Here is a 144,179-nt window from a genome sequence, read left to right on the forward strand (position 1 = left end):
GGAACATAATAACAGGAGTGTAAGAGGAGTGCCAATAATTACATTGTAAGTAGGGGTGGGCGATATGGGAAAAATATAATATCACGATTTTATCACGATTATTTGTCATGTTAGTTTTACTATTTTGGTTTTACAAGATTATATTTTTTACAAGATTATTTTTTCTTTCCTACTATCAAAGTCAATGTGGACCAGCAACTGTTTGGTTACCCTCATTCTTCAAAATGTATTTTTTTGGGTTCAGCGCAAGAAATTAATAGAGCTTTGGGACAACATGTGAGTGAGTAAATAATCACAGAAATTAAATTTTAGGGTGAACTAAATATAAGTTAGTTGAGTAATCAGGCGCTGTTAGGGGCCGCTCACATATCGCGTCTTTTGCGCGCTCAAGTTCGTTATTTCAAATGAACGCGCGGTATATTTTTTCCAGGCGCGTCCGCGCTGCATCGAGATAAAAACATCTCAACTTTTCAGAATGCCGCAAGCGCACCGCAGGTCATGTGACAAGAACCAACCAATCAGCTTCCTCACCTTTTCCGTTACTTTGAAACCTCAGCAGCGTTTTTGAAGTATGGGGTTTACCCAAACACTGCGGCGTTTTTTACTTTTCTTAGTAAATAAATCTTGTAACAGAGTTACAGCAAGTGTTTTTCTGTGTTGGAAATCCATTGCTGAAATTTCCTTGTTGTAACTGAGAGCGCAGCTGATGGTTGCTTAGCAACGACAGACGCCTCCGGAGCGCAACCGCCCGAGCGCTTTGGAAAAAAAGAGAAAGCGCGCACCTAGCGTTTTCCACACGTTTTTAGGCGCGATATGTGAATGGCCCCTTAGACAGGCTTTTTAGTGTGCGCGCTTCAGGTGTATGTGCTCAGAAAAAGCGCACGTCAGACCAGCGCGCGAATGAAACCTTTAACCAGCAAGGCTTGTATGCAAATGTACTGGCTGTTATGTACGTTTGCGATCGCGAATAAGTGCAGTGTCCTGTCAAAGTAACTCTACTGCTGTATGTCGTGTTGTACAGTATATAGAGATGGAGGCGCCAGAACTGTATTTGACATAATGTGCGCTGTAGCACGATTCTACGATATTTCTTAAAAAGCAGATCGTGGAGACATTTTTATCGTCCACGATCAAAAATCGTCATATCGCACACCCCTAATTGTAAGGGAAATCTAGCGCAAGCAACACCGACAACAATGTGTGGTGTAACGTGGCTCCAGGGAAGGGAGGTGAAATTATACATGAGCCATGGGGTGGTACCTTTTCAAAAGACATTCCTTTGTACCTCAGTAGTAAATATGATCCACCATGTGTCAAGAATGATTTCTGTATAAAACTGGGGATGGACACAACTTCTCGAATTACAGGCCTGTTTCTTTACTTCCACAGTTTTCCAAAATTCTAGAAAAAATATTTAATAATAGATTAGAGAATTTTTTAGATGGACAAATTAATTTCTGACAGTCAATACGGATTCAGACCAAACAGATCCACATCAATGGCATTAATTGATTTGGTTGAAGAAATTACAAAAGCTAGAGATCATAAGCAGTTTGTAGTTGGAGTTTTCATTGACCTTAAAAAAGCTTTTGATACGATTGATGATAATTTATTAATTAATACACTGAAATGGTATGGGATAATGGGGGTAGGATTGGACTGGGTAAAAACTTATTTAAGAGACAGAAAACAGTTTGTGAAGTTGGGGGAATATCCATCTTTGTGCTTGAGCATTGCTTGTGGCATCCCCCAGGGGTCAGTACTGGGTCCAAAGTTATTTTTGCTTTATATAAATAATATTTGTAAAGTATCAAAATTAGTAAAGTTAGTTTTGTTCGCAGATGATACAAACATTGTATGTTCTGTGGGGGATTTAAAATAATTATTACAGACTATTACTTTAGAAATTAGTAAATTTAAAAGGTGGTTTGATTTAAATAAATTATCATTAAATGTCAATAAAACTAAATGTATGTTATTTGGAAACAATAAAAATGATACACAAGTTCAGATACAGATAGATGGTGTGGATATAGAAAAGGTAAATTAAAATTAATTTCTTGGGGTGATAATAGATGATAAATTAAGTTGGAGATCTCACATAAACCATTTACATAATAAATTGTCTAGAAGTATCTCAGTACTGAATAAGGCAAAGCATGTTCTGGACCATAAATCCCTCTACATTCTTTAAAGTGCATTAATATTACCATACTTCAATTGTTGGTCAGAGGTTTGGGGTAATACATATAAATGCAGATTATTATCATTATCTATGTTCTATGGATAATTCATAAAATGTAAGGAAGAACGGATCTGATTAGGTGTTCATACAGATTATTTAGTCATAGTGTTTATTTGGGTTTTGTTTGTATAAAAAATTGTCTTGTTTTCAGAAAAAAAAAACAAGTTAAAATCAAGTGAGTTTTTGCTAGATCAAGCAAAACAATATGCCAATGGGGTAAGAAAAATAATATTATTTCAAACAAGATTGTATTGCTTACCCCACTGGCAGATTATTTAGCTTGTTTCAAAACTTAAAAACTTAATTTTGAGGTTTTTTGTTTTTTTTCTGAAAACAAGACAATCATTTTTACTTATCTAGAAAATCCTTCTTGATTTAAGAATTTCAAGATATTTTGGCTGGAAACAAGAACAAAGATCTAAGTAAGAAAAGCATTTTTTGCTGTGTAGAAACTCTATATTTGTGCAGTGTGCGCTAGGGTTTGAACGACTTCTGATTTATGTGATGAAAGTCGAGTTGAAGTCAATTAGTCCCCGATGATATCATTAATGAATAAATAAGTCTGGAGCTGTGACAAACACCTTGTGTAAAGCTATGGCATATGACACAGCACTGCCCACATGGCTATTGCTCCAATAACAGCATATTTTTATCAGTTATTTCGTCTTGGGGTCGTTATATTTCTCACAGATTTTTGCTCGTTCTAAATTAGATACAAATAAGTAACACAGTAAAGATTCATATGAATGAATGCATTAGTGAGAGCAATTGCGTGTGTGAATCAATTCTACCTGGCAGCGTCTCTCTACTAGTAGTGAAGCTGTGGGATTTAGTTATTAAGAAATATGTTTGAGCTTTTCAGTTTCTAAGCCATTTTATCGAGAAATCACAGAACAGTGTTGACAACCAGAACCAGTCCATCACTCATATTCCCGCATTGATTTCTTTCTCACCAGTAATTCTATCATATCAAACATTTCCGAATCAAAGATTCATCCAATTGTCATTAGCAACCATGCTCCAGTAACATTAAAATGGAATAGAAGTGAACCTCATAAACGTGCTACCAGATGGTGTTTTAACATATCTCTTTTGAAAGACCCAGATTTTGACAACTATTTTAAAAGAGAGTGGGTATTCTTTCTAGAAATGAATGATAACCCTGGATTGTCTCCCTCTCTTCTGTGGGAAACAGGAAAAGCAGTATTATGCGGGGAAATAATCTCATACTCGGTTTACAAAAAAAAAAAGAAGAAGAAAAAAGAACAAGAAACAGAATTGGAACAGAAAATTAAACAACTTCAAGACATCAATATAAATAACCCAACAGAACAAACACAAAATAAATTAAGAGAATATAAACTTAAATTAAATGCAATAATCAATAAACATACTCAATTCCTGATTCATAGGCTCAGACAAGAAGAATTTCATCATAGTAATAAATCTGGTAAATACTTGGCAAATCAAATCAAACGAAACAAGAAAAAGCAACAATTCCAGTTATTACAGACCCAGCAGGAAAATCCACCAACTCACTGGTAGAAATTAACCAAATATTTCAATATTTTATAGCAAATTATACTCATCAGAAAAAGACCCAAATCAAAATGACATCAACTCATTTCTTAACAGTATCAATCTGCCACAACTGAATGAACACCAAAGAAACAACCTAGAATCACCCATCACAACCCAAACTTCTTACAGCACTACAACACATGCCTAATAATAAAGCACCAGGTCCTGATGGATTCCCCGCTGAGTTTTACAACAATTTTGGTCCACTTTATCACCACTCTTCATCATAATGTTAAATGAGTCACAACAAAAATTAAAACTCCCAGCTAATATGAATGCTGCCACAATTTCACTTCTTCTCAAACCCAATAAAGATCCAAAATTACCATCAAGCTACCGTCCCATTTCTCTGATCAATATTGACATTAATATCATCACCAAAGTTTTATCCCATAGAATAGAAAAGGTCACAGCATCTATAGTACTGCCAGATCAAACCGGTTTCATTAAAGGCAGACTAGCATCCACCAATACACGCAGACTAGTCAACTTAATGTACTACTCTTCAATTCAAAAAGCAAAAGCCATCATAGTCACTCTGGATGCAGAAAAACCTTTTGACAGGGTCAACTGGAAATTCCTGTTTTCCACATTAGAGAGGTTTGTTTTTAGGGAGTCATTAAGTGTCCACGGCGTGGTGGTGATATAAATAAATTACTTTTACAACGTGAGGCCTTTTGGATTTTCACATTAGATACGCTGTCCCCTAGAGGATTAAATGAAGACTTTGATATCCATCCATTTCTTTAATTGATAAAATATATGTTTATTTATATAGCTCTAATGAAGGTTTTGATGGTACTGGTTGAATTTATGTATGTAGGTATTATTTAATGTTAAATTATATAATGATAATTGTATTTTACATAGCTCTATATGTTTTGTTTTGGTTTATTTGTTGGGGTGTTAATAGGTGCGTTCGACTTCATGCAGCACTTAGCAGACCGATCGGCGGCTGACTTGAAGCAGTGCATGCCGGTTAGAAATTTAGTCCGACTTGAACCGGCGCCGACCACACGTCACTGTCACGTGTGGCATCAAAGTACCGCGATAGCGTTTCGAGAGCAGCCGGCTGACTCAGCCGGCGCAATTTCTCCAGAGCGACTGCGGGAGCGCTGATGACGACACAGCTGTTTCACGATTGGCCAAATTCACCACATGACAACAACGACGTGTATTTCGGGTTTATTCTGACAACTTCAGTCCCACTAATGCTCATATACGGACTTAATTAAATTAACTTTTCATGTCATCTTCATCTCGTAAATCATGTTTATTAAAAGATTACAATTATTTTTACTGCAATCATTTTTTTGTTAATTCGTTTATATAGGTTTTGTGCATAGGTTTATTTTGGACCTTTTTCATACAGACCCTTTACAGTATTAAGCTGCATAACCTATTTAGATAATTTTTTTATGGAATAAATCAAGTGTCAATCTTACAGACTTTTAATATAATGTGGTCATCATGAATTCTGATTGATACTAATTGTCTAGTTGCTGGGTTCATCCATCTTCACTTGCATGTGATTACTGCCAACAACTCTGGCTGGATGTCAACTTAATACAACATTCAGATCACTTTCATAAGATGGTATAAATCATAATAGAAAGGCAAATAAATTGGGCTTATCCGTAGGCCTGTTCATGGTGTTCACGTATGAATGTTCATGGTGTTTTGTCTTACTAAAATGTGCTTACCTAACTGGAGAAATAGTAAAATAAGTAAACAAATATGTAACATCCTAATTCTTTTATCTGTAATGAAAACCACATTTAGTACATACAATTATTATCTTCATAGATTATTTTTATTAAGTTGCAGTATAGCAAAAACACACATAATGAATCATACTGCACAAGTCAAATTTTCAATATGTTCTGTTTATTTACTTAAAACTTGTTTCTGTCGTGATGACACCCTTTCAAAATATTACATACATCTTAAAGGTTTATTAAAACATAAACCAACATAGTAATAAAAAAAGAATAACTTCTAATGAAAATTGTTAAGTATAATTGCATTGATTGGTTAGTATTAGAAATAACGAGTCACACTGGTGTTGGGTATGGTCCCATGTCCCTTTGGATATATAAAAACAATACTTATTACATTGAACCTTTACTCACTTTCGTTGCTCATTGTGCTCAATTTCATACAACAATAACGGCATTTCTATAGCTTCCAGTTAGTCTGCAATAAAGCAAGCAAACGCCACGTGATCTGCCATGACTGAGGTAGATGCAGCAAACTACGAGAGCCCTGAAGTGTCCGACTTGACGACTCCGTTTTCAACTCCGCCCCTGACTGCAAGCGGCTACTCTCGCTGACCACCGTCTGTAGCCGTGCTTCAAGTCGAACGCACCTATTATTATGATAGTATTGTGTCAGGTCATGTGACCTTTGATCACCTGCATGGAGGTATAAAAAGAGGCATATCAGTGTTGAAACGTCACACACTATGTGATAGTTTTTTAATAATAAACATCTTTTCATATTTTTTGGAGCTTTGGTGTTGCCGATTTGCGTTCCTAATATGTTGTTTCGCAACAAACATTTGTACATTGCTGAATTAAAAGCTTTCTGCTTTTAAGTCACTTGAATGAAAATCATGAAGGTGTGTCTGGCTTATTGACAGACATTCAGCTATTACAGAACTGACAAAATTCCTATTGAGATGGCGCATTGTGTTTGGCTGGCCTGTGTTCTTTTGTTATTGTTAATTTTGTCACATTTCACACAGAATGTGTCACCGCTGTTAGTATATGATCGCCTGACTCTTCTGAATATAAGACATTCTGTGGTGAAACTTACAATTTGTGGCTCCAGGAATGCCACCGTCATTCCTGTCATCCGTGCCTTCGCACCTGTGGCGTGTGCCCTGCCCGTTGCCTACCATTAATCGCTACAGAAGGCGCGGCAGACTTGTCAGATTAAAAAGAGCCTACCTGATCCGGTCCTCAGCACATGATCCTCGTTGCTTTACGGAGCTCACTCAAGGGTACGATGGCTGCGTCGTGGGGCGTTCCTCGGAATACTGTTACCGATGAGCATGAACTTGAACTTGAACTTGAACAAATGCCTGTCGGTCCGTAAAGGAGAATCTTCGTTGCACGCATCTCCCAGCAGTCCGGCCAAAACGCATTACGCGTTGCGTTGATCAACACCAAGATCGCTTACAAACAAAACTTTTATTTTATTTCTCACTCTTTTGATTTTCTCTTGTTGACGGAAACCTGGGTTAAACCAGGTGTCAACAGTGCCTTTACAGAGCTCCTCCCACCTCGGTGTTGATTTTTTAGCTCCCCACGAGCGTCTTGCAAGAGGTTTTTTTTATTATTATTGTTTCCATCAACATAAAATGATAACAATAATACCAAAGTAGAAACAGATAAAGAACAGGAAAAAAATGAAGAAAGAGGGGTGTTTAATACATCACAAACTGAAAAAATAAAATGGAAATTTACATGTTGAAAGGAAAATATTTACAGGCAGATAAAGTTTTTAAGGCTTTTTTGTTCTTAGAGAACTGGATTAATGAAAGGTACTGCTCAACTTCTTTTATAAAAACAAAAAAGAGAGGTCTAGAGTTTGAATATTTGCACCTGCGAATGTGAAACTTTGCAAGAAGCAAAATAAGAATAAAACTGTTTTCTTTTAGATGGTTCATACTCAACAAAACCCAACACTACATCTTTCCAGAACAGAATACATTCATTATAAATGTTACTCTGAAACTTAAAACATCTTGACAGAATTTATTTGTAATTGGACAGCTCCAAAAGAGATGAACAACAGTTTCATCAGAGTCATCACAAAAAGAGCAACTGGAGGAAATATCACTTTTGAATTTTTCCATGTAATGCTTTGCAGGATAGAACTTATGAATTATGTTGTAGGAAATCTCCTTTACTTTGTTAGTTAGTAGAAAGGTAGCATCTGTACTTTTTTCCAGCAGATGTTACCCACAGCATTATTCCAATAAGCACTTTAAGCAGACACAGCTGGCAGAGTTACAATATTCTGCTGAAATAATGAACAAACTATCCTATTATTATTTTTGCATGGAGAGGCAAAACATAATCTACCAGTAAAAGTATCAACCAAATTATGAGAAACCGGTGACAAAGGATGGGTACCTCTCAGTAAAGTAATAATACCTGATGGGATAGACCCCATAACTATGGAGAATTATTTTGGAGAGACAGGAAATTTAAAGTGATCTAAAAATTATTAATATGAGAATAACAACCATTGAGAGTTCATTAACTGACTGATCACTAATATGTTTTTATCAAACCAATTCTGAAAAAATATGGATTTACTCTTATATAAAACATTACAGTTATTCCAAATAAAAGATCTGTGGGGTGAAAAGTTGTGCTTGAATATTAGCAACCAAGCCAAGAGAGTCTGCCTATGAAAAGCAGATAATGTAGCTGGTAGTTTATCAATTTTATTGTTACACATGAGAAGAAAATCAAGTCCACCAAATTGAGAGAAAACATACTTTGGAATAAAGTTCCACAAAGGGTTCTTTCTAAATTGATCTTGAAAGTGTAACTTAAAGTACTAAATAATATTTGATTCATGAACTAATTATTGACAGAACTACAAGACTATTATGGAAAAAAAGACAATAAAACCCATTTTTTCATAAAGAACAAACAAAATTGTAATTAGTAGATTTGTATTGCCAAAACGAATCAAAGGTTGATTCTGAGGTTGAAAATCTGAGGTTGTTCCTAAATATGACCAACTTCTGATTTGTGGGGATTTTAACATCCATGTTTGCTGTCCGTTTGAGCAGTTGGCCACTGATTTTAAACGACTACTGACATCTTTTCATTTATTTCAGTTAGTGGATCGACCCACACATCTTTGGACCTTATTATATCTCATGGGCTCTCTGAGACTCCCATCTCAGATCACTTCCCCATTATTATTGAATTTCCTGTCCCACCATCAACAGCCAGCAGGTCTCTTGCTTCACCGTGTTATCATCGCGTTCTCACCTCCTCAACAGCTCAAGAGTTTACCGCTGCTTTTATGGACTCTACACTTTATACCCTTCATGGACCTGCCTCTCCTGCATGCTCTGATGATCTTCTTTCATCTTTTCAGTCTACATGTTCCGGAATCTTGGACTCTATTTCCCCTTATAAGCGCAGATCTTCTAAGCTAAGAGCAGATCCCTGGATAAATGATGCCACCCGTGCCCTTAGGCAACCTTGTAGACAGGCAGAGCGGAGATGGAAGAAGAACAAATCACATGTGTCTCTGGAAATATTAAGGGGTTGTTTTTCTGATTACCAGAGGGCTGTGAAGGAGGCAAAGTCAACATTTTTGTCTGATATTATCACCAAAAGATGTTTAACACTATTAATTCAGTTGTGAAAACATGCACCTGTCCTCTGATTGATGCCTCAGTCTCCACTTGTGAGAATTTTATTCTTTTTTATTAATAAAGTGGAGTCTGTCAGACAATTCGATAGTAAGAGCCCTGAAACTGACTTAGCTGTCGCTGCAGCACATTCTGTGGTGTTTGAACAGTTTGAACCGGTCTCATTATCATTTCTTAATAAATTAGTGCAACATATGAAAATTACAAACTGTCCCTTAGACCTTCTTCCAACCAAATTGCTAAAGGAAGTTTTTACTAGGGCCTTTTTTGTTGGCATGTATTAATTTATGTAGTTCAGGATCTTTCCCTGCTGCTTTCAAGCATGCTGTGGTTAGGCCTCTTCTTAAAAAAACTAATCTGGATCCCTCGGTTTTGTCTAATTTTAGGCCAGTTTCCCACCTGCCCTTTATCTCAAAAGTTCCTCTCAAAAGTTTTTATACAATTGCATTCTTTTTTAGAAAGTAACTCTATTTTTGAGAAATTTCAGTCTGGATTCAGATCGCGGCACAGCACTGATTCTGCACTGTTAAAGGTGCACAACGATATTGCTCGGTTTGTTGATGCTAAGTGCCCTCTTATTCAATTGCTACTTGATCTCACAGCGGCTTTTGATACAGTGGACCATGAAGTCCTTCTGTCTCGTCTTAATCATCCAGACGTTATCTGCTGCTGAGTTTGTAAGAACAAGAACATCAGTTAATGATGTGATGTGATGTTAAAATAATACCAATGTATTGTTATAAAGAACACTCATCTTTTATTTTGTTCATAAATACACAATATATTGAGAAAATAACATAAATCCCTTCAGCAGGTGCAATGGTTGTGTTTACTGAGCTAATAAACTGAAACAGTCAATAACTAACATGTATTCACTGGCTCATAACTGCATGCAATGATAGACATTAATGTGAATACAGATAACTTTTGAAGGAACATCATCAGGACCGCCTGTGTTATTCAGACCCTCAGTAGATGATAATGACTGAAAGACATGTGGACTTCTGCGACGCTAAACTGTATTGTAAACTCTGTTAGTAGAATCAGAGGGGTTTGTGGGTAATCCTGGATTAGCATATATTGTGTTAGTAGAATCAGAGGGGTTTGTGGGTAATCCTGGATTAGCATATATTGTGTTAGTAGAATCAGAGGGGTTTGTGGGTAATCCTGGATTAGCATATATTGTGTTAATAGAATCAGAGGGGTTTGTGGGTAATCCTGGATTAGCATATATTGTGTTAGTAGAATCAGAGGGCTTTATGGGTAATCCTGGATTATCATATATTGTGTTAATAGAATCAGAGGGGTTTGTGGGTAATCCAGGAGTATCATAGATTGTGTTAGTAGAATCAGAGGGGTTTGTGGGTAATCCTGGATTAGCATATATTGTGTTAATAGAATCAGAGGGGTTTGTGGGTAATCCTGGATTAGCATATATTGTGTTAGTAGAATCAGAAGGCTTTATGGGTAATCCTGGATTATCATATATTGTGTTAAAAGAATCAGAGGGGTTTGTGGGTAATCCTGGATTAGCATATATTGTGTTAGTAGAATCAAAGGGGTTTGTGGGTAATCCTGGATTAGCATATATTGTGTTAATAGAATCAGAGGGGTTTGTGGGTAATCCTGGATTAGCATATATTGTGTTAATAGAATCAGAGGGGTTTGTGGGTAATCCTGGATGAGCATATATTGTGTTAGTAGAATCAGAGGGGTTTGTGGGTAATCCAGGAGTATCATAGTGTCACTGTTTGCTGGTGTCGTGTGAGATCTTTTGGATGAGGATTGAGCTTCTGTCAAAAATAAACAGATGAACACATTTTTTTACGCATGTGGATCATATCACATCTCAATACATGTATTATTTTCCTTCATACATGAGTCAACATTATCACATCTCTATGAATGTTAAAGGGGTCATCAGATGCAAAATACACTTTACATGTTTGAACATAAATGTGTGTTGGACGCGTGACAGTGTGTTTTTTTTTTTTTTTAAATCCTATTTTAAAATCCCATTTCTCAAAGCAGGCTGTTCTGAGGTTCCTGTCAGAATGACATACAGACCCCTCCCACGATAGTTGATTGACAAGGCCATCTTACCTTAGACCCGCCCTGAGTGAGCTGAGAGCTGTCTGCCATTGTGTCGACTCGGTGCAGGGGAAGACAAGATGTCGCCGATTAAGCGATTGAGGTGTTTTGTTGTTGGATGTAATAATAAATATAGCAGTCATCATTAACTCCCAACATCTGAGCTGCTGAAGATGCAGAGGATTAACGTTATTGTCGTTTTGAAGAGAATGCGCCAATCCCTGATCTTCATAAATCTGCCGATCTGCCTTTGGGGCAGTCGTGGCCTAATAGAGAGTCGGATTTGTAACCCAAAGGTCACAGGTTTGAATCTCAGGTCCGGCAGGGATTGTAGGTGAGGTGAGTGAATGTCCAGCGCTCTCTCCACCCTCAATATCACGACTGAGGTGCCCTTGAGCAAGGCACCGAATCCCCAACTGGGAACTGCAGTATAAATGGCTGCCCACTGCTCCGGGTGTGTGTGTTTACCCCTCACTGCTGTGTGTGTGCACATGGATGGGTTAAACGCAGAGCACAAATTCTGAGTATGTGCTCGGAATTTGAGTATGGGTCACAATAGCTACACATCCTTTCCTTTCCTGAATGCATCTATGTTCACACAAATCATTTGTGATCCAGCTTTATCTACAGAAGTGAGAAAAGGTTTTTTTTATGAATCCTTACAAATTGCCTTTCCTAATAATGTAGTTAGCCAGTTTCGCAGCTGAAGTTTACAATCTGATCGTCACTCCATGGAAGAGAGGGGCGGGGTCAGCAGAGCTCATTAGCATTAAAAGCAAAATGGACTAGAATGGCTCCCTGAAAACAGATCTGATTTTGACATGATAAAAAATATATTTTTTACACTACCATTGAGAAATTTTAACCAAAGTATGCTATAGACTTTTCATTAAGACCATAAACATTCATATCAACTTGTGGAAAATGGGCATCCGATGACCTCTTTAATGTACCAGCTTGAGCAGTGTAGGAAATATGCAAAATAACCTGTTAAAGAGAGTAAAAATGTAGGAGTGTTTAAAGGAGCAGGAGTTTTACTGTGAGACTGATGCCTCCTCCAGAGAGTCACGATCACTAACAGAATCACAGTGAAGATCAGAAGCAGAAGCACAGACACACTGATGATCAGAGAAGAGCCTGAAACACACCAGAGATTCACTCAATCACTCTGAAGATCAAAACTGACCGACTGACAGAAATCTGTGAGTTTGTACCTGCTACAGGAGACGCAGATGAGATCAGTGGAGATTCAGCTGATGATAAAGATGGTGATGATGATGTAGATATTCTGTGACTATTTGCCTCTAAAACACAGTAAAGCCAGAGTCAGTAAGATGGAGTGATACATGCGGGTATTTTCTGACTCACAGATACTTCACTTCCGTTTAAAGATGCTGATGCTTTTCACACATTAATGAACCATCAGACGTGTTTCCTGACACACAAACCACAAACTGCCAACTTGAAATAAAAGCATAAGAGATGCTGGTTTGTGTTTCATCAGCACTGACCTGTGACGCTGATGAGGACTCGTGTGATGAAGCTCTTGTGTCCTTGATCAGACTGAACTCCACACCAGTATTCAGCTGAATGTTGTCGAGTCACATGACTGATGGTTCCCGTCAGGAGCTGCTGCTCTCTGTCATCATACAGCTGGATCTGTCCCCATCTTCTGCTCTCCTCCACAGACGTCTCTTCAGCACAGAGATCAGATCCAGATCTCCAGCAGACAAACTTCACATCAGCACTGTGGGATTGTGGGTATCTGCAGCTGATGTTCACAGATGCTCCTGCAGCAGCTGATAGACTGATGCTCTTCTCACAACAATCAGCTGTTTGAGAGTCAAATCAAGTTCACATTAAACCACAGATTCATCAGTTCACCACAGAAACAAATGCATGAGTGAATGAAAGCAGCTCACTGTCTCTGATGTTCAGGTGAAACTCAGAGAAGAAACTGTATTCTTCAGAAACTCTGACTATAATCTTATATTCTCCAGAATCGATCACATTCAGTTCTCTGATAAACACACATAAGAGACGAGCAGATCTGTCATCATGAACAGAGAATCGACCGACATGTGTCCATTCTGCTGCTCTGTCTGTGTTTATTAGAGTTAAACACTGATCTGCTCCAGTTTTACAGACGTATTTCTCATGGTTCTTGTATTGTATCTTATATTTGTAGTTTATAATGACGTTTCCTCCTGAATATCCTCTCATAGCACTGATCTTTTGACCTGCTGAACACAAACTCAGATATCAGTGTGATGATGATGTTCTTGATGAAGAATGACACTACTCATTTTATAAGTGTAAATTTGTACTGCAAGATAAAAGAATATATATAATTGTCCTGTTATTGATTTTCTGATGTTTTTTAGAGGATTACATGTACCCTACAAACCACAGTAATTACAGTCAGTGTTGAGTGAGCTGATGTTGTGGAGATCATCACAGGTTTGAGGGTCTCAGTTACTCACCTGTTATAACGTTCAGCTCCACTTCAGTGTATAAATCTCCACTCCAAGGGATATCAACTGCACACCAGTACGTCCCAGAATCCTGTTCACTCAGATCCCTGAAGGTCACAGTGAAAACTGCTGCTGTTGTGTCGTCATACAGAGAGAATCTTCCAGAATCAACCCATTTATCACCAGTTTTTTTATCAGTTTTGATGAGGTCAGAACATCCTGGATTTTGTCCTCTACAAAAATACTTCTCATTGTTTGTATATTCTTCCTCATATCTGCATGTGATGATGACTCCTCCTCCTGAATATCCTTTCACACTGATGGAGCTCAACACACCTACAACAAACCAGCATTAACTGACTACACAGAAATGAGCTTTCTTCAACGTTTTAACATCAAAATGAATTAAAGTTAAAGACTCTGTAGTGTTTTAGTGATTTACTGTTAGTTCAGATTCTCACCAGGAATCATCAGCAGAGTGAAAGTCCAGATGATCTTCATTCTTCTCTCTTATTCAGTGATCTTCTCTGCTGTTAGTAGATTCAGTTCTTCTGAAGCTCTCGATGTGTGTTCAGATGAGTTTGAGTGTTTCTTTCCTGGTCACACGTTTAACATGAACTGATGAATGTGACAGAGACACCCACTTCCTCTGAGAGAGAGAGAGAGAGAGAGAGAGAGAGAGAGGGTCCAAAACCTCTTTCTTGCTTTTAAATCAAGATCACAATAAAAAACAATACAACCAATTCAAACAATTCAAAAAAATACTCCAAAAATAAAAAATTAACTCAACATCGACCCAAAAAACAACAACTTCTCTTCAACAAAGCATAACACATTTTTAAAACACCATATGTTTCTAAATTCTTCTATATTATTTATCGACTTATAAAAGTCAAAATCGATTTTCAGTCTGGCTTTCAACAATCTGACAAAAACTGTATTTGAAAGTGAAAATTCGTGACGTATTGTCAAGTATGGTGACCCATACTCGAAATTGGTGCTCTGCGTTTAACCCATCCAAGTGCACACACACAGCAGTGAGTAGTGAACAAATGCACACACACACACACACACACACACCGTGAACACACACCCGGAGCAGTGGGCAGCCATGCTGCGGCGCCCAGGGAGCAATTGGGGGTTCGGTGCCTTGCTCAAGGGCACCTCAGTCGTGGTATTGAGGGTGGAGAGAGCGCTGGACATTCACTCCCCCCACCTACAATCCCTGCCGGCCGGGGACTCGAACCCGCAACCTTTCGATTACGAGTCCAACTCTCTAACCATTAGGCCACGACTTCCCCATTTACATCACAATATGAAGACTCTTCTATCTTATTTCTTCTGCTCATGTATATAGCCATTTTTGCCTGGGCCAATACAAAATTTAACAACTGGCATTTCACTTTCCACTTTTGACAATATTTAAAACCAAAAATAAACATTTGTTTAGAAAAACTTTCTCCAAATATTTTGAGCATTCTTCGTAACAAATAAAAGAAAGCACTCAATCTGCCACAATCTGAAAAACAGTGAAAAATAGTTTCCCTCTGTAAACAAAAAGGACACTCAGCACTTACATTGGGATTGACAATTGAAATAAAAGCATTGACTGCCACAATACCATGCAGTATTCTCCACTGAAAATCCCCTACTCTCTTTGTCAACGATGGTTTGTATAACACTCTCCACACAGGTTTAATATCATTACCAACCCCTAAATGAGCTCTCCAAGGAGTATCAACTCTACCATTTAATTTACTTTTGTTTATTCAATTATTATTCAACTGAAAGGAATAATTTTTATCGGTGACACTAATTTTCCGTATCTCCCTAGCTCTTTTTCCAAAATTTCATTTTTCAAAAACGGGGGTGCATTCGAAATAATGACCTTTTTTGCAGGACCTGTCAAAGACATAACCGGTGTATGTGCGTCATTAATAGTAATCCCGCTCTCAAGCAAATGGTTTACTTTATCCACCTCATCCAAAAAAATTACAACTGCACCATTCATCCTGGATGCTTTCATAGCCAACAATCTCACCTACCGCTAAACTACAATCTTCTACAGAAACTCCTTCAGGAGGAGACAATTTTATAGCATGCCGGCGCGTTAGCTTCTGAAAACTAAACTGCTCTCCCGCAGCCATACTGACCAGCTACGCCGGCAGCCGCCGCCTCCACAAAGAAAAAAGACAAAAAGAAAAACTAAACAACCACTAACAACAAAAAGAAAAGAAAAAAGAAAGAAAAGAATAAAGAGAAAATTGAAAAACTCACACGCTGCACCACGCTCACTCCTCGCTCACGCATGTGCAGAGAGAGAGAGAGAGAGACAGAGAGAGAGAGTTCTACAGTAAGGTCAGACATGAGCTGAGCTCCTGAAAAATTGAGAAGATTTAAAAATATTTTCAAAAAGTAGTAGATTCAACACAAAACAACATCTAGACAAATCTTTTGTGGAATTTTTTGGACATTTCTTTTTTTTTTTTAAACCGCACTTAAATCTGAGGGAAGTTCAGGAGACGCTAATCACAGGATAACTGTCTTCAAAATAAGATATTCTTGTTGGAAACATCAAACAACAAAAAACAACAACTAAGAGAAAAACTTTATAGAAGAAGAAAGGTAAAGACATTAAATAAGACTGCTATTGTAGGCATATAGATTCAGATAGCCATATATATATTAGTATTATTAATGATCATTTATTAAATATACTGGTGCTTACTTAAAATTAGTGTACACTGTATAATGATGCCTATTATAACATCACTTAGACCTGTTTACACTGGTGGGTGACGCTAGGAGGCGATGGTGAGCCGCAGGGAGTTTCACTCATGAATGAAGAAGTCATTTCCACAAGCAATGAAACTGTCTAATTTCTTGTTGTGTTTATTAATTTTGCAGAGTGTGACGAAATAAAAACTCATATGTGCCACCAGACAACATCGCCTCTTCTGTGTGTGCAACACTATTTCATAGCTACTTCATAGTTCTCTGTGAGCTTTTTCTGAGGAACAACACAAAGAGACATTGTGGACACAACTGGACTTTTTTTTTTTTTTTGAATCAGTATAAGTTATTATTTCCTACGTTTTGACTTATTTTTCATTTTTAATAACTTTGTATCCTGACCAAGACAAAAATAAACAAAACACTGGCAGTTAATTCAGTTGATTGTTTACATTCTAAATCAAGCATGGCCAGAGCAGAATCTGGGCCAAGATCCAAGCATCTCCTCAGACAGAAGCAGACGAAGGAAACACCGGAAACACTGTTTGCTGACCAAGACCACAGTGTCCTGACTAACCTGCTCTTCTACTCTGAACACAGCCTTTTATGGTACGCTGCTTCCTGTCAGCATTTCCCCTTCACCAAGAAAAAAGGCATCTGTAAAGGCAGACAAATCCTAGTATTTGAAGATACTGAAAACAACAACAACGAAACAAGATTTGACCTTAAACTTGTATCAAAATTGCACTGTCATGATACAAGGATAAATGTCTGCTCTCAAAGTATTCATTGAAGAATTTGAAGAAATAAAAACACTTGCACTGTCTGATGATGAAGATGATAATCCCACACAAGTTAAGAACAAGGATCCATACACTGATACCTTCCCTGGAAAATCAGATCACAATGATTCCCAACAACTATAACTTCAATGTCGAGAATGAAAGACAGTTTTTCACTCCTGGTAGGTAGTAGAGGTAGTAGAGCTAAAAGAATTCATTCTCTCCCACTTAAGCAACAACAACATGGAACAATTTACAAATGACATATTGGATTTGAGACAAGAGATTACATATCTGCAAAGAGACAGAGAAGGAATGTCAAATTAGCTTCAACAAACTAATGATGAACTTTAGGAAAACAGCTAGCAGAAGTCACAGCAGAAATGCAAGAGGAGCTCTCTGCCTGGAAGTCAATACTCCACACCAAGGATGAACTCATTAATAATTTGAAAGAAAAACTCTATTCTGTTCCAGCACTTAAAGAGTCTTCTCCTGAAGCATCAGTGTGCCCAGAGATCCTCATGAAAACTCCTCAAACCGAACAACTAGCAATGAAGAGAGTCTCACAACTCAACTGATTAAGCAAATCTGATTGATATCTCCGCTGCAGAGGACCCGAGAGAAACACAGGCTCTTATCCTGATCGACTCGAATGGGAAATATGTCAATGAGAAACTTCTATTCCCAAACATGATGGCCAAGGAAGTCTGGTGCCCAAACACAAAAAGTGCTTTTCAGGTCCTGTCTGATATAAACCTGAATGAAAACTATAAACACATCATAATTCACACAGGGACAAATGATTTAAGGGCCATGTGGCTCCTGTGATCAGAGAGCTGGCGTTTCCCAACGTTTCCCAGAGGCAAAAATAACTAAAATAATGTGGAACTCTCCAGAAGCTGTGCGCTTATTCCTAATGTTCATCGTCATTAAAGCTAGTATTAAATGTAAATTAAACTGTAATTGCGAGATATATAGGTGTGTTTCACAGGCTTACACAAATTATAGTATACTGTGATTTTAAACCAGTAGTGCAGGCTATTCAAACTTTTTTTTTTTTAAGCAAGGATGTCATAGTTTTGAACGAACAAGTTAATTTTTTGTTAGTTTGATTAGTTTTGGAAATACAAATCTACTAATTACAATTTTGTTTGTTCTTTATGAAAAAAATGGGTTCTATTGTTTTGTTTTTTCCATAATAGTCTTATATTTCTGTCAATAATTCGTTCATGAATCAAATATTATTTTTCGTAAATTGCTTAATCTATAAGCAACTAATAAAATATTTATTTTACCTGACTGAGGCGTTATTAGCGAGGTAAAGTCTTATTAAAAATTTAATGTTTTTTTTAAATATATATTATTAGCATTGGAAATGTTTGTAATAGCTTTATAAACAAAATGGATCGGCAAAAAATGTAAATAAACATGACGGATACAATCAAAAAGACATTTAAGCTAACTCTGTCAGCGTGATGTATATCTTTATAGTTAGTTAGCTATTTACAGCGCAACATCTGCATATGAAGAGTTCATTTATAAAAACAGATAACTATGTTTTTAACAATACTCAGAAATCATGTTTCTTCAGGCATTCCAATTAATCTCAATCAAACTGCAGTTGACTTAATAAAAAACATGATTTTTGAAAATGTAAAAAAACGGAGGTATCTGTTTTTGCAAATAAACTCTTCATATTATGTTAAAATGCTTATTGTATCCTTATAATAATGGATACAGCACTGATGTGGGCATCCTGGCGATAACATATGAAATGAAAAAAACAAACAAACTTTGAAGTTGCCAGTAAAGACAAAAGCATTGTGGATGAATTTAGACATTAAAGTGTATACATTGTAATGCAATATAGATCAAAATTGCTACATGTACGGTTAGACTTCACTTAGACTTCACTTAGACTTAGACTTTGGATAAAAGCGTCTGCAAAATGATTAAATGTAAATAAAAATATTTATTTATTCAAGATCTATACTGCGCATGCGCGTAAAACATACACTACGTATTGATCTGATCCAGTACGTCATCTTGTTACAGGCTGCAGCGAGGCCCTCTTGAACACATCAAATCGAAACGAAAGTGAAACAAACAAAGGCAAAATGAAAGTGTTGAGGATTGAGAGTCCAGCGGCTCCCTCTAGTGTTCAGATGATGTTCAGCACCACGGACGGCAGCTAACACTTTCCAGTTTCACCACAAACACAGTACCACTCTGTCCAGGTGATAACATAACATTTCATTAAAGTCTTATAATGCTGAATAACTGACCTTCAAGAGCTGTGTAACTGAAACAAATGAACAAATCATGAAGCAGTTTAAGTGGACAGACATTATCTGCTGCTGAGTTTGTAAGAACAAGAACATTAGTTACTGGTATGATTTCATGTTAAAATAATAACACTGTATTGTTATAAAGAACAATCATTTTTTTAATTTGATTTATAGTTATATGCAAAGAAACACACATACCTGTAAAGCACATTATTAAAAATACAATTTTAAGCAAAATGAGAAAACATTACATAAATCCCTTCAGTAGGTGCAATGGTTGTGTTTACTGAGCAAATAAACTGAAACAGTCAATAACTAACATGTATTCACTGGCTCATAACTGCATGCAATGATAGACATTAATGTGAATACAGATAACTTTTGAAGGAACATCATCAGGACCGTCTGTGTCATTCAGACCCTCAGTAAATGATTAGCAACTAATCAGAGGGGTTTGTGGGTAATTGTGGAGTAGCAAAGACTGTTTAAGTAGAATCAGAAGGGTTTGTGGGTAATTGTGGAGTAGCATAAACTGTTTTAGTAGAATCAGAGGGGATTGTGGGTAATTGGGCCGTAGCATAGACTGTTTTAGTTCCTGTATCTGGATGAGTGTGAGGTCTGGCGTCTCCAATTTCTTCATAAATGAAGCCCGTTTGAGGAACCTGTAAAGAGAATGAGAAATTATTCACTGCTCTCAAAGTTTCCAAACGTCGCAGCAGGATTATGGTCATATTCATGCAAACACGTTATTATCGAGCACACTGATTTTACAAACCGCTTCGCTGTTTTTTGATCTGGGTTCAGGGATTTTCGAGGCTGAATCAGAGCCTGTAAAACAAATATACTACATTAAATACTATAATTTTTCATAGTCATGCTCAACAGTTTATATTTATCCAATGTATTTTGCAGTCATAACTATTTTTGAATTTTATTAGTTTTACTTTGTTTGGGGTAAAACAACATCTTTCCTTCCACTATATATATAATTTTATACTCTAAGAAGATTTCACATAACAAATGACATGCAAAGAAAGAGTTTGACCATGATTCATACGCCTCATCCAGTAAATCACTGTGAATGATACGAGTCCAATGATGATCAAAACCACAGCCACAGACAGACCGATGATCAGAGACGAACCTGAGAAAACATTAGATCAAAACATCAGTGCAACTCAGTGACACTGTGCAGATTACAAAAATCAGTCAGTCGTTCATCCTCAAAATTCTGGTCATAATAGATACTAAAGGTGAAGTGACATCAGAATGTTGGTAATTTAGAGAAATAGGAGAACAGATTGATTAATAGTATAGTGTAGTTTCTAATATCAGCAACTGAAGCTCATGGTAAGAACTGAGCTACAAGAAATACAAGAGCTGCATAAATACAATTAAATAAAAAACAAACAAAATTAATACATCGATTACAAGATTAATACAAGATTATGCAAGAAGTTTTACATTTACATCTGATAAAAAGTCTATAACATATTCTGGTAAAATCATACAAAACAAGTCCTTAACTGAGCTTATTGAATAAAAATGTTGTCCAAATAAAATATGTTGACAATGGTTGTGAAACGTTTTTGCACTATTAAGAATGGTTGCAACGTAGACAAACTACAAAGTGTATTATTTTGCAACATTAATAATGCTATTTACTTGGTCATCACCGTGAAGCTGCTTTGATTCCAAAAATTGAGTACTTGTAATGGTTACATTACATTTTAAAATGCTCTTATTTAGAGTACAGTTACTTTTTATGGATTACATACAACCATAATTGCATATTATTGATAAATTGGCAGTAAACTGTTCCAAATTTATTGATTCTCCTAAATTATTTTTTTCTTTTAAAGTTTCCTTTCTAAAAAACCTAGTGTCTCATACCATTGACTATATTCACAATCTAGAATGGTTATGTAAATGTTGTGTATATATATTTGCAAGGAAATTTAGACTATGTATGAAACAAATAATAATGCAAGTTACTAAACACTGGTGATGTATAGCTGTGAAACACGATGTTGTCATCATATCCAGTGTCTCTGATTTAAATAATTATTAGCTTTTTATCAATTCGCAAACCCACTGCAGTTCTTACATTAAGCCCAATTTGGCAAATCCATCATCAAATTAGATGATGATGATGATGATGAACTAATCGTATACAAAACATGACTATACATTCACAAATGATTAAGTAATATGCTAACAATTTACAAATCTGTCATAAGTTATCTTTAAAAAATAGCATCATGAAATAATCAGACAGATCCTTAAAGAAACACTCCACGTTTTTTGGAAATAGGCTCATTTTACAACTCCCCAAGAGTTAAATAGTTGAGTTTTACCGTTTTTGAATCCATTCAGCCAATCTCCGGGTCTGGCGGTAGCCCTTTTAGCTTAGCTTAGCATAGATCATTGAATCGGATTAGATCATTAGCATCTCGCTCAAAAATGACCAAAGAGTTTCGATAACTTTTAATTTTCCGTCGGTCTTAGTACACGATGTAACTACAGAAGTGTCAAATTTTAAATAGGAAAATTATCGAAACTCTTTAGTCATTTTTGATGACCAAATGCTAATGGTCTAATCCGATTCAATGATCTATGCTAAGCTAAACTAAAAGTGCTACCGCCAGACCTGGAGATCGACTGAATGGATTCAAAAACGGTAAAACTCAGTTGTTTAACTCTTGGGGAGTTGTAAAATGAGCCTATTTCCAAAAAAAGTGGAGTGTTCCTTTAATGGTTAATAGTTACTATAGATTATTAATCATTTATAAATCATTGAAATGTCAACATTGTACTATTATCTCAATAAACATAATAAATCATTTACAACACTTTCTGCATCCCCTAATCTAAAGTGTAAACTACTCATCACTTGTAAATGTTTTAAAAACTTTATATGGTTTCCAGTTGTGTGTGCGTAAATATATATATATACACACACAAACAACCTGTAACCGGAAGGTTTGTAAAACCTTTACAACTGATGAGTAGTTTACACTTTAGAATAGGGGATGCAGAAAGTGTTGTAAATGATTTATTATGATTATTGAGATAATAATACAATGTTGACATTTCGATGATATATAAGTGATTAATAATATATTAACTAGTAACTATTAACCATTAAGGATCTGTTTGATTATTTCATGATGCTATTTTTCAAAGATAACTTATGGGAGATTTGTCAATCGTTAGCATATTACTTAATCATTTGTGAATGTATAGTCATGTTTTGTAAATGTTTAGTTCATCATTAACTAATCACTTATAAAATACTTATAACTGAACGTTATTATAAAGTGTTATCCAAGTTAGGTAAAACCTAAATCTAAAGTAATCTAATAAGAAGTAAGTATATATTGCCTATAAATGAGTAACTTAGATTGCGTTAGAAAACTACCAGGTGTGTAGCACAGAATCCTGGGCCCTGTGTGAAGGCCCCTTTCTCATGATCCCATGATCCATGCTATTTATCATTATTTTTCAAATAATAACAACTACACAGCAAAATCCCCGGTGTAAAATTAACTCATGATGATTAATCATTATTGAACAAACCTGATGTTAACAAGCAGAATCAACAAAGAATAAAATCCTATTTTTAAAGTCACCATTATAGTGATTAGTGTTTACTTTGGTTGGGCTCTTGACCCTGGACTTTTTAATATTACATATTGTTTAGCTTCTATAACTGAATTATAACAGCCAGATTTTTACAAAGAGCAATTATGATTTGACCTGGTTAGGTTTTCTTTGTTGGTTACGTTAACACTGTGAACAACATTTGATAAAAATGTTTTTAAAACTTATTTTGATCAAAAACTTAAAGCTATTTCATTTAGACACAGCGACATCAATAATAAACGTGAGAATCACAATAACGGTGACCATCAAAAACAAATGTTGTAGCCAATCAAAACTCCCATCATGCATTGCGGCGTGAATAAATTATGAGCAGAATTGTCTTTGTAATTTATTTTCTTCTTACTATTTTCTTTTTAGTAACTTGTTTTGTGATGTCCAGAGTTGATCTGTTTATCTGAATATGCTGTTTATCACCATTATTCAGATTCATACGCTGATCCTTGATGTCTGTGTGCGCCTTACAGAAACTTTGTTTTTTATTGATTTATTATTATTTCAGAACAGCTTGTAATAAATCCTTCCAAAATTGACAGAATCTTTCGGTGTGGAATCACAAGGCTGTTGTAATCAATAAAGGAAGCTTAACTCAGAGATTTAAATCAAATAATGATAATGTTAGAACATAAACATCACCACCCGATGACTTTTGCTCTTTGCAATTCAAATGTAATATTGAAACGTCAAGAGTCAAGAGCCCAACTAAACACGGATTACTATAATGTTGACTTAAATTGTGATTTTCTTCTTTGGTGATTCTGCTTGTTAGCATCAGATGTCTTCAATAATGGTTAATCATCACTCAATGAATCTCTTAATTACCTCATTAACTTTAACACTGCTTCAGTCTTACTTTTAAAGGTGACCTAAGACACACAGTTTCACCCAATCTCATGTTAATCTTGAGTACCTATAGAGTAGTACTGCATCCTTCATATCTCCAAAAAGTCTTTAGTTTTATCATATTAATAAAAGAAAGATACAGCTTTACGATTCTCTCGTAAAAGCCGAGCTCCTGGAGGCGTGCCGTGTGGGCGGACATTCTTCCCGAGCGAGTCCCGTGCAGTGCTGCTGAATGAAACGCGTTGATGAGCGCGCTCTCGCTCTCGCTCTGGTAGATGCGTGCACGGGTGCGTTCTTCTGGGAGAAATGCCCATATAAGGAGTACTACGTCATCAAGAACGACGATAAAAAAAAAAACTAATCCGGAAGTGAGATTTTTGGAACAGAAATACTCTGTTATACGTCCAAATAGTTTTTTGAAACTTTGTCCATGCTTAGCATGTGAATCCAACCCTTTAACAGTGTAAACAACTCTGAATGCATGAAACAGCATTGTACCCCCCCTTTAACACTCTGTAGTGTGGACCCATATAGACACCCAGCAGTGTTAATTTAACACTGGGGATTTTGCTGTGTTCATTCATAAGTATCTCTGGATAGATCAATCAATTAATCAATCAATCGATCAAATTAAATATTATGAATTAATTAGACCTACCTTCCCCTGAGACTTGTAATGGGCCGGTTGCTGTGACTGCTGTGGTTGCTGGAACAGAATGGTTCATGTTAAATCACATTATTATTATTATTCAGTTTATTATCATCCCATCTTGATCAAGCTCAATTATCTTCATTTTGATGCAAGATTGCATCTGTCTACATCTACAATATACAAACATTATTTACATATTTTTTTACATTTTATCTAAAAAAAAAAAAAATTCTCAGGTTCAGATACTTTACATGTCAATTCTGTGTTTAGATTGGGGTAAGAATGTTTTCCACTGGCTTGCACGTAACATTTAGGCCCAATCCCATTTCTACCCCTTAGCCCTTCCCCTTTCCCCTACCTCTCTGTTTTGCGCGTTCACGTGAAGGAGTAGGGGTGTCTCGATTCTCTTTTGGTTGGAGGGGTAACGGTAAGGGGAAGGGCCAGATAGCCCTTCAACTGAACATTTTTCAGGACCACACTACAAACGAAGGGGTATGAATCATCTCAGCAGCAACATGGCTGCCCGAGCACCATTCTTGAGATTGCTCCTGGTGACGTACTCCTGGGTCCGTTCTGCTTTAGCCGGCTGTGGGGTGGGATTTTGGGGGTAATTATCATGGGAAACACCTGCAAAGAGGTTTTAGAAGAGTTTTTTGGACCTCTGTCCAGCGGCTCTCTGTGACCCTCTTTGGTTTTTCGTTACGTTGGGTTGTTCAGTTGTAATTTAACACTGGGGATTTTGCTGTGTTCATTCATAAGTATCTCTGGATAGATCAATCAATCAATCAATCAATCAATCGATCAAATAAAAATTAATGAATTAATTAGGCCTACCTTCCTCCGAGTCTTGTGATGGGCCGGTTGTTGTGACTGCTGTGGTTGCTGGAACAGAGTGTTTCATGTTAAATCACATTATTATTATTCAGTTTATTATCATCCCATCTTGACCAAGCTCAATTTACTTAATTTTAAGTAAATTTTAAGCAGCAGCAACATGGCTGCCCGAGCGAACAAAACGACACATAAATGTAATCATTATTGGCAGTAATAAAGAATTTAATGAAAAGTAATAATTTGTTTTATGTGACATTCAATCATGAATTCATATTTATGGTCATGCTTTTCATAGAAATGTTCGCTAAAAATCGCTAAAATGTCCTAACGTCATATCATTACTGACTGCACGATAGTGCCACAACATATTTTCAACCACTATAGACATTGAGGGGTTAGTTCCCCCAATAATTAGAAATCGCTAAACCTTTTTCTCAAATATAATATATAATTTATATATAAGAGAGAGAGAGAGAGAGAGAGAGAGAGAGAGAGAGAGAGAGAGAGAGAGAGAAGTGCGTCTGTGTGTCTCTCTTTACAATGAGTAGTTTAACGTTACTTCAAAAACAGCTATTTTATCCTCTCCTTGCTGGAAAATACAATGTAGCGATTCAGTATTTAAACTGCTATTAATAAAAAGTCGTGGGGCAGCCCTGACAAGTTTCTTTGCTCCTGGATGTGAGCTGAGGGATCTCCGGTGTGTGTGTGTGTGTGTGTGTGTGTGTGTGTGTGTGTGTGTGTGTGTGTGTGTCAGTAAGCAGCGCATTACTATAGAACGGTAATTAAAGTCTGGCTAAAATAGAATTGGGATTGGGCCTTAGTCGTAAGTGCATGTAACATCCAGGTTAGGCATATTAACTTTGTCAACTAAATTTCATCCCTCACTACAGGTATATCTTCAGTTGCTCTGAACTTACTGTGGACTAATAAAGTCTATCTTAGAGCCAGTATTTATTTATTTTATATTTATTTGTTCAAAATCACACCCTATACCAGGGGTATGCAACTTCAGAGTTTAGCTCCAAACCTAATCAAACACACCTGCCTGTAACTTTCTAGTAGTGATGGTGAGTTGAAGCTTCATGAAGCTTTAAGCTTTTCAGCCAAGTGGTTCACAAAAGGGTTAATTTCTGGAGGCTTAAAGAGTGTAAAACAAGCAGATATATTACAGACAGGGGTGGATAGTCCAGAGGTCAGAAAGTAAAAGTCCTGCCATATGTTTATTCCACCCATGAACTCAGCAGCTGATTTCACCAGAGGAGGAACCAAGTCATACCTTTCAAGTCACAAATGAGTCTCAAGTCAAATCCCAAGTCCTTAAAGAGTTAAAGTTAATGATATAATTAAGTGACTAATTAAATTATGATGATGCATTAGTGATGAACACCTGCTGTAATTGAGAATCACAGAGGATCAGATGTTGATGTTGTATTGATTAAAATGATGCCACCATCATGGAGATCAGTATTTGCTTTAGTTGGCTGACAGCGACACAGCAATACACATATGACTGGGAAAATGTATAAATTAAGTTTTATCACCTCAGATCAATGATTGTGGCGATACTATACAGGTGCTCAGATTCAATATCATGGATTTTTTTCTGGACCGTTTCCAACAACGTGGCTTTTGAAGTTTTTACTCCATGGTCAGTGTCTGCCGAGTTAAAGCTCTGATCGATGGTATGACATTTGCAGCCGATGCAGTTCAAATGGGGCGAGTAGCAAAATCATATTTTCCACTAATTTCCACTGGCTGCCGGTGAACATGGTGGTTAAATCATAGTCGGCTCCATAAGCACATAGAGCGCGTTTCTGTTCCAGCAGACTCTGCAACATGTATAGAGTACTGTTCCACCTGGTAGGTATATCTTGCTGTAGTCTCTCGATAGGCTGGCCCAGCTGTTTCTGAATACATTGCAGTCAGGAGTAAGCAAGCGGGAGTGTTTGAAGTGACCGACGATGCATCTTCCTGAGGCAGTTATATCAGCGATGCTGCGTTGTGACATAACTCCCTCGGCCACAGCAAGCTGGAGTGAATGCGCCTTACTCGACAAGCTGGGTAGATTGGAGTCCCTCATGGCCTTTTCCATGTTTTTTGCATTATCCCTTAGAATAACGTGCACCTTTTCCTTCGGGATTCCCCATGCAAGAAAAATGCCACTGAACGCAGCAGCAAGAACCTCCCCAGTGTGTGATCCTGAAAACTCTTGAGAATGAAGAACAATTTTTTGTAGTTCAAAGTTTTGATTAATAAACTGCGCAGTGAGGCTCAATGTGGACATGGGACATGCACTCCAAATGTCACTCGTGAAACTAACTAATGTTATATTGTCCTTCATAAGGCTGTCAACATGTGTAAACACTGTTTGGTATAACTGCGGCAGGCATAAATCCGTGAAATATTTTTTCGCCCTGGCATAGAGTAACGTGAATCCAAGTAGGACATGAGTCGCCGGAAACCCTTGTCTTCCACAATAGACAGCGGCTGATGATCAAGGCATATGAATTCCATTATTTTGTCTGATATTTCTTTATGCTTCTTACTGTCTTTTGCAGTAGGGTTGCTGTCTTTGAAACGTCTCTGTTACCGTCAGCTGAGTGAGTGGCGCTGGAGTCTCTCTGCTCATATTCCTTTACATGACTAACCTTCAAATGTCTGATGAGATTCGTGGTGTTAAAATGCTTTGGGTGCTTCCTGCCTCGTAGAATTTGCTTGTTACACAGGTTGCAGGTTGCTAGAATTGCCAGACAGGTGACGGTGAAGCCATTTTAGCAGCGCATAAAAAAATTTGTCCCGTGAGTTTTGCGTCATCTAATCGGCTTTTCTAGATCGGCCTTTATAGAGACCGATGATTTAAACCCATTTTAATTCTCAATAAGAACTTCTGTAGATCTCTAACAGATGGTTAGTAATAATTCATCGTTTAAACCCTTTTTGAGCACTCCCGAACACCGTACGGTAACTGTTGTACTTCGGTGAAATTTGCATACATATTTATTTCTGAAATGCTGGAAAGTATTTAAAAGAACAATAATTCATAACTGCTCCACCACAGCGACTGGGAGCAGAAAGAGAAGAAAAGCATGTAAACATTCGAAATGGGTCTTTATTATGGCAGCAGCAGGTATGCAATACAATTTTAAAATGTGTATTATAAACATATATCGCGTATAATTATATACAACTATAGCGCGTATTTTCCTATTTTTAAACAGGATATTTAAATAATCAAATAATAAATAGGATTATACATTATAAAATATGCATTGTGAATAAATCACCATCCGAATCCATGAGTTTTATCACTGAGGTGATATGTAAATTAATTTTTGCAGACGTCCATTTGAGAAACAATTACCATCCGAATCGGGCTTTTGGTTGTAATTATTATTTTTTTCTTTTCTTCTTTAGGAGCGGGGTGAGCCAGAGTGGGCGGGCTATCTGGTGCGGGGAGTAGAAGCTCTCCCTTTTTGTCCAAAGTGTGGGGTGTAGGTTTTTGCTTGCAGTGTAATTCCACGAGAGTGTGTGGGTGCTTGTGAGATTTCATTCACAGAGGGCTGGTTCATCGTGGGGCTGTTGTGATGCCCAATGCTTAGCCTGCCCACTCTTTGGGATACCCCAGCTCAGTTAATAGACCCTTTTGATTTAATTTAACTTATTGATTGTTATTGATTGCTTTTCTTTATTGTTGTGGTTCTGGGTCACTTGTCATTTTATTGTTTCCTTCGTCATGGTCTCTATTTTATTATTTGTGATTTAATACAATTTCATTGGACTTTATCCATGTCTCTTTGTATTTGGTGATTTGTGGAAGTGAACAAGCTTGCTTGCTTTTCTTTGATTAGTTTTTCCCAAGGTGTTTTGCCAGGGGTGGCGTACTCGCTACTAGTGATAATTCAGTAATCTGAGTTCATACACCTTTATGCCACATTAACTTATTGTTTATTGAACTGTTGCATAAAATCAATATCACATATGTAATCATGCTGATTTCTGGAGAACAAAATGGCACTCTTCGTGTGATATTAACTATATGAAATTATATAAATATAGGCTATACATTTTCTGCCCCCATATCTTAAATTGTGATCATTCTAAATGTATTGTAATAGCCTGAATCGTGCAGTGAAACTCGTACGCACACTAGTTTAACCTGTGTTAACTGACTCACTCTCTGCCAGCAGGTGTCGCGTTTGGCAGAAATATAAATGTTTTTCCGGTATAGACAGTAAATTACACAAAACAGCGCAGCATCGGACTCTGAACTTGCAGTGATCACATTTATTTAATTTAATCATAGACTTTTTAAGTTTAATCGTCACATTCAGCCATATTCTTGTCTTTCCGTCTCCAAATTTAAGACCTCTTGAAATCATAATTAAGACTTTCTTGCACAATTTAAGACTTTTTAAGACCCCTTGGAAACCCTGAAAATACTGTAAACTAGACTACGGTAAATAACTGCACAATTAACAGCAAAGTACCGGCTATAGTGTTTTAGCATTAATTTGCAAGGTAAGTGTTTAGTGTAGCTCTTTGCCCTACAGAAGCTGGCAACAGTGTTGCCAATATATTACTGTAAAAATGCCTGGTAAGGTCTAACAGTGCACAAATAACAGCATTGATGATGGTCATGTTTAAAAATGGTTTAAATGCAAGTGGGTTGCTCACCTGATATAATTGTCAGATTCACTTCAGTGTAGAAATATATTCCTGGTCTACCACCTCCACATGTCCCAGAATCCTGTTCACTCAGACCACTGAAGGTCAAATTGAAAACTGCTGCTGTTGTGTCGTCATACAGAGAGAATCTTCCAGAATCAAACTGTCTATCAGGTCTGACTTGGTCTGTGCACCCTGACCACTGTACTTTACAAAAATACATTTCTTGTGCTTTATTTTTGCTATCATATGTGCATGTGATGTTGACTTTTCGCTCTGAATTTCTATCCATACTGATTGAGGTCACGGTACCTACAAAACAAAACAAAATAAAATGCCTTAACGAATTTCTCATGAAGTTTAAATCAGATCAACTTTCAAGATTCTTACCAGGAATCATCAGCAGAGTGAAAGTCCAGATGATCTTCATGCTTCTCTCTTATTCAGTGATCTTCTCTGTTGTTAGTAGATTCAGTTCTTCTGAAGCTCTCGATGTGTTTTCAGGTGATCCTGTCATGAATGTGATGAGATGCAGACTTCCTCCTCCTCTGTTTTCTGCTGCTGTGTCACTGGTACAACTGGAAAAAATACCAGATCAGAATACAGAACTGTTGACATATAAAATGTTTTTGCCACTTTTTTTTATTTTAAAGAGTTCCTCTTTGATTCCTTTGGGGCCTTTGAATGAACAAAAAAATGCATTAGTGACATGAAGAAGTCAGTCAACACACTTCTCACACTTTCGCTTTACTTCCCTTGTCCTGTATTCAAAGAAAAGCCTCGATTTTCACACTCAGTTCTGCAGAAACGATTGAAAACAGAAAACACACTCACTTTAAAATACTGATAGCAATAAAATATTGGTAAATCACTTGATTAAATACATGATTATGTTACAATTAAAATATTATGTTACATTTATGATTAAGCAAACATATTTACTTGATGAGCAAATACAAATGAGGAAACACACCAGCAATTTATCAGGAGCCAATAACCACTAAAGAAGTAAAATATTACAACAGAAGTTTCGTTTAACATAAAAATGTGTTTAATGTTGCACATGAATTCATTTGTTCATAAACTGTAGTTTTGCATGTATTATGACTTACATTACATTTACATTTAGTTATTTAGCAGACGCTTTTATCCAAAGCGACTTACAAAATGACTTGAATCTGGATCCTAGATGAGACACAAAGATGTGAAGCTCTTATGTTTTTATGTTGTTGTTTTTTTTCAAATAGTCCACAGTCCATCCAGCTCATCAATATGAAATTACAATTCAGAAACATCTTTATAATGCTGAAGAAGAGTTGTGCATGAAACTGAAACCCAAACCAACAAATCATGAAGCAGTTCATGTGGACAGACGTGAGCCGCTGAGCTCAAATACAGAGACTCGTGTGAAAATGAACAGGCAAACATCCTGCCTCTAATTATATACACACACAGCCATATCACCCTGCAGCCCAAGACCGGTTGCCCACTGAAGCTAAGCAGGGTTGAGCCTGGTCAGTACCTGGATGGGAGACCTCCTGGGAAAACTAGGTTGCTGTTGGAAGAGGTGTTAGTGAGGCCAGCAGGGGGTGCTCACCCTGTGGTCTGTGTGGGTCCTAACACCCCGGTATAGTGACGGGGACACTATACTGTAAAAAGCACCGTATTTCGGATGAGACGTTAAACCGAGGTCCTGACTCTCTGTGGTCACTAAAAATCCCATGGCACTTCTCGTAAAGAGTAGGGGTGTAACCCCGGTGTCCTGGCCAAATTCCCTCCACTGGCCCTTATCAATCATGGCCTCCTAGTAATCCCCATCCACTTGATTGGCTCTATCACACTCTCCTCTCCACCTGTAGCTGGTGTGTGGTGAGTGCACTGGCGCCGTTGTACTGTGGCTGCGTCGCATCATCCAAGTGGATGCTGCACACTGGTGGTGGTTGAGGAGAGACCCCCTCCACATGATTGTAAAGCGCTTTGGGTGTACGGCAATACACAATAAATGCGCTATATAAATGCATCATTCATTCATTCATTCAATTATGATCATACTACACCTACAACCATACATACAGTACAATCTAGGATTATATAAACATTTACATACAACTGTTAAAACAGTCACAAAGCAAACACACTTATCCACCTCCTTAAATCATGCTTTAGCTCCTAGCTGTCATCTTTAGGCAAACATTTAGCCTTGCATGTGTGCTGTATAAACATATCATCCAGATCAGATATCAAATTCACCAGCTGAATTACATTTGAGCTCTTTTTGTAAATCCAGTTGTTCTGAACTTCCTGTTGACTAATCACCATCTTTGTTATATATTTCCCGTTCTATGACTTGTTTAGGACTTCTGTGTTGTAGTTCTAGTTTTTTAGTTTACTATTTCATGTCCTAGTCTTGTAGTCTGATTGTAGTCTCTTTGTTGATTAGTTCATTGATTATTTTCAGGTGTTTCTTGATTTCTTATTATCCGTTTTATAAACAGCCCTTGTATTTCTCTGTGCTTTGTTATGTCTTGGTTGTCTGTCCTGGTGATTTGTTGGTGTTTTCTGTTCTGGTTCATCTATTGTTTTGCATTTCCATATTTTTTTATTTAAATGTTATTCTGCATTTGGATCCAGTCATTCCTTGTCTTTGAGTTCAACTTAATCATAGAGGACATGCCTAAGCATATCTTCATCAGGCTGAAAACAATCAATTAACTAATTCGCAAATAAACTTCAAACAGACTAGGACAATAAAAGGGAAATGATTGAACTAGAACTACAACAGAAAAGTCCAAACCAAGACACAGAATAGAACATGTGTGACAGTCTTAGAGCCAACATTTGCCCTTTAATGTGATTTCTGTACAGAATAGCTGAAAAAGTGTTTGAACTCAAAAAGTGATCAAAATAGATTTATTTGAGATGCAAAATAACAGAAATGGATCAAAATGTAGCGAGTTCATGCTTAAAATGGGACAGGGTCAGAAAAACAAATGTAATAGGAAAACTGTTTTCTTTTTTTTAACAATGTACTATCATTTGTGCACAAAACTGTAAAAAAAGAAGAAAAAAAGAACAGCATTTGAGATAATCATGTTCAAAATGTATTACTGGGTTACTCACCTGTTATAACGTTCAAATTCACTTCTGTGTAGGAATCTATTCTTGATTTACCAACTCCACACCAGTACACCAGTATCCATGCATGTTTCATTTGTTTATTTATTTTTATTTAGCAGCTTTATGTGTGTTATAAACAGAAAAACAGAGACACGGGTCACAAAAAACTAAATAAGAACAAACTATACAGAAGATAGCAACTTGTAACTGAGTAGAAGCATAGCACAGAACTGCTGACATATAAAGAGTTTGTGCAGCATGTTTTTTTCACAAAGTGAGGTTCCAGTGAGATTGTAATCTGTAATGTGTCATGACTTCCTCTTTGTTACACTTGCTGAATGTAAAAAAAAAAAAAAAAAAAAATCATGTTATAAGGAAGTGTGAAATCAACACACTTCTCACCATAATCACTTTACTTCCCTTCTTGTGTGTTTAGAGAAAACCCTTGATTTCCACATTCCCTTTCATGGACTGATTCAGTTCTGACGAAACTGCAGAAAACACGCTCACACTTTAAAACACACTTCATTTTGCTCATGTTTAAGGAAATAATCAGAGTTTCATTAAATATATTGCATTATACATTTATTCATTAAACACCCACATTTATCAGACATACATTCAAGTGAGGAAACACACAAGCAAGTAATAAGGAGCCCATTATAGCTAAAGCAGAAGAGAAGTATGTTTGTATAAATATATATAAGTGGCATGCGGTGGTGTTTTGAAATGAGGAGGCAGTTTTATATATATATATATATATATATATATATATATATATATATATATATATATATATATATATATATATATATATATATATAACAGGGACACACACATATATATATATATATATATATATATGTGTGTGTCCCTGTTACACTTAATGTTGTCTCATTTTCCTGGGTAAATAAATATTACATAAAAATGAGAACAAATATAATTATATTTTGTAGTTTATTCATATTATTTTTATTTTATTTTATCATTTTAATACTAATGATACATTCCATAGTGTTTTTATGTATTTGTATATTTATTCCAAAATAATAACTAAAGACAGTAACAATTTGAACAATATTCTGGAAACAATAAGGTTTCATTAGTTAACATTAGTTAACTACTTTAGTTAACAAGAAGAAACAATAGCCTACTTCTACAGCATTTATTAATATAGTTAATATGAATTTCAGCATTTACTAATGCATTATTAAAATCAGAAGTTGTGTTTGTTAACATTAGTTAATACAAATACAGTTCATTAGTTCATGTTCGTTCACAGTGCATAAATTAATGTATACAAAGATTAATAGGCTAAATACTGTAATAAATGTGCATTGTTTGTTCATGTTATATTAAATGACACCTTATTGTAAAATGTTAGCAATATTTTTTTTATTTGTGAACTGATGTTCAGCTGTTTTTCAGGTCATCATAGTCATAAAAGCAACGTAAAGATACATCTTTCATTTTATCACACTGAATGCTCACTCAAGTTTTATTTTGATGTGACACAAAGCAGTGATATCTAAGCAGGAGAGTTGTTTACTTACTTTATAAATAATCAATAACGCCATAATTTTCTTCATTTAGACCGAGAGCTCGCACTTCCAAAATATCACATCCAAACATAACCGATCATATCCAATTATAGCGTGATGGAGGCATTGCCTCCTCTCATGTGACTTTCCCCCCATTCATTTTAATGAGCCTCCAGAAAAGTCATGGTACACATCAGGGTCTCTGTTTTAAGTCTATGGACCGAAGGGAGGCAAGCCTCCGCTGTAACTTTACCTGCGTGTGTCGCTGTTTGACAGCGTTACTCTATAAAAACGAGTGACTTTTATACTTTTAATGCCATATTTAATAATACTTGCGATTTATGTTTGTAATATTGTTTATTTTCTCATCCAATTTTTTGAGGTGTGTGTGTATGAAGTTATTTCTCCATAAACCCATATGATAAGAGCCATTGCCTGGTTTTCAGATAAATAAACACACAATAGACAAATACCATCAGTAATGAGCCCAATATAACATGCATCTTGAGTCACTGCTTACTGTAGAACAATCAATACAATAGTCAATCAATGAGTTCACTACTAGTTTTACAAAAAAAAAATCTAAATCTGAAGAATGTCTTTAAGTAAGTCCAATGATTGACTGTTTACATCTGTTCCACAAAGACACGCAGATGAGGACATGGTTGGTCATTTAAATCCTCAAATTTATCCAAAATGTCTTCTTAAATTCTTGGATTTTTTAACAGTAGCTCCATCACTGATGCATTGTAGGATCAGCTGCCAGTCCATTAATCTGCTCCGCGACACAGTCAGTGCTGTTGAGTAGATCTTTGAATCATCTGGACTCTTTGCTTTCGAGTAGATTATTGAATCACCTAGTTTATCTGCTGTTGAGTAGATCATTGGATCATCTGGTCAATCTACTGTTGAGTAGATAATTGAATCATTTGGTTTATCTGCTAATGAGTAGATCATTAAGTCATCTGGACTTTCTGCTGTTGAGTATATCATTGGAACCTCTGGTCTATTCGCTCTAGAATGGATCGATTGATCATCTGGTCTATCTGCTGTTGAGTAGATTGATGGATCATCTGGTCTATCTGCTGTTGAGTAGATCGATTGATCATCTGGTCTATCTGCTGTTGAGTAGATTGATGGATCATCTGGTCTATCTGCTGTTGAGTAGATTGATGGATCATCTGGTCTATCTGCAGTTGAGTAGATCGATGGATCATCTGGTCTATCTGCTGTTGAGTAGATCGATTGATCATCTGGTCTATCTGCTGTTGAGTAGATCGATTGATCATCTGGTCTATCTGCTGTTGAGTAGATCGATTGATCATCTGGTCTATCTGCTGTTGAGTAGATCGATTGATCATCTGGTCTATCTGCTGTTGAGTAGATCGATTGATCATCTGGTCTGTCTGCTGTAAGGTAGACAGTGGAGATGCCTTTGTTTTTGCCCTGCAGCTTGTTGATTTCCTCATATTTGTGGTTGTTACAGTCAATGTCCTGCAAAAGAACTCATGTTATCTTGCAAATCTTGTTTTTTAGCAGCTCATATCGATCATCATTATCACTCACCTCTGCAGTGTGTTCATTCAATGGAAGAAGCACAACAGAGACTGTCAAAACATGGGGAGAATTAACGCTATATTCAAACAGTAAATGTTAGAAAGTGACATTTTGTTTCTAGAGAGATATTTGTGAGTGTGTGCTTAAGCACATTTTGTGGATTTTGGTCCCAGAAGTGAGATAAACTTGACAAAACTTCCAATTTTGGGCCAACTGTAATGTCCTCATTTGTAAAATTGATAGTTCATAAATATTCATGTTTTGATTAATATTCTCTGCTGATGGTTACATTTAGGTTTACTTTGTTTGTTTGTTTCTTTTGTTTTCTAAAAGAACAAAATCATGTTTTCATGCTATTTGAATTCACATAAAATTTGCACCTGGTGGAATAGGCCTAGTTTTCTTATGAGACCAGCTTGAAAAATAAAGTAAAATATTTTTAAACTGTAAAAACGCACACCATATTGTGTTAGGATTAAGTATATTATCTACAACTAGCTGTGTATAAAAGCAATAGAAGTCTATGGAAAATCCACGTTTAGAGAGCTACTGCATGTGAATGTATGTGTGCATGTTTCATTTCTAAATCTGACCTTGCTGTGAAAGTCCTGATTGTGTAACTCTTGGTGATTTTTCTCTCTTCCTACACAACACTGTCAGTGCCATGAGCAAGATGATCATCGTGATGACTAACCCCACGGAGACATAGATGATAGACCCTGTGTGCAAGAAGTCACCTGTTACACACATTTAATGTCCTTTAAACTTATTTACAGATGCATTGCATTAAAATATTCAAAAAAATAAGAGTCATGCAGAGCGACAGACAGATGAACTGACCTGTTGAGGAGCTAATTGTTTCTTTTCTCTCCTCTGTTGTGCTGAAATATGGCGGTGTGGTTGTAAAAGAGCTGATGGTTGAATCCTCAGTGGTCTTTTTATCTATAAGGTGACAGGAAAGATCAACATAACAGTTATTCTGATTGACAGACCATAATTTTAATTTAAAAACGCACGTTTTCAGTTCTGTTTTCTGTTGCATGAAAAAAAAACCCGTGGTAAAATCACTATAACTCACATACATAATAGAGGCTTTCTGCCGTATTTTATACTCAACACATTTAAATCTAAACAAACACCTTTAAGTTTTAATGACTAATTGGTCACTTCCGGCTTGTTTCCGTGCAGGTAATTTTTACAACAATAAATGATTTACCATGTTTAACCAGCAACACAATCTCTGAATAGATATCAGTTAAAGGTAAAGTCCTCTCCACAGCACACCAGTATTGTCCTTGATCAGTTGTTCTCAGGTCAGTGATGCTGACGGTAAAAACTCTGGTCCTCTTGTCGTCAGTCAGAGAGAATCTCTCGTCTTTATCTGGAGATCCTGATTCAACCATGATGTTTTTATTTCCAAAGTTACACTCGCCTTTACAAAAATACTTTGAATATGATTCATATCCCGCTTCATATCTGCATCTGATGTCAAGTCTCTCTCCTCTGTGTCCTGTGACTGTTTCTGCAGCACCAACAACAACTGAAAACAGAAACAGAGTTATATAGAGCTGTTATGTGTGAGCAAGAGATATCAGAACTGAATAATAATGTATATACTGTATATAATCATTGAATCAGCATGCAGTAAAAACATGAAAACATGTCAAACTCTGTACTAAAGACCTCTGTCTTAACTCACCTGTACAGATGCTGGAAAACACGAGCAGAACGACACACATGCTGAACATTTGACTTTAATATGAGACCAAATTCTGTGACAAACGTTACAGTCTTTCTCTTCCGTACTGAGTGAAGAAATGCTTCCCCTTCCCCTTTCTGTCTCTCTAACCACATCCAGCTTTAAACATCTTCACAATGACATCAATCTAAACAGTGCCTTCTGTCCATATATTATACAGACCTAAACAGCACAGTACGTGCATTCACGAGTGTATATTTGATCAAATTCAAGATTTTAGCTTTCGTGACTGCTCTGTTTCATTAAGATAACCTTCAATTGTTCTAGTCTATTTTCACCAGTTCACCCCCTGCTGGAAAAAAAAAACACAAAAGAAACCATCACAGATTTGTTTAATGGTTTTACTGGTTATAATGGGACTTGTATTGGTTTTAATGGAAACTGTAACGGTGGTCTCTGTGGGTCTCTACAGGTAATTTGTCAACTTTTATTAGTGGCTTGTTAAAATCATTAAATCCTGATGGAGTATCTTCCAAAACACACACAACAGCAAACCATTTTGTAAAGGTTTTAATGGTTAATGGTTGGTAATGTTTCTGGTATTTGTAGAGGAAACATTATAATTTATGTGATTGTTTGTATTGTTTATTTCAGCAGGGCTGTTAGTTTGGAGCCGATTTCAGTCAAACAAACTCATCAAGGCCTTGTTTACACCTGCTATTAAGATAATTAGATTCAAGCTTATCCATAAAATATTCACAGTTTCATTTTATTTAACTGTAAATGAGGTTTACTAAGAATAATTTACAAAGAATACAAATAATGTTCTTGTTAGTAACACATTATACCGTTTTTAATATACTGATAAAAACACAGAAAAGTGTGTCAGCATATTAATTAATTAAAAATATATTGTTTGTACCACCATGTTTTTCTCACTTGGAGCATCAGTGCAGATGTCTGTTGCAGAAGTTTTGACAGTATTTTTATTCGTGTTTGATCTCTGAATATATCGGGCCGTCGTTTGTCTTGATGTTTTGTGGATGTATCACTGTTGAGTAGATCAGTTCTGTTCTGCTGTCTGTTGCTGGTTCAGGAGACTTCATATTGGCATAATAATCACAGTCTGTATCTGTCACCTGATTGGCTGAGTGGGTGTGACTGGGGTTTGAATCAGGCTTATGTTTGGTTACTGTGGCATAAACAGCAGAGTCTTGTGGGCGGGTGTTGAGGTGTGATGCTGGCGTCTGATTGGACGAAGATGTTGCAGTGATGTCATCAGATGGTCCAGGGTCACTGTTTGTGATCTCATACATGTGGACACTCTGAAAAACAACAACATATACATCAATAATTTACTAGTTTATATAGATAAAACTGATAATCATTTCTGATCTTCTACAGGTAAAGATTTAATCACCCACCTCTGTATTGAGCTGCACATTTTGATGAAATAAAGCTGAAAGGTGCACGAAAAGAGAGAAAAGACAAAGTCAAATCAACTCAAACACTCACAGACTTTATAATCACAAATAAACTGCTACCTGTCCCAGATTTCCTCTTCCTCTTTTTCAGGATGAGGAACGTTCCAGAACACAGAACCAGAACCAGCAGAACCGAACCCAGACCGCCAGCGACAGAAGCCAGATCTGAACACAACATTAAAACAACAACTGTCAAATGAACAATAGTTGATAATCATTTCAGCTACTGTGATATTAAGAGTACAATATTGTAAATATATTGATGTTATATTGTGTAACCGAAGGGAAACCGCGATGGTGAACCTCAGTCCTCTGAGGAAAACGCTTCTGTCTACGGCTGATGAGAAACCAGTTTAACCACATCTGATGTGTGCATCACTTAAATCAGGTTCATCATGAGCTACAAGAGTTAAAATGTGTCTCCTCAAATGTTTAAACCAATAACTTTTCACCAAAATATCTCATTCATTGTAATCATTGAGGGCACTGTTGCATCATGGGTAGTGTAGTTTGTGTGCTTACTAATGTTTAGCTGATCGAGATGAACTGCAGTACTTCCTGTTCTTGCTGTTTCTCTCTCTTTTTGATTAAAGAAAGAGAGAAAAACAAATAAACGTAAGAACATTGTGACGACATTGACAACATGAACACATAGAAATGAAGCATTACACACAAACCATTCATATTATTTTGTAAATATGAACAGAAATAGTATTTTCTATTGAAGACATTTTCTTATCCAAAGCAGTATATATGAATGAATGAATGAATGAATGAATGAATGAATGAATGATGCATTTATATAGCGCATTTATTGTGTATTGCCGTACACCCAAAGCGCTTTACAATCATGTGGGGGTCTCTCCTCAACCACCACCAGTGTGCAGCATCCACTTGGATGATGCGACGCAGCCACAGTACAACGGCGCCAGTGCGCTCACCACACACCAGCTACAGGTGGAGAGGAGAGTGTGATAGAGCCAATCAAGTGGATGGGGATTACTAGGAGGCCATGATTGATAAGGGCCAGTGGAGGGAATTTGGCCAGGACACCGGGGTTACACCCCTACTCTTTACGAGAAGTGCCATGGGATTTTTAGTGACCACAGAGAGTCAGGACCTCGGTTTAACGGTCAGTGCTGGTGTGTGTATACGAGTGAATGGTGCAGGTCGAGATCTGGACAGGTCTTGTTTGATCACATTCAGCTGGATGATTGTATATTCTCCCCATCCAGCTCTACAGCCGTATTCTCCAGCATCTGCCATCCTCAGGTTTCTGATGGTCAGCGTAAATGATCTCGTCTGATGATCGTCCCGCAGAGAGAATCTGCCATCAGACACTGACTGTCCTCCATCAGATTTTAGTAGAAGATTCTTTTCGCTGTAACGTCCTTTATAGAAGTATTTGTAGGAGTTTTCATATCCTTTAGCATAAGGACACTTAAGAGTCACTTGTTCTCCTTCTGTTCCTCTCACTGTAATCTCCTCAAACACTGAACTGCTCACTGCACACACACACACACACACACACACGTTTGTTTTTGTGAAAAGTGGGGACATCCCATAGGTGTAATTCTATTTGTACTGTACAAACTGTATGTGCTATTGCCCTACACCCAAATTTAGCCCTCACAGGAGACTGTGCATTTCTACTACTTCCCCAAAAAAACTCACTCTGTATGATTTATAAGCATTTTGAAAAGTGGGGACATGGGGTAATGTCCTCATAAGTCACCTTCACCTTGTAATACCGGTCATACCTGTGTCATTACACAAATATATGTCCTCATTTGTCGCAAAAATGCACGCACACACACACACACGTACACTGCTTTATACTGCATGCACTGATAAAATAGCCATACTTTAGACTATAAACTCTTTTTATGTAGCAGTAAAAACAGAAAGTAAGGAATTAGAGATCGTCCTGAATTCACCAATCAGCAGAAACACAGAGACTGCTGGTGAGAAGCTCACTCTTACGGTCACATCAGTCTCACAGATACACGAGTGACAGAGAGCAGCTCCACAAATGACCTTCTATAAATAAACAAACAAACGTTGAGTTTCTGTTTGCTGCTCATCTCCTGTAGTGAGACTCAAACAGTCCACAAAGCGTCTGAATGATGTTGAGGGGCGTTATGTGTGAAATCAGGAAATTAGCTGTAAGTAAGACTCTTTAATAATAAAGACACAGTAAGTTTTCGTCAATGTGACTGAAGGGTTTCAGCATCTGATCCACACTGAACTCTGATGGACAACATTTGAAAATATAATAGTGACCAAACTAAAGCAACACATTACACTTCCACACATCTTTCTTGCATCACTGAGCATGAAGACACAACAAGATGCTGGCAAAGTGACACAGAGTCTGAAGCTTCTTCTTATCAAGTGGGTGAAGTTTAGCTGGTTAGTGAGCTCTAATTTAGCTCCTGCTGGTAGATGTTGTAACTACATCTGGCTGCAAAGAGCATCTTTCATACAGCCTTTCAAACCATGTTGACTGACATTTTTCTGCATTTGCAACATTTAAATTGTAAATATTTATTTATACTGAATTACAGTAGATGTTACATACACATAAATACAGTAAGAGTAGAAGATGAGCTGACCTGTTGAGGAGCTGTGCTGATCTGTGATTGTTTCTGTTCTTTCTGTGATTGTGATGCTGCTGGATCCTGGATGTGTCTCTGTTGTGCTGAAATATGACAGTGTGTTTGAAAAAGAGCTGATAGTTGAAACCTCGTTGGTGTTCTCTGAAAACGAAAGATCAATTTGAATTAATTTGTTTATATAATCCTGAATTATGCAGTAAATTGGCTTTTATATTAAAACATTAATACAGCTGCTGACCTGTTTCTGTGCAAATTTCTAATAAAGGTCAATGTGCAGAAGTTAGTCAAATTAGTCACTTACTAAGTTTAACCATCAACAGTATCTCTGAATAGACATCAGTCCTCTCCACAGCACACCAGTATTGTCCCTCATCCTCTGTTCTCAGGTCAGTGATGCTGACGGTGAAAACTCTGGTCCTCTTGTCATCAGTCAGATTCAACCATGATGTTTCTGTTTCCAAAGAGACGCTCGCCTTTACAAAAATACTTTGAATTTGATTCATATCCAGCTTCATATCTGCATCTGATGTCTATTCTCTCTCCTCTGTGTCCTGTGACTGTTTCTGCAGCACCAACAACAACTGAAAACAGAAACAAACAGTACAAAAAAGATGAGAGGAATTAAATTTAACAAGGATGAAATCAAAATGAAACATGACTTCAACACATACCATGATTTTGGAGCTGCTTTTTAAAGTCAGGGGCACGACAGAAGATGTGCTGGCACTCAGGGCAATGCCAGTGACACCTCTTACGTTGTTGGGAATTGAAAAAAAAAGTAAGGAACACAGTATTTTTCTAGAAAGGAAAACATTTTGAAACATCGATTGTGAAAAAAAAAACGAAGTAGGTTGACAATGATGTCGCAGATTAGAATTTGCAAAAATAACTTTATTGCACATATAATTAGAAAGTTATTGAACACGGAAATGTGTGAGTGTTGTGAATTTTACCCAAGTGAAAATAACAATCCTCAAATAGCAACACACATTCATTCACATATAGAACGTAGAACATGATACATGACAAATCAAATAACATTTTCCATGGATAGGTTTTTGGATATTCTGTTCAAAATAACTTAAGTTAGTAAGATTGTGGAAATGCAATGCCTTCTTAACTGATAGCCAGGTACACAAAAGGACTTGGGTAAAGTTGGTTTTATATTCTGCACATTCACAACATTCACACATTTCCGCGTTCAGTAACTTTCTTATTATATGTGCAATAAAGTTATTTGTTGAAAATTCTAATCAGAGACTTTATTGTTTATTTAGAGAATTATTGTTAACCTACTTTGTTTTTTTTTTTCACAGTCGATCAAAATGGCCAAGTATTGTTTTGATGGCATATTTACTTGAATGTCCGCTGAATGTCCGATGTAGTGTGGTTAACAAAGTAATTGAATGCAGAAGTCTGAATGTGCCTATATAAAACCAACTTTACCCAAGTCACAAAAGGTGAAGACCAGAGAGCCAGAGAAAGAATAGTAGTTCTTAAAATAACTGTTTAGTTAAATAGTAAGAAAAAAAAGAAATGAATGGATATCAGACAATGATATAATCAAAAAAAGATGTGGTTAGAGCTGGACATTTTGCTGAAATGCAGCTGAAGGAACCACAAATGATAAATATAAATATATATATATATATATTTAACCCTCTGGTTGTGTTCGGACTCCTGTCACACTTGTGGTGTTCCGAACTCCAAACAACTGCTTATAAATATGTCATTTTGCTATATTATCCCTAAATATTGGATTAATTATTTCTGGCAACTTGTTTTCTTACATTAGGACTGGTTTTGTGTTTCAGAGACTGATCACCTGCACAGGTGTTCTCCATTATCCACACTACTTAAACAACGGCTGTATCCGAACTCGCCCTCTATACCCTCAAATAGTGCACTATTTGAGGGGACAATATATTAAATAGTGCACTATTTGAGGTATTTCAGCCATTTTAAGTGGTGTTCGAAACCATAGTGGATGGTATTTGCCACACGGTGAACAATGTCATGTATAGTTGACTGGAGTATGTCAAAGGCTCTGGATACGACCCGATAGGATGTTGCACTGGCCAACCAGAACACAAAAACAAGCTCTTCTAGCTCAAGCCCCCAGCCATGATCATAATGGTCACGCAGGAATGTGAAGAGATTAGTCAGTGTCTGCCTTGTAAGCCTGTAGTCTGGTCACAGATAGAACTGGGATGTGATGGTTGATGTGGCAATACTTCATGGGTGGTGGTCCGAAATTGTGAAATGATCTCAATAATAAGTGACATGCTTCTTCATTTTGAACTGAAAACATGGAAGACTTTTTTATTTTTAAATGTGTATAGCTCAAAAAATGTAAATAACTTATTATAATAATAACTATGTATATAACTTATAGCTTTAAATGTAACTCAAACTGATACAAAATGATGGAGGTCACGTTTACCCCTTAGAGTTTATACATGTACAACTATTTAATGTTTTTAAACGAAACAAAAGTCTTTATTTTTACATTAAATGCTTGAGTTAGCCTATGTTATTATTCTGACATTTACCGGTAAGTGCAGTCCTACACAGTTAGAGAGCGCTATTGAACTGTTGACTCACAAGTTTTCGGCTGTGTAAGAAAATAGTTTTTCTCAGTTCTTTTCTGGAAGCTTCTTCATTTCGTTGTTTTCTCTGTTGTATAATTTGAAGAACAAAAGATACTATTTCGTGAAAGCATGACATAATGAAGCAACAACTGTTCTATTTTGAGGAAACATTGATTTTGTGACTCTTCTGTGTATGACTTTGGATTGTTTGACTACTGTTGATTCTCTGCCGCCTGCCCTTGTGATCTTGCCCTTGTGTGTCTCTGCTCTGCCTCTGATATTCCTGCCACTGTTGTTTTGAACACTGCCTGTTTGACCCTGATCTTGATTATTAAAGATAATCTGCAAATGGATCCACACGCTTCTGACCCCTCATTACACTATTTGCATCTAATTAATCGTAGGCCTCATTTATATGAGAGTAGGTACCTCGTTTTATAATGGTTAATTGATCGTTTTCACGTAACATCACACCCTTATAGGAATGCCCACCTTTTAAATGCTTTAATTTTGTACAAAATTGCAAAAAGTCACACTTGTCAAAAATGGCAGTACATATCTCAGGGTAAACAAAATACTACTTTACATTTTTATTGGACTTATTGAACTGTGGATGAGGTGTACTGTTTACAAAGAATTACATTTTCACATTTCATTTTTTATTTTTTGTTATGTTTTATTTTTAGTAACATTTCTTGTTTGTAACATTATAACATATTAATAAAAACTCAGAAAACTGTCAAAATATTAATTCATTAAAAATATGTTGCTTGTACCACTTTTTTCTCACTTGGAGCATCAGTGCAGATGTCTGTTGCAGAAGTTTTGACAGTATTTTTATTTATGTTTGATCTCTGAATATATCGGGCCGTCGTTTGTCTTGATGTTTTGTGGATGTATCACTGTTGAGTAGATCAGTTCTATTCTGCTGTCTGTTGCTGGTTCAGGAGACTTCATATTGGCATAATAATCACAGTCTGTATCTGTCACCTGATAGGTTGAGTGGGTGTGACTGGGGTTTGAATCAGGCTTATGTTTGGTTACTGTGGCATAAACAGCAGAGTCTTGTGGGCGGATGTTGAGATGTGATGCTGGCGTCTGATTGGACGGAGATATTGCAGTGATGACATCACTATTTGGAATCTCCTCAAACATACGCTCAGACTGAAAAACAGCATGTACAAAAATATTTACTAGTTTTTATAGATAACATTCACTGCTCATGAATAAGCAATAATGTAACATGTATTTCTGATCTTCTACAGGTAAAGATTTAATCACCCACCTCTGTATTGAGCTGCACATTTTGCTGAAATAAAGCTGAAGGGACCATGAAAAGAGAGAAAATATAAAGTCAAATCTATTCAGACCCTCAAAAAGGACTTTATAATCACAAATAAACTGTTACCTGTCCCAGATTTCCTCTTCCTCTTTTTCAGGATGAGGAACGTTCCAGAACACAGAACCAGAACCAGCAGAACCGAACCCAGACCGCCAGCGACAGAAGCCAGATCTGAACACAACATTAAAACAACAACTGTCAAATGAGCAATAGTTGATAATCATTTCAGCTACTGTGTTATTAAGAGTACAATATTGGAAATATATTGTTGTTATATTGTGTAACCGAAGGGAAACCGCGATGGTGAACCTCAGTCCTCTGAGGAAAACGCTTCTGTCTACGGCTGATGTGAAACCAGTTTAACCACATCTGATGTGTGCATCACTTTGATCAGGTTCATCATGAGCTAAAATGCGTCTCTACAAATATTGAAACCAATCACTTTTCTCCAAAATATTTCATTCTATGTAATCATTGAGGGCACTGTTGCATCATGGGTAGTGTAGTTTGTGTACTTACTAATGTTTAGCTGTTTGGATTGACCTGCAGTACTTCCTGTTGTTGTTGTTTCACTCTCTTTTTGACGAGTTAAAGACAGAGAGAAAAACAATTAAAAGTGAATGTGCTGCTCATGAGATAAGAACATTATGACGACATTGACAACATGAACACATAGAAATGAAGCATTACACACAAACCATTCATATTATTTTATAAATATGAACAGAAATTGTATTTTCTATTGAAGACACTTTCTTATCCAAAGCAGTATAAGAGAGAAGGTAGTATACGTTGTGTCAAAATAATTGATTTCTTGCCCCTCATTAAAATTCCACCCCCCTCCCATAACTGGACACTGTTTTGTACACCCCCACCGCCGTCTAAGTGACCATCTGGTTGTCCACCCCAGTGAACTTAAGGAATTTATGACAATCTGTTATTTGTGTGTGGGGGCCGATGTTATGTGCTTTAAACTTTAAATGATGAATTTGTGTTAAATGGTGTAAAGGGATATTTTTTATTAAAGTGTTTTCACATACATATCAAGAAAAAAGATCAAACATGTACATAAAACATACAAAGACTGTTTTTCCCTACAAGTCGAGACGTGCTAGTGTTGTAGAAACTAAAACAAAAAAAGCATTAGATACGCTAGTTTTTCTATCATTAGAATTTAAAACTAGTTAGTTTGACAAAGTTCAAAAGAATTAGAAGAGGTGAGCGCGTTCGTTCATCTATAACCAAAAAAAAAGCATCGGACGCGTTAGTTAAAACAATAAGATACATGTCCAAATCTGTTGCGCTTTTAAAAAAGTTTTGAGTTTATAACAGATACAAAGTTAAATAATATAGAATTGTTTTATCTTACCGTGGTGTGAAATAAAAATATCAGACCGTTAAACAATAGTACAAGATACTTGTAAAAATCTTGTGACATTACAATTTAAAAGCTAGCTTTTGTCCCAAACGCCGGAGGAGAGACCGACACAGACATTTAAAAGTTAAAAGAATTAAACAAATTAATAAATCTTTAGCGTTTCTTAATGAATGAAACCATTCAGTATTCATCTTAAAGCTTTTCACTTTAAAGGTTACACACGTTTAATTTCTTCTAAACAAACGCCCCGCAGGACAAATGTTGTTTGTTTTGTCTTATTTTATTTAAGTCCTTTATTTATCCTTTGATTTTTGTCAAGCTTAAGACTTATGTCGTACTATATAACACAGACGTTTTTCGTTTTAAAAATTAGGTTACGCAAGTATTCTTTTAAACATTCAACTCCACCCCCGCAGGAAAATGTTGTTAGTTTTGTCTTATTTTATTTACTCATTGATTTACAATGGCATTTAAGCATCATGAGGAACAGCAAATCACTTCTGTAATAGAGATCTGATGCTAAACTAGATATATAGTTTACTGATATATTTACAGTCTAAGATAAATTTATCCATTTTTTATATTTTGAAACATTACATTTAATAAGAAAGGATCTTGTATCTTATACCTGATACAATAATCGTAAATGTCTCAAATGAAGACGCAATATTTTATTGAATCAAAAAATAGCTTAAGGGGTAAATAAGATCATGATGGTGAAACTGCGCTAAACAAATTCAAGCAGAAAGAGCGCACAAAGTCATGGAAACTGGTTTCAAAGCTTAACGCTATGAAAAACTTTGCGGTTGATATCTTCTCTCTAGTATATGTCCCTTAATCGGTCCCTGGGGTCCAGCTGACCCCATTTGAATTTTCCTTTATTTTTAAAATGTTCCCTTTATCTCAGGCGCATGAAATTCTGTGACTTTCCCTAAATAATCTATCTAAACACATACAAAATTTGGACTTGATTTGGTTGTTCCAAAGGTGTGTACAAAAAAAAACCATCACCGTTAAAGGTCCTTGGGGTCAGATTGACCCCACATTGAAAATGAATGGGAACATGTAAAAATGTATGTATTTATTTATTTCATTTCATTTGTCAAAAATTAAATAAATCCAGTATAAATCTGAAAATTTCTACATTTAAATGCAATATCCACCATAAACACAAAGTGGATCGAACTTTCTATTTCATACACACCCACACACACACACACACATGATATATAGTTTGTCATATAAAAAAATTATATTTCCTTATGCAATCGCTCTGTTTGGGGTCTGACCCCAAGGGACTTTAACGTCGGTCTAATCAAGGGACGATTAAAGGATATATAATATATACATATATATGCATATATATATATATATATATATATATATATATACGTACACACAATCAAACAGGGGACAGTTGCATTGTGGGTAGTGTTGTTTATGTGCTCACCAGTGTTACTGTGATCGAGATGAACTGCAGTAATTCCTGTCATTGTTCTTGTCATTTCACTTTCTGCTGGAGGTGTCACTGAGAGAGAGAGAGAGAGAGAGAGAGAGAGAGAGAGAGAGAGAGAGAGAGAGAGAGAGAGAGAGAGAGATGTGAACATGCTGCTGACAATTAATAATGAACTGATACTTTGGATAAACATGTCTGAAAGATGCAGATGTTAAGACATCATGGAAAACCCATGTAATGTAATGCTGTGCTCATGTCCAAATGATTTAATGATGGAATTATTTTATTTTGAGCCGTTCATAAACTCTTGAACTGTAGAACCTCTGGTTGTAATAAAATGACATATCAAACATTCAGTTATTTTACATTTGAATCAATATTTCAGGTGTTGAGATCACTGGTCATAATGGTTTATTTTTTACAGATGTTGAGGTGTTGATGAAATAGAGACATGTCCAGTCTAGTCAGAACTAGTTCAAAATGTGTTCAGAAGCTTTGATGCCTCTGTATTCAAGATAATCAGACTAACTATTAATGATTTTACTGAAATGATGACTTGAATTATTGATGTAAACACAGTGACTACACATTAGCAATGGTTTTAACTAGGGCTGTGTAAGCACACAAACTACCCATTAGGGCTGTGCGATTTGGGGAAAATATCTCATTGGGATTTCTTTGACAAATATTGCGATTGCGATTGCGATTTGCGATTTTAAATTTGCAAAGTCATGCTTCAGCTCAATATTATCAATAATATGAGTATGAGTATGAGTATCGTTACCCTGATGAAAAAAACAAAACAAACAAAAAAAAAACAATAGAAACCATCACAGAAATTCTTATAATTTCCATAAAAACCAATACAAAATTCCTTTTTTTGTTTTGGGCATTATTCCAATAGGAATTACTGTTGTTCTATTGGGTGCCATCTGCTAGATTACATCCCACCAATAGAATGCATCAAATACCATTATAGTTTACATTAAAACCAATACAATTTACATCATAACCCTTAAATCCATTACATTCTCTATTGTGTTTTGGGAGGGGTTCTACTGTTTTTTTTGTTTGTTTTGTTTATTCTGCAGGGAAGATTATAATGGTATTACTACTTTTACAGAATTATTGAATTTCACAGGAACGATTTGTTTATTTTTTATAAATAAAGAACTGTATTTCTTTAGTCAATTATTAAAGTATTACATGTTACGCGGGCTGATTCATTAATTTTTAAGTATTTGGGATTTTAAGAACAAGTGGGAAATGTGCTGAATATTTCATTTCATCCAAGTGAAATTGGCAAGCAGTTATTTACATTCGTTTTAAACACGGAGCCAGGCGCGAGTGGACACAGGTTGCGCGCGTGCATCAGGCCTCGTCCATATTGCCAGATGCGCTCGTGAGAGACTTGCGGAGCAGAACCGGGCTATGAGGGGCAGGCCGTGTATGGGGGGTGCACCGTGCCATGGATTACCAACCAAAGTCGGCAGTCGTGTAGTTTTTACGTGTGAGAAGGAGTACGTCGCAACACAGACGCGTGACACCAACGCCGGAGAAGGAGTACGTCGCAACACAGACGCGTGACACCAACGCCGGAGAAGGAGTACGTCGCAACACAGACGCGTGACACCAACGCCGGAGAAGGAGTACGTCGCAACACAGACGCGTGACACCAACGCCGGAGAAGGAGTACTTTGCCACCACAATAAATTAGTATCTTACCCTCATGTGTTTTTTTCCCCAAGTTTTCTTACTTTCTTTATCAATCATTAACTTTTTTATTTTACTTTCCTGTGTTCTGATGACATTGACTATATCCTTGATACTAATTGTGTATTGCATACAAACTTGTATGTCATTGATGTCATCTCTGTACTTTTTACAAACATAATAATTAAAAAAATACTTCATTTGCATTCTCTTGGAGATTAATGACAAATTATACACCATCAAAGTCGCAATTTTATGTTATGTTCACAGCTATTTACAACAACTTCAAATATAAACACAATTAATAATTATAATCTATACACAAAATATTCTGGGATATGTCATTCTGAGTTTTTACTTTTGATGGTGGTAAGAATTTTAATTAACACAACTGACTATACAATGTGTGAATAGCCTACATTAGCTGACGACTATATGCAATATTATTTTCAGGAGATTAAGTCATTTTAATAGCCTATTATTTTCAAGAAATCAACAATGGCAAAATATATGACAAAAATACTATTCTAATCACAAATTTCAAAACAATGCAGGTTCATTTTCAATTGTTTTAACTAGGGCTATCAGTAATGATTATTTTGTTAATCATCTGCTGAAGATTTTATTTATATATTTTTGGTAATTAAGATAAGTGAACAATATCTTTTAGTACCAATTAAATACATGTAATAAAGCGGCAATAATAATTGGTTGAAATAAAGTATCAAAATGTATAAACAATAAACTTACGTATTTTATGTATGATAAGAAATGCCAGCAGACGGCCTGACGATTGTTGTTAAACTTTACATCACGAGCAAACCACTGTTTATCTAATGTTTAATTGCATTTACTCTGTAATGTTTGGCCACATATTTATGATAGAAATACTACAGCCAACAGTTTAAAGTTTTATTTTGAAACCTTAAACATTTATTTATAAATATATTGATGCATTCTCATGTGTTGCTGGCTATGTTTTTAAGTTGCTACAAATAATTTCAACAGCACAAGTTTTGTCCGCATTCCCAAAAGCAAGTTATTGTAGAAAAAAGTATCAAGCATAGAATAAAATAATACAAGGATCGTAAATGGTTTTGCCTCAAACTCAACTCTGTTGAACAGAACAGTACCAGAGGGTTAAAGGGATAGGATTGTTTATATTGTCCCAAACAAGTATTTATTTTTCTTGCTTCTTTGGAAAATAAAAATTAAAAGGAGACTTATGGAAGACTTTTCCATGTCCCTCAAAAATATGATTATTGAGATTTCTTAAAATAAACAATGGTTCATTGCAGAGAAATTGTGAAAACTCTTGAAACCATTAATATTTACTGTACAGCTCAGCTGTACATATTTATGTTTTCTTGTGTTTTTTCCTATGTTTTTTCTTTTTAAATTGTAAATTGATATTCTCCTTTTGATATTGATATTCAATGTAGGCTATTAGCCTATGGAAGTTTCATCATAACCTGCAGTTTTTTCTTGAACACAGTGTACGCATTTTCCTGTCTCATGTTTTCTCATTTTTCCAAAGGTACTAAATGTATAATCAAATCTAAGTAAATATTTGAATCTTCCTTTCTATTTCTGCTTGTTACTCTATTTACCAGCATTTCTTTGGATGTTATAAAACCATTTTTTCTTTCTGCCATCTACTTTTCACATTGTTTTATTAACTTCATCTCAGTCTTACCAATTTACTTTCATGCCTATATATATATAAAACTTTCCTTTGGCTACCTTTTCACATTTACCTGCCAATGAATACGTCCTTACTAACTCAAGAGAATGCATTACAGTAAAACAAAACAATTTGCTTTTAATAAAACAGTCATTAATACAATTTCTAGACAATTCTGAGCCAAACAGAACATGAAATAGATAATTAACTATTAATACTTGCATTAGGTGTTGAGGCAGTTATCAAGGTGTTGAGGGTTGCATGATAATTACAGACAGGTGTGTTGGAGCAGTGTTGGAGCTGAAGGCTGTAGTAGCTCTTCAGGAGCAGGGCTGGAGACCCCTTGTCTATACAAATTATGATATTTTTGGTTATTTCTTTCACCCACTGTTGTAGTGCAGGAGGGGTTCCATTTCATGTTTTGGAGTCTGCACATTTTGTATCTCTCCCTTATCTGACATACACCTTTCAGCACTCTCTATTTTTCCACCATCAAATATTAGTGATTCACATTTCACAAACTTACATGTAAATGGACTATATAAAACTACACTGTCAATACACAAGTTACATAAATCAATGCATTTATGTCCATTCAAAGTTAATACAAATTAATAATATTAGACTAAAACGATTCCTTATATTATAGCTCCATCTAGTGGACAAGGTTAATATCCAAGCCTTCAGGTTGCTGTTGAAATTGCTGATGATTTAGAGCAGTGGCTTTCAATCCTGGAAATAAGGGAGACTTGCAAAATGTGCAGAGCGGTGGGTCCCCAGGACCAGGATTGAAAACCACTGATTTAGAGCAGTGGTTATAATGCCAAAAATACAATTATAATAGTTCAGGAGGAGAACAGCAAATTCTAAACCAGGAGTTCTCAACTGATTAGGGTTGGAGCTAAACTCTGCAGGAAAGTGGACCTTGAAGACCATAGCTGACAACCCCTGGTTCAGAATTTGCTGTTCTCCTCCTGAGCATCAGAAATTCATACATCTATTATAACTGCTCCTCTTTTTGGTCAGAAGTTACCATGTTAGTATTCATTTGTTGTAACAAATTTAATAATAATATAATCATAAAAATCCTTTCTACCATCAACTTTTTACTGTTTCACTTTTTGTAAACTCTTATTTTCCAAAATAGATAAGCTATATACATGAAACCAAGAATGTTTTCACATAATAACTTGTTCTGCACCACATTTAATGTTGAAGATAATGTTAAAAGACTTAAAGAAAATTCAGGCAAGATCACGAAGGAACAAAAAAGAAAGAAAAATTGAGCATAGGCTCTTAGGGCCATAGCATCCAACTTAAAATAATGCCTTTAATGTTCAAAACATGTTTAATTTATTCACTTCAACACTAACATAACAGCCAATACACACACACACACATACATAATACATTAAATAAATGTAGAATTCTTATGGATTATTGCCACTTGTTAGTTAACTAATTACTGTAAAATCTGTATGTATCAGGCGTCATGGAATGCGACGTACATAGAGACGACGTATGTATCAGGCGTCATGGAATGCGACGTACATAGTTCAGACGTACCAATCACACGTAATTTTTTATGTAAATTTCTCACGTACGCCGCCGTCACGTCGCCGCCTAAGATTGGTTCTACAGTGACGTCGCCGTGACGTCGCCGCGGGACTATCGTCTGCCCTCCCTATCAATCCCATTCAAAATTTGACACGGTCTGACGGCGACGGAAGGGTAGACTGCTCCTTCTCCTTCTCCTGCTGAGCCTTAGAACGGCACGGCCTGCCCCTCATACATGGCACGGTGCACCCCCCATACGCGAGACCGTGAATATAAAAGAGCATTACGAGACAGGCTGCGTGTAAACGGCTCGCGTGAGACGCAGGAGACGCGCAGCGTGGGGCAGAGCGGAGCGGAGCGAGTATTCAGAGACAGGGGCTGTGTGAGCGGTCTTCTGAAACATGCATTATAAACTTGTTTCAAATTAATCTGTTGGGGAGATCAAATTTTTAAAGATAACGTTCATGTAGCCTACTAATAAAACATCTAAAAATGTATCTTTTATTTATGTATCTAGTATTTTATTAGCCTGTGATTAACACTACCAGTCAAACGCTTTAGAACAGCAAGATTTGTGTTTTTTAATTCTCTTCTGCTCACCAAGCCTGCATTTATTTGATCCAAAATACAGCAAAAGCAGTAATATTGTGAAATATTTTTACTATTTAAATAACTGCTTTCTATTTGAATATATTTTAAAATGTAATTTATTCCTGTGATTTCAAAGCTGATTTTTTAGTTCAAAAAAACATTTATTATTATTATTATTATTGAAAACAGTCGAGTAGAATTTTTCAGGTTTCTTTGATGAATAGAAAGTTCAGAAGAACAGCATTTATCTGAAATAGAAATCTTTTGTACACTGTAAACCCGGATAAGTTCTACTAACTCAAAAAAAATTGAGGCAACTGATTGCCGCTATTTTTGTAAGTTTGCAAACTTAAATATCATGAGTAAGCATATAGCTACTTTGAGTACCTGTAAATTATAAATAAACATTAATTTAAATCAAAATATATATTTATTGTATTGCTCATCTTTACTTTAATGCAACTCAAAGTTTTGAGTACTAACAACTTTAATTATTTCACTTAATTAAAATATCCCTCAAATATATATCAACACTTTTAATTTATCTAAACTTACTTTAAAGAACTTTGTGTTATTAAATTAAATTATATAATTTACGTAACTTAAATTGTAGTAGTAATGTTACTTAAATATTTTGTGGCAACTGATTGCCTTGTTTTTTTTAAGTTTCCTGTACTCAAATATATACATTTTACAACACTGTAAAACCCAACAAGTTAGGGTGACTCAAACTGTTTGAGTAAACAAATTCCCTTTGGTTTAAACCATGTAAGTGTTAAAACTTGCAGTTAAGTAATTGAGTGATTAATTAAGTGCTGATTGAGCATTAGTGATGAACACCTGCTGTTAACAAACAGAATCACTGAAGAAAAGAGAAACACCATGGCCTTAGAAGAACTAAATAAACTGAATAGACTGAAAGAAAATACATTAAATCTCTCAAAATCTGATTAAACAACCCCAAAAACCACATCACCAGCTCCACTTATTAATAACCAGACTGAAACATCTACAGACGATCTGATTGAGAATTAACTAAGGTTTAGATGTTGATTTATTGTTTCATTTGAAGTAACCATGTTAGAGATCAGTGTCTGCTTTAGTTGGGCTCTTGACCCTTGACTTTATTTCTTCCTTCTTTTTCTCTGGCTGTTGTAAGCATGTGTTCCTCGAACATATTTGTTGCAACTTAAAAGTCCAGAGAAAATGATCAGTTATTGGTTGTTATATATTTATAATGACAATCATCTAATAGTGAACTGATCTCATTGAGAGTGAACATAGACTCATTGTATCTAATCTCTGATTAAATGGATGTTGTATTGTTATAGAGAAAGTGATTCTGTGACAGTCAGTTAATATAGAGAACTTTCCAAACAGTTTGTCCACAAAAAGTTTTAATCTATGGCATAAAATGGACTCACACAGACATCAAGAGTCAGCTTATGAACCTCAACAATGGTGACCATTAAAAAAAGCCACTGATGAGTTGTGTCCTATGCTAGTACCCAGCATGCATTGCAACATGATTATTATTTTATTTCTATATTTAAATGGTCACCATGGTTGAGGTTCATAAGCTAATTCTTAATGTCTGTGTGAGTCGAGCTGATGCCGTAGATTAAAACTTTTTATGTGGACAAACTGTCTGGAAAATCCTTTTTATTAACAGACTGCCACGGACCCGTTGGCTCTTAGAACCACTTTCACTACAATCAATACAACATTCATTTAAGCAGATATTAGACTGTGTCTACTCTCTGCTGTGTCTAATCTCTGCTTAAATGGATGTTGAGTCTATGCTCACTCTCAATGAGATCAGTTCACTAATAGATGATTGTCACTATAAATATGTAACAATCAACTACTGATCATTTTTTTCTGGGCTTTTGAGTTGCAACAAATATGCTCGAGGAACACTTGCTTACAACAGCCAGAGAAAAAGAAGAAAGAAATTAACTCAAGGGTCAAGAGCCCAACTAAAGCAGACACTGATCTCAAACATGGTTACTTCAAATGAAAATAAATCAACATCTAAACCTTAGTTAATTCTCAATCAGATCTTCTGTAGATGTCTCAGTCTGGTTATTAATAAGTGGAGCTGGTGATGCTGTTTGTGGGGTTGTTTAGATCTTGAGATTTAATGTATTTTATTTCAGTTGATTTCAGTTAGTTGTTCTTGTGTTTCTGTTTTCTGTCAGTGATTCTGGTTGTTAACAGCAGGTGTTCATCACTAATGCTCAATCAGCACTTAATCAGTCACTTAATTACTTAGTGAACTCAGCTGAAATAAGTTCAGAGTACTCATAATTGTTAGTTTTAAGAAACTTAAACGGTTTAAGGTAATTAGTTAGCTTAACCTGTCGGGTTTTTAAGGCAATCAGTTTACTTAAACAGTTTGAGTCACCCTAACTTGTTGGGTTTTACAGTGTAACATTATAAATGTCTTTATCATCATTGCTAAATAAAAGTATTAATTTCCATAACACCCCCCCCCCCCCCCCAAAAAATAAATTAAATAAAATAAAATAAATAAAAATAAATAAATAAATAATTATACTGACTCCAAGCTAAAAAAAAAATATTTCAGATAAATGCTAATCTTTTGATCATTGTATTCATTAAAATAATCCTGAAAAAAATTACTCAACTGTTTTAAATATTTATAATAATAATGATAAAAAAAATGTTTCTTGAGCAGCAAATCAGTATATTATTATGATTTCTGAAGGATCATGAGACACTGAAGACTGGAGTAATAATGATGCTGAAAATACAGCTTTGATCACAGGAATAAATTATATTTTAAAATATATTCAAATAAAGCAGTTATTTAAAATAGTAAACATATTTCACAATATTACTGCTTTTGCTGCATTTGGATCAAATAAATGTAGGCTTGGTGAGCAGAAGACAATTCTTTAAAAACATTAAAAATCTTATTGTTCAAAATCTTTTGACTGGTAATGTACACTTAATTTTTTTCTCATTTTTCTAAACTAAACTATTGTTAAGGTTAAAGTAACAATTGGTTTGTATACAAGTTCATATTAGACTATCTTCATAATAACGTTATATTTATTCATTTTTATTAATTATATAAAAAAAGAGCAATTGAGTAAATATTTAAATGTAATTTTTGCAAATTTCTCTCTATTTTTCTCAAGTTTATGGACTCTGTGGATTTTCTTTTATGTGACAATGTTTTCTAGCTGCCTATCTGTCCGCGGTTGAAACACTCATTGAGTGAGACACTACATTCAGTAAGATGTAGTGTATCTTTCAGCATGGATCGGATGTTCATTAAATGTTTACTTCATGCTGATAAACTGCACTCCTGCTTCACTTGAACTTAAAAAAAGGAAGCGCGCATGATCCGTCACGCCAGCCACTGAACAGCCCCAAAACTGTTTTTATCGTTTGAAATTCTTAATAAAACTCACAGAATTCGAACGCTGAGACTTTGTTTCATGTTATTATAAGTGACCTGTTCTCTCGTGTCCATCAGCTCGTGGTCTATGTCCTCTCTGCTCTGATGTTTTTCTCTGTGGCGCGAGAGCGTGCGCGTGAGAGGCTGGAAATGGCCGAGATGAAGCATCCTTGAGTCCGAGGCTAAAATAAACGCTTATTTCAGTACGATTAAACAAAGAAAATTAAATATTAATTTTGGGGGTGGCACGCAGGGTGGCCGATCCGATGTCAGGGGTGTCCAGGCTCTGGCTCCGCCACTGGATGTGACGCAGCTCTTGCAAATTAGCTTAAATTTTTTGTTCGTTGTCTGTCATTTCGAAGCTGAAGTTACATACGTTTTTCTTTAGTTTTAATTTGCCTAACTTTCGATCTGACCCTTTTTAAACGGTGGGTGTTACGCAGTTGGCTAGAGCAGTGCTGATCGGGGAGAAGGTGCTCTCTCTCTGTTGTTAGTAAGACTGTCACTCAAGGCTGGCAGTCCTGCATATATATGATCTGGATCAGAGTAATATCGCGTCCACATCGCAGGCTTTGCGATTAGCAAATCGCAACGTCTCAAATCGCGATTGCGATTCGATTTCGATGAATCGCACAGCCCTAGTTTTAACACAAATGCATGTGTGTAAAGATGCCTGAGGGTGAAGTCAGTGATTGTGTGTGTTCAGGTACCTGTGCTGGTGTGGTCAGTGCTGGTGTGTGTATACGACTGAATGGTGCTGGTCGAGATCTGGACAGGTCTTGTTTTCTGTGGAGCTGAGAAACAAGATCACATTATTCAGATGAAAAATACATTACAAAACCATCAACTGCAGCGTGAACATAGTGGATAAAACAGACTGCTGTTCAGTCCTGAATATCAATCACCTTTGATCACATTCAGCAGGATGCGTGTATATTCTCCATATCCAGCTCTACAGCCGTACTCTCCAGCATCTGCCATCGTCAGGTTTCTGATGGTCACCATAAATGATCTCGTCTGATGACCGTCCCGCAGAGAGAATCTGCCATCAGACACTGACCGTCCTCTATCAGATTTTAGTAGAATATTATTATCTTTGTAAAGTCCTTTATAGAAGTATTTGTCGGAGTTTTCATATCCTTCAGCATAAGGACACTTAAGAGTCACTTGTTCTCCTTCTGTTCCTCTCACTGTAATCCCCTCAAACACTGAACTGCTCACTGCACACACACACACACACACACACACACACACACACACACACACACACACAGCCATACTTAAATAAACATTTATTATGTATCAGTAAAACGTAAAAAAAATAAAAATAATAATTAAAGGTTTTTTGAGCTTTTACCCATCAGTAGAAATCCAGAAATCATCAGTGTTGACTTCATTTCTTCATGAAACTCTCAGCAGTTCCTCAAACAACTTTCTTAAACTCAAATCTCCAGTAATACTGTGAATACTGCTCTCTTCTCTCGGTGTAGAGTAAAGTAATGTCTGTTGCTCATCTCATGTGATGAGAATCAAACACTAGCGCTGAGTTTCCATGTGATGTTGAGAGCGTTATGTGTGAAAAATGACCAGGAAATTAGCTGTGAACTCACAAACCACAGCCTGTTTCCTGTCAGTTTCTGTTCTGCCTCTACTTTTGACTGCTTTTCTGTTGCTCTTTTGCTCTTTTCCGGCTGCAAACCCATATAGCAAAAACATAAATAAATAAATAAATTATATATATGCATAAAATATATTTACATAAATATATTTTCGACAAAAAAAATTTTTTTCGACTAATTTATAACTAATTGAGTTCAGATGCAGAAGCCTCTAAGTGTTGTTTGAAATTTTCTTCTAAAATGAGCATTTTTATCAGGCTCCTTTGTTTATGTTCAGTTAATTCACTTTAATGCCAACGACAAGAACATATTCATTCTCATCAAAGTGAAATGACTGAACCTGCACACAGGAGACTGGAAACAATGCTCATTTTAGAAGAAACTTTCAAACAGCACTTACAGGCTTTTGCATCTGAACTCTTCACATTTAAAATATATTTCAAAATATAAAAAAATGGCCAAAAATATATTTGCTAAAATATATTTCAAAATGTATTTTCATATAATTTATATTAATTATACAAAATCAATATGTTTTCATAATGTTTACTAAATATACTTACATAAATAGATTTTGTACCAATATATTTTTGGCTATTTTCTGTATATATTTGAAAATATATTTTCAATTTTATATATATATATATAAATGATTCACAAAGACCCGCCCTCCTTAGCTACTCTTGTTCTGTCCAACAAGCCGTGCTGCTCTCACACTCTCTTGTTCTCACGCTGTGAAAAATACATCTCAGAGCAGAGGACACTGAAACACGCCGACTGACGAGACAAGTTACCTCTGCAATCAAACAAAGCTTTGCATTTTTTTATATTTAAAGACATTTAAACAATAAATACTGTTTTATGGCTCATTAATGGGTTGCAACAGATCACTGCATTGCCTCAGTTCAAGCAGCACGAGACATTAACATTAATAAACATCAGAAGGTCTTTCATTTCAACTGCGGAAAGACATCAATACACACAATTATTCAAGTTAAAGTGCACCGAAGTTAATCTGCTCTCCTGTCTGATTTGTTTGTCAGACAGAATGGCAGGTTCTGCATTATTATTGGTCAAATATTTGGTCAAATTTGTCGGTCAAGCTCAGTGAAGGATCAATTCACAGCAAAAATGCTGTTGTTTACAGAAACTGTAAATAATCTAGAATATTGCTTGAACATTAAAGCAACACTTTCTCCATCATATCAGCCCGGGGAGAAGAGCTGCATTATGGGAAGTATAGTACTTTGTGTGTTTAGCTGAAGCCTCTTCCTGTGGCTCTGGTTGAACTTCCTGTTTGATAAGAAACTGCTGCAGAAATCTCATGTTTAACCGAAGAAAAAAGACCTAGTTATATTTTCATAAAGCTAATAATTGTTAGTATTAGCATCACAATGGCAGCTGTTTTTAGGAGCCTCCATTATATGTTTCTTGCAAGAATTGATCAGAATAAACAGCTACGTTTGAATTTTGAAGCATGCTCTTTAGCAGCAGATCGGTGCAGTTTATCTACCAGCAGATCAAACTAAACACACAAACCTTGAGCTCAACATCCAACAAGGAAATGCTGTATATTAATACATGGACAGACATACAACAATACAATTAAATAAATATCAAAATGCACTTGCAATCCAGAATAACATGGTTTAATTTGTCCATTAAGCTGCAGATTGCTAGTAACTCATGAGACTCTACTTCAGAAATTAATACATTCAAATGATCCATATTTGTGCATGTCAGCTGTAAACGTGCAAGGAACATAATAATAATAATAAAATATTGTGAGTAAAGAGAAGACAATAAGCTCAATTATGAATGATTTTCAGTAAAATCATGAAAATTATGAGAAAGATGAAGATGATTTCTCTTGTTTCTCAACACGCTCATAAAAGCAATATATTAGTGGTGCTAATATACATATTTAGTATCATATTAAATCTGATGTTATATGACATTAGTTAAACTGAACTGGTTTGTGCTGTGGTGGTGATGAAGAGATGCTGGAGTCTCTCTGACGGGTCTGTAGAGTCACGTGACACAAGTTTAGGAAACACAGCTGTAAACTACAGATGTTTCTGTGTCTCTGTCTTTCATCTACAGTCACAGAAAAATAACAATTAGTTCATTAACAGAGAAAAGAACCAAAGTGAATCTGTTTAATGTTATAATAACACACAAATATGATCATTCACACCAGATACTGGATACTGTGTCAAAATACTGTAAATCACTGCAGTCGCAGTCTTTTTCATCATCATCATCATCATCATCTTAATGCTGAGCAAGAGATGAAACCCGGACTGTGTTTTAGGGAAACTGCTAATGCAATTCAGCTGTAAGCCATTTTATACGATCAGTTTCTGAAGACTCACCTGTTCATAAATCACTGGATTAAACTCGATGGAGGACGACAGCAGACCTGCACAACACATCAGTGCAAGTCTTTATTAAATGCTTATTTAAAACTATTCATAATTTAATCCAGTGCTCGTGCATGTCATCCTAAACCCGACCAACTTCTGTTTAAAACATTACCTTTCTTCTTCTTTTTCTTCCATACAGCCACTATAATCAGAGGAAGTCCTATCAGGAGTAAAACCAAAACCTCTGCAGTGACGATAATCACAAATGAACCTGAGAAACACAAGAGGAAACACTGTCTGAAATACTGTATAACAGAAACAACCACCAGAATCAGGACAGAAACTGCTTTACAGAGTGAATAGGTGAAAGTATTGGATGAAATTAGACAGATTTCAGGCTCATTGAAGGTCTTGTTGCCATGACAACCGTGCATCAGAGCTTTCACTTCCTGTTCTGCTGAACAGTGTTACATTAACATCATGTGAGATAAATACAGCGCAGAGGCGTGTGTCAGGTGAAGACGTCTGGGGTAAACAACAAACAGAGTGTATCTTAAAGAAATATGAAAGAGCAGAAGCTGATCTGACCTGATGAGGAGATGTGATGATCTGTGATCGTGATGGGGCCGGATTGAGGCTTCGTGTCTGATGTGCTCAAATCAGGCGGCGTGTTTGAAAACGAGCTCGTAGTTTGATCTGAGAGTAAAGACTGAGTACCTCCAGTACCTGGACGGAGAGAACTGGTCGAGATCTGGACAGGTCTTGTTTTCTGTGGAGCTGAGAAACAAGATCACATCGTTCAAATAAAACAACTGTATTTATAAAACAATCATTATCTATAGCATGAATCATTGTGAACATAGTGGATAAAACAGACTGCTGTTCTGTCCTGAATATCAATCACCTTTGATCACATTCAGCTGGATGTGTGTATATTCTCCCCATCCAGCTCCACACCAGTACTCTCCAGCATCTGCCATCCTCAGGTTTCTGATGGTCACCATAAATGATCTCGTCTGATGACCGTCCCGCAGAGAGAATCTGCCATCAGACACTGACCGTCCTCCATCAGATTTTAGTAGAAGATTATTATCTTGGTAACGTCCTTTATAGAAGTATTTGTCGGAGTTTTCATATCCTTCAGCATAAGGACACTTAAGAGTCACTTGTTCTCCTTCTGTTCCTCTCTCTGTAATCCCCTCAAACACTGAACTGCTCACTGCACACACACACACACACACACACACATACACACAGCTTTACTCGCATACGCTGCCAAAATAAGCCAATTTTAGATAAACACTTTTTATGTATCAGTAAAATGTAAAAAGAATGAAAGGTTTTTGAGCTTTTACCCATCAGTAGAAATCCAGAAATCATCAGTGTGGACTTCATTTCTTCATCGGTTGAGTTCAGAAGATCAGCACGAAACTCTCAGCAGTTCCTCAAACAACTTTCTTAAACTCAAATCTCCAGTAATACTGTGAATACTGCTCTCTTCTCTCGGTGTAGAGTAATGTCTGTTGCTCATCTCATGTGATGAGAATCAAACACTAGCGCTGACGGACAATATGTCTGAGTTTCCATGTGATGTTGAGAGCGTTATGTGTGAAAAATGACCAGGAAATTAGCTGTGAACCCACAAACCACATCCTGTTTCTTCTAAAATGAGCATTTTTATCAGGCTCCTTTGTTTATGTTCAGTTAATTCACTTTAATGTCAACGACAAGAACATATTCATTCTCATTAAAGTGAAATGACTGAACCTGCACACAGGAGACTGGAAACAATGCTCATTTTAGAAGAAACTTTCAAACAGCACTTACAGTCTTTTGCATTCTGAACTCTTCACATTTAAAATATATTTAAAATATAAAAATGGCCAAAAAAATTTTTGCTAAAATATCTTTTAAAATATATTTATGTCGCGGTGCTACTCGCCCGCTCCGAGCGGGATTCGATCCGCAGTCTCCGGCGTGGGAGGCGGGGCCAGCCGCGGATAGTTGTAATACACTGACAGCCAATCAGACTGAAGCATTTCATAGCTGGCCAACGAGTGGAAATGATATCACAGCCAATCAGAGTTTTTTCATGCATTTATTTTGTATTTACCATTAATGGTCTAAACCATTATTTCACACAGCTTTGTGCTTTTTATAAAACAAAATTATAAAATGTAACAATACATTACCGTGTTTTAAATTTGTGTCTTGTCTTTTTGGATTACAAAGCAAAGTATTATGAATAAATTATTAATATTAAAATAAACAGTAAAATAATAGTAGTATAACATTCCATGGTTATATTAAAAACATGAATGGTTATATTAAATGGCTTTTGAAATGTAAATTAGAGGCATTTAAATTTAACTCTAACGTAGTAATAAATAAGTATTGATTGAGTGATGTAATAATAGAAGATGCATTTCAGACCTCAGAGGATGCCAACCCTCAGACAACATACAGAATTACCAAATTTTGCCATAATTTAAATATGTATAATTTATATTAAATATATATAATTTCCTGTAAAGCTGCTTTGCAATGATTTGTATCGTAAAAAGCACGATACAAATAAACTTGAATTGAACTTATGTTAAATGAGCATTTAAGTAGTGTTTCCGAAACGATAGAAACTGTAAAATATAAGTCCTATGAAGCAGAACGCGGCACTCATGAAGCAATTTGTACATTTCCGTTGTTTTTATTTTAGCAAATAGTAAATTTTGATATTTACTAACAAGATTAGTAAATATTGACAATAAATATAGACAATATAAACATATTACAATCTCACACTGAAAAATACACAAATAAAACTGTACAGTATATACAGGAGTTAAATATTTCTAAGGGCCAAAATATTAAGAAATATATATTTTTTCTGCCAGCCATCTGGTAAGATGCAGACTCTTTAAACTCTCTCCAGGTCATCTCTTTCTGAATGCCCTGAGGTTGGGTAAATGGAGGGGAATAAACATATGTTTTGCTACACCATAGGAAAGCCTGTGTGTATGTGAGGACTGTTTGGACCCTGCTTCAGTTCCGTTTTCCAAAATCTGCACAACCGACCAATGTGTCCAGTCTCAGGCCTTTTGCTGTCCTTTCTCCTCCACCCGTTTCTTTGTGTCCTCAAGTTCACTCTCAAAGAACTACATTTCCATAACGTCTTGGAATTGCTTTCCAGGGTTTGTTAGTCCTTCATCACTGTAAGCATTAAAAACCTTTGTGGAACAGTAGAAGTACCTGACAGGGCCTTGCTGATTAAGAAAGAAGTGGATAGAGAAACCATCTTTGGCTGTCCACAAGCAAGACAAGTCTTTGTTTGTTTCTTCTTCTCCTGCTCAAGTTGCTGCTGCAGCTCCATAATACTATTGTCTCAATGGTCTCGTGAGTTAGGAGCGTGATCAGAGCAGGTGCTTCAGTTTGAAAATACAACTTTCAACAGATATTCATAAATGTTTTAATTAATTTGACGAAAACTCACTGAAAAACAGCTCCAGACACTATAATATGGAAATATCTTTTATAGCATCAGATCATGCAGCAAAAAAAAGAGTTCTTCCTCAGTATTTTTGTCTTGTTTTCCAGGATTCTTAAATAAAGATACATGGAGATACAAAATGACATGAAATACAAAGTCTTGTTTGAAGTGATTTTGTGATTGAAACAAGAACTAATATCTGCCATTTGGCAAAAAAGTGACCTTAATTTAAAGGGAAGTTTTGATAACTCAATGACAGATAGTTGTTATTGTTTTAAGATTAAACTCATTTAATTTTATTACATTTTCATGACTTCATTAACATTTGCATCTGAAATAAACATATCTTGATAGAAAGATGTTTGATATTTGTTTTGGAAAACAAGACAGAATACAGAGGAAGAGATTCATTCACTTTTTGCTTTGCATCCAACATTTAATGACAATTTTATGAATTTAAGCTCCGATTTAAAACTTTCTTAAGCCATTAAATTAAGACATTTTAAGACTTACAAACCTGCAGAAACTATGTGCATGATGTAGTTGATGTGTCAAATATTTACCTGTATCTGAGTGAGCATGTGCATGAGTACCAGGAGAAGATGACAGCAAGCAGTGGAGAAACTGTTTTATTACTGTAGTAACTTTTCTCAGCTGTACACACAAAATTATTCCCTCTGAAGGAGTTTTGCCAAAGGCTGTTTGTCATCTGTTGATTACAAGCTAAATTATGAACCGAATTAACCCTTTTTTTGTAATGATTTTACATAGATGTGTTCCACTGTTTAAAGATTAAAGTGATTTGTCTTGTGAGTGTTTTATAGCCATGGTTTTACTATAATAACCAGAATTCAGCCATGCTAGTAGAATCACAACCATAAATTTGCCATTGTTACTGTATTGACCATTACATTTGTAGTACATTCATGAAATTATGAATGAAAATCAATCTGCCCATAACAGCAGGATTACTACACTTTTACTATAGTATCTTTGGTTATGTATTTATATATGTGCGTGTATATATGAATATGTGTGTGTGAGTGATAGAAATATTGCTTTTTCTGTCCTACGGGTCAACATGCCCAAAAAAGTTGTGTTTTTCCCTGTAAAAGTGAAGGTTGTTCTCTGTAAAGGACCTCTAGGGTATCTCCTTCAGGAGCCGACTGATGAGGCCAGGCTGATTAAAAGCAACCCATCACTGCAGGACAAGTCCGCACCCATGAAGGAGGACCTTGTCAGAAATAACATGGGGTACACCATATATCTGATGAAGACCCTGCAGCAGGAAGAGGCTGCTGGAGACTTGAGGGCAGAGGGACACAGCCTGGTGTCATTTGTCAACTATGCTCACAGCTTTGAAGAAATTGAGTCTCTTCTTAGCTATGTGTCCACAACACCAGCTGCACCAGCCGGCTGGCCCCCGCGAGGAGGCTAAAGGCCACGGCCTCCAGTGTCAGTCGCTAGAGCGCCTCTTGAGGTCGGGGAGTGAGGTTTAACCTGCACAGCACTGACCCGCTGGCCTCTGCTACATATATATTTCAAACATTCTTAATAAAAACTCAGAAAAGTGTCAGAATATTGATTCATTAAAACTATGTTGCTTGTAACACCATTTTTTTCCACTTTGAACATCAATGCAATCGTTTGTTGCAGAAGTTTTGACAGTCTTTTTATTTATATTTTGTTCTTATATTTAGTTCTGTTCTGCTGTCTGTTGTTGTTTCAGATGAATTCAGATTGACATAATAATTATTATTATTATTATAGTTATACATTTTCATTTCATTATATTTATTACAAATATATGTTATAATATTTACTATATATATATATATATATATATATATATATAAATCACAAACATCTAACCTTTCATTGAACTAAAACAATTGAAAATCTCATTATGAAATAATTTTATTTTTTTCTCAAATACACGTTGGACACAATTATTGGCACCTGTGGGAGGCCAACCAGTTGGAGTGGTAAAGGAAATGATGTCCTGTACAAAATGTTGGTGCAATAATCAAAAATTGGTGGTTTATTGGAAGGTGAAAAAAAAATTACAGTGCATGAGAAAACAAAAATAAATAAAAACCGAAGAGAAGAAGCAGCGTCATGGAGCTGTGAATCTGAAGGATCTGGAGTGATTCTGGATGAAGGAATGGTCTCTGATCTCTTGTCAGGTGTTCTCTAACCTCAACAGGCATTACAGGAGAACATTTAGAGCTGTTAACTGACAAATGAAGGTTTCACAAAGTAAAAAGGGTGCCGTTAATTGTGGCCAATGCGTATTAGAGAAAAACATTTATTTCATAATGATATTTCCCCCCATTTTAAATTCTTATTCTTCAATAAAAGGTTAGATTTTTGTGAATTTTTAAAATAAAAGATGAAAATGATTAACAATGCAGATTCATTTTCACATCCTTCTTTGATCATATTTACCAAGGGTTCCAATAATTCTGACCACAACTGTATATATATATATATATATATATATAAGCTTTATGTCATATCATAAATAGTAGACACACAAGTTCTACATGTTTAGGCAAATAAGCAGTGCTTGCTGGGTTTATTTCCTGTGCTAACTGATCCTACCTCCTTAGTTACTGTTGCTATGTCCAACAAGCCATGCCGCTCTCACACCACACGCAGTTTCAAGAGGAATCTGACAACACGCCGACAGACAAGACAGGTTACTTCTGGAATCAAACAAAGCTTTCAAATTGGGTAATTTTTAAAGAAATGTAAACAATAAATACTGTTTTGTGCCTCTTTAACCTTGTGCACTTTTCAATTTTGTAACAATAATAATTTACAATTTTTAAATAAATGTATTTTTACTCAGTTTATTAAAGTTTTTACTCCACATTTGTGCAGTGTTTGGAGGATGTATTATATTTTTAAATTTATAAAAATAAATTAAAAAATATTTATTTTTAATGTTATCTAAAAACAGCTTTTTTAATGTAAAATTCACTTTTATAAAAGACCCACATTCATCATTTTAATTCATGAGGATAACCTGGTCAATATGCCATAGTTTAATGCCAAATTGTTTCCATCTATTTGAAAACAAACACTTAAAAACAAAAATGCAATTGTAAGTACAGCCACCAGGCGGCTCTAGAGCATTACTCAGAGGCTCATTTGGCCATTTCCGCATAATCAGCCACATCTGTTATATCTTGTGAATATATTGTTCTTCACCTTCATGTTTGGTATCCTCCTAGAGGTCTCTGTGGGAATGGTAAACATGACTTGGATGGATGGATGGAAAGTGGATGGGTTGCAACAGGACAGTTTTGAAAGAGTTTCTGCTGTGACAGCTCTTTCATGTCCTCGATAAACAAAAACACAAGAGACTGTTTGAAAAATATGAGTTTAAATATTGAGTTTATGAATCTAATATCTTAATGTGGTAGCCTATGGTATCCAAGCGAATAATAATGATTTATTAAATAAACATAAGAATCGATCAATATTAAATCATAACACACTCTGGACTAAATTGGCTGACATTGGCCATGTTAACTAGTGTCTAAACGAACGATTTAACTTCTTAAACTTCGGTAAACATGCAAAACTAAAATAATACATCTCCACTAGGCTAGTTAACTGGTAGTTAAACTGAACTGGTTTGTGTTGTGGTGTTGATGATGAAGAGATGCTGGAGTCTCACTGACGGGTCTGTAGAGTCACATGTCAATTTATAAGCTGAAAAGGGAATTGTATATAAATAATTACAATTAATTATGATTAATTACAATTATTTATATCGGCTGATAGTAATAACTGTAGCAGAATTAAATTGCCATCAACTGATCTGTCCGTCCGGCGAATATTCAGTGCAAGTTCATATCATCTCTAAGATATTTCCTTGGCCACAGGAAACACTTTCATATTAATGCATTAGAGCGTGTAGTGAGGGTCAAAATCATAAAGAGACATTTAATTAGCAAGGCAGAACCAGAAACTCGTAATTTGTGCACACAACTTTTATTAGCTAAACACTAACGCAGACTAGTCTAACAAACAAACAAACAAACATACATACGTACAATCACTCATACATGGGGAAAGGGCAAATGAGAGTTGATGGATGAAACCATCAGGAAAACCAGAGAATGCAGTTATGGAGAAAGTCATTTAACCACCTGAGTAAAACCATCAGCACCGTTTATAACGGGGTCTATAACTTGTACTAATAACCTCTGTTTCGTTTAGTTAAATATACAATACTTGCAATGCATTTGGTCGTGACGAGTGTCTGGAATGCAGTCTCAGATGAAAGTCTTAATTGTTTCAAGGTTTTGTATTCCTGATCACGTTCTTTCGGGTTGAAGAGTGATCAATTCCAAAGATGTTCTGAGGTAGAAATGTTCTTTCCAGGTAGAAAGTGGAAAAGAGCTAAGAAAGACATCTGCTGAGGTCCGAGGATCCTTTGTTGAATGGAAAGTCAAGGCCGCAAGGCACTGGCACAAAAACTTAAAGGGTCCAGAAAAAGTTCTAGCTCTCATCCTCTTAGGATCTAACCAAACCGCAGACTGCCGGGGCGTCACTGAAGTGAGAGCTTTATCTGCTATAGAGGTCACACCTCTGGGAGTCAAAGGGCCTGTGGTGACTTGAACTATTGGAGGGAGAGTTTACGACTCTTTGTCTCCATGCATGGTAATTTGCATATGAACTGCTTTTCTAGGTAGAAATGTGTGTATCATATTGAGTCAGATCTGGCAACCCTGACTCACTCAACATCAGCTACAGGAACTAAGCTAAACAGACTAAAGAGAAGAGTAATTTACCTTTTTATCAACTTTGAATATTTAACTGTACATGAGGCGTTCTAGTTACAAAGAAGATTGGAGTTCACATAAATATTTTATGCATTTATTTAACTTTTCATGTTAGCAAGATTAAAGTTTATTAAAAATGTATTAAGATCCTATTAACTTTATACATTAAATACTTTAGTTAAACTCTGTTTTGTCAGATGTGTGTCAAAAACATACTGTTTTTTAAACAAAATTAGTCGTTTTTATTCATGTTTGATCTCTGAATATATCGGGCCGTCGTTTGTCTTGATGTTTTGTGGATGTATCACTGTTGAGTAGATCACTTCTGTTCTGCTGTCTGTTGCTGGATCAGGAGCCTTCATATTGGCATAATAATCACAGTCTGTATCTGTCACCTGATTGGTGGAGTGGGTGTGACTGGGGTTTGAATCAGGCTTATGTTTGGTTACTGTGGCATAAACAGTAGAGTCTTGTGGGCGGGTGTTGAGATGTGACGCTGGCATCTGATTGGACGGCAATGATGCAGTGATGTCATCAGATGGTCCAGGGTCACTGTTTGTGATCTCATACATGTGGACACTCTGAAAAACAACAACATATACATCAATAATTTACTAGTTTATATAGATACTACTGATAATAATTTCTGATCTTCTACAGGTAAAGATTTAATCACCCACCTCTGTATTGAGCTGCACATTTTGATGAAATAAAGCTGAAAGGTGCATGAAAAGAGAGAAAAGACAAAGTCAAATCAACTCAAACACTCACAGACTTTATAATCACAAATAAACTGTTACCTGTCCCAGATTTCCTCTTCCTCTTTTTCAGGATGAGGAACGTTCCAGAACACAGAACCAGAACCAGCAGAACCGAACCCAGACCGCCAGCGACAGAAGCCAGATCTGAACACAACATTAAAACAACAACTGTCAAATGAACAATAGTTGATAATCATTTTGACTACTGTGATATTAAGAGTACAATATTGTAAATATATTGATGTTATATTGTGTAACCGAAGGGAAACCGCGATGGTGAACCTCAGTCCTCTGAGGAAAACTCTTCTGTCTACGGCTGATGTGAAACCAGTTTAACCACATCTGATGCGTGCATCACTTTGATCAGGTTCATCATGAGCTAAAATGCATCTCTACAAATATTCAAACCAATCGCTTTGCTCCAAAATATCTCATTCTATTTAATCATTGAGGCATTGATGCACTGTTGCATCATGGGTAGTGTAGTTTGTGTGCTTACTAATGTTTAGCTGATTGGATTGACCTGCAGTACTTCCTGTTCTTGTTGTTTCCCTCTCTTTTTGACGAGTTAAAGACAGAGAGAAAAACAATTAAACGTAAGAACATTGTGACGACATTGACAACATGAACACATAGAAATCAAGCATTACACACAAACCATTCATATATACATATACATATATATATATATATATATATATGTTACAAGGAAGCAAATATCTGGGGACTGAACTGAATATAAACTAATATATAGAAATGTATTCAAGTATATTTATAAGCACACTATTAAAATATTCAAGAAATAAGAGTCAAATAGAGTGACAGACAGATGAACTGACCTCACAGAGAGACATCATCAAGGCATAGAGAGCGTATTAAAGAAAAATACAGTAAGAGTGGAAGATGAGCTGACCTGTTGAGGAGCTGTGCTGATCTGTGATTGTTTCTGTTCTTTCTGTGATTGTGATGCTGCTGGATCCTGGATTTTTCTCTGTTGTGCTGAAATATGACGGTGTGTTTGAAAAAGAGCTGATAGTTGGGCGTTCTGTGATCTTGTTATCTGATTGGTGACAGGAAAGATCAACTTTAAATACATATAATCTTGCATGTAATCTCTGGTTTAATGATGTATTTTATACTGAACACACTCAAGCCTAGCAGACAATCAGCTCAACAGTATATGAGTCGACTTACAAGATTTAATGACTTGGTCACTCACACTTTCTAATAAAATTAATCACTTACCCTGTGTAACCAGCAACAAAATCTCTGAATAGATATCAGGTAAAGTCCTCTCCACAGCACACCAGTATTGTCCTTGATCAGTTGTTCTCAGGTTAGTGATGCTGACGGTAAAAACTCTGTTCCTCTTGTCATCAGTCAGAGAGAATCTCTCGTCTTTATCTGGAGATCCTGATTCAACCATGATGTTTTTATTTCCAATGTTACACTCGCCTTTACAAAAATACTTTGAATATGATTCATATCCAGCTTCATATCTGCATCTGATGTCTATTCTCTCTCCTCTGTGTCCTGTGACTGTTTCTGCAGCACCAACAACAACTGAAAACAGAAACAGAGTTATATGTGATAAAGACACATTATCAGACCAGAATAATAATGCACAAATATAATCCATGAGATGAATCAGCATACAGTAATAATAATAAAAAAAACATGAAAACATGTCCAACTCTGTACTAAAGACCTCCATGTCTTAACTCACCTGTACAGATGCTGGAAAACACGAGCAGAACGACACACATGCTGAACATTTTACTTTAATATGAGACCAAATTCTGTGACAAACGTTACAGTCTTTCTCTTCCGTACTGAGTGAAGAAATACTTCCCCTTCCCCTTTCTGTCTCTCTAACCACATCCAGCTTTAAACATCTTCACAATGACACCAATCTAAAGAGCACACTACTTACATGTCCTTTTTTTATCAATATCAAGATTTTAGTTTCTGTAACTGGTCTCAGTTTAAGTTAACCTTCAATAGTTTTGGTTAATTTTTCATGAATTCACCATAAGTTCGCATCTGATTTCAGTCAAACGTAAGTCATCGTTGATCATTTCTTACATAACAAGAGTCACAGGTGTCACCTGTAGAGGGCGCGATATAGCTGAGCTCTTTGAACCATGCGGTCACGCCATCTGCGCCTCGGAGAAGCGCGGTCTCGCCATCTGCGCCTCGGAGAAGCGCGGTCACGCCATCTACACCGAAAATATTGTTGCGCGTCTCCATGGCGTTGTGTGGTAGTGATAGCCGTGAAACTTCCAAACCTTTGCGAATCTTTTTTTTTTTTTTAAGAGTGGGTCGGATCACGTATCAAACTGAAGCCCAGTCTGGATAACAATAAGATGATTAAAAAACACATTATACAAGCACTTCTTATTTAATGGTATTTTATTGTTTAATCGTATTCATAATGTATTACATTTTCAATAAAACATTTCAAATGTGTTTGTAAAATGTTTTTGTTTTGAAAAAATTAATAAAGAAAAAATTAAATAAATAGTTTCTGCAAATATGCTTCTCCCAAGTACCACAGTGGTAATTTTTTAATCATTTTTTAATAATTGCATACCAAAGTCAAGAAAAATGCTATTTATTACCTCACTGTATCACATATAAAAAAAAAAGAAAAAAAGAAAAGCAAATTGTTTTCTGCAAACTCCACCAGATTCTTGTTCTGCATCTCCCCAAGTACCACTGTGATGATTCTCATGCTGTTTTACTGTATCCTTTGTTATTATTTTTTAATAATTGCATACCAAAACCATGACCAATGTTATTTAAGTTGCTATACAGACATCTTAAATATTCATTAAAAATAATCAAACAGATTTTTGTTCCAACATTTCCATAGGTATCTGTTATGGAGGACCAAACCTGCAAAAACAATAAATAAATAAATCCGCAAATAAATAAATTAATACATAAATAAATCCACAAAATAATACATAAATAGATAAATAAATAAATAAATATGCAAATAAATACATAAATAAATATATAAATCCACATATTCCTGTATAAATAAATATATAAATAATTAAATGTGCGAGAAAATAAATAATTAAATAAATTAAACGAATGTTGGGTGGAATAAAAAAAATGCTAAAGGAAATTTTTCCCTATCAAATGTTTATTCATTTTTGAATGTAGTTCCGTGTTTATTTTTCCTCAGCTCAACATGCTAATGAGAATGGTGGAACTATGATGTCACTTTGTAGGCGAAAACCCGGAAGCGAGTTAGCATTTTAGCACTTCCGGTTCCATCATCCCAGAGTCAATGCGTTTTTTGAATGGGATTTTGGTTAAATCCTTTAAATAAGGTCCGTGGTTCACACAGACTCAAGATACTTTCACGTTTTATTCTACGACATAAAACACACCAGTTACACCCCACTCATGATTTTTTAAAGCTGTTACGTTTCTTTAAAAAGACGGTTGCTAACAAGTGGCTAAATGGGACTGCAGGCGCTGTCGGAGACATTCAACGTCATCACGCCATTCTAACCCGCTTTTACAGTCTTGTGCTCTTTTGGATTAGTTTGTTTATCAATTTATAGTGTTTTTTCAATTGTAGTGTTTTCTAATTTGTAGTTCAATCATTTGTAGAATAACCAATTAATAGTTTCCAGAATGTTATATTGTTCTTCAACAATGTTTTTTTGCTTTGCCCCGAATTGCAACTACAAGTCTTCGGATGGAAGATGCTCGTTTTACCGCTTTCCTACTGAAGTAACCCAGCAGAGACTCTGGGTTCGGACCATAAGGTAAACCATATTACGATTATTCCATATAAAGCACATTTACCGGCTTTACATGGTCACGGTTAAAGTGAAACTTTAATGATGCATAGTGCTTAAAGCTAACGTTACGTTAAAATTAAAAGTTTACGGCCATATGAAGCTGTTGGAAGGCAGAAAGCTTGAGGATTTTCTAGAAGCAAGGATAAAATAACATTTTGTAGAACCACCCTTACAAAATGATAGCTGAAATGTGGTATTTTATTCACTAAAATAAATGTAATATTACCATATCCAAAAACTTTCTTACTCTACTGTTAATTATTAGATTAAAGGCACTAGAATTGTATTAAATACTACTTTTTTAATGAAAATATTCATATTAATCTAAGATTACTTTTCTGTTAATGCACCTCATTTAGAAATGTACAGAAAAGGGTTTGATCCTATAGTACTTGTTGCAGTCTTAGATATGTGTGCTCCTATCAATATTAATTTGGTTATGTTAAATATACTATTATAGTTTTAATTGATGTTGATTTTGATAAAATTGAGCTTTTATTTTAAATTATTTTGTTAATTAGACAATACACAATTAAATGCTTTATTAATGCCACATGCATTCATTCATGAGGTTTAATTATGAATATTTCATTTATTCACAATTTACTATTTATTATTAATTTGTTTCATGTAAGTTTTAGTTTGGCTCTAGTTTTGTATTTTTTTCCTGTTTTTATATGGAAATGTTCATCTTTCATGAAATTAATATTGTGTGTTTTGTACTTTTCCCCCAGACGAGCAGACAGGAAGCCCAGTGCTCATTCCCTGATCTGTAGCTGTCATTTTCCTTCAGGGAAAAAAAAAGGCCCCTGCTTTGTTTGTAGCCCCAAATGATCCCACTAGACAAATTTTTGAAGATCATTCCTACGTACTCAGAGAGGAAAGCACTGTGAATGAAACCGTTCCACTTTTCATGGATGAAGGAGAGGAAAGTGCTACACTTCATATGGCAAATAAGGATGAAGATCCACCATCTCTAGCTGTAGTAGAGGGTCCTCAACCCAGTACCAACAATGTTGAGGAACATCCAGGTAGGAGCACAGTTGAAGAAGAGCTACAGTCTGAGCGAAGAAAAATAATTCAACTTGAGAAAAAGCTAGAGTGCTCCACAGCAGAGATAAGGTTTCTCAAGGACAAGATGCAAAGACAAAGTTACAGTCGTGACAGGTATTCTGCCTCTCAGCTGAGTGAAAGTGTTCTTCGGATGGAGACAGGATTGCCAGGTAAAGATACCTTCAGTGCTGTTTGTGAATATGTTGCTCGCTTTGAGGATTCGAAAACATAACATTCTGGTTGGAGACCCAAAGACATCGTTCTTGAAGACCAAATTTTCATGCCACTCATGAAACGTCGTCGTAACAAACCTCCACCTGGTTTCACTCTTCTGCTGCAATTTAAAAACAGTCAGGAATGTGCTAAAAACTTTCATCGAGGTCCTTCACAAGCTCCTTTTTAAGGACATAATGGACTCCTTGCACTCCTTCAAACTACTCCTTGGGGTGGCACCAAATGCTGTGATCACATACTGCAGCAAACTGTACAGCAAGTGATAAAGAAATAGTACAGGATTCTGGTGTTTTGGACCATTTCAAGCCGGGGGACCTCATTTTAGCTGACAAGGGATTCCTAATTCACAACATTATGCCTGAAGGAGTCACATTAAACATTCCCCCATTTCTCCATCATGGCCAACTAACACACATTGAAGCACATGCTACAAAGCTGATTGCACATAATAGGATTCATGTTGAAAGGGCTATTGCCCGTTTAAAAGAATTTCAAATCCTGAAATGTATCCCATCTCATCTCACTTTGCAGATAAACTGGTTCAGGTATGCTGTGCTCTAGTGAACCTCCAAAGTCCTCTCATAAAAGAAGTGGCAGCAGAATAAAAAAAGAAAAATCTTCCATACGCCCTCCAGCCAGAAACCTCAGGCTCCTGTTTTCCATCCAGCCACAAACACTTGTATGTTGTAAGTATGTTGTTCTCTACTAAACCTCCAAAATCCTCTAATAAAAGAAGTGGTGGCAGAATAGTTAAAAAAAAAAAAAAAAATCTCTCCAGTTTTCCCTCCAACCAGAAACACCAGACTCCTGTTCTCCAAACACCAGGGTTTTCCTCCTGCTTTGTAAATGTAAAAGTCAGTACTCTTGTCATTGTAGATATCTTTCTGACATTATTGTTTTAAATTTAATTCACATATGCTGGAAATATTTCAGCTGTAATTTAACCATAAATGTTTATTTATTGTCTAGCGAATCTGTGATGTATATTTATTCTGAAATGTAATTAAGTTTTTTTTGTTTTTTTTAACTTCGATCATGTGTCATTGAGTTGACTGGCATGTTTTGTTTTTTTTTTGGTGCAGAATTTCCATTAAGGGAACGTGACTACTGAACTATGGAGCTGCTCAAGATGCACCATTTTTCATTCAGCTAAAGTTAGCTCAGCTACTTTTACAGACATTAACAACTATGGCAAAAGAACCTCTGTTGATTCTTTACAATTTTCACAAATGTTTTTATGTATGTATTTTGTTTAATTCTTATCAATAGGAATAAAAAATGTATATAGGACCCCACCCTCCAAAAAAATGTAATCCCAAAATTAATGTGAATATTAATATTAATAACAAAAATTTGCAGAAACTATTTATTTTATTTTTTCTTTATTAATTTTTTCAAAACAAAAACATTTTACAAACACATTTGAAATGTTTTATTGAAAATGTAATACATTATGAATACGATTAAACAATAAAATACCATTAAATAAGAAGTGCTTGTATAATGTGTTTTTTAATCATCTTATTGTTATCCAGACTGGGCTTTAGTTTGATAGTTTAAAAAAAAAAAAAAAAAAAAAAAAAGATTTGCAAAGGTTTGGAAGCTTCACGGCTATCACTACCACACAACGCCATGGAGACGAGCAACAATATTTTCGCTGTAGATGGCGTGACTGCAGTTAATAACTGTATATGTAACATGTAATACTTTAATAATTGACTAAAGAAATACAGCTCTTTATTTATAAAAAATAAACAAATCTTTCCTGTGAAATTCAGTAATTTTGTAAAAGTAGTAATACCATTATAATCTTCACATCAGAAAAAACAAAACAAACAACAACAAAAAACAGTAGAACCCCTCCCAAAACACAATAGAGAATGTAATGGATTTAAGGGTTATGATGTAAATTGTATTGTTTTAATGTAAACTATAATGGTATTTGATGCATTCTATTGGTGGGATGTAATCTAGCAGATGGCACCCAATAGAACAACAGTAATTCCTATTGGAATAATGCCCAAAACAAAAAAAGGAATTTTGTATTGGTTTTTATGGAAATTATAAGAATTTCTGTGATGGTTTCTATTGTTTTTTTGTTGTTGTTATTTTTCCAGCAGGGTAACGATACTTATGCTGTGCTGCACATTATTGACAATATTGAGCTGAAGCTTGACTTTGCAAATTAAAAAATCGCAAATCAAGTCAAAAATATCGCAATTAGATATTTTCCCCAAATCGCACAGCCCTAATGGGTAGTGTAGTTTGTGTGCTTACAAGTGTTTAGCTGATTGAGGGTTGTGGCAAGAAGGGATACAGCTCTGACCGGAAATGAACAATGAAATTAATTATATATTCGATTGTGTTTTATTAACGTTTACATCTACCCCAACCCTAAACCTACCCCTAACAGGAATAAAAAAATAGTAACTATTGTTGCACAGTGTGAAAAAATTACGCTATATTGATGTGCGCATGCCCAGTAGCGCATACGAATCCCTTCTAGCCTTTACCCTGATCGAGATGAACTACAGTACTTCCTGTTCTTGCTGTTTCACTCTGTGTTGAGTCAATGACAGACAGAAAAACATCAATAAAACATGAACATGCTGCTCATGCAGTAAGAACATGAACACATCTAAATGAAGCACTACATGTACACACAAACCACTCATATCATTTTGTGAATATGAAGAGAATTTTCTATTGAAGACAGTTTCTTATCAAAAGCAACTTGAAGTACATTATAACAACAAGGAAGCAAATATCTGGGGACTGGACCTTCAGTCTTCAACACAGATGTGGATTTCAGACCCTGCATGTACAGCAAGACAATAAACACATTTAATCTCTAAAGAGTCATCTAATATATGTATTCAAGTACAAGTAGAAGCACAATATTCATATATATATATAAGATATGCCGTGACAGACAGATGAGCTGACCTGTTGAGGAGCTGTGCTGATCTGTGATTGTTTCTGTTCTTTCTGTGATTGTGATGCTGCTGGGTTCTGGATTTGTCTCTGTTGTGCTGAAATATGACGGTGTGTTTGAAAAAGAGCTGATAGTTGAACGCTCTGTGATCTTGTTACCTGATGGATGACAGAAAAGATCAACTTGACACTGATTCACACTAATTGTCATAAATATACATATAATCTTTCTCTGGCTAAATGATGTATTTTATTCTGAACACACTAGTCTATGTCTAAGTCTAAGCAGAAATCAACTCAACAGTCAACTTACAAGATTTAGTAATTTCACACTTTCTATGACATCTAATAAAACGAATCACTTACTCTGTTTAACAATCAACAAAATCTCTGAATAGATATCAGTTAAAGGTAAAGTCCTCTCCACAGCACACCAGTATTGTCCTTGATCAGTTGTTCTCAGGTCAGTGATGCTGACGGTAAAAACTCTGGTCCTCTTGTCGTCAGTCAGAGAGAATCTCTCGTCTTTATCTGGAGATCCTGATTCAACCATGATGTTTTTATTTCCAAAGTTACACTCGCCTTTACAAAAATACTTTGAAAATGATTCATATCCAGCTTCATATCTGCATCTGATGTCTATTCTCTCTCCTCTGTGTCCTGTGACTGTTTCTGCAGCACCAACAACAACTGAAAACAGAAACAGAGTTATATGTGATAAAGACACATTATCAGACCAGAATAATAATGTACAAATATAATCCACGAGATGAATCAGCATGCAGTAATAATAAAAAAAAAAATCTGTACAAAAGACCTCCATGTCTTAACTCACCTGTACAGATGCTGGAAAACACGAGCAGAACGACACACATGCTGAACATTTTACTTTAATATGAGACCAAATTCTGTGACAAACGTTACAGTCTTTCTCTTCCGTACTGAGTGAAGAAATACTTCCCCTTCCCCTTTCTGTCTCTCTAACCACATCCAGCTTTAAACATCTTCACAATGACATCAATCTAAACAGTGCCTTCTGTCCATATATTATACAGACCTAAACAGCACAGTACTTGCATTCACGAATGTATATTTGATCAAATTCAAGATTTTAGCTTTCGTGACTGCTCTCAGTTTCATTAAGATAACCTTCAATAGTTCTAGTCTATTTTCATGAGTTCACCCCCTGCTGAAAAAAACCACAATAGAAACCATCACAGAGTTTTTAATGGTTTTACTGGTAATAATGGGACTTGTATTGGTTTTAATGGAAACTGTAATGGTGGTCTCTGTGGGTCTCTACAGGTAATTTGGCAACTTTTATTAGTGGCTTGTTAAAATCATTACATCCTGATGAAATATCTTCCAAAACACACACAACAGCAAACCATTTTGTAAAGGTTTTAATGGTTAATGGTTGATGGTTGGTAATGTTTCTGGTATTTGTAGAGGAAACATTATAATTTCTGTGATTGTTTGTATTGTTTATTTCAGCAGGGCTGTTAGTTTGGAGCCGATTTCAGTCAAACAAACTCATCAAGGCCTTGTTTACACCTGCTATTAATATAATTAGTTTTAAGCTTATCCATAAAATATTCACAGTTTCATTTTATTTAACTGTAAATGAGGTTTACTAAGAATAATTTACAAAGATAGAATACTTAAGTTCACTTTTTTTAGTAACTGTTCTTGTTAGTAACAAATTATACTGTTTTTAATATACTGATAAAAACACAGAAAAGCGTGTCAGGATATTAATTCATTAAAAATATATTATTTGTACCACCATGTTTTTCTCACTTGGAGCATCAGTGCAGATGTCTGTTGAAGTAGTTTTGACAGTATTTTTATTTATGTTTGATCTCTGAATATATCGGGCCGTCGTTTGTCTTGATGTTTTGTGGATGTATCACTGTTGAGTAGATCAGTTCTGTTCTGCTGTCTGTTGCTGGATCAGGAGACTTCATATTGGCATAATAATCACAGTCTGTATCTGTCACCTGATTGGTGGAGTGGGTGTGACTGGGGTTTGAATCAGGCTGCTGATTGGTTACCGTGGTATAAACAGCAGAGTCTTGTGGGCGGGTGTTGAGGTGTGATGCTGGCGTCTGATTGGACGAAGATGTTGCAGTGATTACATCATTGTTTGGAATCTCCTCAAACATACGCTCAGACTGAAAAACAGCATGTAGAAAAATATTTACTAGTTTTTATAGATAGCATTCACTGCTCATCAATAAATAATAATGTAACATGTATTTCTGAGCGTCTACAGGTAAAGATTTAATCACCCACCTCTGTATTGAGCTGCACATTTTGATTAAATAAAGCTGAAGGGACCACGAAAAGAGAGAAAAGACAAAGTCAAATCTATTCAGACCCTCAAAAAGGACTTTATAATCACAAATAAACTTTTACCTGTCCCAGATTTCCTCTTCCTCTTTTTCAGGATGAGGAACGTTCCAGAACACAGAACCAGAACCAGCAGAACCGAACCCAGACCGCCAGCGACAGAAGCCAGATCTGAACACAATATTAAAACAACAACTGTCAAATGAACAATAGTTGATAATCATTTTGGCTACTGTGATAGCAATATATTTCCAATATTGTACTCTTGATGTTATATTGTGTAACCGAAGGGAAACCGCGATGGTGAACCTCAGTCCTCTGAGGAAAACGCTTCTGTCTACGGCTGATGTGAAACCAGTTTAACCACATCTGATGTGTGCATCACTTAAATCAGGTTCATCATGAGCTAAAATGCGTCTTTACAAATATTCAAACCAATCACTTTTCTCCAAAATATTTCATTCTATGTAATCATTGAGGGCACTGTTGCATCATGGGTAGTGTAGTTAGTGTGCTTACTAAAGTTTAGCTGATTGAGCTGAACTGCAGTACTTCCTGTTCTTGCTGTTTCCCTCTCTTTTTGACGAGTTACAGACAGAGAGAAAAACAATTAAACGTGAATGTGCTGCTCATGAGATAAGAACATTATGACGAGATTGACAACATGAACACATAGAAATGAAGCATAACACACAAACCATTCATATTATTTTGTAAATATGAACAGAAATTGTATTTTCTATTGAAGACAATTTCTTATCCAAAGCAGTATATATATATACACATACATACACACACACACACACATATATATACATATGTACACACACACAATCAAACGGGACAGTTGCATTATGGGAAGTGTTGTTTATGTGCTCACCAGTGTTACTGTGATCGAGATGAACTGCAGTACTTCCTGTCATTGTTCTTGTCATTTCACTTTCTGCTGGAGGTGTCACTACTGTTCATATAACACTGGATTAAACTCTGTGACTGAGGACGACAGCAGACCTGCACAACACATCAGCGGTAGACTTTCTGAAATTAATGCTATATCTCTATCATTTAATCTATCATCTAATACATGTCACCCCAAACCGAACCAAAGGTACTCTTCAGGTTTTGTTTGATGCACTACATGCTGATAAAAGGACTTATTTTGTGTAAAACATTACCTTTCTTCTTCTTTTTCTTCCATACAGCCACTATAATCAGTGGAAGTCCTATGAGGAGTAAAACCAAAACCTCTGCAGTGATGATAATCACAAATGAACCTGAGAAACACAAGAGGAAACATTGTCTGAAATACTGTAAAAACAGAAACAACCACCAGAATCAGGACAGAAACTGCTTTACAGAGTGAATACGTGAAAGATTAAAGAATGAAATAAAGCAGATGGTTAGACTGTAACACTTCTGTGTGGCCTTCAGTGCTGAAGTAACAAGCTCATTTTCTTCAGTGTCATTAAACACATCAGCGACGAATTCCTCTCCACACTGACCTCTGATGGACAATATGTGAAATGAGCCAAAGCAACATATTATTATTACACTTCCATACATCTGCACCAGTGAGGTTCCAGCAAAACAAACACACAAAACTAAATCAGACATTGTCAGATACAGAGTCTGTTTAAGACTTCATTATGACTGGTAATAATATGGTAACAACCCTGTTATTTCCATAATGGACTACGAAAGGCTCACTGATTTATATTCATGTAGGTTTGTATCTGTGTATTAAATGGATTTGGTAATGTTCTTATTTGAATAGGAAGAAACAAAACAGCACAATACACACATCCCTTTCCATTGTCTTCTCTCTCTCTCTCTCTCTTTTGGTTCATTAAAACCTCTCATTATTTGAAGGATGCAGCTAAAAATGACTTTGAAGTTGTTCATCTCTGATGATTAATAAACAGTGATAAATGGCCTGATGATGAATAATCATTCTTGAGAAGTGGGACAAAACAGGGTGCAAAACTGACAAAATAAAACCTTGTGCTCAGACAAATGAAACTATCTTATATGTATTAAGCTACTGAGCTATGCTTTGATGCAAACTGTCAACTTTTCTCTTTTTTAATAAAATCTGCTTTTCACCTTGGACTGTGTAATATAATTTCAACTTTATCTTTAACAGCAGTCAAGATGTTTTTAACATTTCAAAACACATTCTCATGTTAGCATCAGATTACACTTTCACATGCGACCAACAATTCCTCAACAAATATAAAATATCATAATATTAATCTGACGGTGATGACCAAAACCTGAATTTGTAGTGATTTTAACTATCAAATACACTGAATCAATCAATTATTGTATTAAAACAAACACAACAAACAGTGAGTATGTTATTGTTTATAAAGCTTTTATTCAAGAGTCACATTTAAATATTTTGATATATTATTGGCGTTGGAACACAAAATCGTATGGTGGTGACATCTGATGGTGTTGACAAATTTGGCATTTTTTTCACAAAACAAATAGAGTTCATGTAGTAGCCTTTTTTGTTGTTTTTTGTTTTTGTTGATGCTAGATGCTAATAGAACCTGCTCCAGGAGAATAAAATGATCTAAATATGTCAAATTAATTCCTCAGAAATTGGAAGATGGTGTCAACATATCATGGTTGTAACACAGGAAATATTAACATTAGGATTTAAAATATTTATAAAACCGACCAGAGTCTGACTCTGCAGAGGTGGGCTGTGGTGAGGGGGTCCTTTAGAGTGACTGCTGCCCTTGATATTCCCTGATTTTATTACATTTTAATAAATGTCTGACGGCGTTGACAAAGTGGGGACACAACTTTGAAACCTTATGAAACATGCAGGTCACTGAAAAACAACATTGCTTTTATATGAGACATTATTAAGTGCTACTTTTGATAAAACAAGGTGTTTTTCATCATTAAAAACACTTGTGTCCATGTTATAGCATATGACTGAACCCTTCTCTGTGGACACACTGTTTTAGATGTAGAGAGAAGACAATAAGTGTCATAGATTTCACATAATAATGATCAAATTAAACTGAAAGGGGATAATTGTGTTAAATACATTCTATTGTTAATCCCCATAACAATTACAATTGAAAATATTTGTATTTTTTAAACCTGATAGCAGTTACAATTGCTGGACATGTTTTGTCCCATGTCTCAAGAATGACTGCATTATTTTAGTTTGATACTGACAGCTGTTTTGTGTGGTATTTATGGGTAGCCTAATGTCTACTTCTACTGGAATGGTTAAATGAATCAAGAGCAAAACACAAATATAAATCTGTGTACTCACTGCATGATACAAATGGTGTATTTTTTTGACACATTTTTAAAGTTGTATTACTTTTGTTTGTCAAAGGTATCTCAATCTTACTGAAGCAGTTTGAAACAAACACATTCTGATGTTATGTTCCAGATAAAAAAAATAAATAAATAAATTTTGTGATGTAATCCAAATTTTGGTTTGGGAACTACCCATTTTCAAGAATTGATCCAATTAAATTAGAATCAGATCTTTTCCGCTGAAGACCATTCATCATATCTTCTGACAAAATATGTTTCATTTTTGATTTATTTTTTAATATAATTTTTAATTTCAGTTGCAAATATTTCATATTTTCAGCACAGCTCAGGAAAGCCACAGTGAAGGCTTGAGACAGATTGCTTTCTTGTGATCATTTGTTGATGAGGCTTCAGTGTTCAGTCCGGTGTTTGATCACTACTGTGATAGACGGACTCTTCCTAAACAGAATCAGTTCTGAGACTCTGATAAATGTCACTCTGTCTGGCGTTCAGTTCTGTGTAGATCTGATCTGGATTCACTCTGTTTCTCACTGCAGCAGCAACATTGATGTAGTCGAGGTCTGTGTCGACTCTTTCTGTGTTTGCAGTTCTGTGAAACTTGTTCACTACAAAACCATCAACACTTTGAGCTGCGTGTAGGTTTGAGATGGCAGTTGGGTGTCCTTCCTCATAGGCATTCTGTATGGGAAAAACATAAATGATTGCGTCATCATCATTGAACAAGGATGTGAACCCTGACTTGAGAAGAACTAAAGTTCATGACACAGTTAATTATAGAAATGTTAGGCGAAGATGATCATGACTCACTTCTTTTCTTCTCTTTTCTGTAAGATGAAGCCCTTCAGCAGAAGAGGAGACCAAAGCTGTAACAGATAAATATATTATATTACTCTTAAAACTTCCATGCTAGATTAAATACAGTGTCACAGTCTCACATATTTTGTTCAGTCCAGCAAGAATCTGACTAAAATAATTCTGAAGACAAAGAAAAAATTAAATCCAAATTTAAAAACAAAACAGTCTTATTTATAATTGTTCTGAATGTTTAGATCTGACTTCAAATTCACTGAATTGAATTGAATACATTTAATTGATCATGAAGTAGAAGGACTGAAATAGTATTTACTTGTAAACATACTCCAATAACGTTTGCTTTATTTACACATTTAATAGTTTTTTTTTGTTATTAGAGACTAGAAAGAAGAAGTGTCTGAATTCACTGGTGACACATCAGAAATATAGATTTTATTAATTCATAATTACCACAATTTTTTTTCTTCCATACGGCCACAACAAGCAATACAGCAGAGATCAGGAGCAAAACCAAACCTCCTGCAGTGATGATGATGATGATGATGATGATGATGATGAATGAACCTGAAAATACAAAACATAAAATAAACCACTCAGTTGGTTTACAGCATTAAATGGGATATATATTTACACAAGAAATATCAGCATTGGTACATATCTACAGCTCTAGTGTTTGTGTAACTACACATATGTAACTACCCACTGAATGGTATGTGTAAGTACAAATGTGTAACAGGACATTGGTAACAACACTTTTTGGTAAAGAAAGTGTTACACTTTATATTAAGTAGACAATTCCTATGGATTTACCATGTAATTACTTTGATGTTACACAGCAGCGGCCAGTAAGTTAGGCTTTACATATAAATTATGGTTGGTGTCCAGAAGGTTACACTTTATATTAAGTGGACAGTTCCTGAGGAGTTACCGTGTAATTACACTGGCATTACAGTGGTGCACCAACTCGAGAGCCAACTCCTCCCCTTTTACATATCCCTAAACCTACCTGTTTCCACCCCCTGGATCCCATTCCACCCTTAAACCTACCCATCTCCACCCCCTGGATCCCATTCCACCCTTAAACCTACCCATATCCACCCCCTGGATCCCATTCCACCCTTAAGCCTACCTGTTTCCACCCCCTGGATCCCATGTGTGTTGGGTTGTTACATGTGTGTAGTTACAGAAATATTACAGCTGTAGATACTACCAATGTGTACTTACACTGTGGTTACATACTACGTACACATCTAGTTACTATGTTAATACACAAGTATTAGCACCACTATATAAAGTGGGACACAGTCCTCAAATAAAATGTTTGTAAAAGACAAGAAAGACTCGGTTACCATAATGCCTCGTATAGTGTGCCTAGTGTGTGTGTGTGTGTGTGTGTGTGTGGTGCGGTAAGTGTGTGCACTGTACCCAGCGGGGATAACTACTTCATCACACCAGCGTATAAGTAAATGCCACCGCATCACAACATAACACAAAACGACACAAATATAAAATGGTGTTAAGCATTATAAAACCCACACCAGAAAAGTAAAATGAAATATTTAAACAAACAGAGAAGAGCAGCAGCCAAATACACCAATGTACCCAGTCAACCCAGATGGCAAAAATATCAGTCAGACAAAGAAATCAATGTGAAATCATACAGACATAAAGCGTATGAAAGGAAAGTTACTGAGAGAGGAATGGCAGAAGCTGATCTGACCTCTTGAGGAGATCATCAGGTGATGAGCTCTGATTGTGATGAAGCTGGATTTTGGGTTCAAGTCTGATGTTCTCAAAAGAGGCGGTGTGTTTGAAAATGAGCTGATCGTTTGATCTGAAGGGAAATATAGATTGTGCTGTTATACTGACATAGTAATGCATATGTAATAATGATACCTTATACCTGGATGAGTGGTGGAGGTAAAAATCTGGACAGGTCTTGGCCTCTGTGGAGCTAAAAAAACAAGGAGTCATCACACCATTCAAAGGAAACAAATATATTAATAAAACAATCATTGGTTACAGTTGAAATCACAGTGGATGAAACAGATTGTTTTTACTAATGTATATCAGGCACCTCGGATCACATTTAGATGGATTTGTTTAAGGTATCCATATCCAGCTCGACAGATGTACAGTCCAGCATCTTCCATCCTCAAGTTTCTGATGGTCACTGTCAATGATCTCATTTTACCATCGTCCCACAGTAAGAATCTGCCATTGACTGAGGTCTCTCCTCCATTAGATTGTAGTATAACGTCATAATCTTTATAATTTCCTTTGTAAAAGCCTTTGTAAGCCTTTTCATATCCTTTAGCATAAGGACACGTAATGATCGCTTGTCCTCCCTCTGTTCCTGCCGCTTTAATATCCACACACTGTGAACTGCTCACTGCGCGCACACACACACACACACATTAGCATACTACTGTCATATCATATTGCCAAAGAAACAACTTAAATGTATATGTCATCACTGTTCAACAAGGAGTATCAGAAGGCAAGGTCCTGAGTATGGATGAAAGGAGGAGCTGGGGATGGATGAGGGCAATTAGGGGAAAATAGTGAATTGAACTTATATAAGCATGCTGTGATAGCTGAAGCAAGCTTGACTAACGCTATGCTTAATTTCAGCACAGAGCACTGCTGAAACACAACGTACGATGTAACATTTAGCATATAAATCCATATTAATAAAAGATGCATTGAAGAATTCATCGTTAAACAGCAAAATTAGAGATAAAGATCAGAGCTTACACATTAGTAGTAACACACAAGCCTTCCGCGAGAAGCTCATTCTTGCAGTCACACCAATTTTCTTGTGAAGGTCGAGTAGTCAGTATCTCCAAATCGCTCTTTTAGCAGTGAACTGTTATGTAAATGTCGATTGTCCATTTGATGCTCGTCTCATGATGAAGGTTAAACAATTGAGCCAGCATACATTGTCTGTATGTGTGTATGATGTTGAGGGGCGTTGTGTGAAAATGCATCTCGGTGGTACTCAGGAAATCAGCTATGAACTTTACCTCTGTACACTGACCACAAGCAGTTTCCTTTCAATGCAGTCGTTTTGCAGAATGCTATATATAGACATTCGTGACAACATGTCACTGAAATCACTGAAACCGACTGAAAACGATGTAGTATACATGCCAGACCAATATGTGGCGCTGTAAGTCTGCCACAGAGATACACAAAAAAACAGAGAAGAAGACTTGGACCATGTGCGTAAACCTTGCGCGCTGAATATAAACTAACACACAAAGCAGAAGATTTTGCTTTAATAAAACTAATGAGCTCAGTAGGTTCTGCAGCACGAACACAGGCACGTAGTCTGACATTGTTGTTGTCGCTGTTATGTGACGTAGCGATGTCTGATTAGGGGCGAGACGTGGGCTGATGACGTCATTGTTTCCGAATATATACGGATTCGCCATCCACACGAAAACACGAAAACGCCGGTTTCGTGTGGACGAAACGCTTTTACGGTAAAAGATTTATGCGTATACAGAGAAACCCGTCTTCGTGTGGACGGGGCCTTAGTGTATGCAATTGAAGAGTGTGTACAATGAGCACAGTATAATGGCTGAGAAGAGAAGAAAGTTTGTTTTTCTGAGGTGAGAGATTTTTATAATACTAATAACATTCAAAAAATCATATCTTATCTGACCGCAGATTCTGATCATCAGTAACGCATGGATACGTATTTTACGTTTATTTACGCTTTGATTTGAACGGAAACAGCGTATCCATGCGTTACTGATGACAGAGAATAGCGTACGCACTTTGCGTCCATGGGATGCTCTCCAAAATGGTGCTACGCTGAGAGACGAATTGTTGAATAAATGTCGTAATTTTTATTTTATTTGCATACAAAAGTATCCTCGTCGCTTCATAAAATTGAGATTGAACCACTGATGGCAGATGGACTATTTTGACTATGTTTTTATACTTTTCTGTGCCTTGACAGTGTAATTTACTTTCCAGTCAATGGGGCCGTCACAAGCCTCCTGGTTTTCATCCAAAATATCTTAAATTGTGTTCCCAAGACGAACAAAGCTTTTTATGGGTTTGGAACGACAAGGGGTAAGTGATTAATGACAAAAAGTTAATGTTGGGGTGGAGTATCCCTTTAAACGTCAATTGTATCTGTTCTTAAGTCTATGGTCGCCAACATTTTTTAAAATCAATTAAATATTGCTCTAAAAACAACGTTCATACATGTTTTTCAAAGTAAAAGTCTCGCATCAGAAAAATACGGAATGACTGTTGTTGTTGTTTCTTTGACCACATACTCCTCGACCCTCTCAAAACTGTCCTGGGCTAGATGTCATAACACACACAATAAAAAAAAAAAGTTGGCCTAACTCAAAAAATTAAGGCAACCTATCACAATCAACTTTTTAAGTTAACTCAACTAACAAACTACTACTTAAAAACTTTAGTTCATCTAATGAATAAAAGTCTACTGTAGTGCAATAAACAGTAGTGGGTTGCTGTAGTTCTGGGGGGCACACTCGTTTTTGACGCCACCTATTGTTGTGGCCGTATTATTGACATGTAAAAGTCTAGACCCTGAATATAAGATGACCCCATTTTATTTCAGATGTATTTACAAGAAAAATCTTATATTCAGAACAATACGGGTATAAAACAATCTTTACAGCATATTTACAGCTTGAGTTTAAGAAAGTGATACATTGAACATATTTACACTCTTTTGCATGTAATAGACCTACAAGATTACTTAGGACTACTGTTACCATTGTTTGTGAGGTTTCTGTGTTCAGTCCGGTGTTTGATCAATACTGTGATAGATGGACTCTTCCTGAATACAATCAGTTCTGAGACTCTGATAAATTTGACTCTGTCTGGCGTTCAGTTCTGTGTAGATTTCATCTGGATGCACACCGTTTCTCACTGCAGCAGCAACATTCACGTAGTCCATGTCTGTGTCAACTCTTTCTGTGTTAGCAGGTCTGTAAAACTCGTTTGCAGCAGAGCCGCCTTCACTTTGAGCTGCGTGTGAGTTTGAGACCACAGCTGCGTTTCCTGTCTCGTAAGCATTCTATGAATTGGAAGAAGGAAGAATTGAGCAAGAAAGTGAACCTTGAAGTTTCAAATAAAGATGATCCTGACTCACTTCTTCTCCTATTCTTGTTGTCACATGAAGCTCTTCAGTAGAAAAGGAAACCAGACCTGTGACAGATGAATGCTATTTTTATTTGAAAACTTCCTGAATTCAGTTCTTCATGGTAACTAACTGTTTTGTTCAGACCAGTAGTTAAATAAATACATTCTGAACATTTCCGTTTAGTTTAACTTGATGCACTAAAATAACAATTACAATAGAAATTAATCAAAACTATATAGACATATTAAAATATATATTGGTAAAAACACAAACAATATTACAAAAAATAAAAATATTAAAATAGAAATTCAAAATAATAATAAAACCTATAATTATATCTCAATGACATAAAAATAAGATTGATCTGAATTCACTGGATTTAGATTTGACTTATTCATGCATTCATCCATTTATATAGTTTAAAAATATTACCACAAGTCTGATTTTTCTTTCGTACAGCCACAACAAGCAATACAGCAGAGATCAGGAGCAAAACCAAACCTCCTGCAGTGACGATGATGATGACGAGTGAACCTGAAAATACAAAAGATGAAATAAACCACTCGGTTGGTTCACATAATTAAATGATGATGTTTATGTGAGAGAAACATGAGCAGTGAGTGTGTGGGATATGAAGAGACGTTTACCTGAGTCAGGTGCAGACGTCTGTGTTAACAGGGTTTGAGGAGTAAGAGGATCTGATGAAACACGTGTGCTTGTTATTAAAAACAGATTGATGGTTGGAAATGCAGTTGTCCTCTCATCTAAAGTGACAATAAAGATGGACTATATTTCAGTTATACAATGCCAGTTTTGTGTTGGATCTCAAAATGACCCCCGCTGGTTTCAATGCAACCTGATTTTACAGACGTTTTGACTGTGGAACTCAAATACATGAAGAAAGAGAAAACTCTCCTTGGATGATTCTGAAGATGAGTCTTCAATTTCAAGTAAACTTTGAGTCTGAAATTTCATATGTTCTGACTCTGGCACATTTTTGGTGAATTGCAAGGAAACCAATGGGGGGGGGGGGGGGGGGGGGGGGTCAATTTGACCCCAACACAATTGATGTAACTATGATTTGTATAGTTTTTCTAAAACACATCTCTATCAAAACTCTGAATGCACATTCATAACCCTACATGAGAAAAGTCACATGCATGCATGAGCTACTACAGCTACTGACTCATTTCATGTGCATTTCTACTATAGGTCCATTTATGCATTTCTTACCCTGTTTAACCAGCAACAAAAACTCTGAATAGACATCAGTATTTAAAGTCCTCTTAACAGCACACCAGTATTGTCCCTCATCCTCTGTTCTCAGGTCAGTGATGCTGACGGTAAAAACTCTGGTCCTCTTGTCGTCAGTCAGAGAGAATCTCTCGTCTTCAGCTGGAGATCCTGATTTAACCATGATGTTTTTATTTCCAAAGTTACACTCGCCTTTACAAAAATACTTTGAATTTGATTCATATCCAGATTCATAGCTGCATCTGATGTCTATTCTCTCTCCTCTGTGTCCAACAATTGCAGTTTTAGCAACAACAACAGCTGAAAACAAAACATTATTAGCCAGGATTATCACATTTACTGTATTAAGAAATACTGTCTGCTGATTGTAAAATATTAGACAAGTGGAAAATTAGAGACGTGTAAAACTGTCAGACGTAGAAGAACTCACCGATATGCATGAAGGACCAGAGAAGAAAAACGCTCCACATGATGAGGATTTATGCCACTTTTGATTAAATTAAACCCTTAAAAACTGACCTTTTTTTTTTTTTCCGTCTTCTGTGATGACACGTATATGGTGCAATGCGTAACTTCTCCTTCCCCTTCCCTGTTTTTATTACCAAATTCCTCACCACAAGATGGTATACTGACATTTAAAGCTTATGTGCATAGCAAAAAAAATATCAAAACAGATGTAATTCATGCATTTTGTTATCATGCTTTTATGTGATCTCAGAAAGTATTTGCATAGTATTGCAGAGAGCATCCCATTACATTTCTCAAAATGCACTTTTCATAACTGTCACTCAATATAATTTAATAAGCTTAAATTTTGTTATACAATGCAATGAGAATACATAATTTTAAATTGTGACTTTTAGGGATAGTCATACGATCAATCAACAAGGACTGACAATTTGCCATTAAGTTCTTCTCATAGGTACTACATTATTACACAATTATAACGCTTTGAATGATATAATTTATCTTAAAATTTAACTGTTTGAAAGACTCTTGTTTTATTTCTTGTGCTTGACAATTACACACACACACACACACACACACACACACAAAACGTTCTCGTCGCTTCATTAAATTCAGATTGAACCACTGATGGACTATTCTGATGATACTTTTCATACTTTTATGGACCTTGACAATGCAATTTACTTGGCAGTCAGTGGGACAGTAACAACCCTCCTGGTTTTCATCCAAAATATCTTAATTTGTGACAAACAAAGCTTTTACGGGTTTGGAACGACATGGGGGTAAGTGATTAAGGACACAATTTTCATTATGGGGTGGAGTAACCCTTTAATGCATTATACGTTACAGGTTGTTTTTTTGTTTTTTTATATAATAAATGAAAATAAAACAGATACAATAGAAAAATAATAGAACAAGCTAGTGTTAGAGGCCTTTTTGTTTTGTTAAATGTATAATAAATTTATAATAATGTATACTGAATTTTAATATATTTTTTTTTTCTTTTAAAGAGAACAAGCAGTAAATTAATAGAGTGCGCGTCTAAAAGGGACACGTTTTTATTTATTTATTTTAAACAATACAATAGAGAGTGCTAGAGTTAGAGGGTCAAATTAAGATGGAAGAGATGTGTTTTTAGCCGATTCTTGAAGATGGCTAAGGACTCGGATTGAGTTGGGCAGCATTTCATGTAAAAGTCTGTGAAAGTGATTTTGTGCCTCTTTGGGATGAACAATAAAGCGACGTTCACTTGCAGAACATAAGCATCTAGAGGCACATAAGTCTGAAGTAATGCATTAGGTAAAGGGGTTTTGTAGGCAAACATCAATGCCTTGATTTTTATGCGAGCAGCTAATGGTAGCCAGTGCAAATTGATGAATAGAGGTGTGTTTTGGCTCATTCAAAATTAATCTTGCTGCATTAATAGAGTTCTGTATCAATTATAAAGGTTTGATAGAACTGGCTGGAAGACCTGCCAAGAGAGCACTTATATATAATACAATGAAGATATATTAAAAAAATATTTTAATTCAAAAGTTTTAATAATTGTTCAAAGGTTTTTAATGATTTCAGATGGTGAAAAGGGGTGAAAAGTCATTATTACAGCATTAAATCCCAGTAGTTATTATATAATGCTGTAACCATGATTTTTCACCATAAAGGTAAAAGTAACTCAAGATTTAGAATCATAAATCATATAAGAATTTAATATTTACTAATAATTACCCTTTGGGGTTTACTCCTTAGTCTATTTACAGTTCTCCAACTTGGAAAAATACATATTTTGATCACTTATGAAAAACATAAGACGACGTATGGTTTACTTCGGCACAATAACAGGACGTGAAAGTACTTTAGTATCCAAAAATGACAAACCTCATCTTTAAATACCCTGTATCTGAGTGTGGGGAAATGCCATATACACTGACTCATAATCTTAATAACATTTAGCTCACTTGCTCTGTATAAACGTATTAATGTAGACATGTGAAAGTTTCTAGCAAACACCTCTGTCCTGTATTCAGTATAGCAAGGTTTCTCAACTCTTGCCCTCGAGGTCCACTTCCCTGCAGATTTTAGCTCCAACCCTAATCAAACACACCTGAACAAGTTAATCAAGGGCTTCAGGATTGCTAGAAAGTTACAGGCAGGTGAGTTTGATCAAGGTTGGAGCTAAACTCTGCAGGAACATGCCTCGAGGGCCAGAGCTGAGAACCTCTGCAGTAAAGCACTGACAACAACAGAAATACATTTGAACTATAAATTAAAAGTGCACTTGTCAAATCGACCTCATCTACTGTCCTTTATGAACAATGGAATAGATTATTGAGTTTGGATCAGTGATGTCTGACTGGTGTTGAGTTCGAGCAGATGAATAAAGTGTTTACTTGTTCATTCGGGTTCATTTCAAACGTCTTTCACTGCAGTTGGGTTCTTTGATAAACTGCACAGAGGAATAGTTCAGACTGTCTGTTTGTGCAGTGACATTTGCTGTGGTATAAATCAGACAATCAGATGAAGTCAAACTGGCAGAGCGTCTCTTCTGCTTATGTTTTAGTTTGATAAATATGAAGAGGATGACTGTAAAAATCTGCACCAGAACACCAAGACCAGCACCAACATGAATCATAGGATCTGAGGACAGAAACCAGCACCCAAATTAAACTTTTCTTTCTTTCTTATCTGACACACACACACAAACAAACAAACTGTGTAAATCTCATTTACCAAACAGTGCTGATCTGCTCATGGTTTTTGGTGAAGTGTCGACAGCCTCATCACTGATGTTCTCTTATTCTCTAAAAAGAAATATATAAATTAATAAACATGATTTCGAGATGGATTGGGATGGGGATGGACTGAGTTGGATGGATAGACAAGGACAGGGATGGACTGGGTTAGATATATAGTTTGGGGATGGATTGCATTGGCAATAGATTAGTTTGGATGGATTGATTAAATTAGATTGATGGATTGGATTTGATTGGATTGGATGGGTTGATTGGGATGGATAGATTAAGTTAGGATGGGGGATGGATGGACAGAAGTATGGATTGGGATAGATGACAATTGGCTGTTACGTCTGCTATATCTTCTCTAAAAAGAAATATATGAATGAATGTATGATTTTAAGATGGTTTGAGATGGGGATGGATCGGGTTAGGTTGAGATTGGGAAGATTGACAATTACCTGTTATGCCTACATCTTCTCTAAAAAAAGAAATGTATAAATTAATGAATTAATGATATTACATTGGATTTGAATGGGAATGGATTAGGTTGGATGTATTGGGTTAGATGGATTGACTGATTGATTGATTGATTGGAATGGGGATCAATTGGGTTGGATGATTTGGATGAATGTTGTGATGATGAAATGAAGCTTCATGAAGCATTAAGCTTTTCAGTCAAGTGGTTCACAAAAGGGTTAATTTCTGGAGGCTTCATTTGCTCACAATATCACCTGGTGGCCAAAGAGTGTAAAACAAGCAGATATATTACAGACAGAGGTGGATAGTCCAGGGGTCAGAAAGTAAAAGTCCTGCCATATGTTTATTCCACCCATGAACTCAGCAGCTGATTTCACCAGAGGAGGAGCCAAGACATTCCTTTCAAGACACAAGCAAGTCTCAAGTCAAATCCCAAGTCCTCAAAGAGTTAAAGTTAAAGAGATAATTAAGTGACTAATTAAATGATGATTGTGAATTAGTGATGAACACCTGCTGTTATTGAGAATTACAGAGGATCAGATGTTGATGTTTTATTGTTTTTTTTTTTTCAGAAATACTTCAGTAACAGTAAACTATATGTGCATCTTCCCAGAAAGATGTTATGCCTCTAAAAAAGGTTATTTAAACAACTCTAATTGTACATTTTTACAGAAAAATTAATGTGCCTTCACTAACAATACAAGTCACATTTCTGCTCTCTACCACTCCAGAACACCGTAACCACAAACACCATCAATCCAGCTTCAACTATCCATTAGCTTAGATGGCTGATATGAAACAAAGTCCCATAAGACTCGCATATTCAGTGCATAACTTACCTTCAATCACATGTAGAGATACATAGTTGTAAGTGTCTTTAAAAAAATCTGTCTACTGCACAGATGTAAGTGTCAGAGTCAGCGATAGTCACGGTGAAGTCTGATCCTTCATCAAACAGAGTCTATCTACCTGTGTGAGTCGGATTCTCTCCTGTCTCAGATCGAACGAGAATATTATCACCCACACAAGAGTTTCTGCAGAAATATGTGATGTTTCCATCAGCTAGGAAATGTGATGCTTTCTCCCACTGGAGCAGTTTGAGGATTCAGAGACACTACTGGAAATTAAGAGTGAAAACAGGATGTGACATCACATGATCAACTGAATATATAACTCAAGTGAGCCCAAATATCATTCATATTAAATATCATCATGCCTCAGTCTTTAGTTACTCATGTCCTTACTAAGAGTAAGTGAATGCTAACTCACCTGTGGAGATGTGGGAGAGGAAAACAAGAAAAATCCACATGCTGAAAAGACACCTTCCTCCTGCGTGGTACGACAAAGTATTTATTTCTCTTTTAGTCTCGACATCCTCTTGAGACATCTGCAGTGATGCAATAGTGATGTAACATGACATGTAGTCACACTAAACTCACAGACACATTTATACCATCACTGAGTCTCAATACTGTTAATTAACATCTGCATTCTCATCCAGAGACATTTATTTATTCAAGACAACGACTCAAAGATTTTACTTTATTGATGAATTCAACACAACAAACTGATGACAACTGATAACATTATATAATAAGGTTCAATTAGTTAATGTTAGTTAATGCATTAATTAACAATGGGAAATACATGTGTTACAGTATACTGTATGTGACCCTGGAGAACAAAACCAGTCATCAGTAGCACAGACATATTTGTATTAATAAATTATCTATTTGTTATGCCAAATATCATTGGATATTAAGTAAAGATCATGTTCCATGAAGATATTTAGTAAATGTCCTACCGTTTTGAAAATGTCAAAACTTAATTTTTGCTTAGTAATATGCATTGCTAAGAAGAGCATTGCTTAGTAAATGTTAATGTTAATAAATGCTTTAGAAGTATTTTTCATTATGTCATGTTAACTAATGTTAACATAATGAACCTTATTGTAAAGTGTTCCTGCAAAATAGCTTCAGGAAAAACGTGAGGAAGATGTCATTTTTAATTGGCTGTTAATGAGCCATCTGTGGTCAGTCAGTAGTTTAATCAATACTCTGATAAACTGACTCTTGAACAAAATCAGGCTTAATTTTTGTGTAGATCTGATCCAAATCTATTTGTGCGAGATCTACGTAGCAGGCATCTGTGCTGGGTGCTGGTTCTGTGTTTGCAGGCCTGTGAAAGTCCTCGAAAACTGAATCTTTATCCCTTTGAGTCATGGGTGAGTTTGTAAGGACGACTGAACTCATTTCCACATATTCGTCCTGTAAAAATGAAGCTTTCATATCAGTAAAGACATTAGTTAGCTTTATCAGCATCCCTATTAATGTGTGATACCATCGATTACAGACTTACAGCAACTTGAGCTGATGTCTTCCTGGTGTGATAGGACACAGAAACTGTGGGGGGGGGGGGGGGGGGGGGGTGCATGTATTAATTGTTGCATGATTAATGTTAAAGCTATGAGTGAAGATTGTGTAGAAAAGAGGAAGTCTTATGCAGTCATCTCACCGGACAGCTTGCAGGAGGGAGCCCATTTTTTAACTTTAAGCAGAACGAATGGACACACAACCAGAAGTGTGCAAACACACACCAAACTCAAGACTGTCACCAACCTGCTGTAAGATTCTGTGGAAAAAGATACAATCTGACACAGCTGCTAAAAACATGAGTTTATGTGAACGACAGAAACAAAGAGTGAAAGGAAACTGAGAGTCAGATAGCAACATATGAACAGAGACAGTTCTGTAAGACGGTATTAAGAACAATAACATGTTATAGAACAACAGAACGATAAGATCAAACAAACAGAACAAACAAAAGAATGAATGAACAAGAGACAGTCTCTCTGTCAGTTACTCGTTCAGTCTGTGTGCAATAAACAGTATGAACCAAACAACAAATGAATGGTCTAAGAATGAATAAACAGAGAGAATAAAAATGGATTGAATGAATGAAACCAGGGCTGCCCTCGACTAAAGATTTGTCTGATCGACTAGTAGTCTTTATTTTAAGCATTAGTCGACTAATCGCACGTTTATTAATAAACCATGTAAATCATTATAATGTACCTAATAAGCGCTCAAGTGCACACATAAAGCATGCCACAGCACACCGGCAGAAGTAGCTAATGATTATGAATGTTTCAGTGAAAAACAGCTAGGAGGCTGCATTAACATTTTAATAATCCATTGATAAACTGGTGCTTTTCTGTAGTCGATAACTATTATCGGCCGGCTCGTCATCTCCGCAGTAGTGGATGCACCTCTATGCATGTTTCATATGGATTACATAATCTGATGTGCTTTCTATTTGAATTGGTTTATTAAAAGTAGAGATTTCGCTCTCTATAGATATAATTTCATATCTCTTATGTAAGTAGTTTTGGAGCTTTGCACTAAAGTTCACAGAGACAGAGACGGCAGAAAGCGCATCCTGTTTGCTTTCATTATTTTGCAAAAGCGCCATGTTTTGTTGTTATTGTGAATGCACTTAAATAAAGGTAGAGTCTTTACACATTCGAAAGATGTATTACTCTTATCTGTATGACCAAAAATGACGGCGTATTTTAAGAGATTTTAAGTGAGCCTCCATCTGTCCTGCAGTGAGTGCATTACTGTTCAGTTTCCACACTCCACACAGACACTATAGCGCACATATTTCTAGATTAACGTCATGTTAACTGGCCATGTAAAGGTTCTGCTACTAACATATTTCAGATGATAAGCCATATTTGTGGTGGATGAATGATACGCGAGTGTCTGTATTACCAGACCAGCCCTTAACGATCTCTGTGACTTCACCAATGTGGATTTTTATTTATTTTAATTTTTTTCTGAGACTAAGCGACTAATAATAATTTGGTCGACCAAGCCGGTTATTCGACTAGGGGGTAGCTCTAAATGAAACAAATAAATAAAAAACAATGAGCGAAAGACAGACAAAGCAAATGACAGAATGAATGAACAAATGATAGACCGAACGAGCAATATATGCATGAATAAATGGCAGGAAGAATTAATGAATTAATAATTGATAGACTGTACAAAGGTCAGACAGTTCACCCTGATCTCTAGTCTTGTCCCAGTTCTGTGCTGTGATATTTACAGGACTGCTTGTGCTGTGGACAATCACTAAAACACAACATTTGAACAGAGATAATTATTATATTGTATAAGCAGCTTTTGTATGATTGATCCTGCATTTCAGTTATACCTTTTGCTGAAGCTGTGGGTCTCTGTGGTTCACCTGCGCAGAGAAGGAACAATAAACCATTGAGATTCGTTCCTTCAGCCACATTCACTTCTGCATTCAGTCATGTTTGTGTGAAAAATAGACCTTATAGCCTGTAAAAACATGTTAAAGGATGCTCACCTCTAATGACAGTCAGCTGTATTTCATCACCAATCAGATCAGGCAACAGTTTAATATCCACGCCGAACGAATAATTGCCAGAATCCTCCATGACCAATCCGAAGATGGTGGCGGTAAGGATGTGCGTGGACGTGTTGTCGAATAAAGCGAATCGCCCCTGTTTTGCCCACCGGTTGGGATGAGACGCCTGAACCAGTTTCTCGAAGAAGAAACCATCAGTTTTGCCAAAGTACTTGGTGTTTGTGTCATAGTCCGGTGGATAAATGGCTTTAAAAGTTACGTATTTTCCTTCATATCCAATTTTAGCACAGCTAGTATCCAATAGACAGGCTGGAAATGATGTTAAATGACATTTAAAAAGTAGCTATTCAGTTATGATTCATGTAATATATATAGGCATAAAGCTGATAAGCAGCAGTTGATGTTACTTATTTCCAACAAGTGGCAAATTTAAAACAAAGATGACCCTTTGCAGAATATCTAGCAATTAATAACACAATTAGCCTAGACATTAATGCACTTTTAAGCCAAGTTAATCCACTTTTTCCAACAAGTGACTAAATATACCACTTTTGTTATTCCACTATATAAAGTTTTACAGCAAAGCAAACTGATGTGAAAATATCTGGATTTTAAAACTTTATTTATTTATTTATTTATTTTTCTGTCATACGAATCAGTCTTTTTACTGAATCTGTTTGTTCGGATTATACATTTCAAAGAAAGAGCCAAACTAAAAGGTTTTAAGTATTTTTAAAGCAATATGCAAAATAATATTTTAATATTTAAATGTTCATAAAATTGTGTGTATATTTAATGATGTAATAATAATAATTTACTGTTCAAATAAAGAGACTTAGCTATTTTTAATGGCAATAGTTAGAGTAAATTGATCTGTTCAAATGGTTTTTAGTGCTGTCGCCCTATATTAGATCCTTGTTTGTTTGTTTTTGTTGGTGTTTTTTTTTTTTCAATATATTATAGCAATAAAAGTAATTCAGTCTATTAGTAGATAAGGTCATTTGTAGCTTTACTTTTAAGTAACTTGAATGAGGACTAGTCTATGCCGATCTTGACAAGCTAGACAGTTTCCCCAGCACTGATGCTGAAACTTAAGCAATTCGAGTCTGAAATCAAGATGCTGCTGTTTTATAGTAAAGTGATCGCTACAACTCACCTGTACAGATGCAGAAACAAACGACTCCTGCTTTCCTCATGCCGACTGGTTTTGAATTGATTCTGGTGTGTGCAGACAATAAAACCGAATCTGCCTGGCAGGCTTTCTCTCACTTCCTTGTTACTATTTAAGACCAGTCCTCAACCAAACTTAAGACTTTAGCTAGTTGTACAAAGTGGGCAGTTCAAATGCATTTTACTGAACTTTCTCAATATGTCCAACTTCCCTGTCGATGTGAACGTTTCACCATATAAAAATGACTAAAATGCAGCCATTTGTTGTTTTTCCATATTACACTTGTTTGCACAGGAACATGCTATAATATACTAAATTATATTGTATGTTTTAACTATTGAATGTGTTTGTCATTGGTTCATTCAGTTGCTTGTTTCTGTAAAGATTCATTAATGTTAAGTAAAAACTACTAAAAACAAATGAAAGGATGTTTAACTGCAGAGCAGACCGAGGTGAAAGTTATAACTTTACTATAGTTTATTAGGCAGCTTCTGCTTCACAAATCTATACCTGTGACATGAGCATGATTTCTGTATTTATTTAATAGGTAAAATACCATCTTAAGCTGATTTTGTGAAAGCTACACATAAAGTGGTTGTTTGTAGCTGTCGAAGGAAACTAGGATTCTGATTGGCTGAGGATTCAGTGTTCAGTCTTTTGTCTGATCGATAGTGTGATAGATCGGATCTTGAAGGGAATCAGCTGTGAGAGTCTGATACACTTGACTCTGTCTATTGCTGTCCAGTTCTGTGTAGATCTGATCTTTTGTTTGTGCTGAAACAACATCGATGTAGTAGTCTCTGTCAGCCGTTTCTGTGTTTGTATGATCTGGGTTTGTGGGACTATGAAGTTCCTCTTTTTCACTTTGAACTTTGGGTAAATCTGGAAGGTCACGGTGTTTTCTCTGTGTGAAAGAAATACATATGATCAGATTAATCAGAAAGTTATATGCTAATAACAATATGATATGCTGCAGACGTTCATGTACTCACTGGCACTGGGTTTGATAAAGTCCTGGTGCGGTGGAGAACAAAACCTGATGAGAACAAGATTTTAAGTGACTAATTATTATTAAAATCAGTCATTATGACCTGCAATAGTATAAATATATGTTGTGTAGTCTTCTATGTACTTGTTTTCAGGTTTTTCACATGCACATATAAATATATAAAGTACATATTTTTGATGCTATGCCCACCAAACTTCTAAAAAAGATGTTCAAACAGTGTAAAAAGTGTTAAAAATTAAAATTATCTCATTGGCACAAGCTCATGATGGCACAAACCAAAAGAAGGGTTCAAAATAACACTGAACTCCACTGGCTATCATTTTATGGAAAATAATAATAGGCAGCGGCTATTTACACTAAGTGCAAATAGCAATAGATTATATATCACTAAGTGAAAATTGCATATTTGCTTATAGATTCTATATACACTATATTAAAATAGCAGGATTTTCGGTAACACTTTAGAATACTGTTCCATCATTAATGAATAACTACACAAGAACACATGAATAATGCAATATTAGCACTCTAGTAACTACTAGTAACTACCAAGAAACTCTGATTAATGAATTAGTAAGTAATAGTGCAGTCGAATGTGGTAGTTCACTATTAGCTAATCAGTAACTATTATTTTTGTCATACCTCCCTAAGAACTACTGTATACAGGTTCATAATTAATATGAATACTACATAATGTATAATTCATTATAAAGTAAATGCCATGGTAACCCACTAGTAATGACTCAAGAATGATCAAATTCTTCAGAAGGAATTATTAATTATTTGGATCAGTATTCTAAAGATCATGATAACTCCCTAGTAATATCTGGAACTATTGTAAGCTTTTGAGAGTGTTGTAAAGCATTGGATAGTAATTATTCAGGTGTTACTACATCCTCCTAAAGGAGTTATTAATGTTTTTGATCATTCTAAAGTGAATAACATGATAACTCCCTAGTAATTGCAGAAGTCATTGTAGACTTTTTAAGGTTTTGGTTAGTAATTAATTTTGCTAGATTTGGTAACACTTAAATCATTACTAGTGTGTTACTGTGATCTTCACTTTAGAATACTGATCCAAATAATTAGTAGTTCCTTTAGGATTTGATCATTCTTGAGTCATTACTAGTGGGTTACCATGATCTTCATTTTAGAATTAATTATACTTTATGCATAACTCATATTAATTATGAACCTGTATACAGCAGTTCTGATTAGCTAATAGTGAACTACCAGCCAGCTTCAACTGAGTGCTATTACTTACTAAATCAATAATCAGAGGTTCTTGTTAGGTAATAGTAGTTACTACAATGTTAAAAGTGCATTAGTCATTTGTTCCTCTGTAGTTATTCGTTAACAAAAGATCAGTATTCTAAAGTGTTACCGGATTTTCTGTTATTTATACTACTTATTGCAAATAGTGGCAATTATCTGCATCTCAGTATTGTAGTACATTATAAAACAGTATGTAACAATAACTTATTGAGAGCTAAATTTTAATTTTAATTCAAATTATTAAATTGATGCCACCTTATTGGGACAAAAAAGCCCGCCCTCCCTACATCTACCCTAACCCTACCTGATACTTTATTTTCAACTTTTTGATTATTCCCTTCATTTTTATTGAAAATAAATGCTTTTCCGATGTGATCTACAATTTGAAAAGGGAGAAAAAAAGTTCACCAAAAGGCGGATTCGAACCCAGGTCGATCGTGTCAAAATGTGTACTATACAGATTTTACCATCTGCACCACTAGAACTGATAAGTGTGGATCGTCTTTTGTAATGTTGACTATCCAATCACACATTGGTGGGTGGAGTTAGTGTAAATAGCCTCTGCCAACAAGGCGGGATATTTGCACTTAGTGTAAATAAACACTTCAATAAGGGCAATAATAATAATAATAATGATAATGATAATACTAATAATAGCAATTTTATTTGTAGGTGAACTATCACCTCACTGGGCAGTTGTGGCCTAATGGTTAGAGAGTTGGGCTTGTAACCCGAAGGTCACAGGTTTGAGTCTCAGGTGGGGGGAGTGAATGACCACCGTTCTTTCCACCCTCAATACCACGACTGAGGTGAGACCTTTGAGCAAGGCACTGAACCTCCAACTGTGCCTCTGCCCACTGCTCTGGGTGTGTGTGTGTGCACTTGGATGGGTTAAATGCAGAGCACAAATTCCGAGCATGGGTCACCATACTTGGCCACACTTCATTTCACTTAAAATGTTTATGGAACAAAGGGGTTTTGAGTGAAATAAGTTTACATAATTTAAGAAACCTTTAATATTTGCTTCCATAAAATGATCATGTATATTACGCCATTATATCAGCTGTTTCACTCTGAAGACTTTCAAGTACAATGGGCTTCAAAAGAACATGATTGTTAAAGTGACTTTCTTTATAGGGTGAGATATGTTAGCATGTGTTGCCTGTAGATCATATGGTTTCAAATAAATCACGTGGTGTTGGTGTGCTTGAGATGATTCAGAGATCTGATTACCTGCATTACTGCGGCTGTTGTGTCTGAGCACTTGAAACAGACCGAACAGACACACGAAAAACAGGGCACCAACACACATCAAAGCCACCATCATCACAAACCTCGAGTAAGACTCTGTTGATGCAAAGCTGACAGTGACTTGGCTGAAAAAAGCTAAACCGCATGATGTGTGTGTGTGTGTGTTTCGCAATCTCACCGGCAGGCTCTTCCGTGAACAGGTCTGTGGTTTTCCCTTGTGGATGTTCTGCACAGAAAACAAAAGCGAAAGGTGTGTAGTTCATCCTCATACATAAAACCTTGGCTGGCATTCATTTACCCCAATATGTGTGTGTGAGTTCACTTCTCACACTGACTCATTACGAGACACGTAAGAGGAAGAGCACGCTGTATCACATCCCATCTGAAACCAATATGAGAGTCAGTGGCACCTCAAAAATCCCCTGTCATAGCCTACTCAAGAACTGTTCTGCATCAGTGTTCATGATGGACAAATGGACATCGAACCCCTTTTTTTAAGGTTTAAGGTTTCACTATATCATTTCAATAGTCCTGCTGTTTAACAAATCTCTCTATATAGCACAAATTGTCCATTGTATCATGGCTCAGTTGACAGTAAGTATTATAAACTGTGAAAAGGCTAAAAAGGAGCTGTTTTAAATAGCTTTAGATGGAGCTTGAATGTATTATTTTCCAACAGTTAGACTCCCAGCTGCATTCATGCAAATTGATAAGGTTTGATGTTCATTAATGCTGAAAATCTTTTTATTATGTGTAGACATCACACAGGAGGCCTGGATAATTAAACATAGATGTAATTCCATATACAAGTTAATTAAATCATAGAAGGTCAGCCTGACCAATTCCAACTGTACAGGACAAATTATTTGTATTCTCTCTCTCATGGTTCCTTTCACGTGAGGTTGCAGTGTTGCACTTTCACGAACGTTTATGGTGATCATGCATTTTTAAACTATGCCAGTTTAAAGTTTACAGTGATGTTAAACCGCAAAAAGACATACAAGATTTCAGTGATTGCGCTGTTCTGACAGACAGTTTTCTGTGAGCGCACACTGGAAATGCATGCAAGTAAAGCTGCCTCTGAAATTACAATGCCATCTAAAATGTCCAGCAAAAATAACTGTTCTGATTTATATCGTTATTGTCAAACGTCTGATATTTTATGTTTTGGTTGTATTTTTATTTTTAAATGTATCTAATTAATACTCTAATTGTCTACTTGATTTACTTTCATTTTGTATTTACTTGTATTTAATATATTTATTTTGACTTTGACTTTATATTTGATTTTTTTTCTCTCTCTCTCCTTGAGGACGCTACAATGGCATGTCATGTTAAATTTTTGTATAATTCTCGTACATTCAGTTTAGACAGTGAGTCTTCAGCTGCTGTGTATCTCACCTTTGGTGACTGTTATCCAGATCTCTGAGATGAAATCCGGCAGCAGAGCGATATCTACACCACACCAGTACTTTCCAAAGTCTTCTGGAGCCAGTCTAGATATGTCTGCTTTAAGAACATGAGCTCTGGTGTCATCCAGAAGTGCCAGTCTCCCTTGTTCAGACCTTGTCTCTGGTCTGGCGATGTGAACACACTGAAGATCTCCTGGAGCAAACGAGCCGATGATCTGGCAGAAGTACTTGCTGTTATTCTGGTAGGTTTCAGGATAGCTGCAGGAGACTGAGATGTTGCTTCCCACAGATCCAGTGATGTTAACAGCCAGCGAGCTCTCCATCAGCCACAGCGCTGAAAGAGCAAGAACTGCTGACAGATGTCATTTCAGAGTTAATTAACTGAATTTTGGTGTTTATCAATGAAATCAAGCACAGTAAAGAATAAAAAGTGCCATTCTCATTTAATACATTATGATAGCTCGTACCTAAGAAACTGATGGACGTGGCGGTTCTCATGACTGCCTGCTTCAACCTCAACTCACACTACCTGTTCTCACACCAAATATTAGGTGGATATTGTGTGTGTGTGTGTGAGTTACACTTCCCTAATGCACATGGTTAAGTAAACACAAACACAGTGTCAGTCTGATCTGAAAAACAGCTCCCTCTTCAGGGCAGCAAAGGTAAAGTCTTGCCATCTTCAAGGTTAGATGATTGGTTGATTTACAGTACAGTTTACTGTTTTTAATTTATTCATTTGTATTAATTTTATTTACTGTCTTTTTATTTTTAATTAACCTGATTCTTTTATTTAAGGCAAAGCAGTGTTCCTACCTCAAATAACTGTTAAATTATTATTGACTATGCATCTAAACATACTTAGTTTGATCTTATTGTGCAAAAGCTTACTGTCTATAAAATTGAAGAAGTTCTTCTTTCTAACGAGAGAAAAAACATTGTGTTGCCACCATCTGACCTTGGTGACATGAAGTTTCTCTTTTACACTGAACGTTTCATGTCTCCTGCAAGCCACTGCTATGTATTTAGACATTTTTAAATCAGTCCTCTTTAAAGAGTTTTTTAATTTTAAGAGAATTTTAATTGTACCTACTCATTTAGAAAGTCTTAGTCTTTTGTAAGTGGTTTCATATGGCTTGTTCCGGTCTAGTTATGTGGCAGGTCGCTAAAATGGACTTTAAAAAGAGGAAGGAAAAAAAAAGTAAATCAGCAGAAAAACTGTTTCAGCTTGCATTTGCAGTTCACTCTGATGAAATCTGTTGGCTGAAACTACAACACGGTAAGCGTTACACTCGTTCAGTAATAAATAATGTAACTAAAATAACTAATTAATCTCTAGTCATCATATCTCTAGTGTTGAATGACGAGCCGTGAGACAAGGGAAATAATCAATACAAGTGTATCTTTGCTTGAGATGCAGGAGTTTAGTCAACATGCTTTATAATATATCTATGACAACACACTCTTGAGCATGCTTAGAGGCCAGCTAGGAACTGAGAATTTAAAGCAACAGAACACTTATGTTCTACAACAACAACAATAATAATAATAATAATAATAATAAAAGTCTGTGTTTTTTTCCACGGAATTGGGCTTCTGTTGCCTGTTGGTTGATTTCTCAGCAGGAGGTTCGGAATATTGCATAAATTATATTTGACTGAAATGCTTGTAACATTGAAACATTTTGCATTCTACCCATGATAAACTTTGGTAGATGTTAAGTTTTGTGAAGATTGCCACTGGTAAGAAGCCTTTTATCTTTGTCTATGATCAATCGAGTTTGGACATCATATAACCCCCCTCCTCACAACTATTTGTCTGCAGTTATGTCACTGATCATGGCTCCTCCTCTTTCTCTGGTGTTTCTGCTCATGATTCCAGGTGAGTTTCTCTTTAAACTTCAAACCTCTCTTCAAACTTTAAGAAGATATGTTTTATCAAATTCTATGGTCTTGTCTGACTCACAGACTGATGTTGTCATTGTTTCTTTGTGAATGTGTGTTTCAGGAGTTTATGGGCAGTATGATTGGGGTGTGAGTTATGACTCTTCACACATCTGTGCACTACAGGGGTCAACAGTGACAATCCCCTGTACTTATACATACCCTACTAGCTATCAGATCAGGAAAACATTCTGGACAATAAGAAATTATAAAGATGAAAATGAAGAGTATCCAGATCTGTCTAAGGACCCTGAATACAGTCAGAGGCTTCAGTATCTGGGAGATAAACAGCAGGACTGCACCGTCAGACTGAGTCATGTGACACAGAAAGATGAACACATGTACTATTTCAGATTCACAACTGATAAACCTGATGGAAAATGGCTTGGTTTTCCAGGAGTGAATCTTACTGTCACAGGTGACTTTGATGAGGTTTCACTCTTCTTCTGTGCATTATGTTGAATAATAATCAGTGTCTGACAGCAGCACTAGATATAATGTGTGTGTTGTGTTCAGATCTTCAGGTGGAGTCTCCTGAGAGAGTGACAGAGGGTCATAATGTCCGTCTGACATGTAAAAGCAGCTGCGCTCTGACTGACAGAGCAACATTCATCTGGTACAGAAACTCACAGCCATTAACTGAGAGAAGAGACAGAAACAATCAACTCCTGCTGCAGTCAGTCAGAAGAGAGGATGCAGGCAGATATAACTGTGCTCTACATGGACACACTTACACTTACTCTCCTGCTGTTCAGCTCAGTGTCACGTGTGAGTATAGTATAGTATATAGTATATATTCTTCCATAGTCACTTGTCCCTGCCTTTCTTTTAAAACAAGCCTGGTTTATTTTATTTTTTCACCCGGTTGAAAAGTAAAACAGCATATGCTGGTTCAGTAGGTGAAGGTAATCTTCTGCTGCTGTACATTTGCTTGATTGTGAAGCAAAGTCACACCCAGACCATGTGTGCAAAATGTATCAGATTTTGATTTTGAGGAAAGTCCAGCCGGTCACATGTTCATATTTTGAAACTGAATTTATACAGTCGTGAACCATGTAATAATTTCAAATTTTTATTTCTCATTTAGAGATTCTGTTTTAAATGCTTTTTTTGTAGTTCCTCCATTGAATCCTGTGATCTTCATCGGTCCATCAGGTGAAATAATGGTGTGTAATTCATAAGTCTGATGTCAAATTTACTTTATGTTTTTGTGTTTTTCTGTGTTAGATCCTCCAAAGAGTGTCTCAGTGTCCATCAGTCCATCTGGTGAAATAGTGGAGGGAGATTCAGTGACTCTGAGCTGCAGCAGTGATTCAAACCCACCTGCAGAAATCAGCTGGTTTAAAGGAGGAATGTTTATAGGATCTGGAAGAATCTACAAGATCTCAAAGATCAGCTCTGATCACAGTGGAGAATACAAGTGCAAGTCCAGATATGAAGATATAAATAAATACTCTACTGTGACTTTAAACGTCATGTGTGAGTAAATGATGGTTCTGTAACTGTGCTATTTAATCCTCTGTCATGTAAAATGTATTGTGACTGGGAATTCTGATATGGCGTGAACGCACCTTTAATGGTGGTTCCAATAACTGGTATCAAACAGATGAGTGGATTAACAATCGTAAAACATGAATGTAACACTTCATTTGTCTGGTGTAGATGTACCCAGGAACGTCTCGGTGTCTATAAATGGATCTGGTGAAATAGTGGAGGGAGATTCAGTGACTCTGATCTGCAGCAGTGATTCAAACCCACCTGCTCTGAACTTCAGCTGGTTTAAGGAGGATCAAAGCTCATCTGTTGGATCTGGACAGAGTTTCAGTGCACTACAGAGTGGACGCTTCTACTGTGAGGCTCACAATCAACATGGATCTCTCAGATCAGATGCTGTTACTGTCACAGGTGAAGATTTTATTTTATGAGGGGTATATAGCTTTGAGAGTCAGTGGTAACTCATATTTTTCATCTTCCAGTGCATCATGGTCTGGGTTGGCCTGTCTGGTTGGGAATCACAGTGGCATGTCTAGGATTATTCATCATTATCATTATTATCGTGTTCATAATGTAAGATGGATTCTCAATTACAGTGCAGATGGAATTGTGATTATTAGTAACAAATCTTTAAAACACAACTTACACTAATGTCATAAAAGCAGGAGAAAACGAAGAGGAGCAAAAGCTGAAGATGCCACAGCAGACCAGGCAAATAATTCAGACATGACAGGAAATATTTTCATGTACTTTTAGCTAGGTTTCATATGTACAATAATTAATTTTCTTTCATTTCAGGATGATCTGTACTCTAATGTAGCCGAGAGGGAAGTGTCTGAATCAGCTGTTCATGAGGACACTCCGTATGCCAGAATTTCATCCAGCACACCCAGAAGAGATGGAGACAGAGATGCTGAGGAGATCCAATATGCGACAGTCCAACATCACAAAACCAAACCGATGAAGAGAGCAGAGGAGAACGAAAACCAGTATGACAATATTAGGATTCACCAGCCTGGTGCTGCCATGAGGTGCAAAAATAACACTTCTGTCATCATCAGTACACTATTCACAGAAACCTGACATACATTTTAAAATGACTTTATCATCATGTAATCTGAGGCGTTACATCATTGTGTTTCTGTTTTCATTTTATTTAGTTTTAGGCGATCAGATGTGGAGACTGTGGAAGAGGCCTCTGTGATCTACAGCCACGTCAAATGAACGACAGACCATCATGAAATCTGGTCTGCTAAAGCCACAAATATTGACTGAATATGAAAAAAAAGTGAATTAAACAATGTGCTTGAAAGTACAGCTGCTTAATCTAACATGCAATTCAACATAATTTATCACTGTAAAAAGTGATAAGTTGACTTAACTTAAAAAAAATGAGGAAACCTGTTGCCTTTTTTTTATTATTATTTACTTAAAAATTTTAAGGCAAGGGGTTTCCTCAATTTTTTTAAGTTAAGTCAACGTTTCACTTATTACAGTGATGACACATCATTATTTAAATCAGGTAAACAGATGAGCCGGAAACAGAAAAAAGCCAAAATAAAATAAATAAAAAATAAAAGCTTTTTGTTTGATGTGTTGCATTCCCTGAGGATCTTTTGTGAGCATAGACAAAAGCTTTTTTTTTAGTAAATAAACTGAAGGCAAACAGAAAATCTGTCAAGGACGTTCAAAAATAACTTCTCTGTCTGTGGTCAAAGTGACGACATCCAGTCTTACTCAACATGCGTTTCAAAATTCTTCAGAAAATGGTTTCAGCAAGAAACGGCCACAAAAAAAAAAAAACAGTTTATTTCTATTTGACTTATACCTGAACATCTCCTCAATTCGAATACATGCAAAAGTGAAACTGTAAATAATTCCTACTGAATAAATCTGCTATTTACAGATCAATCAAAGTGGTGACAACCACAACAACTAAAAATATGACATATTAATTTCCTATTGTTTAAGATTTGCTGGGCTTAATTGTAAATAAATAATTTTTTTATTGATTGATTTGTTGTGTTGGGTAATTATTGGACTCCTTCTTGAATGTTTCCCTTATTATACTAATAAAAATATATCACCAGTAGTGGCTCCTGAACATAAACTTAAGTAGGCAGAGGTAGGGTAGGTAGTCTGTCTAATGTTGTTTAAAGTAAACTCAGCACATGCATAGAAAGCTAATGTGTCTCTTGTCTCTTGATTAGAGTTCGCTGCAGTTCCATTCTTCTCCACAGATTAATATCTGAAAAATGTGGGGCGCTGTAGAGCTGGGGAGAACACAGGCATCATTTTGATTATTTAGATCAGATATATACTGTATGTTGAATCACTGTAGGTGGGCTCTGATTCATTGCATAGGTTGGAATTCTGGATGAGGTCATTTCCTGTCCTACCCACCCACCTCTACTGCCCACCACTTCACGTCACTTCTCTTTTTGACAGTAAACTGAAGTTGAAAAAAAAGGATGTTAAAGAAGAACTTGTCTGTCTGTCTGTCAAAGTGATGACATAGAGACATTCAGATCCTTCCAAAAAAAAAAAAAAAAAAATATATATATATATATATATAAAAAAAAAAAAAAATATATATATATATATATATTCCAGGGAGGAACGCTGGCCACTATAAACACACAGTTTTATTTGTATTTGATTTATACTTGAACATCTCTTCTGTCGTGCTACATGCATAAACAAGTGAAACTGTAAAAATGTCCTACTATATCCTCCTGAGATCCCCCCCAAGAAAGTTTTGTGAATTTTGTATATTTTCATGTCATTACATTGTTTAGACCATAAGAAATTTTTTTTAAAATAATATTTTTGAAAAATTTATATTTTATTCATTCATTTTTTTCTATGTCCTCTGTAGAGGACACTAGGACTATTTTTTTCTAAAAATAAAATGGCATGAATAGACATCAAAAAGGCAAAAACAATGGGATTTTGTTTTAAATCACCAATAATGTTTTAGGTTTCAGGATTTTTTCATACTAAACTTTGTTTAAGGATGATTCTCAACTATGTTATAAAATATATAACAAATTGATTTGCTATACCATTTTGTTTTATGCAGTATGTGTGTAAAAAATTCAATTTCATAATGGGAGTAATAAATGACCAGATTTTCATAATAATATCTAATATTTCATAAGACAATTAATAAATAATTTTCTTATTAAATTATGTCTTCCAAAATGCACAATATACATGCGTTTAGTCCCGGTGTCCTCTACAGTGGACATGTATGAAATGATGTCCTGTTTCATAACAGGAAGTCATATTTGAATTTGAAAACCCATAACATTTTCCTGAGATGTTGCTTTATGACAAACAATTAGAAAAATTATTCAGATTTAAATGACAATTACAAAATATAATCATATTTCCATAAGGATGTAACATTTTTCACTAAATTAAATTTAGCCATCTTTAAAGAGCTATGAGAGTGTGTGGTCCTGGTGAAACTGCCAAATCATTTAGTATCTCTATAAAGCCCTGAATGTGCTCTGTACAGGACATGTGAGGTCTCAGAGAAATTCACTAAAATAGAATGTCCACTACAGAGACAAAAACTCCATAGCCGGGTCTCAGGAGGATATGGCAATACATCTGTGATTCACTGATCAATCAATGTGGTGGACAATTTGTTTTTTATATTTTGGATTTAATTATAAATGCCATTGGATCATGGTGTGTTGTGTATGGTTGCTTATGTGGGCAGCACACAAGAAAGAGGAAGAAACCGTTTTATCTGCATGGTCTTTTTAAAACAATCCGTGTTAATACTGTGAAGTCACTTTAACGCCTGCTGGAGGTCAGACTCACCAGAGCACGGTAAGAGTGAATATGTGTGTGAAGATATGGTTAATATGTGAATATAGTCCAGGTAGTACTGTTTTTGAGTTTTTTTTGTTTGTTTTTTTGAAGCTAAAGATTGTGTGTTCTTGTAGTAATGCCAGTCAGAATGTCTCCTCCTCTTGCTCTGGCGTTTCTGCTCATGATTCATGGTAAGTCATTGGATCATTAATAAATGTTACATACTTGCTTATTAAATAAACCTGTTCTTTGTTACTTATGCTGGGGTCTGCCAATCATTGGATGTTTTTTTTTTTTCGTTATGTTAATCAAAACTACAATATCATGCAAACTTTAGTCAGAGCTACAGTTTAAAAATTATTTATTGTTTGTTTCAGGAGTTTACAGCCAGTTTGATTGGGGTGTGAGTTATGGCTCTTCACACATCTGTGCAATAAAGGGGTCAACAGTGACAATCTACTGCACTTATACATACCCTCCTGGAGATCAGATCGTGAAAGTGTTCTGGACCAAAATAAATCGTTACAATCCAGATCTGTCTGAGGACCCTAAATACAGTCAGAGGCTTCAGTATCTGGGAGATAAACAGCAGAACTGCACCATCAGACTGAGTCATGTGACACAGAAAGATGACCACATGTACTATTTCAGATTCATCACTGATAAAAATAAATGGATTGGTAAATCAGGAGTGAATCTCACTGTCACAGGTGACTTTGATGAGGTTTCACTCTTCTTCTGTGCATTATGTTGAATAATAATCAGTGTCTGACAGCAGCACTAGATATAATGTGTGTGTTGTGTTCAGATCTTCAGGTGGAGTCTCCTGAGAGAGTGACAGAGGGTCATAATGTCAGTCTGACATGTAAAAGCAGCTGCGCTCTGACTGACAGAGCAACATTCATCTGGTACAGAAACTCACAGCCATTAACTGAGAGAAGAGACAGAAACAATCAACTCCTGCTGCAGTCAGTCAGAAGAGAGGATGCAGGCAGATATAGCTGTGCTCTACATGGACACACTTACATCTCTCCTGCTGCTCAGCTCAGTGTCACGTGTGAGTACAGATTCATTAGTTCTTTTTAATAAGTTGTTGTGTCTATGTTTGGAAACCCAATTTATGTTTGTCTTTTTTTAGATGCACCAAGGAGTGTCTTACACTGAAAAAACAAACTTTGAGGTATAGTAAAATATACTAGATTTACTGTCATAATTTTTACATTGTAATATTACAATTAATTGAGAACTAGAATTTCTAAGTAAAATTGTAAATAAATACACAATTAATTCATGTATAAAATGAACTGTGTGGGAATAGTAAATTGTATTATACATTTTCTGATATTATTTAACTGTTTTAAATTCATTGCACATAAACCTAAAAATACTAAGTAAATTTTAATCTAAAATCTTAGCACGTTCACATCCACGTGACTGAATCACATGCCCGCTTTTTGGATCGAGGCAGACGGTTGCGATTGCCACACGTGGATGCAAAGTTATTGTGAATGGTAAGTTATTGCCTTTTTTGTAGTAATTTATGACAATGTATAGGTCCATGAGAATTTTAAAAGTCCGATTGACTTTGTTGTGAAACTCTAGTAATGTTAACTCGAGGTTAAGGTAAGTTAACATTAACCTAGGCCTGCATTTTCCACTGCAGTCCATGAATCACTATATACAGAATATTATCTAATCAGATAATTCAGTCTCATACAGAAGTCAGTTAAAAACCAAATAAATTTGTGTTAGTCAGTGAATTGTTAAAACATGCTGATTCAAAAGTCCAGACATAATTTGCCACCCCCCTTCATTTAAGTGCGATCAGGTTACACTTACCGCGACTTTCAAAACATTACATGAAATAAATCGTGTTGAGTGACACGGAAAAATTAATTGTGTGAAAACGAATCAATAAACTATAGATTTCATGACTATAGCACGAGTTGCCTTGAGATTATTGGACCAACCAAAATTGCCCTAAACGCATAATGTAATAAGGAGCTGCATTTTATTTCTGGATGAAAAGCACAATAACGTTTATACCTTCTACAGTTTACGTTAATCTTTGTGGATTACACGAGCGGTTTTTCTCAGATATATTATAAAACTGAGAATTAACAAAGACAAAATATTTGGTTAAACAATGTTAAAAAATATTGGTGATATCATTACAAATAGTAATAGTGTAGAACAAATACTTCGAAATTTAGCAGCATCATTTTAATCATAATAAACCATCTAAGATTTAGAATCTACATAACTGGAGATTAAACTGTTTTTGTGCTTGATCATAAACTATTGCAATAGGTTGATACATTTGCTCAGTCCAGAAAGTGTCTGAAAAGCTCTGATATTGACTTGTGTGTTTAAATGAACTTATTTCATTGTTACCTAGACATTATGATTGTTAACAAGCATCACATCAGAATACAACTCCTGCTTGTATTTCAGCTTCTGTTTATTAATTAGTTCTCATGTAATTTTCTACCTTAAATGTAATGTATTTTTATTAATTCTGTTATTTTAATATAACAAATTGTGTTTGTTCATTTACAGGTTGGCTGCATTTAGGAAATCCCCCAGACGCATGGTTTTCAACCCTGGTGTGTCTTCAAGGATAAACGGTAAACTTTTATATTATTATTTTTATAATATTAAAAATAATATAGAGCTGTTAAAGGATTACAGATTGAAACATCCACATACCAGTCAGGGCTGGCCGGTGCCTTGCTTGCACTTAAATTGTCCTTGTTCGTTTAAAGTTTGTTACAGTTTGTTAAATTATTGCAGCATAAAAATGTTACTTCTGTCTGTTTCCTGAAAACACTGTTTAAGATTTAAACCTATTGATGTGAAATATCCAGACATATCTTAATTGCTACATAATGTGTAATATATGTAGTGTAGATATATTTAGCAGTTTAAACAGCAAAGAATGGCAACAAAGTAAATATGTTGAACAAAAGCTTAACACGCTACAAAAGCTACCACCAGACAGACTCCATCTTTACAGGCTTTTCTCTTGTAGTCTTCGCTCAAATCTCTGCTCCTTGTGTGTGTATGCCATTGTATTATCACTTGGTAGTTTGTTTTCTATGGATATTGGTTATGTATTGAAAATAATTATCTATTCACAGAACCAAAACATTGAGATGAGGCGTGAAGCTGTTATCCGGAGCCTCATACTGTACCTTGGCGAGAAAGAAGAGGAACTGTTTGAAGATTGCCAGGTAAAGCATTTTTTATTCAATGTCATGTTAAAAATGTTAGAATTGTATTACCGTAACGTACACCAGGGGTGGGGAACCAATGCTCCTGGAGGGCTTGCTCATTCTCCAACTCCCCCAGAGTTAAAAAGTTGTTTTACCGTACACAATGTAACTACAGAAGAGGCAAGTTTTAAATAGGAAAAATATTGAAACTCTTTGGTCATTTTTGAACGCGATGCTACTGGTCTAATTGGATTTAATGATCTATCCTAAGCTATGCTAAAAGTGCTACCGCCAGACCCAGAGATCGCCTGAATGGATTCAAAAATGGTAAAACTCGACTTTTTAACTCTGGGAGAGTTGGAAAATGAGCCTATTTCCAAAAAAAGTGGAGTGTTCCTTTAATCAAATACACCTGATCCAGGAAATCAAGGTCTACTAGAAACTTCAAAGCATGTTTGTTGGAGCTGGTTGGGGCTAAACTCTGCAGGACACTGACACCAGGACCAGGGTTTCCACCCCTTATGTACAGGTTAACCTTAAAGCAGGGGTGTCCAAATTCTGTTCTGGAGGGCCACTGTCATGCAGAGTTTAGCTCCAACTGGCCTCAACGCACCTGCCTAAAAGTTTCTAGTCCGTCTTGTAGAATATTTATGAGCATAATCAGGTGTGTTTGATTTGGGTTGGAGACAGACTCTTCAGGAGTGTTGCCCTTTAGGACCAAAAGAGCCACAGTCAAGTAGTAAATTTATGGCTAAGGGTAACATTATTTGGCTGTAGTGGCTCTTATGTTATGTTTGACTAATGTTTTACTAAACCTGGCTTGCTGTAAAATAGGCTTGACTCAGTTTAGCGTAATCTATACTGTATTACTTCAGTTTAGCTTTTTCAGTAAAATCCAAGTAATTTAGTTTGTCTAAATTTTGCAGGAGGACAACCGCAGTGACACAACGCAACACACCCTCAAGATTGTGGTTGTACATGGAGCTGATGGAAAGGATCCAGTGGATCTATCCATTATTCTAGAAGGCAAGGAGATCTTGCCGGGATGCCACAATACTGTTAAAGATTGTGCCTTGCTTATGGGACTCATTTATGCCCTCAACCTCGCATACCCCAGAGCACTGCGTTACACTTTCGAGGTGTTTCAGAAACGTTTTCTAGAATTTGATGTGATTAAGCTGTCTCCAAAAGTACAAGCTTTAAAGTCTAAGTTGTTTTATTAAATGCTTTTGCCATTGCAAGTACTGCACATTTTTGGATGCCAGTACTCCCCAACTAAGTTTGAAATCTTCCAAGTTCTATTGGCCAATTTGCACAGACAATGTTTTTCTGATCACTTGTGTACATAATTAGCAGTTTTACTTATGAATTTAGTTTCACCATTGTGAACAGTGGTGGGAAGACACTTGCCTGTTAGAACTGTTTTCATCTTTGTGCCAACTAAGGCATTTGGTCTTTTTTTTTCTTTATTGTCATGTTTAGAACACTAGTCTAGAGTGCCATGTTAATTGTTAAAACTGCATTGTTTTAGACTATTTTAAATTTAACTGAATTTGTAAAAGAACTACTCAATATCTGTTGGATGCAGAAGCTACCTCTTTTAAGAAATTAGTTTTGACATTAATTTAGCAACATTGCTTTATATAGAAATATTGACATCTTTAACTGTTAATCAAAATATTTTTATGTAATGTAATGTTTAGAGCACAAGTCCAGAGTGCTATGTTGAAACTGCACTATTTGAGAGGATTGCTAATTTGATTGAAATAGTAAAATTTATTTTGTATCCATGCATTATAACCATGATGTTTAAACCTCATCCCATGTTTTTGTACTCCTCTTGGGGTTAAAACACTTTCAGGTCTTAACAAATTTAGTTGTTTTCAGAACTCCAATCCCAAGGGAAACAGTTGTCATTTAAAAAAACTTAGGTTTTGCTTTATGTAACTTTAAAAAATACATTTGTGTGACTGAGTCATTGTTTAATGTTGGAACAAAATAAATTATGATTGTATCTATGCTGTGTGATTTATTATTATTACAAAATTATTATATTTTTAGTAATATTTAATTACATATATTTAATAAATTAATTGAAATATTAAATAAAACCTACCTTATAACAGTAAATAAAATGTACTTAATATTTTAAGGACAGCTGTGTTAGTATTTAAAAAAAATATATAGACTTTATCTAAATGCTTAGAATAAATATAAATCCTACCTTAAATAGAATTTAGTAATATTTACTTAATATTTTAACAAATGTTACATCAATTAATACATAGATTTTACTTGATTCTGGAAAGTGTGTTTTACTTAAAATTAAAGCAGTAAATTTTACTTAAAAAGTGTTAGTGCAAATTGTTACGAGGATATTTTTAAGTAAATTTTACATGTTAGTTTTTTCAGTGTAGTGTCCATCAGTGCATCTGGTGAAATAGTGGAGGGAGATTCAGTGACTCTGATCTGCAGCAGTGATTCAAACCCACCTGCTCTGAACTTCAGCTGGTTTAAGGAGAATCAAAGCTCATCTGTTGGATCTGAACAGAGTTTCAGTGCACTACAGAGTGGACGCTTCTACTGTGAGGCTCACAATCAACATGGATCTCAGAGATCAGACGCTGTTACTGTCACAGGTGAAGCTTTTTATTAACACACTTGCTTTTTTACATCAGTTTTGACAATTAATTTGATTAATTATCTTCTTCCTCTTTCAGTTCACCATAGTGCTGATAGGACTGTGTTCCAAATCGTATTGATATCTGGAGGATTATTCATCATCATAAGCATCATTGTACTATTTATAATGTAAATAAAATAATCTAATATTATTTTATATTATACAAGTATACAAATATAATTAGTAACTAATTATTAATTATATTTTAAACAGTTTGTTTATTTTTGTTGTTGTTGTTGGTTTTGACAGTCAGAGAAAAATGATGAATGGAAAATCTGCAATACATGAGTATGAGGTGAGGTTATAACCACAGACTAAAATCAGTTAAAGAATAAAATATAGCTTTTTCCTACATGCAGAAGTGTGTGTGTATTCTGTTTGTTTCCCTGCAGAATGATGAGCTCAGTGCAAACGGATATATGACCCTTGACCCCAGGTCCAGATCTTCTGATCAGTACATCACACTCACAGTAAGTGAAACATTACAAAAACTACACATGCAGAAGAGTTAGTGCATTCAAAAATCTTCATATTCATACATAATAATAAATAAATAATTATTTGTTTTGTACATAGTCCGCCTATCCCGTACCTGCTATTTACCAGTCGGGCTCTTCTTAATATGAGAATCATTTAGTAAAGATCCTCAAGTCATCTCAATATCAACAGAGGCACAAAGAGTACTAAAATATTCTACTCAAGTAAAATTTAATGAACTTAATGGTACTTTTGCTTAAGTACAACTAAAAGTACCAGTCTAAAAATCTACTTAAAAGTAAAAAGTAGCTCATTTAAAATGTACACAGAGTAAAGTTAATTAGTTACATTTTAACATCAGGGGCAAAAATGGGATAGGCCAATAAATCTCAAACTAGTTGTTTTTAATTAAAGGAACACTGTTACATATTAAATTGCAATAACAATACAAAAAACAAAAAAGTGACATATGACATTTAAAACATTCAGGGAGGTATGTATCATTTTAATGCAGATCAAGTAGGCATAAAAAGCAAGTTATATTCTGGCTAACAACGATACAAGCTAAGGACTCTTTATGAACTTTTAAATTTTTTATTAAATTTTTTTTTTTAATCGAGATCGAGCAAATGGCACTAAAGTGGTACATGACTTCAGTCTAATGTGAGCTATGCACTTTTGCAAAAACTCCCATAATCACTGAACCAAATCAATCGCTTACATTTATTTTGCACTTTATTGTTTATGATTATGACAGAATTTGCCATTGCACACCTCTGATTGGACATTGCATTCATAACCTCAATAGTGCCAGTTTGTCCTTCTGCCCATCATTTACTGCAGTAGCTTCCAGAGTGCGATTTTATTTATTTATTTATTTACTCAGTAACTAAAGTGTTTTAAAATTTAGAGAAGTACATACTTCAAACAAAATATACTTATGTAAAAGTAAAAAATACTTTAAAAAGTATAAGTACACAAAAAAGCTACTCAATTATAGTAATGTGAGTAAATGTAAGTTGTTTTGCACCACTGATCATCAAATAAAGAAGAAACTGTCATCATTACTAGTCAATAATACTGAACAGCACTTTTATTCAGTTACAAGCTAGACCAGAAATCTGATTTCACGAATAGTAAATAAGTTCAATTCTGTGAATTTTCTTTTCTTTTTTTTTTTTACTTGTCTTATTTCTGTTGTAACCACACAGCAAGCTGCCATGGTAAGATGAAGCCCAAGTTAAACTTTACTCCACTTTTGTGGCATCGCAGGACACCCACATCACAGCTCCTGATGAAAATGAATGACTTTATGTATTTCCATTCAGCAGTGAAGTTCTCATAGCATTTGTATGAATTATGTTCAGCAGTGTTTAAGCAATGTTATCAGTTACAATATAAGTTTGACTGTCGAGCAAAATTATCTAATTTGCTGTGAGCTGTTGCAAGAAGATTATATACATTTGATCTGTGTATTAAAGCATCTATGTGGAATTTCCCTTTATTTCCTTTTTAAAGGTGCTGTGTGTAGGATTGACCTAGTGGTTGAACAAGGTATTGCAGTCCAAATTCAAAATATTGCAGAGGGTTTTTTCACCAGGCCCTTCCTCCTCACTCAGCCTTGATGCACAAGCAGGTTGCCAGATTAAGGACACCAACAGGAACTAGCACACATGATGATGAATGAAATGAAATATGTAGTGCCGAAATACAATTGGGTTAACTGGTAGTGGGTGGGTTTCACAAACCATAACAAACACAGACATTCTGGGCCGGAATGCACATTTTCAAAGGAGAATAACTGACTGTAGCATTGTTTTTCAGGTAAACAATTATGTTAACTTAGCATGTTTCTTAAATATCTGCAAACATATTCTGGTGTTTTTATGCTTTAGTAGAGTCAAAATCCTACATACAGCAACTTTAAATAGAACATAACATGCTCAAAAAGTGTAAAGAATCTTTGCTTAGCATGCATATCAACTGTCACAATTTATATATGTTTATGTATAAGTTATTAATAATAACTTTAGTATACAAATAAAGCCTAATATTGTATTCTTATGAACTGTATATGTAAATGTCAGGCGATATAAAAACAAATGTATTTATAAAATATCACACATGCATATTAACTTCTTCATAATCTGAAAAATTGAAAAACCGTGCATTTGATGATATTTTGGACTGCTCTTTAATTAAATTTAATTAAACAGCCTTGTACGAAAATTGAAAAAAAAAAAAAGTGATACCACCATAATTGCAGTCAAGATTAACTTAAAAAAAACAAAAACATTCTTGGATCAGGCATTTAGACATGAACACTTATCATATGCTCCTCAAGAGTGGTGACAATAATTATTCATACTGGTTCTTGATGTCTCTGTGTGTCTAAATAACACTGGAGTTCAAATATGTATAAGCATTACATAGATTTCAAATTCATTAACTATCGTAACTATTAGAGGAGCACTTTCATTGCATGCTATAGTTTCACAGGACTGGTTATGCAAAACCTGAAAATGAAAACACATACATATATATGATGTAATCAGGTCAGGACTTGATGATTATCTCATCATATAAAAACAGCTAAGAGCTGTTCACGGTACAACACTGATCTCTCTACTCTACACCAGCACATACAGTGTTATAGAGAGAGATCTAACACAAGACGTCAAGGGTCAAGAGGCCAGCTAAAGTAAACACTGATGGTAGCATCATTTTAACCAATAAAACATCAACATCTGATCCTCTGTAATTCTCAATAACAACAGGTGTTCATCACTAATGAACAATCATCATTTAATTAGTCACTTAATTATCTCATTAACTTTAACTCCTTGAGGACTTGGGATTTGACTTGATACTTGCAAGGAATGTCTTGGTTGCTCCTCTGGTGAAATCAGCTGCTGAGTTCATGGGTGGAATAAACATATGGCAGGACTTTTACTTTCTGACCCCTGGACTATCCACCTCTGTCTGTAATATATCTGCTTGTTTTACACTCTTTGGCCACCAGGCGGTATTGTGAGCAAATGAAGCCTCCAGAAATGAACCCTTTTGTGAACAACTTGGCTGAAAAGTTGAAAAGCTTCATGAAGCTTCATAAGGCTTCATCTGCCCACCACTAGTTTCAAGCCTTTTTAAAAAATATATATATATATATATATATATTTTTTTTAACAAGCATTTGACCAGCAGATGTTCTCAGTTTATGGTGTTTAATTCACTTAATCACTTTAATTGGTGATGAAGTTTTACCCTTTTTTGGCTCTCTGTTCTTTCTTTATAGACACAGTGTTTTGCACGGTTAAGTGACACCCTTGAACTTCCTTTAAACTTCTCGAGGGCCTGAGGTGTAAGATCGCAAAGAGGTGTGAGGCTATTTTTTCCCTCCATTTCCTTTTAGCACTATGGTGTATACGCTTGTTTGAGTGAGTCTCAAGTAAACTGAGTGTCAGAACATACACAGTCTGTGTCTTTTGTTTTTCCCTATCCAACGTGCTTGTACTGCTGAGGAATTACAGAGCTTGACTGCTAGCAGAAATATACAATTATCATAATGATTGGCTCAATTGATTCTAAGATTCAGAGAGACCCATATCAATAGAAAAGGTGGAAAGTCCAGGGGCCAAAGAGTAAAAGTCCTGCCATATGTTTGTTCCACCCATGAACTCAGCACAAATGAGTCTCGAGACAAATCCCAAGTCCTCAAAGAGTTAAAGTTAATGAGATAATTAAGTGACTAATTAAATGATGATTGTGCATTAGTGATATAATAGTCTTATTATAATCAATCAATGAAACATCCATTATGTAGACATCCCTGGGATATTTTACCCTCCTTGATATCGGTGCAAATATGTGTATGTTGTACAATATTTCCAACTGTTTTGTAAAGACTTAATTACAAGCACCACAAATACTAATTTGTGTCATCTGATACATAGCAACTCCTGAACAGACATTTCTGTTTATTTTAAATGTAACGTATATTGAAAATCAAAATAAAGCTCTGTCAACACTTGCATTTTTACAACATTATAAGTGTGGTCCATCGGGTAGTCAAAGGTTACACACATACTTGTTGTCTTCACACCAACTTGAACACTTGGGCCAAATACAGGAAATACGTCATGTAAGTAAGTGTGAGTATTTGGACAGGCCCTATGGGTATCTACAGATCATGGAGGAACATATATGCTGCAAGTACAAACTTGGATATGTTAAATACAAATATATGAATGAAAAACTGTATTTATGGCCATATTTAGAGTAAGACACCACAGAAAATCAGATGCAACAGTGAAGTGACACAAAGCCACTGTTAGAAAAATAAACTTAGACGAACTCATACAAGCATCTGCAACATTAAAATACTCCATAAGCAAGTTTAAAAATCAATATAGTTTATTTTATTACCAAATTGCTATTAATTAACCAAACTGTATCAAATGCACATAAAAGCATTTTTTTTTCTTGGTTCCATAGAAACATATGCTAATAAGTTCAAAAACATTATAGCATGAGTTCTGTATGAACTGACATAAAGTTTATTTCAGTTTATCTTTTATGCCTTTGGTCTTATGTGTTGTTTGTGATGTTGCCCACATAACTACCAGCACTAGGTGGAAGTGTTATAAGACCACATGATACATATAAGGTGCTGACCACATGTAGCTCAGAGTGTGAAAAGCCCAGTGCTGCTTTCATCCTGGTTATTTGTAGCATTGGTGAAAAAGGTAAGAGCATCATTTACTCATTTTTATAAATACAGTATATAGTCAGATTTTTGGAGATACAATATGGTTTAACAATATATTTAACATAATTTCTCAGCTTTGTGTGTAAACAGCTCTTTATCTTTATAAGACCGCATTTAAAAATCTTGTCAGAGCTGATAGCCACTCCAACCGATTTCATTGCATTTCATTATTTATTTATAAAGCACATTTAAAAACAACCCAAGGTTGCCGAAACCCAACCCAAAGTGCTGTACAGATCAGAACATCATTCATAATTTGACAATCAATGTTTAAATAAAATAAATAGATTTTGGAATGCGAAGGGTTAAATGGCCATTTTCTTTTTATTAGAACGTTTTTGCCTTAAGCTTCTGCCTTTCTCTATATACAATATATTCCCATATATACTGTGTAGATTCCTGGCTTGACGTCCACTGCTGTCTTTCCACCGTGTGCTCTCCTGTCTGATCTCTACTCCGTCCTAAATGAAAAAGCCCAAAAAGTGAAAAAGGGCCAAAATATAACTTGAAAAGTTTAAGCTGGTCTTCAGCAGGAAGGGCAAGCATAAGAAAACTATTATTATTATTATTATTTTCTGCTTCTGCTTCTTTTTTTTGTTTGAGTGATTGCATAAAAGTGTTGGCATGTGTCTTTTTGGCATGTTGGATTACTAGAACTACTAGTTGATAGTGACCAGTAAATAGAGTGGGATTGTGTGAGTTTAATTATGTGTATGAGGTGCTCTTAGCATTGTAGATTGGGCTTGATTTGCACTGGGCAGAAAACGGAAGTGAAGAGCATGTGTGCTAAACTATCTTAACCACAGTGTTTCTGAGCCTTAGTAGACCTCAACAAACACCATCATCTAAAGAGACAATGAACTAATGGTAATAATTAGGTGCTTACTGGGTTTTGTCTTATAAAATGACAGTAACAACAAGTTTAAAACAAGCTTCAAAAAATAAACCTTCTGATTCATGACAGCTGAAATAAGCCACTGTTCATTTGTTGTAGGTGTTGCAATGCTGATGTCAGTCAGAATGTCTCCTCTTCCTCTGATCTTTATGCTCATGATTCACAGTGAGTGACTGCAATACTTCAGAAACACTGAACGTATTTTTCCCACCAACGTCTTTGATACAGAAACTGCTGCTAATTTGTTCACTATATGAATTCTGTGTTTCAGGGGTTTCTAGTGCTGATTGGGGTGTGAGTTACAGTCCTTCACACATCTGTGCACTAAAGAACTCATCAGTGATAATGAACTGCACTTATACATACCCTACTGGACATCAGATCATGAAAGTGTTCTGGACCAAAAACCCTGTAAAGGATATAGAGCATCCAGATCTGTCTGAGGACCCTGAATACAGTCAGAGGCTTCAGTATCTGGGAGATAAACAGCAGAACTGCACCATAAGACTGAGTCATGTGACACAGAAAGATGAACACATGTACTGTTTCAGAATCATCACTAATAGAACTGATGGTAAATGGACTGGTTATCCAGGAGTAACTCTTACTGTCACAGGTGACTTTGATGAGGTTTCAATCTTCTTCTGTGCATTATGTTGAATAATAATCAGTGTCTGACAGCAGCACTAGATATAATGTGTGTGTTGTGTTCAGATCTTCAGGTGGAGTCTCCTGAGAGAGTGACAGAGGGTCATAATGTCCGTCTGACATGTAAAAGCAGCTGCGCTCTGACTGACAGAGCAACATTCATCTGGTACAGAAACTCACAGCCATTAACTGTGAGAAGAGACGGAAACAATCAACTCCTGCTGCAGTCAGTCAGAAGAGAGGATGCAGGCAGATATAGCTGTGCTCTACATGGACACACTTACATCTCTCCTGCTGTTCAGCTCAGTGTCACGTGTGAGTACAGATTGATAATTTTTGAATGTTTATGCAGTGCTCGAATGGAGTCAAGTTATATGTGGGGACCCCATACCCGCTTTTGACTTCAAAATACAGTGACATATCTCAAAAATAGTAGAAAATAATCTAATGACTTCCAAATTCATTGGAGGGTATCACTGTCAGATTCTGCAGTGACAGTTAAATAATTGTCATTTTTTTAATGAATTTCACATGTAGCTTGTGTGACTGCTAGGGCTGCACAATTATTCGAATGTGACATCATGCACAGCTTGTCAGTGGAGCACAGTTCTGTGGTCAGTAGTAAATCTCCACCCGAAGGCCAGAGGGTGCTATCGTGCTGAAACTCCAAATATGCCCTGTAGAAGAAAGGAAATGCACATTTTTTTTTATTAAGGAAATGCACATTGTTCCAGGAAATCTAGTAGACCCAGAGTGCACCCTGGACGATGGGGCGGGGCGACATGTGCCCACCCCCAGTTTCATTGGTTTATAATACAGCAGAGCTTATTGGTGTAGACAAATTCTTAATTCGTGGCCATGATATAGTCCTACCTATGCTATAGCATTTTAAATTAAGTCAGACATTATTGCACTTTTCACATTACACGAAGCAGACATACTTTAACATTGAGCAGTTTTAGCTAGGCGATGTTTATAAAAATGATCCATTGTTTGAAACTTAGCTGTTTTCTATATTTATATGTAGCCCATATTCATTATTTTAGGATTGGTGGATAAGCACAAACTTAGGAAATTATGATAATTCACTGTAGTTCAGTAACACATAGGACAAACCCGCCAATCTCACCCCTGGACTATCCACCTCTGTCTGTAATATATCTGCTTGTTTTACACTCTTTGGCCACCAGGTGGTATTGTGAGCAAATTAAGCCTTGAGAAATTAACCCTTTTGCGAACCACTAGGCTGAAATCTTCAAAGCTTCATGAGGCTTCATCTTGCCATCACCAGAGGTGGATAGTCCAGGGGTCAGAAAGTAAAAGTCCTGCTATATGTTTATTCCACCTATGTGTACTTGAGTATGTACTACATACAAAGCAAATTCTTTTTTTTTCTTTTCTTACTTTTTATTACTCAAATTATTCTTATTGTATTTTTTAGTGCTCAAATAAATCACTTATATGATGTCTAAAATGACGTTTATTATTTTATAATTGAACAACTATGCAGGAATATGTATAATGACTAAAATATTTTGTATAATTCTGCAATACATTTGGTGGTTATTTTTCCTCAAACGGGGGGTGGGGGGACTAGACATATTCTCAGAGAAACGATTGCAGGAATCTCATTTTTCATTTCTTCTTAAAATTTTAAATATAAACTCATGAGACATATGACTTTCAACCCATTACTTTTCATGTATTTGTATATGAAAAAAAAAAAAATGAGCATTATCAACTCTGGATGATGGATAGTAAAGCCTAGTGTGTCTTCTTTTCAAAGATACCTAAATTGTGTGTGTAGCACACTGTTGTCAGGACCTGTTACTATTTTAATTTAGGTAGGTCATTTTCAGCTGTGAAACCCAAAGTGGGGGGTGCTAACTAACAGATTAAGTTTTAAATAAACAACCATCTGAAACTACAACATGCAAGGACATTATTACTCTAATAATCATAATTAACTAATAATTTAACTCTACTGAGTGTAATGTATATACATATTTGAACTCTCGTACCGTTTGGACACACACAGACTTCAAGAACCAGCATATGAATCTCAACAATGGTGACAATCAACAAAATGCTTCATGCTGCAGTGCATGCTGGGTAACACCATAGTAAAAACTCCCATCGTGCACTGCTGGGTAACACCATAGTAAAAACTGGGTAACACCACAGTAAAAACTCCCATCATGCACTGCAGTATGTCAAGTAGGCCAAGAGCACAACTAAAGCAAACACTGATCTCCATGATGGTGACATAATTTTAATCAATAAAACATCAACATCTGATCCTCTGTAATTCTCAATAACAGCAGGTGTTCATCACTAATGCACAATCATTATTTAATTAGTCACTTAATTATCTCATTAACTTTAACTCATTGAGGACTTGGGATTAGATTTGAGACTTGCTTGCGACTTGAAAGGAATAACTTGGTTCCTCCTCTGGTGAAATCAGCTGCTGAGTTCATGGGTGAAATAAATACATGGCATGACTTTTCCACCTCTGCCCATAACTAACTACAAGACCTGAAATGGGTGTGTCAGACAAAGGAGAGATGCAAAATGTGCAGTGTTGGGGGGCGTCCAGGAACTAGTAATGGCCAGATGAAGCCTCATGAAGCTTTTCAGCTTTTCAGTCAAGTGGGTCACAAAAGGGTTAATTTCTGGAGGCTTCATTTGCTCACAATACCACCTGGTGGCCAAAGAGTTTAAAACAAGCAGATATATTACAGACTAGGGTTGTAACGATTACCAGTTTGATGATAAATCATGATAAAATTCTCCACGGTTAGTATTATCGTTTCATATTTTAATTATCATTGAATCTGTATTCGATTACCGCGATCTGAACAACTCACGATAAATAAATACTGCCCAGCATAAAGGAGAGTTTTAATTAACTGTCTCACATACGCACAGCAGCAGAGTAGTTTTGCTTTGAGTGAAAATAGGGCGGAAAAGCTGGGCGATTTTAAAAAAGTGCTAAGGGAATTATACAAATGAATATATCAATGAATTAATTATACAAATGTTCCTCTGAAGGTTCTGACTGTCTTCAGAAACTATTCGATGGCATTTTGTTTTCATCTTCGCTCCATGTACCAATATCTTAAGGAAGTGTTCTTAATCGCAATGCTGCTTTGTTCGCGGAGTTCACGGGAATTCGCTGTAATTCAGCTTTTCCATATAAAGCGCCACCTGCTGTCAGTGAGTGGATTTACAGAGACTTATATTTAAATTCAGTCTGTGTTCACTGCAGTTTCTGTCTGGCCAAAAACGGACCAAATTTGCATGCCCTGCAGTAAATTGATGAAAAACCAGTTGATGAAAAACAAGCTTATGTGGATTCTACACATTTAAACAATTCAGATAAGCTATATATAATTATTTATGGAGCAGATAAAATATATAATTTATTAATCAATTATCATCTTGACTTAACCCTTTTCTTTATTTAAAGGCTGAAATGTGAGGTTTACCTTTATATGAAACTTTTTTCATTTACATTATTTATTTGAACATGCTATTAAACTGTTGTCAGTCAAGTTGTCATTTAAAATCCAGACTTCATTGGTAATGTTATTGTTTTAGTGATTATGCAAACAAAAAAACATTTTATTTGCTGTTTGTTGACTTTTAAGTATAAAACTTGGTGAAGTGATTTATGTGTCGGTACTTTTTGAACAGTTCCAGCACATTGTAACAAAACCGTGATAATATTGATAACCGTGATAATTTTGGTCACTATAATCATGATAAGACATTTTCATGCCGTTACATCCCTATTACAGACAGAGGTGTAAAATCCAGGGGTCAGAAAGTAAAAGTCCTGCCATATGTTTATTCCACCCATGAACTCAGCAGCTGATTTCACCAGAGGAGGAACCAAGACATCCCTTTCAAGTCACAAGCAAGTCTCAAGTTAAATCCCAAGTCCTCAAAGAGTTAAAGTTAATGAGATAATTAAGTGACTAATAAAATGATGATTGTGCATTAGTGATGAACACCTGCTGTTCTTTGTTAAGCTTTAGCACATGCATGTGTTCTATAGCTGATGATAAACTGCAACGATTTGAGTTAAAGTCATGTTTTTAGTAACTTTACTGTTACAATTTAATTGTTTGCCATTTTATATTAAGAAATATTCTTTCTCAGTAGACTCAAATTAAATAAGTTAACCAAATGTTTACGCACCATCACAACAATTTTACTGCATGTAAGAGTTTGCTGTATTTTTACAGTACAATTGTAATTATTGATTCACAAAACTTTTTTAAATTCATATTCTTACTGGCAACCAAAATTGCCAATTAGTTTCTGTAAATTTTACAGCAATTTTTTACAGTGTGGCAAGTGTTGCCAGTAGTTTACTGTAAAATCAAGTAAAAACAGCAATGTACTGTAAAACCTAACAGTGAAAAGATTTTATTTGATCTCAATAAAAGGAGAGTAAAAGCTGAAATTATATGTTATTCTATGTGATATAGGAGAGATATGTTAGTGTTGAATGTTCTATTGGGATTAAAAGATTTTCTGTTTGTTTGAGTTTTGTGAAGTTACTGTTGTGCTGAAGAGTACAGCCTGTGCTTCAGTCCAGGAGAAGCTCAAGAAACAGTGATCATATGATTCACGTTTCTTTATTTAATGGCAGCAGGTGTGTAGTTGCTGATGTAATGAAAATATCTTAGATAAATTGCACTGGAATGGGTGTTGGGAATAGCTAGGTGTTATTTCTAAGTAGACTCAAATGAAATATGTTCAAAGTGTTATTATGTTCATGGTAAAAGTATTAGTTTCTAAACTATATTGCCAGTTGTCTATTTTTAAGATGTTTCTAAAAATGAAATTAGTTAACATTAATTTTAATTTAGTCCATGGTATTTTTCAATAACCTGCTGTTATTGAAACTAGATTACAGTAAATAACTGTACAATTAACAATAAATGACTGGCAACAGTGTTGCAAATATATTACTGCAAAAATGCCTGGTAAGGTCTAACAGTGTGCTTGTCCTCTTCAGATGCACCAAAGATTGTCTCAGTGTCCATCAGTCCATCTGGTGAAATAGTGGAGGGGGATTCAGTGACTCTGAACTGCAGCAGTGATTCAAACCCACCTGCAAAAATCAGCTGGTTTAAAGGAAGAGAGACTGTAGGATCTGGAGGAATCTACAGCATCTCAAACATCAGCTCTGATCACAGTGGAGATTACAAGTGCAGATACAGAAATAAACATGGAGAGAAATACTCTGATGCTCTGACTTTACATGTCATGTGTGAGTTAATGTTCGTCTGTACATTGTTCGCATCCAAATTCAACATTTTCTAACATTTATTGTGAATTTTGGGGCTAACTAGGTGTTTTCTGTTATTTCTAAGTAGACTCAAATGAAATGTGTTCAAAGTGTTAATATGTTCATGTTAAAAGTATTAGTTTCTAAGCTATATTTTCAGTTTCTAAAAATTAAATTAGTAAACATGAGTTTTAATTTAGTCCATGGTATTTTTACAGTAAACTCCTGTAAACTAGATTACAGTAAATAACTGTACAATTAACAAGAAATGACTGGCAACAGTGTTGCAAATATATTACTGCAAAAATGCCTGGTAAGGTCTAACAGTGTGTTTGTCCTCTTTAGATGCACCAAAGAGTGTCTCAGTGTCCATCAGTCCATCTGGTGAAATAGTGGAGGGAGATTCAGTGACTCTGAACTGCAGCAGTGATTCAAACCCACCTGCAGAAATCAGCTGGTTTAAAGGAGGAACGATTGTAGGATCTGGAAGAATCTACAGCATCTCAAACATGAGCTCTGATCACAGTGGGATATACAAGTGCAAGTCCATTAATGAACATGGAGATAAATACTCTGATGCTGTGACTTTAAATGTCATGTGTGAGTTAATAAGCATTTGCATATTCTTCATATCCAAATTCAGCGTTTTCTATTTATTTATTTTTTGTTGTTGTTGTTGTTTGTTTTTTTATCTATATTAGATCCACCCAAAAGTGTCTCAGTGTCCATCAGTCCATCTGGTGAAATAGTGGAGGGAGATTCAGTGACTCTGATCTGCAGCAGTGATTCAAACCCACCTGCTCTGAACTTCAGCTGGTTTAAGGAGGATCAAAGCTCATCTGTTGGATCTGGACAGAGTTTCAGTGCACTACAGAGTGGACGCAGAGGGGAAGTCGTGGCCTAATGGTTAGAGAGTCGGACTAGTAATCGAAAGGTTGCGAGTTCGAGCCCCCGGCCGGCAGGAATTGTAGGTGGGGGGAGGGAATGTCCAGCGCTCTCTCCACCCTCAATACCACGACTGAGGTGCCCTTGAGCAAGGCACCGAACCCCCAATTGCTCCCCGGGCGCTGCAGCATGGCTGCCCACTGCTCCGGGTGTGTGTTCACGGTGTGTGTGTGTGTGTGTGTGTGGATTTGTTCACTACTCACTGCTGTGTGTGTGCACTTGGATGGGTTAAACGCAGAGCACCAATTTCGAGTATGGGTCACCATACTTGACAATACGTCACGACTTTTACTTTACTTTTCTACTGTGAGGCTCACAATCAACAAGGATCTCAGAGATCAGACGCTGTTACTGTTACTGTTAAAGGTAGAGCAGCTCATTTACTCTTTCAAAAGTGAAGCAAATGAATCTGTTCAGATGTTTTTTTGTCTGTGTTGTAGGACGTCTGGTGATACTGTTCATATCCATTGGAGTGGTTTGTGGAGCTGCAGTTATCATCAAGATGTTTCTGATTTGGTAAGATGTGTGTAGTATTTGATTTCTTAACTGATTTCTAACACACTGAAAATTGTTGTGGTTATTGTAACTTTCTATAAATATTAATTTTGGTGGAAGTGTTTTTTTTTTATTCCTTTTTTTCTATTTTTTTAAGGAATACAATTTCATTGGTATTGTCCAATAAAATATAATGCCATAGTAGAAATGTATCAGAGTCCAATATTGTTCTAGTACAACAAATAATTTCTCTACTCTTTTATGTAACATATTCATTATTTTTAAGGAGAAGCAGAATGAAAAAGAAAAAAGACACACTTGAAACACAGGTGAGAAAAAATGATTTTAGTAATTAATTGTCTCATCAATAAATTAACTAGTAACTAAAAGACTGAAAGTCCGAATGCAGTTGTGATGGTTCATTTATAAGCATTAGTTATCAGCGATGGAAACTTGACTCAATTTGCACTTGATTCGCAGCTGAATGAAGACTTGAGACTTGACTTGGACTTTAGAAATATGTGAATGTGCCTGCTAGTTATTTATTTTGTCTCTACATTTGTCTCTGTTTCCTAAATGTCAAAGATGAATCATTCCAGACCTGATCATGGCAGATGTACAGCAGCTGATGTGGAGTTGACTGAACCTTTGTATGGGAATGTAACGGTAAGTTGTTATAGTCTGTTGATATGAACACTTATGTAATTGTTATTATAGCTGACTTAATAGTTATTATACATTTGTCCATTTTTTATTCAGTTTTCTCTCTATTCTTTTCTTTCTTCAATGGCAAAGATGAATGATTCCAGACCTCATGATGAGAAACGTAATGTTTGTGATATTGAGATGACTGAACCTGTGTATGAGAATACAATGGTAAGTGTTCTCACTCATTTTCTTTAATATCAAATGTCAATTGACAAAGTATATGGTGCAGACAATATAATTCACTGTTCACAATCAAGTCATTCAAGTCATTTTATACTGACCAGAGATTTGAAGTGCATTATTTATTAATGTATTAATTTACTTTCTTTCAGAGTGACAGGCCATAGTGTTTGGGACATTTGGCAAAACATTTTACTGACTTTTTCTGTCTCTCTGTGTGTGGAGCCCCGAATGATTCACAGTAGTGTCTTGATTTACATTAAAGGGATAGGTTCCCAAAAAATGAAAATGATTGCATTACATATTAAACATGATATTTTTATGTAGTAAAGCATAAACATATAATTAATTCGAATGAAAACAATCTTCATTTACAACAAACAAAAATTACATCTAAAAACAAATATAATCAAGGAAGAGCTCATTATATGTTAAATTTACATATTCTATTCAGTTTTATTTTTAAAGATATTGTACACTGCTCTTTTATTAAATTGTATTGTAGTACTGTATCTTGTGTTTTCAGTCCTTCCTTGTATTTACACGTGTTTGACCTGCAGATGTCCTCAGTCTGCGGCGTTCAGAACATGAGTACTCTCTCGAGTACAGTACTTTTTTGAAAAAAGTAATTACTTTGCGACTGCAAAAAGAGTATGTTCTATATGGTATGAGTATGTGCAGTATAAATGTAATCTGGATGTACTATATTTGCCATGTTGTTACTGTCACATGACCTACCAACATCAGTTTTGCCTAACTATAAGGGATGGGGAGTCGACTCCAAAAGACTCGATTCCCCGGCTCTGAATAGCTCTAGAGTCGAAGTCAACTCCAGTACTGGAATCTACTCTCGTTGTACATTGACTCCAAAATCGCTAATGTCTTCACTGATTCTCAAATCTCTGGTGCCTATGAGCACAGTGTATCAGCAAAGAGTAAACAAAATTAAGCGTTTTTTTGCAGTGCAGTTTGTTCGGTTCATATGCGGTGCAGAAGCAGCACGGGCTCATTGTGCTTTATTTGTAGTGAGCTATGATCCAAGGCTATTTACCACTGTTATTTTGATTTCAAATGATCTGAACATTACAAAAAAAAAAATAGTGATTATCTTTTTACACAGTAATATAATATTTCATACTCGCACAGTGTTGTATCCGAGTCCAGTGTCGAGTCCTAGTTTTTAATAAATTGAGTTTAAGTGGGCAGAGGTGGGACCAGAGGTGGGTATCAAGTCTTCAAATCAAGTCTTCAAGTCATATCCCAAGTCCTCAAAGAGTTAACGTTAATGAGATAATTAAGTTAAATGATGATTGTGCACCAATCAGCCATCCTTTGTAATGTTGACTAGCCCAATCACACATTGGTGGGCGGAGTTAGTGTAAATAGACACTCCGCGTCACTTAATCTGACACTTTTTATTTGATGATGAACCGGCCAGACCGCCGGCCGTTCCGGACTTCTCCAGAATGTCCAGATGGCCAGTCCACCCCTGACGAGAACAAACAATAAACCAAAACCAAAGGAAACAAAGAATCAAATGGCAACCATTATATTCAACAGCTCACAAAGAACTAAAGAAACACTAGGGCTAAATATATATTCAGTGTTTTTACAAAGGTTTATACGGGAACCTAACAAGGAGACAGGAAGTGACATAGAAATCCAAGACAAGACATAAGGTGTGTTCGACTTGAAGCAGCAATCACATTTATTTTCTAAAACCAAAATAAAACGGAACACCTCAAAATTGCAAATAAAATTTAAAAATAAAATTAAAAAGTCAAAGTCTTCTGGATATGCTGGTTTCAGCCTCATTGCCAGCTGCAGTCATGTCCTTATATTTGAAACACCTGTGATTCACAAGTACTTGCTAAGAAACTTGCATTCATGTAAAGAATGGCTCGAGACAAATCCCAAGTCCTCAAAGAGTTAAAGTTAATGAGATAATTAAGTGACTAATTAAATGATGATTGTGCATTAGTGATGAACACCTGCTGTTATTGAGAATTACAGAGGATCAGATGTTGATGTTTTATTTATTAAAATTATGGCACCATCATGGAGATCAGTGTTTGCTTTAGTTGGGCTCTTGGCCATTTTAAAAAGTCAAAGTATTTTGCTTTTAAGCAGCTGCAATATTGTTTCACAGCAAACATTTGTGCATTGCTGAATTAAAAGCTTGAGGTAGCAGATCAGTTTACACTTTCTGCATTTAAGTCATTTGTATGAACATCATTAAAGTGTCTCTTTTTAGTTTATTGACTGATGTTCAGCTATTATAAAACGGCGGAAAAATGTCATATTAACCCTATAAAACCAACAGGAGTATACACGCTATGGTTTGCATATCTCTGTTTAGTAGCCAATGGAAACCGAAACCAAAATGGTAGCACAATAATTCTTTGTGCATGCAAAGTCAGAGACGTTACACATTCAAATCAAGCCTAACATACTCCTGTTGCATTGTTTTCACCCTCTAACCAGTCTGCACAATTTGCATAAAATGTGTTTTCAACAAAAACATTGCACGTATTCGCACACGTTCTATAGATCTGAGGTTGTTAGCGGTTGCTAGTTACCTTTTCCTATGACTACTATGATGTAATCAGTCCTCAAAGAGTTAAACTTAATGAGATAATTAAGTGACTAATTAAATGATGATTGAGCATTAGTGATGAACACCTGCTGTTATTGAGAATTACAGAGGATCAGATGTTGATGTTTTATTGATTAAAATGATGCCACCATCATGGAGATCAGTGTTTGCTTTAGTTGGGCTCTTGGCCCTTGACTCCTGTGTTAGATCTCTCTCTGTAGCAATGCATGTGTTGATGTAAAGCAGAGAGGTCAGTGCTATACAGTGAATAGCTATTAGCTCTTTTTACATGGTGAGACAGTCGTCGTGAACTGGCATGATTACAATCAAAATGATTATCGTTTCAATTATATGTTAATGCATTTCATAATCAATCCTGTGAATTCACAGCATGCAAAGAATGTGTTGCTCTAATAGTTATGATCAGTGAATTTCAAACATACCTAATGCATATAAAATATTGAACTTCATTTCTACTTAAACACACACGGAAATCAAGAACAAGCACATGAATCTCAACAATGGTGACAATCAACAAAATGCTTCATGCTGCAATGCATGCCGGGTTAAACCATTGTTAAAACTCCCATCGTGCTCTGTAGTATGAAAAATTGTCACCACTGTTGAGGATCGTATGATAAATGTTCATGTCTAAAAGCCTGAGCCAAAAAAATAAAAAAAAATGTTACTCTCCCCAATACTGAAGCATTACTGTGATTTAGTTTGTTTCATAATTTTTTTTTTTTTTTGCCGTTCAGTAGCACCTGAATGTCGATCAATAAACCAAAAGGAGACACCACTTCATGATGTTTGTTCATCATGAGTTATAAGCAGAAAGTGTAAGTTAATCTGCTAAGGTTTGATCCAGCATTGCACAAAAGATTGCTGTAAAACAACATTGCAACTACTTGGAAACAAATTGCTTTGAATTAGTAAAAGGGTCAAGAGACCAACTAAAGCAAACCTAGACCACAATTATGGTGGCATCGTGTGTGTTTTTTTTGTTTTGTTTTTCAGTTGATTCCATCCAAGGTTGTGACTGAAGATATTTGTAGTTCTTAGGTGCATTCGACTTGAAGCGGCGCTGCGCAGAATGACATCAAAGTACCACGAGAGTGATAAGAGAGCAGACTGATCCTTAAGCTTTCGAATCGCTCTCGCGGTACTTTGATGTCATACACTGATCATTCTGCACAGCGCCGCTTCAAGTCGAACACACCTTATGTGTTTCTCTCTTCTTCAGTGATGTTGATTGTTAACAGCAGGTGTTCATCACTAATGCACAATCATCATTTAATTAGTCACTTAATTATCTCATTAACTTTAACTCTTTGAGGACTTGGGATATGACTTGAAGACTTGATTTAACTTGAAAGTCCCACCTCTGCATCCAACTGTCTGTGAATTTCATTTTCATAATCTGAAGCTTGTTGAAGTACAATAGCGCCACCCTTATCTGCAGGACGCACTACCACCGTATTGTCTTTACTAAGATCAAGTAAAGCATCCCTCTCAATTTTCGACAAATTATTATAGATTTTACATAGCCTCTTATTCTTAAGTGCATTTTTTACATCTAATTCCACAAGTCTACAATAAGTGTCTAAGGACGAATTTCTATTCTTAGATGGAATAAAGGTAGATTTCCTTTTAAAAGGAAGATGAGCCATAGCCTATTCAAGAGTAACACCCTGTGTGGTAACAGGCGGAACATCATTAGATGCGGACAACTGTTCACTGTTCACCAAAGAACTCCCGAAGTCTCAATGTTCTAAAGAATTTGTGAAAGTCAATCATAGTGTCAAAATCATTCGTTTCAGTAGTAGGAATAAAGGAAAGTACCTTGCTCAGAGCAGTAACACAAGGTTTTGAAAGTGACTTATCTGAAAAGTTCATTAACGCATCCCCTGGTTGCTCCTTGTCATCCGTGGAGGTAGAGAAAGGCCTTTTCCGCTTGCCCCTTCTACATCTCTTCTTGATCGATTTACCCTTCGATCCATTCCATAACTGTCGGGCTGAGTATGGCCTAAAAAAGTGGAACCATTTTGCCGTCGTCCAACAGGATCGGAGTCAGGATCACATGAGGTTGAAGAAGCCCAAGTTCTGTTATCACCAGGTTATCTGCGCCTGCGAAAACCAGAGGTAGCAGCCCGACAGCGATGGAATGTATTAGACTCAGGTTTTCCAGCCTTTCCACGTTGATAGTCACCATTGTCTCTTGCAAACTTTGTACGTTTAATAGCTCTGATCTCTTTAGACAACTCCGCTCGCTGACGTTCAAGATCTTTTTTTAATTCTGTGAGCTTACTTTTTGTCACCATTTCACCAAGTTGAATCTGCATTTTCTTAGAATCCAAACTTGTTTACTCAAGTTGTTTGGTAGCCTCTTTAATCACCAATGCCATCAAGTCAAATGAGCATTTGTTCAATATCTCACACCAATTGGTACAGAAATCTGAGTTCTCCAAGCCAAATGCAGGTGCTTTTTGCAGGCGTAGACCTCTTGGAATAATTGTCTGGCGGAGATAATTGCTCAAAGTAACTGCATGATAATACTGCTTAATTTCCCGTTGAAGAAAAAGCTGAAGTGTATCCATAAGTGATTCCACATCTGTCCCGCACAAAGTGTCATTTGAGCCAAAAACTCATCACCAAACACCAATGACTTGTACATAAGGGTACTGTCATTTTAGACACGTCCAAAACTGTTGCAACACAGATGGAAATACATTTTTTTTAATTACATGAATTATGTTTCCATCTTTTTCTGTTCTAAAGAAGGGGGTGTCCCAACACTTTTGTCCTTATAGTGTCTATACAAGTCATTGGTGTTTGGTGATGAGTTTTTGGCTCAAGGTCTGCATATAAAGTCACACCAGAGGTGTTCAGCTGAGATCAGGACTTGGCTTTCTGCAGACCAGTCAAGTTATTCCACACTGACTGAATCAATCGTGTCTTTTTGAACCGTGCCTTATACACAGAGATACTGTCATGTTAGAATAGAAAAGGGTTCTGTCCAAACTGTTGCTATAAAATTAGAAGCACACAATTCCCTAGAATATCATTATATGCTTAAACATTAAACATTGTACTCATAGAAATTACTAAAGTAGTCAAACGTGTTCATTAGAAGGTGGTGACCCAAAACTTTTAGCAAAATAGTATACATCTGGATATGTAGGTATATTAATTTAAATAACAAATTGCCAAAAAAAAAAAAATTAGACATACTTTGAATAATCCACTTTTACTGTAGAATTATGAAATGAAAACTAAAAATCTGCCTACACCACTGCCAGAGAGTCAGTGGTAATATCCCATCGGGTTAGAGGAATTCTGGTTAAGTGACAGCTTGATTAGCCTTCCACCGACCAGGTAAGTTTCCCATTTCCTTTATGGAACCAAATCAATTTGAACAGGCCTCAGGCAGGACAGACATATGAGAGCAACATGTCGACTTCATTAGCAATGATAACAGGTCCTGGGTGAATGTGTTCAAGTAGATAGTGACAGGAAGTCATCTGCCAGACATCTAAGAAGATGACTCCATCTATGTCTCTGAACATCTCCCGCATCACTGTGTCCAACTGCAACATGTGCCAATCACTATGAAAAATATTCTGGAAAAACACATCCGAATCAGAAAGAGCTTTATTGCCAAGAGTGTTTATACAAACAAACATGGAAAGAAATGACAACAAACCCACTCTTTTTACCTAGCGGAATGGAGTAGTTTGCCCAAAATTGTGTTATTCATCCAATATTTATAGCAAAATGTTCAAGAAATCAAATGTTAAACATTTTTCACAAAACACTATTTATTCTTCTCAGATTCTCCCTCATAATATATATATATATAACCCTGGACCACAAAACCAGTCATAAGGGTCAATTTTTCAAAAACTGAGATTTATGCATCATCTGAGATGAGAGACACACAGAGAGTTAGGTATTTAAATAGGGATACTACTGACTGACACAATTGAACAGAGTTTTTTTTTTTTTTTGGCACAATTTTTCATTAGGGTCATGCCTACAAAATTTGGATACTCCAGTTGAATTTTGAATCCAATTAAGTTTAATTGTATAGAAGCTCTTCTTCAGTGTTGCACAGATGAAAGTCTGGTTTTGACCATGATAACAGACAATAAATTTTGGGTGAACTATTCCAATTGAAAGCAGTAATTTTACATTGGGAATAAAAGTACAGGGTGTTTTGTAACATACTGAGATGTCTCTTTGAACCCCAGAGTTTCTACTCTCATTTAAGAAAAGAGCAAGTGTACCTTTAGTCCTTCAGTGTTTCCAGACTTGATGATGACAGTGGTCTCTGGAGCGCGGCTCAGTAGTGCAACCACAGCCTGGCGGATTTTGGCCACTTCATGCACGTAAAATGTTATCATGTGAAAAACCAGATGAGCACAGTATGTGAAGACAATGACTGCATGACGCCCACCAGCTACTGTATCAATATAATTGCTCATATAAGGCAGGTCAGTAATAGGCATTTTAGCAAATCGCAAAGGAACACCATGTGGCCTCCAGTGAATAATGATGTTATTTGTCAACTCCACAGCCGTCAGGGGTCCAAGTTTATAATGAGTGTGGAGGTCCAATCTTTTTATGCCTAATAAACATGAAACTAACATTAGAATCATAGCATGACAAATTCACGACAAGGAAAAGAGGGTGAGTAAATGATGACCAAGCAGCATCTGCAAACAGAACTAAGTTCACCTTTATAAGCCATTTTTTGTAATGACAATTTTCAAGCTAAAAACTTTGAATGTTTTGGTGTTTTGCCTGAAAAGTGTGCCACTTGATTGGATATTTTCATCTAATGTAATTTCCATTTTTGTTCTAGATACCCATATACATTGTGTGGCTTCTGTATGTCAATTCCTCATTTAATTTGCATTATATTGTCATGCTATTATGTTTCAAATTAAATGACAATGACAACACAGTCATACTTGCCCAGTACTGTTCTTTCGAAGTATTCAAACCACTGTCTTGTGGTGGAGTCTCCCATCAAATAGACAATCTTGTTTTTAAGACAATTTCCCATTTGTGCAGGACTGAACTGTCGAGTGTTGCATACAAAAGACTTCCAGACATCTTTCAAATAAAATCCTGCAGGAACCGGTGTCATCATGCCAGTCCTACATTTCTCCACTGTGCCTAAAGCAAAGAAACATTCACATGAAAATGCTATGTTATAGCTATGTAAATTATCTTGTAATTTGATTTCAGATGATATCTGTCCTCTAATCTGTGGTCTGTGTATGTTTTGGAGAAAGTTTTCCATCATGCAATGCAGTATTAATAATTATTGTCACCACTGTTGAGCATCAAATGATACTTATGTCTAAAAGCCTGATCCTGAACAGGATTTTTTTCTTGAATATCAAAGTATTATGGTGGCATTTGCTTAATAGAAGTTTTGTTTTTCTTTTTTCTTGAGCTATCAAATGCAGTTGATAAACAAACGAGATTTAAACCAACAACATTCACTCATCAAAAGCATAAACTAATCTGATATATAAAGGTTTGATTCAGCAATGCACAAATGTTTGTTGTGAAACAATAGTGCAATTGCTTAGAAGCAAATTTGTCTGAATTATTAAAAGGCTCAAGAGCCCAACTAAATCAAACACTGTCCACAATTATGGGAATTATGGGAATTATGGCGCAGTGGATAAGACACATGCCTTTGGTGTGAGAGACCCGGGTTCGAATCCACTGTGAGACACCAATGTGTCCCTGAGCAAGACACTTAACCCCTAGTTGCTCCAGAGGCGTGCGACCTCTGACATATATAGCAATTGTAAGTCGCTTTGGATAAAAGCGTCAGCTAAATGAATAAATGTAAATTATGGTGGCAATGTTTTTGATTTTGATTTCCTCCAAGGCTGTGGCTGAAGTCAGTTGTAGGTCTTGTGTTTCTCTTTTCTTCAGTGATGTTGATTGTTAGCAGCAGGTGTTCATCACTAATGCACAATCATCATTTAATTAGTCACTTAATTATATAGTCACTTAATTATATCACTCTTTGAGGACTTGGGATTTGACTTGAGACTTGCTTGTGACTTGAAAGGAATAGGTGTGTTTGACTTGAAGCAGTGCTGCGCAGAATGATAAGTGTATGACATCAAAATACCATGAGAGCGATAAGAGAGCAGATGGATCCTTATGCTTTCTAATCACTCTCGTGGTTCCTCCTCTGGTGAAATCAGCTGCTGACTTCATGGGTGGAATAAACATATGGCAGGACATTTATTCTCTGGCTCCTGGACTATCTAACTCTGGGTTTCTCCCATTATTATGAGGACATTTAAAAAATCTTCTACAAATAGCATGTAATATTATATTAACATTACTGGAGGAATGTTTGTTTATAACCTTGAGAGAATGTTAGAAGATCTGAGAACGTTCTCTGTTAGCTGGGATACATGTAATGTAATATCCGCCATGGGATTTAAACAAACAAACTAAAAATACTCAGGTAATTGCTTTTTATCTCACAATTCTGAGAAAGAAAAAGTAAAAAATTAGAAAACAAATCTCACAATTTTGACATTTGTCTCAATTATGCGAGAAAAAAAAGAAGAGTTTATGTCACACAATTCTTAATATAATTCTATATCATGTAATTGCGAGAAGTCAGAATTTTGAGATTAAAAAAATATTAATAAATAACTGTCTACCTTCTTTATTTTGTATTCAGTGGCAGAAACGGGCTTCCAGAGGACGGGGCAGTTCGATAAAAAAAGTTGATTGAGGCGATTCAGTGTTGCTCATATGAGCAAATAAAATATTCATGCAATAAACCAATTTGTAAACAATAAACATAAAATGAGAACTTAAACCTAATTCTAGTTTTCTGTAGTTGAATTTAAACTTCTTTCCAAACAGGAAATGAGATGGTAAACATACCATTGGCTGCAGTGTTGGAAAGTACATTTAGGATTGTTTTGTCTCCACTGATAGCAACATTTGTTAATTTCCTGTGGAGAAAATAATAATAATAATAAATTTTCTACCATTTGTTTACTTCTGCAATTATTCTGAAATTAAATTTACAATAATTACCCACATTGCAAAAAGTTGCTTCTCAAAAAGATTTAATGGGTTTTCCAAAATTCCGTAAGAGTGATGAACTAGTTTGTCACAGGAAAGTTTCTTTGGTCTCTCACACTGCCACACCGTCCCTGTTTTTATATCCTTATACTCACAGCAGCAGTCGCCTTTCCTCCAACTTCCATCTGCACCCCACTTAATATTACATTCTACTACTTCACTGATCCTGGTTTTATTGGGTCCAAATCCTTCAAAGAAGCCATTATAGTGGGTTCGTGGGAATGAAGAGTCCCTGTATTTTTGAAGAATCTGCACAACCTCACTGGAGTGCTCAAGACGTACAAACACTTGTGCCTGACCCTCCCAGGGCAGAAGAAGAGCAACAGAGTAAGTCCCATTACGATGATCCACAACCTCCCCGTACACACTCGCCTTCAAGAAGAACAGAAAAGAACAAGGGTAATGGAGAAAACTAATGTCTGTTGGCAAATACATTTATTTTATTTTTATATAAGCTTTTAAACCCTAAACATCATATTTTGCGAATACATCAACACAAGTGAAACTTAACATGAAAAATGTCTGTATATTAATTATTTTTAATACAAAATGTCTAAAAAAAAAATATATATATAAAATAACACACTTTTAGCTCTGCGTTGAAAAGTTTTGCTTTGAAAAAATCTCCTCCATATCTTTTCAGGTTCTTGTTGTGGTCTCTGGCTGTGATAGTAACAGAGATGGTTTCTCCCACTTTGTAACTCTCTTTGAGTCCCA

At 35.9% G+C, this 144,179-nt stretch overlaps 11 protein-coding genes and 1 long non-coding RNA gene across 23 annotated transcripts in view; 3 read left to right on the plus strand and 9 right to left on the minus strand.

The window, feature by feature from the left end:
* Positions 1-19,266: 19,266 nt before the first annotated feature.
* On the minus strand, positions 19,267-30,829 carry LOC306872459 (uncharacterized protein). 3 transcript variants are annotated; one of them, XM_079421022.1, is made up of 7 exons: positions 30,649-30,829; positions 30,268-30,570; positions 25,594-25,641; positions 24,766-24,813; positions 20,647-20,745; positions 20,377-20,429; positions 19,267-20,263 (listed from the first exon to the last, which is right to left on the minus strand). In XM_079421022.1, exons 1-7 carry the CDS (start codon positions 30,686-30,688, stop codon positions 20,087-20,089), a joined length of 768 nt encoding a protein of 255 aa, XP_079277148.1. In that variant the 5' UTR covers positions 30,689-30,829; the 3' UTR covers positions 19,267-20,086. The 3 variants fall into 3 exon arrangements, with proteins under 3 accessions (XP_079277148.1, XP_079277149.1, XP_079277150.1); XM_079421023.1 differs by having other exon boundaries at positions 19,268-20,263; positions 20,659-20,745; XM_079421024.1 differs by lacking the exon at positions 20,647-20,745 and having other exon boundaries at positions 19,269-20,263.
* Positions 30,830-34,359: 3,530 nt separating this feature from the next.
* On the minus strand, positions 34,360-92,564 carry LOC306872102 (uncharacterized protein). Of its 5 annotated transcripts, none has more exons than XM_079420491.1 (6): positions 38,173-38,284; positions 37,690-38,013; positions 37,314-37,415; positions 37,067-37,192; positions 36,483-36,523; positions 34,360-36,410 (listed from the first exon to the last, which is right to left on the minus strand). In XM_079420491.1, exons 1-6 carry the CDS (start codon positions 38,219-38,221, stop codon positions 35,814-35,816), a joined length of 1,239 nt encoding a protein of 412 aa, XP_079276617.1. In that variant the 5' UTR covers positions 38,222-38,284; the 3' UTR covers positions 34,360-35,813. The 5 variants fall into 5 exon arrangements, with proteins under 5 accessions (XP_079276617.1, XP_079276618.1, XP_079276619.1 ...); XM_079420492.1 differs by lacking the exons at positions 37,690-38,013; positions 38,173-38,284 and adding exons at positions 91,932-92,252; positions 92,383-92,507 and having other exon boundaries at positions 35,302-36,410; XM_079420493.1 differs by lacking the exons at positions 34,360-36,410; positions 36,483-36,523; positions 37,067-37,192; ... (1 more) ...; positions 37,690-38,013; positions 38,173-38,284 and adding exons at positions 90,146-90,632; positions 90,708-90,763; positions 91,131-91,232; ... (1 more) ...; positions 91,932-92,252; positions 92,383-92,564.
* Positions 45,353-63,999, minus strand: LOC306872406 (CMRF35-like molecule 5). 3 transcript variants are annotated; one of them, XM_079420937.1, is made up of 8 exons: positions 59,374-59,660; positions 58,922-59,236; positions 58,727-58,810; positions 49,036-49,113; positions 46,727-46,783; positions 46,274-46,378; positions 46,151-46,185; positions 45,353-46,029 (listed from the first exon to the last, which is right to left on the minus strand). In XM_079420937.1, the coding sequence occupies exons 1-8, from the start codon at positions 59,411-59,413 to the stop codon at positions 45,703-45,705; spliced, it is 1,041 nt and encodes a 346-aa protein (XP_079277063.1). In that variant the 5' UTR covers positions 59,414-59,660; the 3' UTR covers positions 45,353-45,702. The 3 variants fall into 3 exon arrangements, with proteins under 3 accessions (XP_079277063.1, XP_079277062.1, XP_079277064.1); XM_079420936.1 differs by lacking the exons at positions 58,922-59,236; positions 59,374-59,660 and adding exons at positions 62,906-63,220; positions 63,357-63,999 and having other exon boundaries at positions 45,355-46,029; XM_079420938.1 differs by lacking the exons at positions 45,353-46,029; positions 46,151-46,185; positions 46,274-46,378; ... (3 more) ...; positions 58,922-59,236; positions 59,374-59,660 and adding exons at positions 61,265-61,732; positions 62,011-62,057; positions 62,174-62,272; ... (1 more) ...; positions 62,906-63,220; positions 63,357-63,999.
* Positions 69,421-73,144, minus strand: LOC306872360 (uncharacterized protein). The gene is made up of 7 exons (XM_079420874.1): positions 72,772-73,144; positions 72,291-72,608; positions 71,959-72,105; positions 71,545-71,601; positions 71,085-71,189; positions 70,965-70,999; positions 69,421-70,865 (listed from the first exon to the last, which is right to left on the minus strand). Exons 1-7 carry the CDS (start codon positions 72,818-72,820, stop codon positions 70,527-70,529), a joined length of 1,050 nt encoding a protein of 349 aa, XP_079277000.1. The 5' UTR covers positions 72,821-73,144; the 3' UTR covers positions 69,421-70,526.
* Positions 77,232-80,064, minus strand: LOC306872368 (CMRF35-like molecule 1). Its single transcript, XM_079420885.1, has 4 exons — positions 79,926-80,064; positions 79,457-79,780; positions 79,103-79,249; positions 77,232-78,971 (listed from the first exon to the last, which is right to left on the minus strand). The coding sequence occupies exons 1-4, from the start codon at positions 79,972-79,974 to the stop codon at positions 78,940-78,942; spliced, it is 552 nt and encodes a 183-aa protein (XP_079277011.1). The 5' UTR covers positions 79,975-80,064; the 3' UTR covers positions 77,232-78,939.
* Positions 83,797-88,560, minus strand: LOC306872372 (uncharacterized protein). The gene is made up of 7 exons (XM_079420889.1): positions 88,322-88,560; positions 87,642-87,956; positions 87,468-87,518; positions 87,285-87,398; positions 86,015-86,128; positions 85,559-85,614; positions 83,797-85,429 (listed from the first exon to the last, which is right to left on the minus strand). Exons 1-7 carry the CDS (start codon positions 88,359-88,361, stop codon positions 85,190-85,192), a joined length of 930 nt encoding a protein of 309 aa, XP_079277015.1. The 5' UTR covers positions 88,362-88,560; the 3' UTR covers positions 83,797-85,189.
* Positions 92,565-97,152: 4,588 nt separating the features above from the next.
* On the minus strand, positions 97,153-101,308 carry LOC306872929 (uncharacterized protein). The gene is made up of 7 exons (XM_079421864.1): positions 101,184-101,308; positions 100,007-100,336; positions 99,848-99,880; positions 99,697-99,765; positions 98,144-98,260; positions 97,988-98,031; positions 97,153-97,896 (listed from the first exon to the last, which is right to left on the minus strand). Exons 1-7 carry the CDS (start codon positions 101,221-101,223, stop codon positions 97,675-97,677), a joined length of 855 nt encoding a protein of 284 aa, XP_079277990.1. The 5' UTR covers positions 101,224-101,308; the 3' UTR covers positions 97,153-97,674.
* A 340-nt stretch (positions 101,309-101,648) lies between these two features.
* Positions 101,649-107,261, minus strand: LOC306872930 (uncharacterized protein). Its single transcript, XM_079421865.1, has 7 exons — positions 107,239-107,261; positions 106,613-106,732; positions 106,135-106,497; positions 104,912-104,959; positions 104,716-104,829; positions 102,191-102,234; positions 101,649-102,102 (listed from the first exon to the last, which is right to left on the minus strand). Exons 2-7 carry the CDS (start codon positions 106,641-106,643, stop codon positions 101,848-101,850), a joined length of 855 nt encoding a protein of 284 aa, XP_079277991.1. The 5' UTR covers positions 106,644-106,732; positions 107,239-107,261; the 3' UTR covers positions 101,649-101,847.
* On the plus strand, positions 107,110-111,597 carry LOC306872895 (sialoadhesin-like). 4 transcript variants are annotated; one of them, XM_079421808.1, is made up of 10 exons: positions 107,110-107,424; positions 107,970-108,026; positions 108,153-108,506; positions 108,605-108,856; positions 109,316-109,567; positions 109,751-109,993; positions 110,065-110,155; positions 110,245-110,293; positions 110,381-110,613; positions 110,743-111,597. In XM_079421808.1, the coding sequence occupies exons 1-10, from the start codon at positions 107,277-107,279 to the stop codon at positions 110,804-110,806; spliced, it is 1,743 nt and encodes a 580-aa protein (XP_079277934.1). In that variant the 5' UTR covers positions 107,110-107,276; the 3' UTR covers positions 110,807-111,597. The 4 variants fall into 4 exon arrangements, with proteins under 4 accessions (XP_079277934.1, XP_079277935.1, XP_079277937.1 ...); XM_079421809.1 differs by having other exon boundaries at positions 110,248-110,293; XM_079421811.1 differs by having other exon boundaries at positions 110,248-110,293; positions 110,749-111,597.
* Positions 111,598-114,856: 3,259 nt separating this feature from the next.
* Positions 114,857-118,639, plus strand: LOC306872563. Its single transcript, XR_013784423.1, has 4 exons — positions 114,857-114,918; positions 115,967-116,034; positions 116,548-116,640; positions 117,549-118,639. It is a non-coding gene; the product is annotated as an uncharacterized lncRNA (long non-coding RNA).
* A 6,919-nt stretch (positions 118,640-125,558) lies between these two features.
* On the plus strand, positions 125,559-132,863 carry LOC306872275 (cell adhesion molecule CEACAM6-like; the record flags this gene model as incomplete). Its single annotated transcript, XM_079420773.1, has 6 exons — positions 125,559-125,610; positions 125,717-126,061; positions 126,160-126,408; positions 131,744-131,998; positions 132,212-132,304; positions 132,784-132,863. 6 exons carry the CDS (start codon positions 125,559-125,561, stop codon positions 132,861-132,863), a joined length of 1,074 nt encoding a protein of 357 aa, XP_079276899.1.
* A 6,693-nt stretch (positions 132,864-139,556) lies between these two features.
* Positions 139,557-144,179, minus strand: part of LOC306872460 (NXPE family member 3-like) — a 6,788-nt gene continuing 2,165 nt past the window's right edge. The window contains exons 3-8 of the mRNA XM_079421025.1: positions 144,049-144,179; positions 143,419-143,834; positions 143,259-143,329; positions 141,300-141,503; positions 140,609-140,949; positions 139,557-139,942 (exon numbers count right to left, since the gene is read on the minus strand). The exon at positions 144,049-144,179 is cut by the window's right edge and continues 226 nt beyond it. Coding sequence (XP_079277151.1) covers positions 139,745-139,942; positions 140,609-140,949; positions 141,300-141,503; positions 143,259-143,329; positions 143,419-143,834; positions 144,049-144,179 — 1,361 coding nt within the window. The 3' untranslated portion in view covers positions 139,557-139,744. The remainder of the gene's footprint in view (positions 139,943-140,608; positions 140,950-141,299; positions 141,504-143,258; positions 143,330-143,418; positions 143,835-144,048) is intronic.

Source organism: Barbus barbus (genome assembly GCF_936440315.1).
Source record: "Barbus barbus genome assembly, chromosome: 7".
In the NCBI taxonomy this organism is placed as follows: Eukaryota; Metazoa; Chordata; class Actinopteri; order Cypriniformes; family Cyprinidae; genus Barbus; species Barbus barbus.

Coding starts and splice junctions, on each gene's coding strand:
- LOC306872929 (XM_079421864.1), bottom strand. CDS start 101,223: ATGAGGAAAGCAGGAGTCGTTTGTTTCTGCATCTGTACAG. Junction 99,766..99,847: donor ACCCACAGCTTCAGCAAAAG/GTATAACTGAAA, acceptor GTTGTGTTTTAG/TGATTGTCCACAGCACAAGC. Junction 98,261..99,696: donor GGACAAGACTAGAGATCAGG/GTGAACTGTCTG, acceptor CTTTTTCCACAG/AATCTTACAGCAGGTTGGTG.
- LOC306872406 (XM_079420937.1), bottom strand. CDS start 59,413: ATGAAGTCAACACTGATGATTTCTGGATTTCTACTGATGG. Junction 46,784..49,035: donor TCTCGATCACAGTAACACTG/GTGAGCACATAA, acceptor CTCGTCAAAAAG/AGAGTGAAACAACAACAACA. Junction 46,379..46,726: donor ATCCAAACAGCTAAACATTA/GTAAGTACACAA, acceptor TGTTGTGTTCAG/ATCTGGCTTCTGTCGCTGGC.
- LOC306872360 (XM_079420874.1), bottom strand. CDS start 72,820: ATGTTCAGCATGTGTGTCGTTCTGCTCGTGTTTTCCAGCATCTGTACA. Junction 72,609..72,771: donor GTTTTCCAGCATCTGTACAG/GTGAGTTAAGAC, acceptor TTCTGTTTTCAG/TTGTTGTTGGTGCTGCAGAA. Junction 71,190..71,544: donor ATCCAATCAGCTAAACATTA/GTAAGCACACAA, acceptor TGTTGTGTTCAG/ATCTGGCTTCTGTCGCTGGC.
- LOC306872368 (XM_079420885.1), bottom strand. CDS start 79,974: ATGTTCAGCATGTGTGTCGTTCTGCTCGTGTTTTCCAGCATCTGTACA. Junction 79,781..79,925: donor GTTTTCCAGCATCTGTACAG/GTGAGTTAAGAC, acceptor TTCTGTTTTCAG/TTGTTGTTGGTGCTGCAGAA. Junction 79,250..79,456: donor TTTGTTGATTGTTAAACAGA/GTAAGTGATTCG, acceptor GTCATCCATCAG/GTAACAAGATCACAGAGCGT.
- LOC306872895 (XM_079421808.1), top strand. CDS start 107,277: ATGGCTTGTTCCGGTCTAGTTATGTGGCAGGTCGCTAAAATGGACTTT. Junction 107,425..107,969: donor TTGGCTGAAACTACAACACG/GTAAGCGTTACA, acceptor ATTTGTCTGCAG/TTATGTCACTGATCATGGCT. Junction 110,294..110,380: donor AAGATGCCACAGCAGACCAG/GCAAATAATTCA, acceptor CTTTCATTTCAG/GATGATCTGTACTCTAATGT.
- LOC306872372 (XM_079420889.1), bottom strand. CDS start 88,361: ATGAGCTTCTCGCGGAAGGCTTGTGTGTTACTACTAATGT. Junction 87,399..87,467: donor TACCTCCACCACTCATCCAG/GTATAAGGTATC, acceptor ATTTCCCTTCAG/ATCAAACGATCAGCTCATTT. Junction 85,615..86,014: donor ATGGAAGAAAAAAAATTGTG/GTAATTATGAAT, acceptor TATCTGTTACAG/CTTTGGTCTCCTCTTCTGCT.
- LOC306872102 (XM_079420491.1), bottom strand. CDS start 38,221: ATGTTCAGCATGTGTGTCGTTCTGCTCGTGTTTTCCAGCATCTGTACA. Junction 38,014..38,172: donor GTTTTCCAGCATCTGTACAG/GTGAGTTAAGAC, acceptor TTCTGTTTTCAG/TTGTTGTTGGTGCTGCAGAA. Junction 36,411..36,482: donor TGAATGAACACACTGCAGAG/GTGAGTGATAAT, acceptor GTTCTTTTGCAG/GACATTGACTGTAACAACCA.
- LOC306872930 (XM_079421865.1), bottom strand. CDS start 106,643: ATGAGAACCGCCACGTCCATCAGTTTCTTAG. Junction 106,498..106,612: donor CACGTCCATCAGTTTCTTAG/GTACGAGCTATC, acceptor GACATCTGTCAG/CAGTTCTTGCTCTTTCAGCG. Junction 102,235..104,715: donor CAACAGCCGCAGTAATGCAG/GTAATCAGATCT, acceptor TGTTCTCATCAG/GTTTTGTTCTCCACCGCACC.
- LOC306872459 (XM_079421022.1), bottom strand. CDS start 30,688: ATGAAGATCATCTGGACTTTCACTCTGCTGATGATTCCTG. Junction 30,571..30,648: donor CACTCTGCTGATGATTCCTG/GTAAGAATCTTG, acceptor TTTGTTTTGTAG/GTACCGTGACCTCAATCAGT. Junction 20,264..20,376: donor GATCAAAAAACAGCGAAGCG/GTTTGTAAAATC, acceptor TTCTCTTTACAG/GTTCCTCAAACGGGCTTCAT.